This window comes from Suillus subalutaceus (genome assembly GCF_016647625.1).
Source record: "Suillus subalutaceus strain FC151 chromosome Unknown DFJ58scaffold_65, whole genome shotgun sequence".
Taxonomy (NCBI): domain Eukaryota; kingdom Fungi; phylum Basidiomycota; class Agaricomycetes; order Boletales; family Suillaceae; genus Suillus; species Suillus subalutaceus.
The window spans coordinates 117,600-246,107 of record NW_024540314.1 but is presented as its reverse complement, the minus strand read 5'-3'; the positions used below and the strand labels follow the sequence as shown (position 1 = coordinate 246,107).

The window sequence follows — 128,508 nt, the reverse complement described above, 5'->3', positions numbered from 1 at the left end:
ATCTTGACAAAATGTGTACTTCAGGTTGCTGATTACCCATCATTCTCTGATGAGCCATAATAATTGTCTCATCTCCTTCACGACGAATATGAATTCCTCCTGGTAGTGTTATTCTTCCGAATAATGTCTTGCTAGTAATCCTTTTTCCACCAGAGCATTGATTTCAGGACAAGCTAATAGATTGTGACTACCTCCGCACCCGAAACAGGGATACTTAGTTGCTCCTAATCTAATATTGGTAGGAGGGCTTGGCATGATTTGCAGTTGTTGTCCTTCCTGTGGTCTTGGTGGAACTTGAGGTGGTGGCCTATTGAAACTTCCTTGCTTCACAGGCTTAGGGAACACATTCACTATTGATGATGAATCTATTTGTGCCCTAAAGTATAGTAATGCATAACTTGGGTCACCCAAAGACAGACTATTTAGGCATATAATCAGGTCTTCTATCTGCTCCTTTTCCTTAGCTTTGGCTTTAAGCTTTCTGTTACTCTTACTTTTTACTTCTTTCTCCTCACTTCTTGAATTATCTGAATCAGAGTCGAATCCTTTGATTTTGACTTCTTTGACTTAGATTTCATTTTTCAGCTCTTGTGGCTGCTTACCTCATCATCTGTGCTGTCATCAAACCTAACTTTGTGCTTGCTAGATTTATTTACTTAGACTTGGTATGCTTCTTGTTCGATTTATGCCTAGACTTATAATCATCCTCAGACTCAGAATCACTATCACTTCCTGAATCGCTATCTGATTCTGAACTAGAGCTGGTCTCCTCTTCTGATGATGTATCTGAGTCGGAATAAGCTAAATTGGTTTCAAAGCGGTCCCGTTGTAGACATTTCTCTACTGTTGCAATGATCTCAGCTGGAGTATATGGTGTCGAATGATCTCGCAATGGGTCCTTTGCAATTAGCCTACTCTCAATTCTCCTCCTCAAATTCTTATGAATTCCTTCCAAAGGTATGTGGCATGGTCACTAACACTAAGCTTTTGTGTGTCATGAGCCATCCTCCAATGGTCGTAAACTCCCTCATATAACGCTCCCATTCCAAAAGAGTCTTGATGGGCTTCTGCTTTTGCTTAATGGCAAAGTGCATTAAATCCTGCTGTGTGTATCGCTTAGAATCACGATCTGCATCAAAGTATTTCAACAGATCAGTTTTAAGCGATACCCAGTCATGTGTGGTATATCCTTCTAATACTTCAATAAGATCAGTTACACGTGTTGAACAATATTGGGTAATGTTCTCGCAAATATCTTTAGGATTTGTTATTTGGTATGTGTGACAAAGCTTCTCATATCTCTTGATGAAATGATTGACTTGTGTGTATTCACCCCTAAATTTGGGTGGTGCATGCTTAGTTCCTGGATTTGGTAATATATATGGTCCTTGTGGCTGAGTTATTCCCATGATACCTGTGGGGAAAACAGGTGGCACAGATGTTGTCATTGTGGCTGATGTGGCTGTGCTCAATGATGATGCTGCTGGTACTTGAGTAGTAGATGTTGGTAATCCACTCGTTGATGAAGAACTAACGGGGTTTGTGCCTCCAATGCTACCCATAATGATGTTGATGATGATGATGATGATCAAACTAATTTAGATAAAACAATCAGGAGCGTTATCAAGAAACAACAAGATTTCCCCCCCTCGTGGTGGGCTCCAATTTTGTCTTACTAGGATGTGAAAGGCAAGAAAACTCTCCAAATTTTCACAATCCTCCATGGTCAACAGTTCAGACAATTACCAACGGTTGATAACATGGTTGTTCGTGGGGGACCAGGTGTGTTGAACTTTTTCAAGCGAACACTAGTGATGTAAAAGGGGCAAAGAAACAATAGAAACGAATAACAATAGAAACCAATAGTAGCACAAGATAGTGCTATAACCTTTAGAATAATGTGTTGCAGCTGTATGCAATGAACTAGAACTATACTATATCCCTCTTGGATATTCTTTACTTATACTTCAGCAATGGAGAACAAATTCACTAGCGGGATCGTCCCAATACTGTAGCCTTGAAACCAACTCTCTGCTGCTCAGGATCTCACAATGAGTAATGACACAGTCCAGAATAGAGTATACCTTCTTGATGTAGTATTAAGTGGCCAAGCTCTTAATATTCATTGACAGATTGTAGGTCTTATTTGTGTCTACCCTAATTGATGAATAATACATGAAATTCTCCCCACAGAACTTTTCCTGTGTCTAAAAGAGAACTAGAATGATTGAAGACGATAGAATCAAAGATGGCTCAAGAATGTGGCCAAATACTTCTGAAGAATGTGCTTTAAGAATGTGCTAATTGAAGATTATGTAATCAAATGTGGCTCAAGAATGTGGCCAATACTTCTGAAGAATGTGAAGAATAATGTCAAAACAATGGAGCTAAATAAGCCAATATTTCTCCTGATATTCACTTGAATGTTCACTCAAATACTGGGGACAAAGAATCTAAGGGGTGAAAGAATGTTCCCCTATGTTCCCCTAACTATGCTTCACAAGAGGGGAAAATAAACCCCTTATATACTACTAGACTAGTGGCTGTGCTACTGATTACTGATGTACTATAGAATATTCCAGAATGTGTCAGAATTATTGAGAAAGAACTATAGAATGTTATAGAATGTTTATAGAATGTCATGGAATGTTATGGAATGTCATAGAATGATTGGTAAGATACTCATAGAATGTTCTAGAATACTCAGCAAAGGCTGTGTTCAGGTCCTTCTAGCACTGCCTTATTGCTGTGCATTGATTACCAATCCATTCCAAGCTGTTCATTGTATATCTTGGTTTGGTTGGCATCACTGCCTTGAGTACATAGATGTAAATAAAGTGTGCATAGAATGTGTATGTACATATGTTTGTCATAGGGGTAAATAAAATAAAGAATTATAGAAAGGATAAAGAGTATGTTAAGTATTTAATTTGAACTGCTAAGTTGTATCTTGGTGATACATGCTCAGAAATGTCCAAATTAAATTGAAGTAAGGTATAGAAAATTCAGGGGAAGTGCATAGACTATAGTAGGAATTGCATATATCATAAATTTGCCATCAATTCCAACTTGACCCTAAATGGTCTCCATCTCCTGGTTGACTACAGTAAGACTCTTCATCTTTTCCTGCCAAGAACAGTTGAATATGTGGTGATGATTATATGTAAAAAAACCTCTGACAGATCAAGAATTTTTAGCATGAAGTTGTCCATCTGCCTCATTGGTACATCATATTCCTTGCCTCATGGTCTATAACAAAGCATTGCAGTACTTGCACAAGATCTTCTGGTGCTGGTTGAGAAGCCCATTCTGTATGTGGCGCATGTCAAGTATCTGATTCTGAAACAAACTACAGTCCAGCCTGTGATAACATGACATCACATATATAGATTCAGATACACCTGGGATCTGTCACTACTGGACATGTTCATCTGTCTGTTATTGATGCAGTTCGAGTTATCAACCCTAATCTGGATATGCAATGCACCAAAGTAAATTTTAGCATCCAGGTATCCAGTGACTTCCTTGGTGTCTTGTCCATGGCTCCAAAAGAAAAGTTAAACAACACTCCAGAGCTTACTGTATGGAACTGGAAAATGGGCAAACTCATACTGGTGATTCAAATTGTAGATGAGTTCTTGTTACCCATTATTCTGATACCATCTGCCCCAGACACGCTCCAGTCATGGAATTTGCACCTTTACTTTCCTCACTTCTCACCTTCTATTGTGGTAACAGTGATGAATGAGGATGAAGTTACAGAGCCTTGACTTTTTGTTCTGGACATACCAAAACCTTCCACCAGCAAGGTTACCCTCACAGCAGATTATGTTTGTGTTTTTGGATTCCTGCCTTTCGACCTTAGGGCCAGCCCTGTGGCAATTGTAATTTGCTTTGACACTTCACCCAAGTGGAAGCCTAACCCAAAGGCACACATTCCCTTCTCCATAGCACTTGGACAAAGACTTCTCCTCATTACCACCTGGGTTAAGGAGAAGAAGATGAAGAAGAAGAAGCAGGTCTGGTATGACCTGTTCACAACCAGGGAATATATTATTATCTTATGTTATGACCCTTCCCCCACGGACTTCTCCACATATTTATCAGCTGGGACACATGGGGTCCCACAGGTACACACTTTTGAAGTCTCCACCACACTCTCATATCTGGACTGGATACATGTTCAGAAGCAGATTTGTTTCCCTCGTCACGTCACTTAAAGCCACTGCAGGTCAACCCTTGCAGAACAATACAAATGTGGGATTTCAATCAACTTGGGATGAAGGGAGCCAAGGCATTGGGCCTTGAAAAGGAACATGAGGAACATGTGCATTGGGTAAATGACACTACAGTCATGAAGGATAAGGTGTTTGTTAAGACAATCCACACAAGCCTTCCTTACTCCATCACCACACAGACACTCCCTCCTCCTTGTTCCCCTGAAGAACATACATTTACTCATGCCATACACCATTTTTTGTCATTATGAGTAAAGCAAACTTTACCTGGTGTTCTTCATTGACCACAGTTTTTTCACTGCAGTTCAACCCTGATGTGAGCCACCTAAACCTCACCCTGTGTTCTTCATTGACCACATTTTTTCACTGCAGTCTAACCATTGTTCTCTTCATGTCCTGATTTTCTGGATGCCCAGAAAAGCCCCAAAAAGCCCCATGGATTTCAAGTAATACTTGTCCTTAATTAAATTGACTAGAGAAGAGAATGTGGTGTTTTTCCAGAAGAGCCATGAAGAAGGATATCTAATTCAATTAGCCTGTCACAAAGCTAAAGATGTACAGTACAGTGGCATATGCATGCACACAAATTTGATATTCAAGATTCAAGATGCAATGGTTGACAATAATGCAAAGACATTAAATACAAACTTTCAATGTTGCTCTGCTGTATATCTTCCATGAACCTAGTCTGGACCTTGACATATGTCAAAAGTGCGCAAAGATAGGGTGGTGTGATTTCAAAGGACATTGACATGGTCAAAAGTGCGCAAAGATAGGGTGGTATGAATGAAAACCAAAGGTGTGGGCATAGTGGCAGTCTTAGAGTGCCACTGCATGTGGGGTCCATTTTTCATTGAGAAATGCATAGTGGCACTCTAAGACTGCTACTGTGTGTGGGTCACTTGTCCATCTGCCTCATTGGTACATCATATCTGGGGCATATGTCACTAATTCCCAACCATGAACATTGTCAAAAGTCATTTCATTAACATCATGCCTGGTCAATTTTAGTAAGATGTGCATGGTGGAAGTCCTAGAGTGCTGCTGTGCATAAGGTCATTTTAAGTGTGGTTGTGACTTTGAAGATCATGATGTGGTGTGTGTGAATGAAAATGAAACAGCATGAACATATGCTGACAATGAGATCTTTGGGTCATATGAATGAAATGACTCTGAAAAGAGTGACATATGTCAAAGGTGCGCAAAGATAGGGTGGTGTGAATAAAAACCAAAAGTGTGTGCATAGTGGCAGTCTTAGATGCCACTGTGTGTGGGGTTTTTTTTTTGATAGAGAAATGTTGTGGGTGGTGTGAATTGAAAATCAAAGATGTGGGGCCATAGTGGCAGTCCTAGAGTGCCACTGCATGTGGAGTCAATTTTACCAAACTAAAGCACTGTAGCACTCTGTAGGAGCTGTAGGAGGATATTGTAGTTTTCTGATGTATGTCAAAGGTGTGTTGCATAGTGGCAGTCTCAGAGTGCCACACTGCGTGTGGGGTCAGCACTGTAGCACTCTGTAGGAGCTGTAGGAGGCTATTGTAGTTTACTGATGCATGTCAAAGGTGCGCAAAGAGAGGATGATGCGAATGAAAACCAAAGGTGTGGGCATAGCGGCAGTCTCAGAGTGCCACTGCGTGTGGGGTCCATTTTTCATTGAGAAATGTTAAGTGCGCAACCTCATATACAATATCCAGAATGGTGACATATTTTGTTTTGAAGGTGTGCATGGTGGCAGTCCTAGAGTGCCACTTTTGATTAGAGAAATGTTGTTTGTATATACAATATCAAGAATAGCGACATATTTGTGGCAGTCCTAGAGTGCCACCGCATGTGGGGTCAATTTTTGATAGAGAAATGCAGTGGATTGTGTGTATGATGAGAATGATGACACATGGCAGCCTTCCTGGATGGCCGCTGTGCGCAGGGTCATTTTTAGAGGGGGTTTTGGTGGCAGTCCTAGAGTGCCACTGTGGTGTGGGGGTCTAGTAGAGAATGGTGCATGGAGGGGTTATCATGTATGGCAGTCTCAGAGTGCCACTGTGTGCAAAGTGTGATTTTTCATAGGAGGAACTGCTGTGGTTGTGAGCAGATGTAGCAGTTGATCAGATTCTCACAATGGAGGTGTCCGTTGGTGGCAGTCTCAGACTGCCACTGTGCACAGGGTGATTTTTGGTAGAGGAACTGTTGTGGGGGTTTAGCATGTACACCATGGGGTGGCACTCTCAGAATGTGCATAGGGAGAGATTGTGGAGTGGGGGTTGAATGATGGTGGTGTGGTGGGGGCAGTCCTAGAGTGCCAGGCGGCGGGCGGTCGAATGATGGTGGTGCAGCGGCGGCAGTCCTAGAGTGCCAGGCGGATGATGTGGTGCGGCGGCGGCAGTCCTAGAGCGCCAGGCATAGTGAGAAATGGTGGTGAGTGGCCAGCTTAGAGGGGGGGAGGGGGGAATGATGGTGGTGCGGCGGCAGCAGTCCAAGGTGCGGCATGGTGGCCTTCCTGGATGGCCGCTGTGTGCAGGGTCATTTTGGAGGGGGTTTTGCAAGTATGATGAGAAGTGGGGTCGAATGATGGTGGTGTTGGCGGCGGCAGTCCTAGAGCGCCAGGCATAGTGAGAAATGGTGTGAGTGGCCAGCTTAGAGGGGGGGGGGGTCGAATGGTGATGAGTGGTGGAGTGCCGGGGGTCGAATGATGGTGGTGTAGCGGCGGCAGTCCTAGAGCGCCAGGCATAGTGGATGATTGATTGATGATGTAGCATGGGTGGCAGTCTCAGAGTGCCACTGCGCACAGAGGGGGGTCGAATGATGGTGGTGCGGCGGCGGCAGTCCTAGAGCGCCAGGCATAGGGGTCGAATGATGGTGGTGTTGGGGTGGCAGTCCTAGAGGGCCAGGCATAGTGGTTGCGGCGCGCGCGTTAAACCCCTTTTTGGACCGTGGGAGGCAAAAAGTGGACCCTAGGCAACCCTAGGAGGGCCCATAACCTACAAAGCATCATCAAATTACATGACCGAATGCTTCAATATCGAAAGAGTGTTGACTGGTTCCAAAGGCAAAACCTATGGCGTGCGAGATGAATACAGGACCAGTGGGAAGGCCGCCAGACTCATTCTTGGTAGTGTAATATCGACGGTAAGTGATCCTCACTCGAGTGTAATGGTTCAATGTCAATGATTATGATTCAGGCAGAAGAGTATCTGAGATCTGACCCAGTGCTATGGATCCCATCTGAGGTGTGGTTTGGATTCCTGGCGAGACGTGTGCGTGAGATTCAAAGGACTCAGATCGCCATAGTGAGGAAACATCCTCCAAACCTCGGCGTCCTCACAAGCATCCTCAATTATATGCTCCGTTCCACAACCTCCACCCCAATTGTTTTTGACTCGCATCTACGCGAATCTCTGGCCCTTTTGGAATATAGAAATGTCCTAGAGACTGCAGGAATGTTCTTCCTGCAGGAATTCGACCTCGCCAGCGATACCTGCCTGTATGATGTCCAGCAGCAGGATGACATCACGGTGCTTGCTCTCATGGGCGCAAACACGAAGGTGCAGAGAGCTAGAACAGCAGCGAGGCTAGAGATATCCAGAGCTGATGCAGAACGTGAATCCGAGGAGTTTCCCCTTGGTCGGAGGCCTTCATGGGTTCGACTGAAATCAGCCATAGCCAGCTCTCCAGCAAGCATTATGAAGCCTTGGGTGTGGCCTTCCAGACTATCACACGTGCAACTGTCTGTGGGACGACTATTTGTCATGTGCACCAGGCACCTGTGGCTCATGCTCAGAGATGACATCTTCCAGGGAGTTAGGCCATGCCCGGAATCACTGCAGGAAGCCATGAAATGTTGGACGATAACAAGCATCACTGACACCCTGACTGCTGTGACCTTCGAAGCCTGTAATGTCGGACTCCAGGACCATTCTGGTGTGACCCCTGGACGCATGGGCCCAAGGTCAAAATCATTCGCAAACCGATTGTCCACCTTCTTTCCCAATCCTAAATCGCTCAAGAAGGCATCCTCTCAGTGGTCTTCATTGTGGACTGGAGAAGGATACATTGCAGAGTTTCACAGATTATTAACAAGAATGGACGAGGATGAGAGAGCGTTCTTGCAGGATGGACTTGCAGATATATTTTCAAACATTCACTGTCTTCCTGCAAGCACTGCTGCGGCTGTATGGAGAGTCAAACAATCAGCCATTGTCTTCATCACTAACCCGGCATTCTACAAGATTGAATGCTTAGGGAGAGCTGGTGAAAGTCGGAGAGGACCTATCGCACGCCGCCCGGTCAATATAATCAAGGGAAAACGCATTTTTACAGCAGACCTAATGGATGTCACACCCTTTGATGCTCTAGGAGCTCTCAGAAAGCGGTCTGACAGGCAGAAACGCAGGGACCTTCACAAAATACTAACCAAGGCAAACAAGCACAAGAGGGTCCCTCCTCCCCCACGTCCCTCCGGACGGAGCAGACCATTTCCTCTGTCTAGGCTCCACGATTCTGAATAGATGTAGACACGTAGTACTTGATTTTTGAAAGTGAAGCATCATACAGCACACTCGAGCATTCATACACACTGTAATTAACTGTATAGCCAATATTTACTATGATGTTACCTGATCTTACGTTGGTCGCTCTCAGGACATTGGAACACAAAGAGAAAGAGAGGAGGAGGATGTCTTATTGGACCAGGTAGGGCACCGTCAAATGTCTGTTTCATCACCAGACACATGCATCCATTATTGATGTAGTCCAAGTTATTAATCATGGAAAATGAATGTTCAAGAACATTGAATCCACTGGTCAGTAAAAGCAACATTTGTGAGTTATTTCATAGCATCCTCTAGTTATAGCTTCTTCCACTCATCAAATAGCTTCCGGGGTATAATTTCATGACTTTACCACATACCCATTCATACTGTCACTCATTCAGTTTCTCGTACCCTCTTTCTCTTTCCTACTACCCTACCCTGTAAGGCTCAATGTCACTTCCTTCTGCCTTCATTTTCACTACCTTTGCCATTCTCACATTTCACCTGTTATTGGTGGGAACAGTGATGAACAAGACAAGTGGATTCAAGGTCTGAGATCACCACTTTCACCTTTCTCCCATCTCACCTTCTGTTAGTGGGAACCCTAATGATATGTCTGGCCAAGAAATAGAGTGAGAAATAAAAGGTGAGAAGAGGAGGTCGCTCTATTTCATAGACATGTCATCACTGTTCCTACTAACGGAAGGTGAGATGTGAGAAAGGTGAAGGTGACATACTGTGGAGCATGAAAAATAGTATCTCTGATGGTGGACAGTCATCACATTTCTCTAGAATTGATGATACTGGAATTCCTGCCGTGAAACAATGATGCTATCAATTGGCTATTGGTAGTCAATCACAGACCACAAATATTCACAGGAGGCCCACATGAATATGTGATCCATATAAGTAGATCTCAGACTTCAGACATCTAGTGATCTTATTGGACCAGTAGGGACATTGTCAAAGTCCATTCCATCACCAGACACGTGCATCCATCTATTATTGATGTCATCCCAGTCATCAATAATGAATCTGAATGTGCAATCCAGGTTACTTGACAGTCTGAATGCCCTGACGATACCAGGTGTGCTGAGCCTGTAGGCACACCTCCCTACATAACATCTATTATTCTGGCTTGCATATACTGGCAGTCACTATAGTTTTTAACTTGTTCAATAAATAGACAAATTATCTATGTGTCATAGCCAGTGGCTCATCTACTTACATAGGGTGCGAGGACAGAATTTTATGTGGTTTCAGACATCTTTCTTGAAGTTTGAGTCACCCATGTGTATAGAGAATCCAGTGACAAACATACAAGTATGATGTGTCATTCTACCTCGAACACTTCAAGAAGCGAAATTTGTTTGTTCATATCGGTGATAATATTAGACTCATGCAGGGTGACATCAACGGAAAACCATCCCAGAAGTGAAAATTATTATTAGTACTGTCAGCAATGGCTTGATCTTCGTAGAGGGTGACAACAACAACACAGGCCCTCAAAAAGCCGAAAATTTATTAGTCACATTAGGTGCTATTAACAGGGATTTGACTATCATACCAGGGCGACACGAAGGAATAAAATGCACAAAGTCAAAAATGCCGTCAGAAGCAACATTTGTTAGTACTGACAGTAGTTTGACTCTCACAAAGGGTCACACTAACCAAGATTTCCCCCGGATCTGAAACAGTTGGTGCCATCAACAATGGCTCGACCCTCACAAAGGGTTACACCAACCACAAAGCCCCCGGAATCAAAACAGTTGGTGCCATAAACAATGACTCGACCCTCACAAAGGGTTTCGCACCAACCATAAAGCCCCCACAAGGGAAAGGGGGTGGTGTCATAAACAACGACTAGACCCTCACAAAGGGTTGCACCAGCCATAAAGCCCCCAGAATCAAACAGTTGGTGTCATAAAAAATGACTTGGCCCTCACAAAGGGTGCACCAACCATAAAAGCCCCCAGAAGGGAAAAAGGTGGTGTCATAAACAATGACTAGACCCTCACAAAGGGTTGCACCAGCCATAAAGCCCCCAGAATCAAATGGTTGGTGCCATAAACAATGACTAGACCCTCACAAAGGGTTGCACCAACCATAGAATCAAAACAGTTGGTGTCATAACAATGACTCGACCCTCACAAAGGGTTGCACCAGCCATAAAAGCCCCCAGAAGCGAAAAAAGGTGGTGCCATCAACAATGGTTTGACCCTCACAAAGGGTAACACCAACCACAAAAAGGCCCCAGAACTACAAAGACAAAATATGTACAGTTTACAAAGGGACAGCAATTAAATACATGAGTGAGGGAGGGAGAAGCAAGAAAGAGAATTTTTTGGTTCAAGTTGACCGCATTTTTGCTTATATAATCATTGTCACATCAGGCCACAATAATAAAGCCACATCTTATCATAAGAAATATTCGATGAAACAGCACATTTTTGTGCATATGATCAGCGTCAATCAAACGAAAGCTATATATTGTAATTGGAAGATGCTTGTTGAAATTTTGCAAGTTGGCTTATTAGAAGCAAATAACCAACATTGATATGCTGCCTCCCTCTCTAAGATTGATTTTCCAGCCATCATATGACATGTATGACTGTATCTTGAACTTGTTCCTGAGGTTATTGAACCATCTAAATCGAGTGGGCATGCCCATTTCATGTGTAAAAATCATGTTTCAAATTTGAACACCCCTGTCATGCTGCCTTACCCTCTAAGATCGATTTTTTCAGCCTTCACATGACTTGCCTGGCTCAAGATAGGACTTGTTCTAGAAGTTATTGAGCCTCCTGAATCTGATAGCAGCATTTGTTTGGTGCGAAAAAATCATGTTCCAAAGTCATGAGTTATCAAGTCCTGTTGTGCTGAGGCCCTCACCCAAAGTCAATTTTGTCAGCCTTTGCATGACTTGCATAGCTTGATCTCAGGCTTATTTCTGAAGCCATAGACCAGTAGGAGCAACAATTTGATATGGCAAAGTCATGTTGTTGCAAAGTTGCCCACCTATGGTCAAGTTGACCGCTTTTGCTTATGTAAGCAATGTCACCCCTGTTATGCTGCCTCACCCAATGATTGATTTTTTGAGCTTTCATATGACTTGCTTGGCTTCAAATAGAACTTGTTTCTGGGGTTATTTGGCCGTCTGAATCTGATGGGAACACTGGTTTGGTCCGAAAAAATCATATTTCAGAGTGATGCTACCCCCTCCCCCTACCTACTACCTACTGTGCCCAGAGGCAGGATTCCATGTCGATACTGATGTATAAAAGGATGTTCCTAGTGTTTTTGTATCATATTAAGTGATTGGAGATGGTCTCAGAGTCATCCGGGCCCATGTGAATTGTGATGTGTCAGTTTGCCTGATGCCCCCCCCCACAAAGATCGATTTTTCTAGGCTTCCCATGACTTGTCAGTCCTTCAGGAGCATCCTTCCTGGGGGTTATTGAACCCTCTGAACATGATGGTCAAGCCAGATTTGCCAGAAAAAATCATGTTCTTGAGATATGCAAGGTCCCCCCTCCCCCCTCCTATCTCATATATCTTCATATTATGTGAATACTGATATATCAAAGGATGTTCCTAGTGTTTTATGATCACAGGAATCGATTGGAGATGGTCCCAGATTATTTCTAGCCTGTTTGAATTGAAATATGTCAGTTTGCCTCATACCCCCCACAAAGATCGATTTTTACAGACTTCCCATGACTTGCCAGTGCTACAAAAGCATTTTTCCTGGGGGTTCTTGATCCACCTGAACACGATGGTCGAGCCAGATTTCCCAGAAAAAATCGCGTTCTTGAGATATACAAGGTCCTCCTCCCCCCTCCTACCTCCTATATTTTGCTGTGCTTGAATTTAACTTAAGACCGATACTGTAAAGGCCTGTCCTAGGGTTTTTTTAGGTGTAGGAATCGATTGGTGATGATCCTGGACCACCTGGAGATCAATATTGGTGACATATGGTGGTGGGGCCAAAAAGTCAGTATTTTGGCCATATCTCCACAACCCAACCGCCGATTTCTTTAATTGTTGGCTCATATCATTCCTAGAAGTACCCTCCATGATATGTACCAGCCCATGAAAAGAAATTTTTTCACAAGTTTGAAACCTATTTCTGAAATGACCATATAAGTACAAGGGCAATAAAATGTTAGCATGACAATCCATGTGATAGACGAGTACTTGATCATGAGCTTCGAAAGTCAGATTGGAATGTTAGTTAGGTGCAAAAAAACTTACTTGCATGAGCGCAGGCCCTCTGTAGAGCATCCCACTGAGCAATGGCCCACTCTTGCAGAGTATAGCACTCAACCTTCACACGAGACTCTTCCTCATTGCACCGGTCAATCTCGAGCACCAGTTTGATCGCAGCGCGAGTGGCCTCATCAGCTAACCAATCAGGGGGTTCCAGCACAACATCATCGAGTCCAATGTCCTGCCAAATGTCAGCATCAATATCAAGATCGAAAATACCAGCAGGAGAGATAGGGTTGGGTGCTATGGCATTGGGAGGACTACGGCGTTGTCTGATAAGAGCACTAAGGTTCGCGCATAGGCTATTGTATGAAGAAACAAGTTTTCATATTGTAGGATTGCGTCGCTGGATGGCAGTATCAGTGCAATCAGTTGGGAGTCCATGTGTGCAACTTAGAACATAAGTACCATTCACCGCTTGCCTATATGAGCGCTTGAGCTTCTCAATCTCGAACTTGTGCTGTCAAGATCATTTGTGAATACATATCTTGAGAGCTTGAGCATCTGAATGAACTTGTAGATAGACATTGCGACATAGTTGGTCTAGATTGGTGTGCTGACTGATGCCAAGTCGTGTCTTCCTGTGTCGCAATGATCCATCGAGCTCTCAAAGAGATTTTTCAAGGGAGAGAATTTTTGAGATTTCCTTGTCATTACTTGTCTTTGATCTTCCTATTGAGATCACTGCATGAATAATATGATTGTAAATAATGAACAGTAGCACTTACAAGGCAGGGGTCTTGTCTGATGTTCACATTGTGATTTCCATTCCTGACAGACATGGGTCTCATCCACTGATAGCTCACGTAGAGCTTGCATTGCAATACTCTTCTTCTTCACGCAGTTATTCCACCTCCGGCTCAACCAATTGCCAAACAAAACAAGGTTCTTGTCATCTAGGTGCCGGACTTGAGTGTTGAGGACAAAAAGTCGCTGATGAAACTAAAAAAAAAAGCAGTCAGTAAGTAGGAATCATGTAAATTGTAGTGAGAGGTGAATCGGTAATAGAACCATGGCAATTTTAATATGGCCATGAGCAGCTATAACCCATACACAACTTCTCAAAGCAGAAATCACTCACCCCTGAAACACGTAGCGGAGCAATGAGATGTTTGAGTGCGCTCCATAGACGCTCGCAACCTTCCCCATCTGAAAGGCCAAAGCCTTCACATCCCGGATGGACAATAAAAATGGCAGATCTTCAAGTACGCAGCCCCATGGCCTGCTGCCGTCTTTCGACGAGGTCAACGAACTGTTACATTCAGAGTTCAGTGCTGACAGAACTCTAGATATCCCCGCTGAGCTTTCTGACATGTCATTTCACCCATACCCCAATCGGTCATCTTTTGAGCTGGGCCATTGGTATTGGAATGGGGGCGTACAGAAGTCTCAGCAAAGCTTCAAGGAATTGGTCGATATTATTGGACGTCCGGATTATGACCCTGATGATGTGTGAAATACTCCATTGGACAAGATAAACTCACAATTAGGAGCGAATGTCGAAGGCAGAGACGAATGGGAGGATGAGGATGCTGGCTGGCGTAAAACACAAGTGTCAATTGAAGTCCCATTTTCTCGTACCACATCTCAGCCGGATGCTCGATCCTATATCACAGCAGACCTTTACCATTGATCTCTGGTTTCTGTTATTCGGGAGAAACTCGCAAACACTCAGGACGATGAAAATTTTCCATTACAAGCCTTACCAGCTGCAATGGTGCGCCCCTCATCTTGGACGCGAAGTAAACATTCAGGGCGAGTTATACACCTCACCGGCCTTCATGGATGCGCACCGTGCACTTCAGGAGTCTCCTGGAGAGATAGGATGTGACTTACCTCGTGTGGTCATCGCACTCATGTTTTGGTCAGATGCTACACACTTGACAACTTTCGGTAATACGAAGCTCTGGCCAGTATATATGTACATTGGAAATGAATTGAAGTACCATTGGTGTAAACCATCCTGCCATTTGGGTAATCATGTGGCCTATTTTCAAAAGGTATGCCGGTCATTCTGAACTAGTTCCCGTTCATATTGACATCGACGTCTTGTAGCTTCTGGACTCCTTCAAAGATTTCATGGGAACTTACACCCAAGGCAAGGGTGTTGGTCGCGAATGCACAACTCATTGCCACCGTGAATTGTATCAGGCTCAGTGGAGGGTCTTACTTGATCCCAAGTTTTTAGAGGCATACGAACACAGGTTTGTGATTTTGTGTTGTGATGGCGTCAAACGCAGGTTCTACCCGTGAATATTCACTTATTCTGCCGACTACCCTGAGAAGTAAGTTGTCGTTATTGTCTTTAATATATTGCAATTCACAAAAGCCAGGGTTCTTGTTGCAACTATTTGGCAGCTGGGAGGTTGTCCTTGTCTGCGATGTCTCGTATAGATAGGGGTCCTGGATGCGTGCGAGCCTCGCTGCCTAGTTCAACGCCATCGAAACGCACTGTCTTGCCTTTAGGGAAATACGATCCGTTCCCCTTCTTCTGATCGCGTTTAGCGGTTGCTAGCGCTAGCGCCTGCGTGGCACGCAACACTTCAAGATTGTCTTCATCCACCTCTGATTCTGCGTCCGTGATAGTGTGCACAAATGCGGACGAATTGAGTTCCATTATGGCGTCAACTTCTTGGTCAGCGCGAACAAAGATACCCACCGTTATGCTCGAACTCGGGAGCACCTCATCCGCCTGCTGAGTAGCAATATGGCGGTCAAGTTGCTCTTTCAGCGTTCCCTCTTGCAGCCTTCCTGGAATCCATCTACCACTCAGCAACACTAACTTGTTCTGTTCGCTTATCTTACACTTCCCCACGTCTATGTATGCCGTCTTTTCATGACAGCAGCTAAGGAAGTGCTCGCCACTTCCGCAAAACATACACCCTTGAGCCGCATAGCCACCGCTACGGGTGGCCTGGTATTTTTGCTTGATGACCGCTCCAGCCGCAGGTTTTTGGTAGGCCAGGTCCTGCACATTTCCAGTTCGAGGCGAGGGTGACGTAGTTTGCGTGCCCGCTGGTAGTGTGGCCACTGACACGACACCTGGGAGCAAGAAGTGCGCTGCCAAGCGCACGTCCTTGATAGGGTAAGGATTGTCTGGGTGGTGGTCTGGAAATTTGATCATCATGCGGGTGCAGATCTGTTGTTGCACATCTGTGGGGAATCCTTCTAAGAAGAGCCGATTCATCTCTGCTTTACCAACGCGATCTTTCGCTACGAGCAGCTGCGCTACCTTAGTGAACTCGTGGTAATACTCTTTTTCCGCTTCCATGCATTCCATAAGGACTCAGTTAGTATGGCCAAGAAGTCGACGCCATAATGGAACTCGATTCGTCCGCATTTGTGCACACTATCACGGACGCAGAATCAGAGGTGGATGAAGACAATCTCGAAGTGTTGCATGCCACGCAGGCACTAGCGCTAGCAACCGCTAAACGCGATCAGAAGAAGGGGAACGGATCGTATTTCCCTAAAGGCAAGACAGTGCACTTCGATGGCGTTGAACTAGGCAGCGAGGCTCGCACGCATCCAGGACCCGCGTCTAGACAAGCCGCTGATACAGTAGAGATAATCTCTCCAGCCGTACAAGCTTCATCAGGCAAAGGCAAGGCGCCGGAGGGAACAAAGGCCGCGACCACTCCTTCAACGTCGGCCGCTAAACCAAAGGAGTCGGCCAAAGTAACCGATCAGGCGTCATCATCTGCTAATGTACCCACTGCATCGGCCTCATCAGGCACGTATAGGTATTCCTTCGCGCTAGAAGACAAAGAAGCAGACAAGTGCGTCATAGAGCGCCTCCTTGACAGCAGCCTCAATATTCCCATGCGCGAACTATTGGCTGTGTCGCCAGACGTTTGCAAGCAGTTCTGCGACCTAACGACCACAAAGCGTGTCACAGTGGGCACGGTGTCGGTCAACGAACTGTCTAGTCAGGAAACGACGGAAGAATTCATCCAGGCATTCGACCAAGAGCGGCTGCGCAGCGACGACGGCAAAGTAGTTGCAGACCATTTCGCGCCATTGCGCTGCATTCACACAGCCACGATCGGGGGACGGGTCCTCACCTGTGTCCTCGATCAAGGCGCCGAGGTAGTAGTGATGCCGAAGGAGGTCTGGAGATCACTAGGTGTAGGTTTGCGCGCAGACCATCGCCTCAACATGGAATCAGTCAATACGTCCAAAGATTCGACCTTAGGAGTAGTAGAGAACGTGCCGCTCGATTTTGGCGCCGGACCAATGTACTTCCAAGTACAGGTCACTGAGCGCACGAACTTCGAAATTTTATTAGGGCGCCCGTTCTTCAAGCTCACCGCCTGCTGCACGTTTGATCTTCCAAATGGCGAACAAGATATCCTGCTGACGGACCCTAATATGCGCAAAGAGCTGCGCCTTCCTACCCAGCAATGGGTGAAGTGCTGCAGCCGCTGCGTGAGCAGGCTCCCCTGTCCACAACATGCGCCAAACAGTGCAAAGCGGAAGAGCAGGGTTTTTAGATATTGATGATCTGCAGAATTTGCGGGGAGACACCTATCCGTCTTATATTACCCCGCCTTGGTACACGTTTCCGTCCCGCAAGGACGCTCAATCCTTTCCCTATTCCGAAGCGTGCGCAGAAGTGTTCCGTTTACCGCTCTTAAAGAGCAACATCGCATCAGTTTCTGTGTTCTCGCATAGTTTAATTTCTTCATCCGATCCTACCACCACTTTTTCGTTATCGCCGCAATATTTGGCGCATTATGCGCATCTGACCTCGACCCGTTCCGTTCTAGATAAGGCGGCTATAGCCACTTTCACATCTGTGTATTCTTACGATCGCGTGCGCCATGCGCTGGTCTATAAGCCAGTCGCAAAGAAAGTGTGCACAGTGCCTACCACTATGCCACCAGAGTATAGGGTAGTGCGCCAGTTACCCGCAGATCCATTGGCTGGCATGCCAGAACTGCCAACGCACCCCCCAGAATTTCTCCCAGGCGCCCACTTCATGCGCGACCGCACAGCGGCCGCTAATAACCGACCAAGTATATAAAAAGCTAAGCATCACTACTGTATCAGCGCGCGCATAATCCACCACATAGACATTTTCCTTCTAACACGCGCAGCCGCACCACGCCCCTTTGTAATACGACTTATATGCGCCTTACCCCTAATAGAAACGCGCAAGGATTAGAGGACAGGAAGTAGACGACAGGAGCAGAGCGAAGAAGACAAGACAGGCGCGACGCCTGTGCAAGACGACCGTATTGCCCCCTCCCTATTCTAAATTTTGCTTCTCCATATGCACATGTTACTTACCATCTATTATATCATGTTTAGGCCCAATGGACTGGACGGAAATGGACATGGATGGACAAGGCACATGGATCTTAGGCACACTCCAGGCGGCCAGTGCCAAACAAGGGTTACTAATCTTTGGTCATCGTTGTTATTTGTGAGACCAGCATTCTCACCAGGTATTTGTATACTGACCAACACAAGCTTTGGTCATTGTTGTTATTTGTCATTGTTTTTTTCTATTTGTCATTTGTTGTTATTTGTGAGACCAGTGTTCTCACCAGGTATTTGTATATTGACCAACACGAGCTTTGGTCAACGTAGTCACATTTGAGACCAGCTTCTCAACAGTTAACCGTATATTCAGGAAACCAGTTCAAGTGTCTAGACGGTATATCCTAGACAATCCCATAGTTTCAATCAGAGATAATAAAGCTCCAGCTAAGTTAATCTAACTGATTGGTTTAGCGAGCCTCCCAAGAATTCACACATTATCTACCACGACAGAAGAAAAGTCGTAGACCATGTTAATCGAGGACTGGCAAGAAGTCTTATCTAGTGTAATTGTGGTGTCATTACATTCTTACACGTTTTCATATAAGACCCTCGGTGTTACAACCAAGTACGCCCCTATTCATTTTCTCTTCTTACCTTGTATTACGTCATGATCGCTATCAAGCCGTCGCTAGACTTCTTTTATCACTAGTTGTATTACACCACGATCGCATCATGCCATCGCTAGGTGACCTATTCTTGTTATCTCTGACTCGCTCTTATCTCTGACTCACTCTTATCTCTGACTCATTCTGACTTTGTCGTACCGGCCCTAAAGCAGTTCCTTTCACTATATAAACCCACTTTGTACTATGTAGTTCTTTACTTTAATCTTACTAGGTTTTACCTGGAACTTCCTTCGCTTAAGATCTCCAATCTTAAGTCGTCTGAAACTCGATTCAAGTCAAGGACACTCTCCTTGTCTTGTCTTAGTGAATTATCGAACTTCGGCATACGCTGAAGCCTTGAACCGACTTTGGCCGATTACTCTTATCGAGTAGCCATACGTCAGAACCATCCTAGTTCGTAACACTCGGTTATTAAGACAATGTTCTGACAGTGATGTCACATCTGCCCAAACGAGATTCCGAAGTAAGAAGATGAACACGCTCCCTCGTTAGGCATTGGGTGCTATGAGCTCGATGACGGGAAGAGGGAAGAGGGAAGAATGACAGAGATAACTTTGCAACCCCCACCAAGGGAGACGACCCTGAGACACATCACCAACTCTCCCCGTCCTCCAAGGGTCCTTTTCTAAGAAATCATCTAGCTCCAAGGCGAAAAAGCTACTTAATGAGTCCCAAAAAATGCCAACTCAAATCATGAAGCCGCCTTCTCAATATACACGATAGAATCAACAAACTGTACAAACGGACATATCAAACCGTTCTGCAGAGACCGTCAATAAAACCGTGAATGACTATCCCCCAGCGCATTAATTTATGATGGCGGTCTACTAATGTGCCACAATGTGTTAGGCTCTTGTAAATCCTTTCGAATCATCAATATGTCAAGGGCAACTCGACACCCTGTTTACTACTTTCATGCTTCAAGCCACATCTTCCAGGTGTGTTTTACTAATTTATTCTTCATTTTGGACTCCCAGCTTGAAATATTTTGTGCCAGCAGGTTGAGAACATACTGTACAAGCCCTGCAGTTCAATTTTATCTTCAGTTTCCAATGTCTTTCATGACATGTTTGCTGCTACACAGAACAGCGGTGTGACAATCATTATTGGCGTCAGGCATGTATACCTGCATAAGCCTTCAATAGGTGGACCAAAGTTATCCCTCATATCATTCACTACTCCCCTATCAGCAATCTTCACTTGTCTCAGCCATAACCCTTGTCCGACGCTATTCCGCACTTTCCCGCACTATGCGCGCACATTCCCGCAGCGCTATTTCATGCTCCCGCGACTTATCCGACGCTATTCCCGCGCTTATAGCGCTATCAGAACTACCAGCAATGTGTCTATAGGAGCATTAGCGCTTGTCCGCTCTATCTAGCGCTTGTTCCCGCGCCTAGCGCTAGTCCAGCGCGCTGTTCTCGCGCTCTAGGAATCACCCGAAATGTCGGAATCCATCCATGGTCCATCCTACCTCATTGGTTTATGTAATTTGCCTTGCCTCAAGTTGTAAAAAGTGCTACAGTCTTATTACATGTAGTCCGAGTTGGTATAGTTTACTAGTATAAGAAGCCTATGGTGACTACTTCGACATCACTTCCCTTCGACTGTATTTCCTTCCCTTAGGTTTTACTTAGAAGTAGTCACCCCTTTAGTTGCGCTCTATGGCCCCTATTTGACTTTCCTTACCCTTGCAATCAATACCTCTGATCTCACTCGCTATCCATTACCCTCCTTTGACTCAGTGTCCGCTTTCTTGACTTCCGCTCTTTCCCGCGCATTAGCGCTCTATCTTGCGACGCGCTATTCCCGCGCTTTAGCGCTCTTTCGGGTCTTTTGATCTTAAGTTGTTCTTAGTAGCTTTTCCCTCGGGTCAAACGTTCTTGCATCTTTGTTGCAAGTATAGCAGCATAGGCAGAGCTTAGACATATACTGGCTTAGTACTTTAACAAGTGCCTAGTCAGGTTGTGTTTTTCACAGCGGTCAAATGGAGCTGGATGGCATGAGCGATGACAAGCCCATTCACCTCGAAGGAATATCCCAGGGACATCTTTGAGTTGTTTTCTTGAGCTTACGTTTGGAAGGTATGTCGATCCCTCGTTCTTCGATTTGGCCACTTGACAATTGTACTAGGATGCGTGCTGGCTCATATACACTTGACGAGCTTACAAAATTCCTCCATTTCTGCGACATGTACTAATGCTGCCATGCGGGAGAATTTGTTGTTTTCATGTGTTTGCGGCACATTTCCGCTTCCACCCAGCTCAACTAATGAACCTGGCTATCAAACATCACGTCCGTTTCACTTTTCCCATTCACTTTTCAGCAACTCACAGAAACTCCCATCACTGAGATCACCCATGTACACCAGGAGCTGATGGGCAAAGAGGTCTTTCTAAATAATGTGGTGTCTATATTCAAGCGGCCCTTGTAATCATCACAAGGATATTGATGCAACTCGAATGATTGTGATGACCCGTCCAGTTGCAGCGAGGATTGGCATGCTACATGGTGGAATGGTATGGGCCATTTTTCTTCTTGATGGTAGGAACCCTCAACCATAACCATACAGCGATGCCGTCAAACGCTTCAAGGATATGTTGTTTAGCCGTGTCAGCGAGGGCTGCAAAGATCTAGTAGCTACTATTGCGTACTGGTTTACAAGGACTTTGGCATAGTCTCGTCGCATTTAGAATCTCATGTTCAAAATTCTCGATGAGGGTGCAGCATTCCGTCACGCGGAACGCTTTATTATTACCGTAGAGAAACTGGTGTTTGAGCCCTAACATGTAGTAGCTACTATTGTGTACTGGTTTACAAGGACTTTGGCACAGTCTCGTCGCATTTGAAGGATTCAGCGCCAATACATGTACTGTAGAATATATATCTGTTCAGACTGAACGCGAGCTCCTGCTAGCTAAGATGGCGAGAAACGGACTTACTCGTCTTAGACATCAACGACGCTCAGATTTGATTAAGAAAATCACACCATATGCCACTGTGTGCAAGGTCATTTTTAGTGTGGTTGCGGTGAACAATATGTTGACAATGAGATCATTTGGGCGGTGTGAATGAGATGACTTTGAGATCATGAATGAAAATCCAAGGTGTGCAATGGTGGCAGTCCTAGAGTGCCACTGCATGCGGGGTCGATTTTTGATAGAGAAATGTTGTATGGACAGGAGGACAGGAGGACAGGAGGACAGGAGGACAGGAGGACAGGAGGACAGGAGGACAGGAGGACAGGAGGACAGGAGGACAGGAGGACAGGAGGACAGGAGGACAGGAGGACAGGAGGACAGGAGGACAGGAGGACAGGACAGGAGGTCTGGAAGTCCAGTGTGGTGTTCAAACTTGGACTAGCCTCGCAGAACCCCTTTTTGCTATAGAGGTCAAGCATCCTAGAAGTCCACATTACATCCATACATCACTCCCTTGCAAAGCCTCGACTCACTCGACTCTTCCTTGTCGCACCAGACTATATCTAACTCGGCCATTGTCGCACCAGACTATATCTAACTCGGCCAATACGGACCTGTTGCCTAAGCCCCTCGCAGGAAGCCAGGGTTGTTGATACTGTCCCTTACTTGTCATTTCGGTCATCGCACTGTGAAAAACACAACCTGACTAGGCACTTGTAAAGGTCCTAAGCCAGTATATGTCTAAGCTCTGCCTATGCTGCTATACTTGCAAACAATAAATTGCAAACAATAAAGCAAGAACGTTCAACCCGAGGGAAAAGCTACTAAGGACAACTTAAGATAGAAAGACCCAAAAGTGCGCTATAGCGCAGGAAAGCGCGTCGCAAGATACAGCGCTAGTGCGTGGGAAAGTATGTCACAACTATATAGTGCTATGGCATGAGAAAAGCAGAAGTGTGGGTCAGTAGATGGTCGCTATTGGATCACTAATGTGTCAGTAGTGGAGCACCTAGTGCGTGGGAAAAGCAGGAGTCAAGAAAAGTGGACACTGAGTCAAAGGAGGGTGCTGGATAGTGAGTGAGATCAAGGGTATTGATTGCAAGGGTAAGGAAAGTCAAGGTAAACCAATAGGGGCTATAGAGCGCAACTAAGGTGACTACTTCTAAGTAAAACCTGAGGAGAAGGAAATACAGTCGAAGGGAAGTAATGTTGAAGTAGTCACCATAGGCTTCTTATACTATTAAACTATACCATCTCGGACTCGGAAGGGATAGGATATACATGTAATAAGACTGTAGCACTTTTTACAAACTCGAGGCAAGGCAAATTACATACCAATGAATTAGGATGGACAATGGATGGATTCCAACGTTTCGGGTGGATCCTAGAGCGCGAGAACAGCGTGCTGGATAAGCGCTAAGTACAGGAACAAGCGCTAGATAGAGTGGACATGCACTAATGCTCCTATAGACACATTGCTGGTAGTTCTGATAGCGCTATAAGCGCGGGAATAGCGTCGGGTAAGTTGTGGGAGCATGAATAGCACTGTGGGAATGCGCGCGCATAGTGTGAGAAAGTGCGGAATAGTGTCGGACAAGGGTTATGGCTGAGACAAGTGAAGACTGCGGATAGGGGAGTAGTGAATAATATGAGGGATAACCTTGGTCCACCTAATCAAGGCTTATGCAGGTATACATGCCTAGTGCCAATATTATTGTCACAGCACACCTCGGCCGACCATTCCGTCCCATCGGTACCGAATCCTCCCATGTCCTGCCCATGTCCGCCTATCTCCATTGGTGCGTTCACTTTCTGTACCATCCAGTGCTTCATTTTTCCCTTTATAAACATGTGTGTCATCAACAACATGCACCCATGTTTACTGGAATACCTCAATCAAATCATCAAGATGCTCATGACCTGGCAGATTGGGGCTTTAGACAATCTTGGCCTATTCAATAGAGCACTTCTTTAGATGCAATAATATGGAGGTTTTTCATCGTTAAATGAATCAATCCTTTTACTTATTACAGTCCATAAACTGTGTTGAAACCCTTGTTTTCTCATTAGTAAGCACATTCCCACACCTTTCAGAATTTTCTCACATATTTTCAACAACTTGACATCTGAGCAGTGAGTCATTATACTTACCATGATTTACATTTCAGTAAAATGATTAGTCAACACTTCTGACTCTTAGATTGTTTGTGAGAATAAGGAGCATCCAATGCTCTGATTCACTGCATACTTTAGTAGGTGGAAAAGTTGTTGTTTCATTGGATTTTATTTCACTTATTCCACTTATCCTTGCTTAGAAATCTCATGTGGTTTTGTTTTTGAGTGCTGACTTAATATCAGAGGTGCAGCACAAGTTTGTGTGATGTACATGTCAATGATAGATAATCAATGAAGATCAGATTTTCACCATAAAGCAGGTGCGTATGATGATGATGATGATGATGATGATGATGTAGCATGTGGGCGCATGTATAGTGAAGTGTGAAGGTGTGCATTGGTGGCAGTCTCAGAGTGCCACTGTATGCAGAGAGGTTATATGGGGCATATGTCGCTAATATCATGCATGGTTTTTTTTATTTTGCAAGATGTGCATTGTGGCGGTCCTAGAGTGCCACTGTGTGCAAGGTCATTTTTAGTTGTGGTTGTGGGTTGCATATGGGGGTATCATGCTGATAAACAAGATCATTGGGTGGTGTGAGTGAAATGACTCTGAAATGACTGATAAACAAGATCATTGGATGGTGTGAGTGAAATGAGTATCAAATGACTTTGAAAAATGTTCAGATTGGAATTGAAGCCAGCGCATGCCTTTGTGAACAATATGTCAACAATGAGATCATTGAGTGGTGCGAATGAAATGACTTTGACAAAAGAGTGACATATGTTGAAGGTGTGCAAAGTGCCAGGCACAGGCCCATTTGCCGATAACAATATCAAGAATAGTGACATATTTTGAAGGTGTGCATGGTGGCAGTCCTAGAGTGCCACTGTGTGCGGGGTCAATTTTTGATGGAGAAATGTTGTATGTATGCAACCTCATATACAATACCAATAATAGTGACATATTTTGAAGGTATGCACAGTGGCAGTCCTGGAGTGCCACTGCGTGTGGGGTCTATTTTTGATAGAGAAATGTTGCACATATATACAATATCAAGAATAGTGACATATTTTGAAGGTGTGCATAGTGGCAGTCCCAGAGTGCCACCATGTGTGGGGTCAAATTTTTGATGGAGAAATGTTGCACATATATACAATATCAAGAATAGTGACATATTTTGAAGGTGTGCGCAGTGGCAGTCCTAGAGTGCCACTGTGCACAAGGACATTTTTTTGTGTAGTTGTGGGTTGTGTATGGGGGTTTAGCATGTATCATGCTGATACACAAGATCATTGTGCGGTCTTTGAAAATGTTCATATTGGAATTGAAGCAGCATTCATCATGCATGGTCATTTTAGTAAGACGTACATTGTGGCAGTCCTAGAGCACCACTGTGTGTGGGGTCATTTTTTGATAGAGAAATGTAGTGGGTATATGATGATGGATGGCCGCTGTGGCAGTCCCAGAGTGCCACTGTGCACAGGGTGATTGTATTTATGGTGCAGCATGGGCAGCACTCTCAGAATGTGGTGCGGCGGCGGCAGTCCTAGAGCGCCAGGCATAGTGAGAAATGGTGGTGAGTGGCCAGCTTAGAGGGGGGGGGGTCGAATGGTGATGAGTGGTGGAGTGCCGGGGGTCGAATGATGGTGGTGTTGCGGCGGCAGTCCCAGAGCGCCAGGTCGAATGATGGTGGTGTTGCGGCGGCAGTCCTAGAGCGCCAGGAGAGGGGGGGGTCGAATGATGGTGGTGTTGCGGCGGCAGTCCTAGAGCGCCAGGAGAGGGGGGGTCGAATGATGGTGGTGTTGCGGCGGCAGTCCCAGAGCGCCAGGTCGAATGATGGTGGTGTTGGCGGCGGCAGTCCCAGAGCGCCAGGGGATGATTTCTGCTGCTGATTACCCTAAAAGGACCGTGGGAAAACCTAGGAATGCCGTTTTTCTTGGTGGAACGGAACCTAGGAGGGTTCATAACTCGCATTGTTTCTGGTTCAGATGATAAAACTGTCCGGCTGTGGGATGTAGGAACAGGGCAGCCAGTTGGTGAGCCCTTGCAGGGGCACACTGATGGGGTGGGGTCAGTCTCATTCTCGCCAAACGGAACTCGCATCGCAACTGGCTCTAGGGATGAGACTGTCCGGCTGTGGGATGTAGCGACAGGGCAGCCAGTCGGTGAGCCCTTGCTGGGGCACACTCACTGGGTCAACTCAGTCTCGTTCTCTCCGGATGGGACTCGCGTTGCGACTGGTTCTGCAGATAATACTGTGCGGCTGTGGGATGCAGGAACGGGGCAGCCAGTTGGTGAGCCCTTGATGGGGCACACTGATTGGGTCAGATCAGTTTCGTTCTCGCCGGATGGGACTCGCATCATTTCTGGTTCGGATGATAAGACCGTCCGGCTGTGGGATGCGGCGACGGGGCAGCCAATTGGTCAGCCCTTACGGGGCACACAGAATCGGTCGAGTCAGTATCTTTCTCGCAGAATGGGACCCACATCGTTTCTGGTTCATATGATGGCACAGTCCGAGTCTGGTATGCAGCGATTGGGAAGTCGTTGCAGGATTACACCGAAGAAGATTGTTCAATGTCCTCCCCGCATAGCAATTGCATCACATACCCAATAGCGACCATCCCCACACCCAACACTGCGAACGATGCCTTCGTTTCCTTCTCATCAAACCCGACACATGCACTGTGGGACACTGCTGAGCTACTCGCAGGCACCCCCCATGATGACCGCAGGTCGACGTTCGCTCTTCTGGGAGAAGATGGATGGATGATGGGACCCAACCATCGGCTCTTATTCTGGGTACCACCCGCTTCTCGAAAACTATTTTATAATCCTTGGACTGCATTTGTGATACCTAGAGGGGGCCCAGAGCTAGATTTGAGCCGCATGGCACATGGGACACGCTGGAAGCACTGCTACGAGGGGTGAGCCTTCAATCCCTTCTGTTCCTCGCAGTTAATCAATTCGATCCTTGTAGCTCATGATTACGACGATCTTGTTCCAGTAAATTTATTTGCGGAGATGCCAGATACTTCATTGAGTAGGATATTGAGTGTACGGTTAATTCATCGCCTATTGTATACATGCGTAGCATTGCACTCGAGTTTGGGGTAGTTTGAGCGAACGATGTGTTAACCATCCGAGCTGAAGCGAACGAATGGAGAGAAGAGTGTGTTCAATGCACCTCACTTTACAGTGGATTGAAGAAACGGAAGAAGACTGCAGTAGTAGCGGGGGCGCGATTGGATAATGCACGTTTGGCTTCGGTTGCGCACGGCACACACGGGTTTAAATGTTAAGAGAACTGGGTCACTGGGAAAGTGCGTGATTCATTGCGTACAGTACAAGATGTGTATGGTAACAATAAGAGTACCACGAGAATGATGCATACAACAATATTGAGACGTGCGCGTGAGGCGTGGAAGAACATGAACCCAGTGCGACAATGGGCTCGTCCTCCTTGGAACATCTCCGATTATTGGTTAATGCCATGGTGGGGATGATGACTTATAGATGGCGGGAAGATGACTGGGATGCAGTTGCAGGAAATTGCTCGGCCTCTGCATTTTGTCTGCGTCCAATTCGAACTTCTGTCGGGCAATTAGGAGACTATTTGCGGTCAGTGGCTCATTTGAGTGTTGACATATTGGTCGAGGGCGCGGGTCGATTCTCGCAAGACTGGAAGAAGCGCGGAGTAAACGTCGGTGTGAAGTTGAAGACGGCGTGGGAAGCAAGCGCCAGCGTTTGACATCAGTGACCGCGTACCAACCACCGTGACGTACAGTGCCAATTATCGTTAGCACTTGATCGTGTCAAAGCATTACAAATGACGAGGACTCACCTGCACTAAGACCTTCCCCTGCAATACACCAGTAGCCAGAACACAGCCGACTCGAAACCCCTGGGCTAGCTCCCGCCCTTCGGTGCAGACTACAACTTGATCAGTACTCAGGCCATGTCGTCACTCACATTTTTTCCGTCTCAACGCATACCAGCACCATCCATCACCTTGTTCTCTACCACTGCTTCCATAACCTTCAAAGCCACCATACCACGCGGCATGTCATCGATCTTTTCTCGCGTAGCATCAGTTGGTTTATCAGTCGAATGAACAGTCAAAAGTTCTGACGGCGGTGTTTTTGCTTGGGCTATAGGAATGAAAATACCGATCGTTTGCACTGGAAGGAATCTGTTAATACAAATGTATCAACTACATCATACGAGGGAGGTTGGTTGAGGCCACCAGAGCGCCCGTAACGTATCCTCAAATGCAAGATACACACGGCAGGGCACTCACTGATCTAGAACAGCGGACTCCGAGATGTTCTTTCATTAGTGCAGAATATATTATAGGACAGTTGTATACGTCTATTTCCTGCTCAGATAGCGCGTGACCGTCATAAACTCTCGCCGCCCTTTATTGAACGATATGGTGCTGGAGTTCATGTGTTAGCCAATAAAAATACAGCAACAGATATCATGACTTACTGATGAGAGGATGTAGCTGGGCCATATATGTGACCATCCACATAAGATAACATGATGCAAGCGTGAGGATGATGGCCGTACGAATTGTCCTGCATTCGAGGGTATGACTCGCATTAGTTCGGATTTTGAAAAGGTGAAGAAGGCATACGTTTGATGTGGGCCCTTTGGAACGAAGAGGTAGCCACAAGCCATTAGTCCTAGGACTATGGCGAGTATGAAAATCACCGGGATGACGGACGCCATTCGGAAAAGTTACTAGCAGAAGTAGCAGCCTGAGGCTTGAGCGCAGCGACTTACATTATATCTCACGTGACACGCATCCACTCAAGGGCTCTCCCTATTTTCTACGGCCCGGGTACTTAGAGTCAACCACCGTGTCCAGCTGCCAGTGCGAAGTAAGAGGCTTAGCAGCTCACAGTATTTACTTGCCAGCGAACTACAGTCAAAGACACTAAGAACTCAGAGGGTCGAGTTAATCATACCTGGGCCATATGTCTTGCAGTGGGAGGGGCGACGAACCTGAGTACTGAATCCTGATATATGCCACTTGGAAGTTTTCACAAAGCGCTAACTTGCATAAGTCTCCCATGCTAGATAGTCCTTTGTCTGTCTGCCGAAATATTCCGAAGGATTCAACGATCAGCTCAACTCCCAAAAATCTACTTCATTCATATTATGTAATAGTAGTCTCTTTGCATAATACCGCTCGCATACAACATATACCACCATGTAATCATAAACCAAGACAACGAACGAAACACACACAGGACACATACATAAAGCACAATGTGACAAGAACGAAACAATCAGTTACAGTAGACGGTTCCCCAAGGTCCGTCATATCACCTCCAAAAGACAAACAATAAGAGAGGGGGTGGTGCTACATACAGTAATTATGATGAATGACGAATGACAAAAAAGGTGTTTCTACATAGGCGCCATCACCACACGACGGGCCGTGCATACATACTGCTTGGGTAAGTGGAAGCAGCGACAGGGACCCATGAGGTCGGTGGTGGCGGTGGAGCGCTGGCTGGGACGTACGAGTATGGATAACCCGGCGCGCGCGGGAGGTGATAGAAGGGCCCAGGCGGCGCGGGAGGCTGTATGACGAAGGGCGCGTCTGAAAATGAGGATGATGTAGGGAACGATGGACGTGCAGCGCTACTGGGGATCACTGCTTTAACAGAAGGCGATGGGAGTTCCACCCACCCGTTTCTCCCTGGCGTGATGAGTTTCTCGAGGCTGAAGGGTGAGTCTGGGTCAGAGTCGTTACGGTCTCTGCCTTGCGTGGAGCTGAGACCCTTTTTATCTCCCGCGTCACCGTGTGATGTAGAAGGTCCTGGCGAATTGTCGGATGAAGATTTGGAGTGATTGCGAGGCCTGCCTTTCTTGCTGGTAACTGGAGTGGATCTCATCTGGTCTACGATGACTCTAGTCTTGGAGGCCTTGCGCGACTGAACATCGGACAAGAACTGCGGGAGACGCGTCGATGACAGCCGCGAGGAAGGCCGAGAGGAATCAAGACGGGCGCGAGATGGTGATCCGGGTGGGGTGATTGAGGTGTAGAACCCTTGGTCGTCCTTTTTCATGCCTGGAGGAAGGTACTGGTAGTTACCGTTAATAGCTGGAAATACAAAGTTGATTGGGGTGGAAGACGAGCTCGAGCGTGAGCTGGAGTCTGGAGAGGGTGATACCAAAAACTTGGACTGCGGGCCTGATTTGGGGGTGAAAGCTCTTGCAGACCCATTGAGAGCCTTGGGTGGAGAAAGACCACGAGCATCTAACACTGGGGAGGGCTGATGTACCTCAACATCGGAAAATGCACTCCTTTGTGTGGGCGTGGAAGGGAGCATATCAGAATCGGTAGATGGTTCTGAATCGTATTCCAGCGAAGAGAGCGGAGACTGGGAACGGCCACCTGAGGAGAAGGAATGTAAATGATTTGCAAGAAAAGCGTAAATCTCAAACGCACCGTCAACGTCGGAGGCGGATATAGCCCGGCATAGTTGGATATCCCCGACTAGATCCTGAACAAGAGTAGCCCACTGAGACCTCGCAAACTCGACCTCCTCTTCGTCGACGTCAACTGACAACTTTGTCCAACTAGTATACAACTCGTCCAAGGTGATATCAGGCATGATAGAGTGAGTGAATCCGGAATCCAGTTCATACGATCTCAAGACGTCTTCTGCAACTTGAACACCAATGAATTTGTGATTCAGTGGCTCGGAGGTTGGCCATTCATTCACAGAGTTATGGGGTAGGGTTGTCGGATCTTGAGAAGGTCCGAATGGTTTAGCTTTGCAAAGAACTGTATAACGGCGTCTTGGACGGGATGTCCTGAGTAAGGAACCATGGTAATGGGGCGGCTTTGGATGGGAGACAGGTTTTGTGGGGACACGACAGTATTGTGTGTCGAAGGACCAGCTAACAGATCCATACCTGATCTCCCACAAGGTAGAAGGTAAAACCTCCCAAACTCCTGTGTCTCGCTCCTGGTTGATGAACGTCTGCATAAAATTGAAGCTACAAAGGAAGCTTCAATCAACCTTGATGAAAGTTAGCAAAAGAGATTGAAAATGAAGGAATCGCACGAACAAAAGAACGAACGAGGCTCATCCGGCAAAGCGCGCAGCAGAAAAGATGAGCGCAGCCTGAAGAAGTACTTAGCCTTGTGAGCCCTGGCTTGTTAATCGAGACTATACTAGTAAGAGGAATGATTATCGGCTTTTTTATCCAACTTGTTAAAATCATTAATGGATATATTGCTTCCGAAACCCCGCATCTACTTTGGGGTCAGGCTACTACTACGTGTCAGACATCTAGAACTCGCAATTAGATTTTAAAAGTCATTTTTCAATAGTTAAACTAACTCACCTCCTGCAGACCAAGCTATCGCTCGTATTGGCGAACCATCACAACTATCCAACTTGAGTGGCAGCAGGCTCACAGTCGGGTTCTTCAATGCCAGCACTTCTTCTATTCCCCGTAAATTCTCTGCAATCATTCCTCCCGCTCCCAATATCACTTTGTGCACTTCGCACTCAGGCGAGCATATGTTGTCAGGGCTCAGCGTATCGCATCCAATTACTCTCACTCCCGTTTCCATAAGCTTCTTCGCCGCATCTAAATCCATGAACGGGTGTTCTTCGTAATTCTCTTTACCCCAGTATTGCGACCATCCAGTGCATATGAGCACAATCACTCCCTCATGCATTTCTCCCTCCCATTTTTGCATGTCTTCCCAGGTGATCATCTCACGTGCCTTCTTTCCCCTCACATCGACGACCAGTGCACGGCCCACGAGTTTAGTCAAGTCGTACTTGTCCACTGTCAATCCGTCCGCGATGAAATGGTTGGGTGCATCAATGTGGGTTCCCGTATGAGACCCTAGTGAAATAAGCGTCACATTCGCATTCTGTTCTGGGATACTGGCAACTTTTGTCATCTGCAGTGTTGGGTGCCCCGGCCATATCGACATCGGGGCTTCTGTGGACGTCGTCAACGTGTGGGTGAGGTCGATCATCATCGTGGTTGCACACGAACTGTGGGAGCCAGATGTCTCTCTTATGTATGGAATTCTATTATTTTGATATGACTTATTTACGACTTGAAGTTGACTTGAACACATGTTTCTTTACATACAACGGCAACTATGTACGTATGACTGGACAGGCCCGCCTGGCCCGGTGCAACCTTCTCTCATCTCGAGCCCAAATTAGGATATATACCAAGAGGTTCCCTTGACATTCAGCGGCTCACAGGAGCGGTACGGCTTCTGAGGGCTAAGGGTGGACTGCTGACCGGTCGACCACCCGAGTTCCGTACCAGTTTCATATCTTCATTGCAAAACAATTAGATTAGAACATTAGTGGAGGCGCACGCGTGCACGGTTGGTCACGAGATCCATATATTTGTATTCACGACAAGAATGTATATCGTCTACCTAATTTCCTCCGTCCACCCGTACGCCCGTACAGGAGCCCCATCTGCACCATGTAAACTCAGAGGCACAAGGCTCACCCATACCTCCTCCCCTCCTTTAGAATTCCCACCCACAAGCTCCCCCAAATTCGTCAAATTCTCGCAAATCAGACATCCACGACCCAAAAGCACCTCATGCATCACAAACGCATCCTCCTTCGCCTTCCCTCCGTCCTGCACCAGAACAGTCTCATCCGGGCTCAGCGTATCAACACCCACAAGTCGCACGCCAATCTCCACAAGCTCCTCCGCGACATCCCTTCCAAAATACGGATGGTCAAAGTACTTCCGCTCGCTCCACCATCCATCCCACCCCGTCCTGAACAGCACTATATCGATCTTCCCTTCCGACCGCGGCCCAAGGGAAGCAATCGTCCCATGAGTCCGATCGAGGATCTCTCGCACGTCCCCCCACTGAATGCATCCCCTCACCCGCGCTAGGTGCCTCACATCGACGACTAAAGCACGCCCGACGAATCGCTCGAGAGAGAGCTCATGCAACTTCTGGCCATGCGCGAAAAAGTGAAACGGGGCGTCAACGTGTGTCCCTGTGTGCGTTCCGAGCGACACAGCGTGTACAGTGTATCCGTCGGTGGGGATGTTGCACACGCTGTGCATCGCAAAGGGTGGATCTCCGGGGTAGATAGTCGATTGGGGAGTGAGGGGATGCGAGAGATCGATAAGGGATTTGGGAGGCATTTGTGAGGTCCAAGACTATGTTGTTGTTGGCATGCACGAGAATAGATTAGACTTTGGTTTGGTAAGTTTCTCACATGACCTGGCACAGGGGTTATTCCGGATAAATTAGTGTTCTTTGCATGTAGATGAATACAAGTAGGAGAGAATTGTCAATTGTTGTACTCATAAAATCCTCGTCCGCTCTTCTTTCCAAGATACTGAGCGTCCACCATACGCTCAAGCAACACTGAGGGACGATACTTGGAATCCGAGGTACCCTTGTAGAGCGTCTGCTGGATAGAGAGACAAGTATCAAGACCGATACTATCTCCCGATGAGCAACACAAACAATGAAAAGATGATAGTTGCACTTACAAATCAGCTATCGAAAACCGTGTGTGACTATCAGAAAGATACAACACATCTCGCTACAGCAACTCACCAAGTTGTAATGGCCCCATAGGATGTGCCATGCCCAACCTGAACGTCTTGTCGATGTCATCACGAGTCGCAACGCCCTGGACACACGACACAAGCGTCAGTAAACCCAACAGTCATCCGTTGGTGTCGGATCATCACCTTCTCTAAGCACATGATCGCCTGCGGTGAAATTAAACACACGACGTACAAACAACAGATAGATGTATTTACCTCATTGATAAATGGCATAAGCAATGCGTTCGACACGAACCCGGGTACGTCCTGCGACGTAGCGACCTCTTAACGGAGCGTGAACAACGGAACAACACATCCCAGGGAAATAAATACCTTTTCCGCACGCTTCAGCGAATGCTAGTGAGCGGTCTAACGTGTCTTGTGACGTTTGCACCGCAGATATGAGCTCCACGAGTTTCTGACATTCATATATGGCATCAATACGTCATTCAAAGCACAGTAAACAGCTGCATCACCATGACAGGTACAGGGTTGAAAAAATGCAGACCTTAGAACACCTGGCGTCAATCAATCACTATCTATACACCATCCCAAACACTCACCGACCACCCTCCCAGACGCAGCCTTCCCCTCCTCCCCTGCCGCAGATGCCCCCTCGGGAATAACGACCCGCGCAATCTTCGTAATACTAATCGAAGACGTGTTCGTAGCCAAAATCGCATCCGGACGGATCTTCGCCGCAAAATCACGGAATATAGCGCGTTTGAGGTCTAGGTTCTCAGTTACGGCTTCTACGACCATGTCTACATCGCGCATGGCTTCGAGGGTGTCTACGGTTTGGATGCGTGCGCGCGCCTCTTCTGCGTCGGACGGTTGGAGTCGGCCTTTAGACACGTCTTTGGCGAGGAGCTTGTCTATGAGGGAGAGGCCTTTAGAGATTTGGTGTGCAGATTTGTCGTGGAGGAGGACTGGAACTTTGGCGTGGAGGGCGGATACGAAGGCAATGCCGGTGCCCATTTGGCCTGCACCGAGGACGCCTAGTCGTTTTATTCCGTGTGCAATGGACATTGTGGTTGGGTTGATCAAGCAAGAGCCGAAATCACGTGTAAGATGCTGCTGTATTTTCCGCCGTCGTGACGCGCCCGCCTGTGATGGTGCTGTGACGCGCCTGGACGCGTTACATGTTCTGAACTTCTTACTCAAAGTTCAAACCTCCACTCGACACTCCACATCCAAAGCAGCGGTCATCAGTCCCATCCCGCCCACGAGAAGCTTCCAAAACGGTTAGTACAGATGATGATATCTTCATCATTCTGCCAAGTATACCCCGATTGTAAATCGCAGCGGTAGAGAAGAGTACGATTATAAGCATGTAGGGTTAGCGGTCTACATTTTGACGGGCAACCAAGTACGTTATGTCACAACTTAATGGTTATCGGTACCTCGGATTTGATCCTTGATTTTGACAAGGATCCAGTGCGAGGTACTCATTGACGAATTGAACTCAACTTTTACAGGCGCCCCCGCAGCTATGGAGCTAGTAGTATGAAACTCTTAATAACATGATGCAAAGGTTGCTTGGCTGACTCTCCATGCATTCGCGTGGATCTGGCCGTACGGCTTCGGCGGCGAGTGTAACCGGCTAGTAATATATGCACATGCACCTGTCTTTCAAGCGGAAGCAAGGTTTAATAAGTTGTGAATTGACACTGTTATTAACGCCTCGTTTGAAGCAGTGGCATATCAAAGGTATTACCGGTTTGCCACTGAATTTGAGCCGGGTAGATGGAAGGGACATCATGGTACCATCATGGTGTGACATCTCGACGAAAGGTTTCTATATGGTTCAATCGGTAAAGGATAGTACGAATATACATATCCAAATCATGCGTATTGAGCCTTGATAACATCCGCCAACTTCTCCGCTGTCGCGATAATTGCACCGGTCTGGATCTTTATCAGCTTTCACATAAGAACATTCAGAGTTTCCATCACCTACCGGGTGTCCTGAAAGCAACTTGGGGAAAATACTTGCATCACACACCCGGAGACCCTGAGTGCCATGAACACGCAAGTTCGAGTCCACGACCCCACCAGGACCCATCGCACACGTCCCTACCGGGTGATATAGCGTCTCTACGCGATCCCGGACAACATCAACAAGCTCTGCATCACTGAGACGAGAGATGTGATGATCAAGTTCAGGGTGCGTGCTATGCACGTCGGTGACGGAGGTGGACATGGGTTCTGTGTGTGCGATTCTGAAGGCAGCACGGACGCCACGAACAAGCACGTCAACATCATGCTTGGTTTCAAGATAGCTATCCCGCAATGAGTACACAGTAAGATCGGATTGTAAATAGGTATCCAACCTAGGGTCTATGAGCGGGTTATCCCAAGGATTGGCAGACTTGAGAAGGAGTGATCCTTTGCTTGTGGGACTGACAGTACAACAATGCTTCGGTTCATTTTGAAAGAGGGCGTTGATTGCTCACCGTAATAAGACAATAAGTATTTGATATGCCTCTAAATTTTTCCCCAGAAAGTTATGTGCACGCGCTGCGGCAGTACACATGATAAGCTCGATATCAGGCGCATCTGTGCCCGAGTTGGCGTCCTCGATATCATGCTTGTACTCCGCAGGCGGGAAAAGCACAGGATCGTCTGATCGGAAAAATGCTACAGCCTCGCCGATCTATGTCATTATTCAGCAAGTATATGAGTGCAAGGAACGCATGACCAACATTTGAAGCGATTGGGCCAGTGCCCCACAGTTGATATCGCAGGAGGTCTCGCATGAACAAGCACCTCGTGCGCGTGTTGTAAGGCGTAAGATGGTTGAACGCCTTTCCCGTCTTTTCCTTAAACCGAAGAGGGACTGCTGGGTGGTCTAGGAGGTTAGCACCGACTCCGGGAGCGTCAAGCACGACGGGTATGTTGTGACGTGAAAGCTGGACAGCTGGACCGATGCCAGAAAGCATCAAGATGTGGGGAGAGTATATGGAGCCGCCGCTAAGCAGAGGTAAGTAATATTGCTTAAGACATATCACATTTGCGTACGAGACGATGACTTCCTTGGTCGCCCGTGCATGGAACTTGGGTCCAACTATGCCCACATCAGATTGACTGGCAAACTCAACGCCTATTGCACGTGGGATGCTACTGGAGGTGTCAAAGAGTACCTTGGTAACACGGGCATAGGTGACGACTGTCAGATTTGGACGAGAAAGGACGTCATCAGTGAGGTATGCAGATTCAGCAGTTACACGAGTGCTCTTGCTATCGATGTATGTCACTATGTATCTGGCTTCAGCAATTATTAGTATTCATAGTTACCAGTGAACTCACTGATCTGTGCAAAGTAACAACTGGTGTTAGTGAGCCATAAAACGTTGAGTCAGCGGAACCTGTCAAGGAAGACGCACCTTATTTGTCCCCTGCGTCCCTTTGGTCGTGCAGAAATCGGGCGAGAAAGGGATGCCAACGTTCATGCTCGCTCGGACAAAGCCTGCACAGCCAGGCCAGATGTGTGCGTTGTATCCAATCTCAACTGGCCCATTGGCACCGCGAAGGAGGGGATCAACGTGTGGAAAGCGCGGGTCTGGGTTGTATTTTTCGAATTTGCGAAAATACCTGAAACAACAAAGATTAACGGAAGGGAGTGACCATGGGGGATGAACTACGTACTTGCTGAAGTTAGTCCACGACCAGGACTTATCACCAGCAATTTCCGCCCACTCATCAAAATCAGACGGTGCACCGTATTGCGCCCTGGGATAGTAGGGGTCAGACGATGGTAAACCCATGGGGGTGCATTGCGACCCACATCATAGCATTCATAGCAGAGCCTAAAGAATATCAGACGACTCTTTGATGATGGAACGTCTACTTACATCCTCCGAGGAGTTTGGCTGATAAAGGAGAATTAGCGTGATAACTTTAAGTTGTGAGTTGATCTACCGCGAGGCCAATATTTTTTCTTGTTGCCTGCGTGCTGCTGGGGCTTCTGTATAAATATTATAGTCCCGTTGGGTGTGGAATAGTTTCAAGAACCCAGAGGGAATCCTGCTTTCCACGACATCTTTGGAGCTATGGAAAGGTTCAATATCTTCGAAGCCACCAAAACCATCTCAGACACCGACCTTCCACCAGCCTCAATAAGGAGAACCCGCGTGTTCGGGTCTTCAGAGAGGCGCGATGCCAGAACACACCCTGCCGTGCCTAGACGAGATCAGGTCCGTGAGGTATTCTAGCTGTGGAACAAATATATCATACCTCCTCCAACAATGATGAAGTCCCATTCATCAAACTCAAGTCCGTTATTATTTAGTTCCCTCGCTACTTTCGCGTAGTCCGTTATGAGCTTCGGTTGTTTCACATTGAGCTGCTTCAAGACGATCGTTAAGGCCACAGCACTAGCTGTCACACCAAGAAAAAGTCTTGATTTGGTACCAGTATGAGCCTGAAGGAGATTCAAAAGGTTGGGCAGCCTCGCGAACGCATCGTTATGAATCATGGCTATGTGGGGGGTAAAAAAGATTAGTACGGGGAGGGTGTGGACTAGAGATATCTAAAGACCCACTACTATATAGAGACAGTTGTTTTGCTGTCACGAAAGTACTTGTGGAACTGACATCCGGTGTGCGAAACTAATGCCGTTACGAGAACGAGGTGGGTGCCGGTGATCGATCGTGTACATCCAGGATGCAACATTAAATGCGAAATTGAGGGTGAGAGCCGGATCTTTAGGGTGTGTCCTTCAGGGTGCTCGCCTTCGCTCGTCCGGCTGACAGCCTTGCGGCACCACCGCTCTTCGGCAAGTAAAGCCTCGGAGATATCGTGAGGTGTCGTCTGCAGCCGGTTACATGGCAAAAGAGAGATACGATGATCCTGGATAGGCCCGGGACCAGTCGGGGGATGACTTCATCAACATCGTGGTCGTCAAAGGAACAACTGTCTTCTTTTGATTGGTATATCTACTAGTAGGGGAGACTCCTCCAAGTGCTCGCACCAAATATTTATCTGACATTCTGTACCAACTATCTTGGATTTTAGCCTCACTGAGCTAAGTGCTTGCGGGCAGGCTGTTTGGACGTGCATTGCACCGTGGTCGTGGCACTGTACCAGCCGACCAATAGAACAAAGTAAGTAGTACTGTTCTAGAGGCTTCTTGCAAGTCAAACCAAAGTCCATGAAGTATGTAATTGGCTGAACTTTGGACCTAACATTGTCACCATGTGTGTGACAGCGTGTTACCGATATGACGTAAGTACTACCAGGCTGATTTGCAACGTCAACAGCAACGTACGCGCGCCAGGCAGGCATAGATAAACGTCTGGTTCAAGCTCCCATTGCCAATAGGGCGTGGAATGTCGTATCAACTTGTCAAATACCACGCAGAAATCTAGTGGAGGGGGAGCTACACCCACAAAGAGCCTAGGTATTAGTAAGGCCAAGCTAGCGCTCAGCGGGCCCGGCGGGACTACGGTAATTAAGTCACTTGGTTTGGTCCTCTTTGATATCATCATGATGCCATTATGATGCCATCCCACAGGTAGATTATAAACATCCAAGTTCTACAACTTCCCAGCTCCAAGCTAAAGACTCAACCCGCTGATCATCGACTATGCCAGAATCCGACAAGACGCGCATTTTCGTAACAGGTGCTACTGGTAAGTTCTCGTTGATCGTAATTCAACTCAACACTGACTGTCAATTGGAGGTTACATTGGTGGATCTGTTTTGTCTGCATTGTTATCCCACCCTAGGGCCACATCGTTTCAGATAACTGTTCTCACTCGCTCCTCCGAGAAGGTCGAGCTGTTTAATAGCGTCGGAGTCGTAGTTGTCGTTGGCTCGAATCAAGATCTTGAAAAGCTGACAGAACATGCTAGGGATTCTGATGTGGTCATTGCCTGTGTCCGTTACGAGCCTAAACTGCCGAGTTTGAAGATATAGCTAATTACCCCTATATAGGCTGACGCCGATGACCTTCAGGCAGCCAAAGCAATTCTCTTAGGATTGAAAAAGAGATACGACGAGACTGGCAGGGTCCCTATTCTCATCCACACTGTGCATATTTTCCTTGTTCCCTTCACCTTCAAGATATACTAAACTTCGTCAGTCTGGAACCGGGGTTTTTATCGACGTTGCTGCTGGAAATTATGCTACCGATAAAATCTATTCCGACCTTGACATCCCGATGATCGAGTCGCTACCCAAAACACAACCTCATCGTGAAGTTGACATCGAAATTGTCGCTGCTGGTGAAAAAGGTAACGACCCTACAGCATCTGTTGCTTATGTTTCATAAACGAACGCTTGATACAGGTTACGTGCGGACATATATCATCTTGCCTTCGACGATTTATGGCATCGCGAATACATCAATGGTCAAACTCGGCATTCAGAACCCGTACTCTATACAAATCCCTAAGCTCATCAAAGCCAGCATTGACAGAAAACAGGGTGGAGTCGTCGGGAAAGGGTTGAATCTATGGCCTAACATTCACATCGATGACACAGCGACTTTGTACACCGCCGTTTTCGATGCTGCCGTGAAGGGACCAGGTGAAGCAGGCCACGGTCGCGAGGGCTTTTATTTCGGTGCAAATGGAGAGCATCGTGTGGGCAGGATCTCTGAAGTTATCGCGGAGTTGTTATATGAGATGAAGGTGGGCAAAAGTCCCGAACCTACGGTTTTCACGGAGGAAGAATTGCAGAAGTATTTTGGGGTAGGTTTTTGGTCTTGCTTGTTGTCCATGGGCTACTAACGAACCAACAATTGATAGGGCCCATATCTTGGATCGAACTCTCGTGTGCGGGCGGAACGAGCTAAATTGATCGGTTGGAAACCAGTGCACACCGTCGACAGCCTTTGGGCGAGTCTCAAGCTAGAGACCGAGGCGATGCCGGAGATACAAAACATCTAAGTTGGGAGTCACATAAATTCAGGATCTGTACTACTAGGGGTTCGCTGTGCGAACTTATGACCTTGCTCCGCTTTTTTTTTCAATTCACACGGCATTCAGGTTATTCTGTTTACTGGTTTTCTTATGTGTAAATACGTTGAAAAACTGTGTTGTATTTGTATCATTCTGTAGTTTAGTTTATGTCTAGGCAAAATTGTATGCGACTGTATGATGTTCGTGTCACTTATTATCCCAACACCTACATATGTGACCTTGCTCCGCAACGCAATTCTTATCAACACCAGTTACTGTCACGTCGTGTCCCGAAACACTTACACTTTGTATGAGATGCATTCAGAAATTATTCAAACTCGGAACCCAATAAGAGGTAATTTCAACCACATTCGAATGAATCCCAAACATGATACATTTACTTTGTGACAGCACAGGTCTGCCATCATCATATGGGCATGCGGTACTGCTTTGTCATTCTAAGCGCTCAAAGCTTTTATCCACCCGCCTAAAATCATTACCAGAGACAACACGCGAAATCGCTCAACAAATCTGTCACACTCTCAATATTCTTCCATGATATATGTATGATGATTTAGATATATAGTACAACTGCAACTACACAGGCGAGGTTGCAGAAACCATGCAATATAACGGCGAATTGTCGGCTGGTTATATATTTATCACACTTAAGCGGTAGCGTTGTTATAGATGAGCAGGTTCACTGTCTTCGGGGGCAGATCAGTAAGCATGTTCGACGATGCGAGCTTGCGAAGAGCTGTCTTGAGCTCCAAGGGGGAGAGCATAGCTGGACCGTCAGGGATGGGCGCGTTGACGAACATCTGCGGTGATGGCATAAAGTCGGTCATCCAGCGCGGGAGGGCAGCATGGCATAGAGAGTAGAATGATGAATAAGGGCGCTCGAGGTTGAGCGCAGAAGGAAGGTACGTCGAGCTCAACGTAGGGTTGAAGGTGGTAGAGGGGTAAATTGACAAAAGGTATGCAAGCAGGCCAGCGGTATGGGGAGAAGCCATTGAAGTACCAGAGAGGGTAGCGATAGCATCTCTGCTACCAATGTACGTGGACAGGATGTTAAGACCTATGAAAACAGTGCTTATAAGAAGCCGACCTCTAAACAAACGGAAACACGTACCAGGAGCGAAGATATCCACACACTCGCCGTGGTTGGAGAAGTATGCACGCTCATCGCCAAGTGTGGAGGCACCGACTGTGACCGCATTCTCAGCTGCTGCGGGTGAGTACTTGCAGGCGTCCTTGTTGTCATTACCTGATACTGTGGTCAGACAACAATCTTAACAGCTAACTGGCGCAACATACCAGCAGCAACGGCAAAATGAAGGCCAGCGTCAACAGCGCGGTTGACAGCAAGGTCAAGAGCGGGAGACTTTCCGCCACCAAGACTCATGTTTGCAACCGATCCTTTGTGCTTGGTCTTACCAGTGGCGGCAAACTCAGCGCGAGCAGCTGCCAACTTCTTTACAGCTGACTGAGCTGCCCATGCAACTCCCGCAACAACATCGGACATAGTACCACTACCATTGGAACCCAGCACCTTGACGGCAATGACGTTGGCCTTCTTGGCGACACCATACTTGCGAGAAGCGATAGTACCAGCACAGTGCGTACCATGGCCATTGCCGTCCTCATCAACGTCATTAGTCGGAATGGTTTTGCCCCAGGACGCGCGACCCTCGAATTCGGAGTGGGCGACATTGATACCGGTGTCAACAACATACACGTCGACACCATCACCACCTTCCGAGTCATAGAGATACTTTGTGAAAGTGCTGAAAGCCGAGTTTGTTACGGTGGCTGACACGGGCAAGACCCTTGCATGTGGAGTCAACTCCACTGAAAGCCACGGCATTCGGTAAAAGAACTTACCCAAGGCGAGCCCTTCTGAGTACTGATATTCATGGTATGCACGATTTGGTCCTGCTCTACAAAATTAACCTCAGGCATCCGCCGTACCTGCTCAATGACGTTCTCAGTGAACTCTCCAGCGTATCCTTTAATGTGTCCGTCGTATAAGTGACGGACGCCCTCCGCAAACTCGTCACCGAGGAGTGAGTCAGAGGCGTGAGCCATCTCGAGGAAGTTGAAGTGGTTCTGCATGACCGCCTGAGGAAGGTCATCGCGAAGAATGACGATATATGAGTTGTTGACGGTTCCATATGGATGCTCAGGAGCCATTAACGGCGCAACCTTGAGTTGCGGCCGACTAGGAATATTGTAAGAATTGGTAGAAAGTGGGGTTGCAAGGACCGCTGGGGCCAACGCCGCCGCTAGTAATGACCAAGTTGCGAGATGATAAGACATGGCGGGCGGAATGAAGACAGTTGTAGGGATGACGACCAACTACTTAAACAGCTTGCGTGGCCCTATTTGGCAATGTTTGCATTGTGGCATAGCAGCGTGTCAGTTCTGGCTCTTTTTGGAGAGCTGTTCCGCAGCGTAGGGACTCTAGACTTAGTAACTGATAACCTCTCAGTCTTATCTACTTCAAATTCCAAAGCTTCTGTGAAAGGTCAACTGAGTTCTTTGCGTGCACGGACATGTATATCTATTTCGTCAATGACGCATCATTGAAGTGGGTCCCCTTCTATCAATTCGGTTCGGTTTCAAGTTCTGCCAGTCTCGACCCTGAGACCCTGACCAACTGTCTCACACAGCTTTTCAGAGTTTTCTCGGACGTCCCGCTCCGGGTTATCCTCTTTGACGCATGTGCAGAGTTGATGAAGTTCCACGCGCACCAGACTTCTGTGTGAGTGCGCAATGGCTCGGAATCTATGGCTTCAATCTTCAGCCTACCTCGGGCTCAGGGAGCATCTTCAGAACCAACACTAGTCTGGTACGTGTCAAGTTGAGACCAAGTTATATATTTTCGGCATGTTCCTGTTTAAAATCAAGCCTTGACACAAAATTACACGCCTCGGGTTTAGGTTCAAAGGGAAAGCGGATTCATGAAGAACGCTTCCATCACAGGGGAACGTATCAGGGCTCATAAGTCGGAGACGGAGTCACATCGATAATCCCTAGAATGGTTTACATATTGCACCGTCATTCACTCTTGCGCGAAAAGTATAATCAGCGCAATTTAACTCTTTGTCGACAGCCACTTCATCCTTACCAGGCATGGTTCATAGAGGTGTTAAAGGGATGTAAGTTCATATTCCGCAGCCTCTTGCATCCAGGCCGATTGCGCAAGTTTAGGTTTTATTAACCCCATCGGTGCGAGTCCCCTTTTCTATCAAATCACATGGACGTGCTAAGGTTAAGTACTAAGGTTAAGTACTAGAAATGCGAATAATGCAAAAATCCCTAAATATTGGTCGGACTCGTTAAACGGAAGTACTCTCTGTTCTGGGCTGTGACACATTTTTAACAAGGTAAGCGTCCCAAAAATATCCTTTTATTGAACCCGCCCAAATCGAGTACTTGTCTCAGAGTCGGTCGTGGTCGACGTGCCATACCGTCGAAGGTAATCAACCCTAGCTCCTTTAGAACTTAACTAAGGGTCGGGGCGTTTTCGGTGTGACTCAAACGACAAACACCCGGCGTTAGGTATTCGCGAAGCTACATGAGTTTCGCTTTGCAATTTTGTTCCCACTTCTCTAGACATGAAGCGTCAGTTCATCAAATCAACCCGCATCAAACAGTCTAGGCATCCACATATTTTCCACCCTCTCACCTCCGGGCGCCGTCGTCTAAGCTATTGCCACGATTTCCCTCGGATCCTCTTCTGCATACCCCGTCGTTAAAGGCAAAACGAGTTTGACGGAAACTTTGACCCCAATCACTCCATCCAGCGACATGCTACTCCACGTTGGCTTCAGGAACGAATCCAGTCCGTTCCCGTCTTGATCATGGCGGGACCACCAACATGGAGTATCCGTACATCCCAGCTGGTTGTGCAAGTATCGGCTGCGCCACGTCCCGTCTTCGACGCATCCATTTGAAGATGTCACATTCACTACTCCAATTCTGGTCAAGTACTTACAACGCATTCATAAGTGAGTTGCACGAGTGTCGTGTTCTATCTCACCTGTCATCAAGGCACCATCACTGATGGTAATTGGACGGGCGTGACTTGTCGGGCGTGGATGTGGGGATACTCAATGCTCAATATTCGCATAAGGAGGGCCTATGGATCACGGTCAGTTATGTGCGACTCTGAGATAAACACATGCAAATCCGCAAATCCGTAACATGGTTGGTGACAGTGTACATACATCTACAATATTTCTAGGGTCCTAACGTTCATCATGTTGTGAATAGAAGCCACGTCTCTGACTTGTGCAATGATAGCGCAATCTGACGCAATTCTCCTGTATTCTCCGCTGTGCTGTTGCGCGAGCAAAAATGCGCCGAACGGCTGTCCAAGGCGAACAACCAATCGCAATGCTCGTGAGTGAGATTCTAAATCGACCGGCTCTTGTTCTACAGAAGATTTGAGCATGGACCGATCTTCATCCTCGCTCTGCATATTGTCTCCAAAGTCGTGCAGTTCTGCAAAGTCAGGTAGCCCGAGCAGACACCGATTCCAGGGACGGACAAGCAAGAATGTCTGCAGAGTTGGCCTTACAAACTGAATCAGCGTCTCTTTAGTGGTGATCTCCAGGTCGTGAAGCCCATCTGCCTTGACTCCATACGTGAAATGAGCAGGCTCCTGGGCTGGACCATGCCCCTGTCTAACCTGTGCAGTGACCCGGAATGCGATGCAAGGCAGGTGCAGTCTGCAGTTCGCGAAACGAGGAGCGCTCATCTTGTCAAGCTGGGTATATAGTTTCAAACCCAAATCCGCTGCCTCAGTATTTCGCAGCGACGAAACGGCTGTCTGAATCTCATCTTCATGCAATGATGGCAGGGTGGATGGTGGAGCTGCGTATGAGATAATATTGGCAGGAAGACAACTATTGAACTCGGATGATTCTCCGACCCAATCGAGGGCAAGTAATATCGCCTGATCGAGCTACGATCTCCTGCAGGAGCCGCCCGAGCGCGTTTTGCTTATTCTCACCATAAAGGATAGGTAGTTGAATGCGGAATATGCCAAACAGTGAATAGGCGATATCTTCCGGTACGGTGGTGACACGTTTAGACGCCCATTGGAGTTTCTCTCGAGCATCTCTCATCCCTGGTTGGAAGGCGACGAGGGCCCGTGCATCTATGCCCGTCACATTCTCTAACTCGTGCATGATCTCGACAGACTCCTTGTGGTTAGGGGAGTGGTCGTTGAGATATGGAGTCCAATCCTGTTGATAGAAGAGGATAACTTTAGGAGCCAGGAATTCCGGGACGGTCCATCCTCGAGTGTTCCAGGCGCTCTTTGCCAGTGCACCAGGCTTGGATGAATGCGGAACATCCGACAGGTAGACAATTGTGAGCGTTGCATGGTGATACCAGGCAAACATGGAGTTGAGTGACTTTTGGACCTCGACATTGTTGTGCTGGTCGATGCAGCATGAATCAACCCACGCCCAGCGTAACCCAACCTTTCGAGTAATTTCGCAGAATGATTGCAACTTCACGAGACTGCCAGCTGCCTTCAACTGGTAAACGACCTTGTCCTTGACGTCATGCAACAGTGGCTCCTTCCCTTCCCATCTATGCGATAACATGGCACAACGGAAGTACGTTTCCACTGCTTCTGTAATGTGTTCCATTCGGTGGTCTGCATGCTTCATAGTCAATGATAACAGAAGCTCGTTGTACTCTGTGCTTGTTTTGAAGGCGTGTAATTGCTCCTCTTGGTCACATAGGAGCCCGGTGGCAGTGTTGAGTAGACGGAGCGGCCGCGGGGTAACATCAAGTTCAACGTCAACGGCCTTTCGAATGTCACGTTCTACTTCGGAGGGACTGACATATTGCTCACGCAGCTCTGAGGAAAGACTTGAGCATCTGGACATGTGTATTATTTAGAGCTTACTTCGTGTCTGCATGTCGGGAGCACTGTCCAATTTGGCGAGCATCACATCGAAAGCTTTGATAGCATGATCATAACGTTGTGCGCCATGAAGCGCTATATACTTCAACTGGTAACCGATATGAGACGAGGGGTTGAGTTCAATGACCTATGTATTGCCAGATTGAACATTGGTTGCAAAACAGTAGATGTCATCGCACCTTTTGTGCGTCGAGAAGCGCATCCTCCCAACATTTTTTCCAACCTCGCCTTACTACGGTTTGCAAAGACTGTGTCATTTGCAAAATTCAGGTCAATCACCACAGAGTATAGGTCAATAGCTCTGTCGTAATTGCTTGCGGTAAATGCGGCATCTCCTTTTGGAAGATAGAACGCGCTGCAATCTTGCCTGAAAGCTGAGTGAAAAGCGGATGAGAATCATAGACTGCGTAACAACGTAAACTCCAGACTTGCCATTGGACCAATCAACGCAGCGGGCCTTTGTGGTTTCATCAATTATATCCATCATTTCTCGGTACGACCTTAGGGCTTCTTGAAGGTTACCTCCCTGACGAAGTGCGTCACAAAGTTTCTGGTGTGCATTTTGCCACAGGAACTTCAGATCCCAACCGAACAGCTGCAAAAAGTACGCGGTTGAGCACTGAAAGCACATTCAGTTACATCATAACATACCACCACCAGGTCCTCGTAAATTAGATGTATATCCAAGTTGGATGAGAAAGTGCTGGAATTGACAGCGGCAGTGAAGTGGTCAGCAGCTTCGTCATAACGGGCGCCATTCAAGGCATTGATTCCAAGCCGAACATGTAGATAGGCCTGATGTTTGAATTGGTATAAATGCACGAAACCTGGGCTTGATTAAGACACTCACTTCTACGACACGACACGCAAGAGTATCGACATTCGGACAAGCGGCAGCTAGCTTCCGGACACGGAGAATTGCCTCCTCATGCTGATCCGCATTGAAAATAACGATGGCCTGAAAACTGTAATGAAGCACGGAATACATGAGGAAAAATTCAACATGCCTTGATCAAGAGAAGAAAATGAGTGATTTTTGGATCTTCGTTCGTGAACATGAATGCGAGATCAAGTTCTTTCCTCGCGTCTCCGAGTTTCCCTTTGCCGCATTGGGCGATGCCCATAGAGATATAACCAATCAAGGAGGGCTGGATAGTGACTGACTATGTCACGATGGAAGTTAGCTTGCTTTCACAAGGCGCTGATGATCGGTATATCTTGCCTTGATTGCATCCTGCAGCGCGTGGTCCCAGCAATGCTTGCGTGCCAGTACGAATGAACGGTTGGCATAGGAGGTGTAGTTGTTGATATCAGTGTCGATATCTTGTGTTAGAAGCTGTTCAGCGGTAGATAGGTCGCCCATGATACATGCACCGCGGGCGGTCGCGTTGATGGCGAGGATTTGATCAGATACTTGAGCCTTGACACCAAACAAATACACGAGATGAGATGACGGAGGGATATGAAATCACCGGGAACCTACCAACTCCGAGTAGGGTACTTCCCACTCTGAGATCATCTTATCATTACCTCCACTGAGGATGTGCTTGCCATCCATGGAGAAGGTGACACATAGCGCACAGTCCGAGTGCTGGAAGATGGCAATGATTCGTCGATCTGAGAGCCGCCAAAGACGGACATCGTTGTCTTCAGATGCGGACGCGACGAGCGTGCCACTAGGATTGACGGCAATGGCATGGACGGTATGGGTATGTCCCGTCCAGGGATCACCGACCTGCATCCAGGTCGATGGATCCCACTCACGTATGGTGGGATCCTTTTGATCGCCAGCCGAGAGAAGACGTGTGCCACCGGGCGTCCACGCGAGACAGAAGTTTCGTCCAGTGTGACCCTTGAACTTTACGACGCGTTCCCTCGTGCCACAATTGAAAATGTTGATATCACCGTTTGTTGCGACGGCAAGAATTTCACCATCTGGTGAGTACCGAACGGAGCGGACGATACCCATACAGTGATATTGGTTTCCTTGTAACCAACGCCATGTTTTCGTGTTCCACAGCTTAGCCGTTCGATCTGATGAAGCAGTGGCCAGCACTGTTCCATTGGGAGAAAAGTCCAGCGTGAGGATCCGTTCAGGGTGGGCTGCGCCAATGGCTTGGTGGAGAGGTTTCCCAGTTTCTCCGTGCCAGGCGATGAGCTCTCCGTCCCAACCACCACTTGCTATGAATTGCCCATCCCGTGATACCGCGAATGCGCGCACCATTTCGTGATGCCCAACCATTTTCTTTAACATGACACCTGTCTCCAAGTCCCACAGACGAAGTGTCTTGTCCCGCGAGCCAGTAATCATGCGTTGTCTATCTGGGAAAACTGCTACAGCATGTATTATATCTGTATGATCTCTAAATGTTCGAAGGGGTGTGGTTACTGTGGTGCTTGGATTGAGGAGCTGCGACATGTTGCTGGAGGTCATGATAGTGATTAAATTGAACACGGCAGAAGTGGGCTTGTCTGGAGGGATTGATGGGGTGTTACTACTGCAGTGGTGTGTGTGGTAGGTGTTTTGACGTCACAGACGGCGGGGGGCAAAGTAGTTACCGCCATCACGGCTGCAGTAAGTTTATTTTGACACACGTATAAACCTCCCTGCGCCTAGAGACAGCTTCCAAATTGTATCCTCTTTGTACTACCAATTGGTACTTTGAATCTAACTGATTTTCCAGCCTGCAAACTTCCACGCGCCAGAGACTTGTGTATAACTTCACTCTTCAGTCTACAGCATCCTCGGAGCCAGTGTTACTTAGTTAGCCTAGTACTACACGTCGAGTCGAGACTCGAGAGACTAACTTGAATTCTCCAATGTGAAGTCATAACGGAGATCGGTCCGTCGGGGTTGAAAGTGAGTTCCGAATTTGGAATTCACCGTCAATTTAAGTTTCCGTCGGACGACACGGAAATCCAGCTGGCTCGCAGTCTTGCACGAAAAGTATATGCTCAGCGATGACGCAGCAGGGTGGAGGCAACATCACGGAACCCGTCTCGTGGTTTCACTCTTTGTCCACAGCTGCTTCCGTCTCGTCACTTGTCAGACATGGTTCATGGAGAAGAACGAACACCACTCGTAAATCAAAGCGACATTGAGGAGGGTCGTACAACTCAGGCCCAGTATGGTTCTTCTTCTTCTATGAGAACTTCTACTTCTGGTGAGCACTTGTGAACATTTATTAGACCCACCCATAGAAGAAAATACAGGTGCCAAGTTGCCAAAGGATACCAGCAAGCGCAACTCGATGTTTAAGAAACGAGTCCGATATTATGTTCCGTCTACTGCATGGATACCTGACTATTCGGTTTCCCTGTGAGTAGACATGGCAGTATCAACCACATGAGCTTATATTCGTCAGCTTGGGCGGCGATCTTCTGGCCGGAGTCACTCTTGCGGCTATGCTCATTCCCCAGTCTGTCAGTTATGGAACTTCACTTGCGAAACTGAGTCCTACAACTGGTTTGGTACGCCCTTTCATGTCTTTCCGATGAAATGTTCATTTCTCTCTAGTTTGCTGCCGCCATACCGCCGATCATGTACAGTCTTCTGGGAACGTCAAGACAACTTAATGTTGCTCCAGAGGCTGCGCTTTCACTCCTCGTTGGACAAGCAGTTTCCGATTATCGTCGTGGGGACCATCATACTCGTCCGGAAGACGCCGATGCCATTGGTATTGCAGTTTCCACTGCCATTCACTTTCCAGGTAAGTAATGGTTTGTTGGGGCTAGAACATTACCTCAAAAGAGACTCATATGACACATTATAACTTTGTAGGTTGGGTTGTTTGCGTCGATGCTTGGATTCTTTCGGCTAGGCTTCCTGGATGTTGTCCTCAGTCGTGCGCTCCTCCGAGGATTCGTGACTGCAATTGCGGTCGTCATTACGGTGTGCGTACAATCGTGAAAAAGACGACCCACGAAGCGCTCAAGTTGTATCACAGAGAACAACTAATACCTATGTTTGGCCTCGTTGCCCTGGAGAACCAGATGAATCCCGAGTCAACCTTGGACAAGATAGTTTTTCTTCTAGAATATTCATGGAGTGATTACCACAAACCGACGATGCTGGTCAGCTTCGGGGCGCTGCTCGTGCTCATATTCATGAGAATTTTCAAAGGTTACTTCAGACGAACTTGGTGGATCGAACGACTCCCTGAAGTCCTGCTCGTTGTCGTGCTCTCTACAAGTATGCCCCTCGTCTTCTTGTTTTTGTTCCTCTGACTGGTTTGCATAGTAATTTCAGGCTATCTACGTTGGGACGAAAAAGGTGTCGGTATCCTCGGCAAGATACCTATCAGCACTGGTGGTCATTTCTTTAGCTTTCCGCTGAAACAATCGATAAGCTACATCAGAGGAACGACATCGACCGCAGTGTATGCGCATAATTTCCTTCGCGAATACATTTATTAACATCAATCAGTTTGATAACTATCATGGGTTTCTTGGATAGTACCGTTGCAGCGAAGCAGAACGCCGATCGCTTTGGTTACTCCATCAGTCCGAACCGTGAACTCGTTGCACTTGGGGCTGCCAACCTTTTTGGATCTTTCGTTCCTGGCACGTTGCCAGCATTTGGCTCAATCGTGAGGTCGAAGATTAATGGCGATGTTGGTGCGCGCACGCAACTGGCCTCCCTTGTTACTGCCGGCATAACATTGCTGGCGACATTCTTCCTTCTCCCGTATCTATACTACCTGCCTCGATGTGTCTTGGCCTCGATGTACGTACCTTTCATTTCCGCTTGGTCTGTGGCGTTGATTTGCCTTCAGCATCTGCCTCTTTGTGATATCACTATTCAGCGAGGTTCCCCACGACCTAATATATTATTGGAGGTGCGATAGGTTGTCTTGTATAGTCTTAGGGTGCTGACGACTGACATCAAGGATCGGAGCTTGGACTGACCTTGCGATGATGTTCCTCACTTTCTCGCTATCTGTCATCTGGAATGTTGAGATCGGAATCATCGTCAGTCTCATCATCTCTTTGCTGCTTGTTATCAAGCGTTCCTCGCACACTCGAATGATTATACTGGTATGTCATTACCTACAACATTTTTAAGCGCTCAGACGGTGTTGCAGGGACGCATTCCTGGCACTCATCAATGGGGGCCCATTGCTGACAATCCGGGCGCTGAAGATGTTCCTGGTATATTAATCATTCGTATCAGAGAGAGTTTGGACTTCGGTGCGGTTCTATATCATCTTATCGGATGCCGACGAAGCTCAATACACGTACCAGCTAACACGGCACAGTTGAAAGAACGTCTTCGTAGACTGGAATTGTATGGCCCAGAAAGAACTCACCCTTCAGAAGAGCCAAGGAGGCAGCCCGCAAGCACACTAGTATTCCACATGGCAGACGTCGAAACGTGTGATGCCTCTGCAGTGCAAATCTTCCATGAGCTGTTGGAGACGTATCAGGTAAGAGCTTACGCAACTTTGAAAACTTTATCTCATTCGATCAGAATCGAGGCGTCGAGCTCTTCGTGACTCACCTTCGTTCCGGTCCTCGAAAAATGTTCGAGCGCGCAGGTATTGAGGAGCTCCTAGGCTCCGAGGCATTCTTTGCCACCTTAGGAGATGCCATGACCAGCATTGGGCAACAATGAAGGATCCGATTTGCGTGTGGTTGTTGTTTGGCGAAGATTTACGACCTTTGACGACCTTTTGACGAAGGTAATGCATCGGGCACATAGACTACTGGTACTCGGAGTATATGGCGGAGCTTGCGAGTGGATAGTACATACATATGCATTCTACTTATGTAATACATTTACATCTGAGGTTGAAATTGAAACTCAAGAAGTGTTGACACCTATTATTAGCACCTATTATTATAACGTTCTTGGGCTCATTGCTGCTCACGTTCAGGGATGGCCGTTAATGTTGCCAGTTGTCTTATCCGTGCTCCTCATGGCTCCTCATGGCTCCTCCGCTAGGTATCTTGCATCCACATCATCATATCATATCATATTTTGATTGAGCCTCAGAACGACAATTCGAACGTTCTGTGGCCATGCATGGTTACGATAATAACTACGTACATTGAGCTCGCTTCCTTGATCGAGACTATTTTAGCGCGAGTCTTGGACGCTATAAAACCAATGATGAAGTTCTTCTACCGGCTTAAGCGCCGTTTTCCCACTTTTTGTTGTTTTGTTGCTCTTACAGCTAATGCGTTCTTTCCTTATACCTGTCCTTTCATTTACACTCGGCCTCGCCGCCAGTGCGATTGCCGACCCCACTCTCTCTCCTTGGCGGATTCACGAACAGCGTTCCAATATACCCGCAGGATGGAACCGTGCACGAAAGCTTGATTCTTCTGTGTCGATTCCCTTACGATTTGCGCTTGCCCAGTCGAATATCGAGAATATCGAAGAACTTCTCTACGATGTGTCGCATCCTGACTCATCTAATTACGGCAACCACTGGTCTGCAAGTCAGATTGCAGCCAAATTTGCCCCGAGTACCGAGTCTATCGAGACTGTGCGCTCATGGTTGATCGAAAGCGGTGTGGAACCCCACCGCATAAAACTCTCTCCCACCAAGGGGTGGCTTGAAGTGGCTTCTACTGTCGAAGAGGCTGAAAATCTTTTGCTTGCCAAATACCATATGTACGATCACAACACCGGCACAAAACATATTGGTGAGTCTTGTGATTATAGTGCTCATTGACCTGTTTTTAATTTTGACCACAGCCTGCGAGAGTTACCATTTGCCAGAGCATGTGATCCCGCATGTTGACTTTGTGACTCCTACCATACATTTTGATGCCAGGATCCAAAAGCGTGATCAATATAGCAGAGTCCCGATTGGCCAACCCTGGTCAGGGTATCACTCCCAAGACGACCGGTCAAATCGACAGCATTTTGGACCAAATTGAGGATTGTGATCAGCAAATCACGCCAATTTGCTTGAGGGCTCTCTACGGACTTTGGTATCAGCCAGTCGCCGGGAGCAGCAACAGCTATGGAATTGGTACGTTACTTCCGCCGTGCAACTATGCTAGGGACTGACCGACCACGAAGTGGAATATACCCCACAGATCTATGTGCAGTCTGATCTTGACATGTTCGCAAAGAATTTTTCAACTGGTCTTGAAGGAGTTTCCCCTACGCTGGTCTCGATCGATGGAGGTACCATTGCAACTCATTTTCCGCAGAGAGCGACTGATCAAGATGGTTTTGTTAGGTACCCTCCCGACTTCTGACTCTGGCTCTTCTTTTGACTACAATGGGGAATCCAACCTCGATCTGGAGTACGGTATGACCTTGGTAACAAAGGGACAAAACGTTACTCTTTACCAAGTTGGAGATTGGGTTCAAGGTATGGAGACGACCGGTAAATTCAACATACAAGGCTAATTGCGCCGACGTTTAGGTGGTTCTTTCAATACCTTCCTTGATGCCCTGGATGGAACATACTGTACATACGACGGCGGTGATGATCCCTCCCAGGATCCTGTTTATCCTGACACCGCTAGTGGCGGATACGACGGTAAGTTTTTCAAACATGCTCATATTCGAACTATATTCAGCTGCATGATGCAGGCAATGAGGAATGCGGAGGTGTCAAGCCTGCAAACGTCATTTCCACATCCTACGGATACAATGAAGCCGACCTCTCTGCCGCTTATGCTATTCGCCAATGCAACGAGTACGCAAAACTCGGCCTCATGGGCGTCACTTTCCTCTTCAGTTCGGGAGACTCGGGTGTTGCAGGCAGCGATGGCTGTTTAAATGCCGATGGTAAATTCGCAGATTATCCAAGTCTCGTCAAACCCTAGACTTATTTTATCTCAGGTACTCAAACCGCGGACGGTAAAATCTTCAATCCCTCCTTTCCTGCTACATGCCCGTATGTCACCGCGGTCGGTGCCACACAAGTTAGCCCCGGTCAGAATGTATGGGAACCCGAAAACGCGTGTGAACAGGTCATTTACTCTGGTGGTGGATTCAGCAACTACTTCAGTATGCCCAGCTACCAGAAGGGAGCAGTCGAAGGGTATCTAGAAATTAATCCGATCCCGTACTCGAAGGATATCTACAACTCTACCGGGGTATGTCTCTTCACAGTTCAGGTTTAGTCAAAGGCAAGGTTGACCATTCTTGCAGTCCCGTGCATATCCCGATCTTTCTGCCAATGGAGCGAACTACGTCGTTGCTATTGACGGTAGTTTCCAGCTCGTGTACGGAACGTCCGCGGCTTCACCTGTCGTCGGTGCTATCTTAACCATGGTGAACGACGCTCGTATCGCGCGCGGTAAACCACCTCTTGGGTTCATCAACCCCACCGTGCGTCATGCACCACTCTTCTAATTTCAAATTGTAGCTGACATTGTTTGAAGATCTACTCCACTGCTTTCGTACCCAGCTTTAAGGATGTCACCAACGGAACGAACCCAGGGTGTGGCACTCTGGGATTCAATACAACTAAAGGTTGGGATCCTGTTACTGGCCTCGGGACGCCCTACTTTCCCTCTCTGCTCGCCAAGTGGCTGACTCTTTAAGCTCTTTCTAAGCAGAGGGCTTTCAAATGTACTCGGACTTGGACCATACTGATACCTCCGTACTGACTATTTTTCGAAAATACTTACATTCGATAAAACATATTACACATTGGCACTTGAGAACGTTTGGGTGTGCCTATTTAACCCTTATATTGGACGCGACGCAGTGCTCTCTGTCTGAGATAAGCCTGTACAACCAGTTGCTCGATCCTGGTGGAGTGATGAATTCAGCAAGTGCATTAATGGAGGGGGGCAGTAAGTCACCTTTGTTTCACCATCATAGCTGTTCCTTGCCTCAGTATGCCCTTGAACAACTGCGCCGAGAGACCACGGTATAAGGCGAAGAATCCGCCAGCGGTATATATTCCTTGGAGTGATGATCGTATTGATGCGCCCTGTGATGAATTGTTGGTTGAATTAGATCTACGAGAAGCTTGTACGACAGTCTTTGCGAGCAGCAGCGGGTATAACATAATGACGGCTTCGTGAGTCGCGTATTAGCACTTGTTGAACAACAGTACTGGAGAGGTGACTCGCCTATGGAATTTGCAAGCGCGCCCCCTACGAAGGAGTGGCCTGGAGGTGGGGAGTCACGTTCCTTCCCCTTGAGCATCACACGTCTGTACTGCTGGAACAGATAGAGTGTGACCGCAGGATTGAGCGAAAGCACAAAATTGGATGAGAACCCTATGGCCATTATCATAAGTTGTGATGGTCGAGCGAGCGCTTCTTGAAACACAAACCTTTCCAGAATCCCCGTAACCCCTCTTCTCGAAGTATTTGTTGGCAAATTGCCGTGAACCGTGACGTTCCTCCTTGTGCCGAGGAATCATCGCTCACTCGAGCGGTCTGCAAGCGCACCGTAATGAGATTGAGAGGTGTCGTGATGGATCTACTAGCAATCCCTGATAGGTAACCAATTGCAAGCTCCTGTGGAAGAGACAACATGGCTGCCTTCGACTTCCCATTTCCGCGAACAACGACTGCTCGCAGGAAGGAATACACGTAGTAATACAGAAAGCTGATTCGAACGACGATGAACAACTCTCTTAGACGCGGAATGCAAGAGCTACTGACCTTGAAAGTAGAGTAGCACCAGTATCTGCCCCAATGCCATCGTATAACGACGATAGTCCATAGGTGTGGATCTGTTTGCGTATGGATGTGCCCTTCTCTGTGGCCTGTATACGGGTGGTGATGAGATCGAGTGGGTAAGTCAGCGCATTGGCGCTCGCTGCTCCCAGTGAGCCTGATGCTGCCTGAACAAAGGGTGGTAGAACGCTGGTCATGGTAACTTCCAGGATCGAATTCGGGATGAGTTGGTCAAGACAGAACCTGTGAACCGCACTGCCGCGCAATTGGCATTAGTTCTCCAACCGAACAAGCGTTAAGAGTAGTAATCACATGTGAACGTTAACGACAGCGGTGACAGCCTTGGGAAGAATTGGATTTGTAGAGGTTCTCTACAGCAATTGCAACAAGGTGTCGTTGTGAAGCTCCTATATCTCAACCTAATATTGATCTAGGTGGTGAACAGATGAAGTTCATCAAACCCTCTCGTTCACGAAGGAAAGAGACCAGCCTTATTCGGCTGCAATGTAAATGCCGATCAATATCATATTACGTCATAATACATGTAAGCGAGTAAAGCACTTTAAATTACGTAAATCCCTACTACTAGTCATAGTCTCCCCCTAGCCAGACCTATCGAAGGAAGGAGTCGTTCCCCACAGTCACACGAATACTATGTAGGTGCGTCACATCGACAAAAGCATCTCGTAATACTAGAGACCGATTCCCAGACTTAAATCGGCCCCAGCAAAATATGATGTCGAAGCGGCACTTCTCACTCAACCTATACAGGCCGCCATGACTAAATGTTCGATCTGGACATAATTGTTCTTTGATCCAACGTATGAACTACTCTGAACGGGTACTACATATATATAGCATTCAAAGTGTGCACAGCTGACCCGCAGCACGTAATGACATAAACCCTTCACAGCCATGTGGAAGTTAGGAATGCTTCCTGCCTCAGGTTTGCCACTGCCTCTGCATCTGATTCACGATCGGCCCGCCACGCCCTCACTTCTACTGCTCTCGCTATTTCCTGCAAGGCAATCGCACAGCCTCGGTGTGCAGGGGGGAATGCACTGAGCAGAGCGCGATGAGTGAGAATCGTGTCCAGGTATTCGCCTCCTGTCGTCCGGAAGTGTGATGACGCGGGGTAGGGGTACGGGGATGGAGAGAGCACGTGGGATTCGGGGGCGAGTGAAGCGAGGATGGATTGGAGGAAGTGGCATGCGGGGAGTGGAGAGCGTGGGACTATGATAGAGGAGGTGGGCTGGTGGTTGGTGATTGTGGTGAGGGGGTCGCAGGAGCTGGACTTTGAACTTGATGATTCCGCGTCGGACTAGATGAGTCGTAAGTTTAATGATGGGAATTCCAATGATTTTAGTTGCACTCACATGGTACGCTGGATCCTCTATGTTTGCAGCGTCCTCGCTTGCCCTTTGCAAGGCATAGGGGACAGCAGAGACCGTTGGATCGTCTTCGGGAGCCTTTCTCCATTACGGAGTCAAACTTACGTATGACGGGAGGAGCTCGTGCTTACCTTGGTCTTGCCTTTCGACAAGGTCAGTGTTTGTAGAAGCTCACAAAGGTCAAAATCGGCGCCGTATACCTACATGGCGAGCGTTAGAACTTGCTTCTGAGAACTGATTCGGCGTCAATGTTATCTCACTGAAATTCCGTGGCTGTGCGATTCATCGTAGTCCGTCACGATCACGGGACCGACTGGAGAGTCCATGTCGATATCCATCATAATGTAGCAGTTATACAATAAACACTAGCGTAAATGCAGGGAATACACGAAGAATCGGTGCTGGGTGTAGAGAACAGATGAGGTGATATGGATCGCTCGTGTGGTTGCCGATAGCTATATGTAGCTGTTCTCCGAGGGCATGCGGAACCGGTTACCCTGCCTCGTGTATCAGGGAAGGTTAAGAAGGTCTTCTATTATTGGCTAGCTTTCTAAATGTGGTGACACAACGCGGTACAGGGCAAGAGATCTAAGCCAGAAGGCCACTGGCGAACATGCAGGCGAGAGAGTTGCTTGCAAGGGTAGCCGAGGCGCACTGTGCTGGTCACGGCAGGGCGCAAGACAAATTACGGACAATGCAATAAATCGATTAGTGAGTGCACAATCGTATGCATCTATAGCCAGCTGAAATTCTGCAGATGCCACAACGGGCAGACAGTGCCGAAGAGGAGGATAAGGACGCCAGGCACACTCTGAATCACTGCCATATCCGCACCACAACCAGATATTTCGGTGCGTATGCTGGGATTATAGGCACGTTGCGCTGGCAGAGATTATCATGGTCCAGACCTATAGCCACCGGGAAACGTTCATCAGTATCCACTCGTCAAGACACGCATGTAGTCAGAATGAACATAATTCAGAGAGAAGATCATCGATCTTGCTGCTAAAGCAAGAATTTCGATCATACACAAGCGTCCAAAGACCTCGCGTCAAGTGATAAATGGATACATTTAATTCATCATACACACTGGAAGATGTAAAAACACTGACTTAGGGAAGCACTTACAGACGAAAGCTCCAGTCAAGTTGCCTCAGAGACCCGGACAGGCCAAATGTATATCAAATTCATACTATGTGGCAGTGAGGAATTTTGGTCATGTTGAGAAGTCAGTTAAAAACCGTTGGTCCTCCGACCCGCACACGCAATATTAATTACATAATACTATGGAGTTTTTGCTAAGTAATTTATTACACAGAAAAGGAAATCTGCTTACGTGTCTGCAAGCTAATTGGTTGAGGGTCTTCACTAAACAAAAACTCCTATTATCAAGGTCTACCGAGGCTACGCCCTTATGAGGTGACTGAATTGTTGATCAACCCTTGAACGTTGGACCACAGAAGAGCAAATTTTGAGTTAGGTTTAGTGATTCGCACTGGAAAGTCTGGGGGCGATACAGGGAATTCTTGCGACTCGGAGGCTGGGCTTCATAGCAAACGATGTCCAGGTATCGTGCATGTTGAGCGGTGAATCAGCAGAAGATCCAGAACAGCTTTTGTTGCATTCCCTGCGACCTAATGGTCTACCTTATATGTATATCCAGTTTATGTCCATTGAGAGTATGTACTCTATGTGGGACAATACATGCTAGCCGTGGAGCCCCTGTGCCCCTTCATGCTTCTGAAGTCGCGAATGCCCTGGCGTGAGGCGTACCCCCATATGCAGTCCGCCGTTCCCTCCGGCCGTTTTAGACGTGCACTTCATTGAAGGTAGAATGACTTATAGGTATTTGCGGTGTATTTAGATGTTGCAGTGTGTTATGCTGTCGCGTTCTCGCTCGCTTGCGCCGGGGATGGTTTACCCTGACCTCATACCATCAGCAAGCTGATCCATAATGTCACAGCAAGCGATGAAAAGATTCGAGAAAATGCGTGAATTTTTCTAACTATGAGGGACCCAGTCCCATGTGACATATTGCAAACGAGAAGAAAATGTGACTAGAGTCTATGAAGCAATGCGATACAGTCCAGAAACCAATCAAAAAAGAAGCCCACCCCGCTGCAGCATGTAGTAAAGATATTTTTCAACCTCTCCGATTCCTACTGGACCGGCGCTTACAACGGAAGGCGCTGCTTCTCACTCATGGAAGCGGGCTGAGCGACGACGTTCTGTCATGAACAAGAAAGAGGAAATGACAGTTCGTCAGCACGATTCAGAAAGGCACGATACCAGGACCGACGTTGGAAAGGGTTCCGTAATTGGGGGTACTGGCTCTGAGGTGGGTTCGACTGACTCACCTCATCGTCAGCAAGGCGGATGCGAGTGCTCTGAGCCTTGGCACGGGCGCTCTTGACGAATTTGGAGAGGACGAACATGCCGAGGAGGAAGATAGCAGCCAGAATGGCAAAGACAGTGCTGGAGATCGCGTTTTGGGAGCCAATGTGGAAAAAGTCATCATCAAGACCTGAGCTGCAAGCAGCGGCCCATTGCTTCTGGCTGGTAATGGCATAGTTCTGGAACAGTGGTATTAAGACGAGCAAAATCAAAACTAGCGCAGGTGCCTACCTCGATCCTGTAGATGAATTCCGTTGCAGCAATGTCAGACCTGTGGCCGAAAGCATGGTAGGTCTCGAAGTCGCCGTTGGTACCGTTCTTGAACTTGATCCTGATGAAGTCACGGTCTTCAGGGGCAGGTCCGCGACGGAGCTTCGAAGGCAAGAGCAGAAGCGTAGTTCGCTGTAGTCCTTGCATTAATCGGCTGAATGCATTGAAGTGAGATCATACGCACGGATACCGCCAAGCTCAGGGTTCTCCTTGACCATCTCAAGCATGTGGAATAGGGAGATGAAAGGTTGGTAGGAGGTCTCAATGAGGAGGAACTGCAGAGGGTCGCCGTTGAATGCAATCCGCTGGAGGGAGCCCAAGACCGTGTGGAGGATCGTGCGGCCAGCCACTGAACAACAATATGATTAGAGGTGGATATCGCACGTGAATCGAAATCAGCTCACAGTTACCAATACCACCGACATCCTTGTCCGAGAAGATGGCGTTCTCGTGGAAGTCAGCAAAACCACGAGCCTGCTCAACCAAGGTGGGGGGAAGGCGGTGAGCGTAGGTCTTGTTGTGTGAGAGCTCGGTCGAGATGTAGTCGTAAATCTAGAAGAAGTTCAGCCCGACATCAGTAATCTTAGTTAGATGGCGACACACATTCCACTAAATCACAGAGGTAATCAGCAGTTATATCAAAGAATGAGAGGTGTAACCTACAGCGTTCTCGAGAGTAGTAGGGCGGCCGAAAACGTAGTCCTTGACAGCACCGTAGAAATGATCAGCAGCCTTTGCGGTCTCCTTGAACTTAGAAGACGAGTAGACACTGGAGATGTGTTGCTCGAAAGCCTGCAAGTCATGGTGAGATCACAGTTCCCCAGGTTTGAACTTTTGTATTGCTTACTGGACAGTCGGTCCATGGCTCAAGGGACTTGTCGTTACCAGGCTCGACAGTCTCGATGGGAACATACTGGTAACCGCCAAGGGGAGCAATAACGGTGGTCTCGTTGGCAAGAACGATCTTGTTGGCAGGGTTGGGAGGGAAAAGACCCTGGAGGAGGGCGATAGCAGAGTCAAAGATCACGGTACCCTCACCGCCAGCCTTGGCGTGGACGTGGACCTCATGGGTGTCCACGAGGTCGGTTTTCATGTCCGCGATATACGAAGGAGAAGACGAGGACATGTAGGTCGAGCGAAGGAAGGATCCGAGCTGGTGAGACTCGGCCTGTAGTGCAGGCTGCATCAGCCAGGGAAGTTACAAGCCGCATACCAGTGACTTACAGCACCAAGAGCAGTGCTTTCGGTGTAGGAGCTCTCATAGGTCTTGGGGTCCTGGTAGTACTCTGTGCGGTCACCATTGCGGGCAATGACGAGAACACCAAGAACGTCAGTCATGTTGGTATTAGTAGGTAGTCGGTGAGGGTTGAGGATTTGGAGAGGAGGAGTGCTGCTGTTCTGTTGTGACAGTTGGAATCCTTGTCCTTAAATCATAGTAGAACGCCAGCCCCTGCGCTTGTATGCCTTGCACTTGTTTAAGCGACGAGTCTAGATCACATTAGGTGAGCAAGGAGAAGGCCTGGAAAACGCAAGGAGGGGACAGCACGGAGTCAATGCATAGAAGCTCGCGGAGAGCATGGCCGTTCTGTAAATTGAAAAGTGCATGTGCACACTCGCTCCCTAACGGCAGAGCCTGAGTGGGCAAGCTCAAAACTCGAAGAAGTTAGGCCTCCTGTGCGGATAAAGAGGTCCCCGTCCTGCTTGAATGACACGATGAGTATCATGCCAAAATCGTGACTATCATGCTTTTTGGGGGCAATAAACAGGCGAGGATTGTGGATAGGCGGGTGATTGATTTTGATGGGGCGCAGGCTAAATGAGGCTCCGTTTACTGTTTTGGGTCAAGACTTGATGCATGACGGACAGCCTGATCCGGCCTCACCAGTACCACGAGTCGGGCTGAACCCCCTTAAGACCACGGAGAGCTTCAATCGTTCACGTTAAGATATATCTCCGCACACTTGTATCAGAAATCGCCAAGGGCTCACCTAGTTACAGAGCACAGCTGCAAAGCAGTACAAAGAAGAGTCCTTAGTAGGCAGCTGCAGAAGGGTTTGCATAGCAGAACTAAGGCAAAGATCGTGAATGAACAGGGGATCTAAGCTTTGACTGGCCGAACCTACAGGGTAGATGTCAATAACCGGAGAAGTCGTGAACATACGCTAGCGGGCATCATCCCAGAAATGAAAAGCATGTTGCCCACGATTAGATAACTGGAATCATTGCAAGGCATGCACCTAGACACACGTAACATTAATATCATCGTTTTTACGTGTGAAAGACAATAAAATATGTACCTGTTCCGACCAGTCAACATACGGCAGCCTCATGGTTCCCCATCCTGAGCACTCGCGGAGATCATGATAGTCCAAGACATGTTTTCTTGCTCACACCCATAGGAAAATGCAGAGTCAAACATGCAAATACATAAGAAGGCGATGGTAAGTGAGGAGTTGGCAACTTCGCGTGCATGAAAAGTCCGACGTTGCAATGGAAGTCACAATATGTAGAAGTTGCGTAATGCGCCTTATATTGCTTCATGCGGCCCTGGCTATTCGAGACACCACGATATAGGACAATAGCGAAGACGCACCAGTACCCAAGTCCCACCGTTAGTGTCATCGCAAAGCGAACAAGTACTTCCCCACACCACATGCACTGCACGCAACAACTGGCATCACTATAGTTTGGGTGACGACCTGACCACACTAATTACATCGGTATAATGTCAACATCACACGCCTTTCAGCTCGGGCGCCGGTGAAGGTCGAATTCGAAAAGTAAGGTCGAGCGTTTCACTTCCGAGTCGTTGGCCAGTATGGTCATCTCAAAAGAATGGTCGAAGTTTCGGTAAGACTCGGACGACTGTGACTGTGTAGCTTCGTTTCGTTCCTGTTCCTATTGTGAGTGTATAATTGAGCGATCGCGAACACAGGTTGTGAGCTGGAACCGTATGAGATACTAGACATGGTATTTCTGAGATGAAAAATGGAAGCAGATTGATTGGGTCACCAATTAGATTTCTCACGCTGACTGCATGTTGACTGCATGTTTGGAATGTTCATGGAAGCATGCTACTTACTAGTACCGGCGACCGCTAGCACTGACCTCCTTCCATAATAATGTTGGATGGGGCCCTTGAGTCACACACCATCTAACCTTTTGTAAGAGCAGAGTACACGTTGGGTGTGGCAAATCTAATCAGTGTAAGTATTACAGAAAGATCTGGCTACAGATGTGAAAAGTCGAGCCCGAGAGCCGTCGCCGTTGGCGTTGAATACGAGCAGCCCATGAACACTTCAATGAGTTGGTAGGCAAATGTGAGAGTGGAACTGGGTTGAGTGCCACTCAATTCGCATGACCCGAAGTACAGATGGTAGAGAAGCCAAGTGAGAATAAACATCAATCGCTTCCATTGGCTATGAGCATAGGCCACTGACGGTTTGTGTCAAGAACCTCAGACCAACGAGGCGGGCCATCCTTTTGCAGTGCCTCCTTCCAAGCCTTGTATGTCTCCTTCTGGTCGCTAGCCCTCGTAAGGGACAATCGAGGCGAAGGCAGTGCACCAAAAGCCTTTTCCCTGGAGGGTTTTCACGTGACGGTGTTTGGTGTAGAGGTAAACGCCCGTCTCGACGGTTCTGACATCCGTCGAAGCTAGGGAAATGATTTCCATCGAGTCTTCTACCGTCTTGGGGTGCGGATGTCCCAAAGCAATGCCTCGCGGTTCCAACACAACGTGTTTACCTTGGATTCACGATGATTATGAAGTAGCGACGGTGTTGAAGTTGAGCCAAGTCTTGCCTTATGGTATGGGACGTGCTTCCCTTATGCAAGCAGCATGGACAAAGACAGCCGACGTTGGAGTAGGTTGTGGTTGCCTGAGCTATGATCAATATTCAATATTCAATCATCAGTCTCGTGGGTGATCACCTCGTTGCGTTCACCTACTTGTCTGAGTTTGAGCCTCGGCGGCCACAGCACATGAATCGCTATAGAAAATGAAGGATTAATGTGGCGAGCGTTGGCCTTCTCGTAGAAGCGAAGAGGCTTGTGAGCAGACAAGTCCGTCACATGCGGCTCCTAACCCGTCAAGAGCTGCGCAGACTCTTGATCGGATATTAGAATTTAGGAACCATCTGGTCGAACAAACATGTTTGGATGTTGGAGAAACAAGAATCCCATTGGAGTGGGCTATCGGTATGACAGGAAGAGATAGCAGCTGCTATGGCAGTGAGCGGGTACTTACTATATGTCCGAGACTATCGTGACGATCCTCCCGGCTGACTCCACTAAAAAACATCTTCCTAATTCGTCGTGCTGACTCGGACATGAATGAAATTAAGTATCTTGTAGTAAATGACCTGAATAATCGAGCCTTCAGCGTCTGGTCGGGGCGTTGTTCATCGGGTGTTTCCCTTCAAGGCTGGCCTTGTAGATGAATCGTGTGTAAGCTACGCCCACTTTCAAAAGGAACAAGATTAGGAATCATCACTGGATCGACGTGTGTAACTGCAACTGACTGAAGGAGGGACTCCGTTTTGAATAACCACTCCTCGCCCGCAGCGATCCCTAACATAGGTGAATGAATAGCATGCTGCACGACTGATAGGGTAGAGCACGGGCACGGGTAAAACCGCGGTGTATCGCTGACAGGTGTGGCGGGTACGGGTACGGTGTGGATTCTGGAGACCCGTGCCTACACCGCGCTTACCCGTGGCGGTTTACGGTGTTGGACGGGTGTAGATCCCTCAGCTTGTCCGAGGGTGCGAGGGTCAAAATTTTATTGCTTATAAAGAACCTCCCGAGTCGGAGCTGTCACCATGTATGCTTCGACCGCAGGTTCATCGAGTAGCAATGTCGATTCAGAGTGACAATCGACGGCACTGGTTATGCTGATTTGCCAGTGGAATGATATTCCATGAGTTCGGACAGAAGCAATAATTTGTGGTGCCCATGTTCTGTACAAGTCAAAAGGCCAATGGATTGTGAAGAAATGCAGAATACTACTCACCCTCCTCTCATGCGCCGCTCAAAGAAGGATGATGAGTCTTCCATCCAATCATACTCATCAAAATTATCTTCGCTAGCATCGTCTCTGAAGTCTGTCAGTCAGGCAGTCAAGAAGAGTGTGGATGTGCTTACCCGTCCTTTGAAGAGAGTCAAAACCGCTTTGCTCTCAAAAAAGACGCGCTCATCGTCATCATCGCTCGAACCATCAGTAATTGATGTCGATGCCATTGACATGGCGATGGAATCTGACTACGAAGAGGACCTGGATGCGAAACTTCGTAAGATTTTAATGAGTTGGATGACGTCGACTGAGGAAGCATATATGAATTACACATGTACTGAAGGGCATCTTGCGAAGGAATATGTATGCGATGTGATCTGATAAAAATGCACATAATGAGCATATTGCATAGGAAAGTTCACTAGAGGACCTCAGGCCTCAGGTCACACATGTACAGTGACACAGAACCACACGCTGGATATCCCTGGACAGTATGAATGATTTGTCGATGATCGATGCTTCTGAAAGGTCAAGGAAGTTTGGATTCTGGAACTGAGTACTAAGTACTGAAGTGCTGATCATCGGATGGTGGCTAACCAAGTAGACGTTTTGCTTCCCGCGAAGAGTCGGACTATTAGACGCTGAGTTGGTAATCGACTTATTCGAATACAATGGTGTTACCATAATTGGTATCCAGGGCCTGCCAATGCTCCACAACACTTACGTCTTTTCGAATACGCTTGAGCCTGCATGCGACAGTACCAATATTTGATTAGGCACCTGTCTCATAAACTGAAGGAGCTATGTAACCTCGACCTTCATCCGTCCTCGTCTTCTCTCGGCGTGGCTCAGTAAGTAATCAGCTGATCGGAGTGCTACTGGCTCATGTGATGCATGATGAACTCCAAATGTTCACATACAAGTCCTGCTCCCATGATCATGTCGCTCGGATATCCCCTTTCGCTTGTCCTTATCGCATAATAAACACATAATAAACCAGAGCTCGGTGCTCAGCGTCTTTAATTTCGTTACTTTCCCCCCACTCACCCGCTGCCTCTGTTTCGCCATGTTAGACTCGTTTGTATCAAGCGTCATCATAACGCTGCATCCACTTTAACTTCATATGTTTCTTGATACGGTATTTCATTGCTGATGGACATAGTTGCCATTATATGCTCTTTACTGGCTGTTGTTGACCGGATCAACGTCTGACCAAACTCTTGCCTCCAAAAGACGTGCTCCAGTGTTCGGGTGTCGTCGGATCCATTACCTCCTTTGTCAAAAACCTCCTAATCATTGGATCATGTTATTTTTGATGATGGCTTGGTCGGTTGTGTCTTCTAGAATACGACTTTCGATTTTCCCTGATGCGGCTAGAGGATGGTCGCGTTGGCTTTAAGCCATGGCTGGTCCCTAGCCTGCATCCCAACTTGGAGGATGGTATTTGCTGTGTGATTATTTATTGGCTCTGAGCACCTTTTCAACTCCCCCCTCTTTCTCTTCCTTCGGCTACTCCAGACAAATTAGTAGCCAGACGAGCAATACTTTGTCACGCTGTTCGTCGCGTCCCCGTCAAAACCCCAAGTAGTCTCATCCCGTGCCATTGGAATGGTAGGAGTTCTTGGACTGTTCTTCCTCATCACGCTAATCATTGTCAAAGGCATTTTTTTTTACACCACGGAGCTCATCGTCACCCCCCGACGATGAGCTCGCGGTACCTGGAAGTCCATATCGTCGCGACCATCCCAATGCAATGTCAAGCTTTAAGTTAGTCTACTGCTCCCTCTTCATAACAAACGTCTGATGCCCCAACTAGCTGTCCCGTGCGGACTTCCCCTCCTTCTGATCCGTCAACATCGTCCAACGGGGCCAGAAGGTTTCCCTCCCCTGGGAGGGGGGACACCGGGACCTCCGGCGTCGCAGCCAACATGTTTGGCTCCGCCACCGCCAATACGTTGGGCTACCACTTCAACACGTCCACCTACTTCGCTCACTTGAATGGTTACATGGGATCGAACATTTCATCCAACAGAGACTTTCCCTACCGCAGCGAGGAAGCTACTACCACCCAGTCCATGATGGACGATATAACACGGCAGCAAGACTACCATCCAACTGCTGATCCCATACATTACGGTTCCTATTGCGAGCTTCAACCTAGCTCGGGCTATGGTGACCCTGTCCACAACCCTCTAAGCTGGTATGGTGCTGAGTACCACAACGCCGCACAGGGAGGCGTCGACGCGTGGTATCCCAGTACTCCGGTTACAGGAGGCAATCCCTCACCATCCGATATACCACCAACGTATGCCTCTCGTCACCGTTTATGAGGAGTTACTTTACTTACAAGTACCCTTGCATACAGGCAGTATCCAGATGGCTGTACTCCTGATCGACCCCAATATGTCTTCCCCAGCACAGATACATCCTCCAGCTCCTACCATGAGCCATTCTCCTACCACCGTGAACCTGAATCATCCGCCCATTATCCTGGGGTGTATCATGGCTCGTGGCCACGATGCGAGGACCATGCCATCTGTGATCCGCAAGTAGTTGGTTCTAGTTTGCCAGAACAACCAGACCCGTCTATGGCACCTTTACCTTTTGCTGCAATATTTTCACCTCCCTACGTAGGTCATGGAGACGATATAAGTAACCCTTCACATTGTCCACCATCCATCCAGCCACATCAAGATCTGCCTCGCCAGAATTCACGTTCTCGCCAGAATTCCCGGCGTCGTCGTAGATCTCATCCTTACGGAACCCACCACTTACCGTCCACTACATTCTCTTGTGGCTGGCTTATCGGAGAAAATACGACTTGCAGATTTGAAGGGCTGCTGGATGCATTCAAGACGCATTTCAGGCGCAGTCATCTGAAAGGGACTCAAGATGCGCCAAATGTATGTTGTTGGCAAGGTTGCACATATCGGAAACGTGACAATGCAGACATTCGCGTCATGCGGCGCGATAGTGTGCGGCGTCACGTCTGGGAGGTCCATCTGGGGATGAAGAGGAACGTCTGATCTTTTTATTTTCGTCACGATATTATGCATTTTCTTCAATGCTCTTGATTGTCCTCTTGGGGAGACCCATCTTGGGATGAAGAGGATCGTCCAATCTTTTTATGTTCATCACGATATTTTCTTCAATGATTTTGATTGTCCTCTTGGGGGAACCCATCTGGGGATGAAGACGATCGTCCAATCTTTTTATGTTCATCACGATATTACGCATTGTCTTCATGTTCTTGATTTTCCTCTTAGTGCAGCGTAACCACGACCTTCATTCGCTCTCTTCTTCTCTACGCATGGATACCTCCTTTCGCTTGTCCTTGCATATCACACAATAAGCACACAATAAACCAGAGCTTGGTGCTCAGCGTCTTTGATCTCATTCCTTTTCTCTCACTCACCCGCTGCCTCCGTTTCGCCATGTCAGACTCGTATAAATAGACTTCACATGTTCACATACAGGTCCTGCTCCCATGCGCACGGCGCTCGGACATTTCATTTCGCTTGTCCTTATCTCACAATAAGCACATGATAAACCAGAGTACTCAGTGCCTTTAATCTCACTACTTTTTCCACTCACCCGCTGCCTCTGGTTCACCACGGTAGACATTATCTTTCCTCCGCCGACTACCTCTTGTTGGCCAGATTGACTGTGCTAAATCCCTGCCTTCAAAATAAACGCATTATTCTGTTGTTCGGCTGACCGGCCCATTGCCTTCTTTGTCAACGACGAGTCCCCGTCCTTGGGTCGTGCCAGATATGTCGACGATGGCATGGCCGCCGGGCCATGTCTTCTAGAATATGACCTTCAATTTGTCCTTTTGGCTGGTGGTCGCATTGGTCATGGCCAGTCCTATGCTTGCACCTCAACTTTGAGATTTATTATTGCGGTGCCGGTGATCCCCAGCTTTGCCTTTCTGACCAGAAAACTCATGAACCAGATAATCACGTAAACCGAAGCGGCGTTACCAAGCACCTAGTGATGTACATCAGGGTACATCGCTGAACTCAGTTGTGACAGTGTGAATTAGCATTTTTCTCAACTTTCCTCTGATACAATACCACAATCAGTTCAAGTCTATTTAAAGGGTATAATGGAACCCATAAGTTGCAAGAAAACAAAATACAAAGTTGCTAAGGAGCTATTCAAAATCTTGCTAATAAATAAATAATGTCGTCATGTTAATTGATCTACTGGTCAAGCAAGGTCGCCGGCGGCAATTCCCGAGTTACATAAATTCAATATTGATTGCATCAAGTTTTACCCCCTTAATATCCATCCACGCGCACCCGGCAACTTTACCATGGGCCGACCAGGCAGTCCAAGGATATTAATGTCGAGGGAACTTGGTTTCAAAACGCGGACATGATTTCAGGGTCAATATAGGATGGTGAAGTATCCCTACAGCACCGTGACCGCAAACGATACTGATAGCGCAATTTGAATATTGGCCTGTCCCCTTGTTCCGTGTTTCTAGCTTCCTCGAAGGCACGAAAGGAAGCTTTCATTTCCTTTGGAGGACTGTCTTCCCTAGCTCAAACTGTGGCCAGTGCTCTCATAAGTCATTTCCTGGACCGTGGGTTTCTCCGCGACTTCTTGAGCATGTTCCATGCTGAACCATCTATTTTCGGTTGCTAGAGAAAAAATACGATAGGTTCGAATTCAATAGGTAGGTTCAGACAAGTTCTCTGCATACCGGCAATGTTTTTTGGCGTATTTCGTACGTCGTTGCCACTTTTCATCCAGTCCGATAATTTGGCTTCTTCAGTTCGGCGTGTTGGTCGATTCTTCGCCGATCAATCACATCGGATTTAAAAGTGTGATTTAGTATCAAAAGTAAATGGGCAATGAAGACACCAGTCTGGGCTGAAGATCCTTGATATTAAATGATTCGTCAATGATTGACGCCTCTTGAGTGATTGACTGGGAGTGCTCGTTGAGTTATATACGGTTTCGACGTTCAACATGAACTGTGATATCAGGGACCGATCATCGTCGATCATTCTACCCCCAACAGGTTGTAACCTACTATCAATTGCTCGCCCGCGAACTAGTGCTATCAGGCGCTGGGTTGGTAAAAATAGACTTATGTGGGGGTCACCCCACAACGTATGACCACCCAAAAATATACAATACTTCTTACATATTTCAATCAGATCCTCAAGCTCGAGCAATGAGTACATGCCGTAGTGCCAATGGTTGAGCTACTGTAGTTGCCCACTGCCACATAACCTCGAGTCTCATCCATTTTAACGAGACTCAGAAATCAAAAATATCTGGTTGATCAATTGATCAGGACGATGGACTCCCATGCTCAAAGGGCTCGGACATCCCATTTCCGAGCTTACCACAACACCAAATACATAATAACCAGATATCAGCGTCTTTTATGCGTTTGCTTTCTCCCACTGACAATATTCACCCATAATCACCCACAAAAATCTACTCCCTCTAATCTGGCAGTGTAACCCGATCTGCATCAAGCGTAGTGCCATAACTTCACCTTCAGCCGTTTCCCCACACAGCTTTCAATCGATCCAAGGACCTAGATCCTAGTTTCTAGCTTCCGCTTTTTATTACTAACTTTTGGTAGCGCGAGTGACTATGCTCTACTCCCGCATCCAAAAAAACGTGTTCCATGGCCGTTCCCCCTTTGTCCAACATACACCTACTATCCGTGGTCAATCGCCACAGCCTTTGCCATTGGCATGGCCTGGTCGGTGATATTTTCTAGAAGATCCTCTTGAAATTACTTGGTTGGCCGGTCGTGGCCGTCGGCCAGTCCTTTCCCCACTTTTAAGCCCCGTCGCAGGCTTGTTCACCGTCTCTTCTTCTTGTCCACTACTGTCTTCCAACATGTCTGGTACGGGTAGGTCCCGACCATCTATCTTTGCATCTCCTCATTGCTCTTCCACAGGACAAGCACGTCATGTTCAGCAGTCATACGAACGATACGATACCATGACGCCCCCCTCTTCTTCTTACCCATTGTCGACTACCCCAAGGCCTGGTATCGTATCTTCTTATTTCCCACCCACAGGACAACCACGCCAGGTCATTCTGCAGCCCACTCAGCAATACCATACGACGATGTCACCCCCTTCTTACCTACTGATGACTCCTTCAATGCCTGGCATCGGTTGGTCCTACCTATTTATTTTTGCATCTCCTCATTACTCTTCCACAGGACAAGCACGCCAGATTATTCAGAACCCAGCCGAGCAATACTATACCACAACGCCTATTTCGCCTCCTCCCGCCGTCAACATGGTAGTACTTCTCGGATTCTCCTTCCTCATTACACTGATCGTGCTTAAAGGTGTCTCACTCAATGCCACAGAGCTCGCCGCGGAGTTCCATGCAGAGCTCAATGCGGAGGTCGACGCAGAGCTCGATGCCGAGCTCGATGCAGGGCTCGATGCAGAGCTCGACCATATCCCTTGATGATGAGCTTGCAGTATCTGGACGTCCAGATTATCACTATCATCCGAATACAATGTCGGGCTTTAAATCACGGTTAGTCGATTACTACTTCCTCTTCATAGCAGACATCTTACACCGCCATTAGTTGCCCAGGTCAGACTGATTTTCCTGGCTTGTCGACATCGGCCAACCTGAGCTTCGCCCCCCCGGGCAGGACGCACATCGGCGACTCATTGAATGTCGATACCGCGACCCACTCTTTGGGCTTCGCCGCTGATCTGTCGAGCCATGTTGCCGACATGTCCATCGACGCCGCCACTAATTCGAGTGGTGCATCGAATGGCAGTGAGGCAGCCTCGGCACCCTCTTTCCCCACATACAAAAACCATACACAGTTGGACGATGCCATGATTGACAATACGGCACGACCGCAATTTCCAACGGCCAAATCCATACATGTCAACAATTTTATTCCATCTATACCTAATAACGCATCTGGTCCACAAAACTATACGCATCCTCCGCCGACCAACATGAACCAATACGGTTATGGCCCTTTCCACAACCCCCCAAGCCAGTTCCACAACACGGTAACAGGGCACGATCTCCCGCCATCCAGCTCACTGCCAATGTATGTCCATCACCATCATCTACAAGTAGCCACTTTGCTTACAATACCCCCATATACAGGCGTTGTTTACCGCGACATGTCTTGCCTAACCCAGATCTTGCGCCCCCCAGCTCCCACCCTGAATCATTCGCCCGTGATTTTGAGACGCAACGTAATTTTGGGACGCAGCATGGCTCGCAGACAGCTGGTCCTCCATATCAGTCAGCCCCGTCTATGGCACCTTCTCGACCCATCCATCCGCGACAAGATCCGCTTCGCCATAATCCACTCTCTCGCTCGAGTTCCGGACGTCGTGGTAGAACTCATACGCAGGAAATTCACCCCTCGCCGTCCACTACATTTTTTTGCGACTGGCTTGACGAAGACAATATGCCCTGCGAATTTAAAGGCTCACTCAATGATTTCCAGAAGCATTTCATGAGCAGTCATCTGTCTGGGGCGCAAAATGCGTTGGGTAGATGCAATTGGCGAGGTTGCCAATATCAAAACCGCAAAAATCCAAGCGTCCACGGCATGCGGCGCGACACCACTTGGCGTCATGTCCGCGAGTGTCATCTAAATATAAAGAGACGTATTTGATCTTTGTGTTCGTATTGTTTATTTTTTTCCATCCCCCTTTATTTCCCCTTTGGCACTGCGAGCAGAGCTTAGAGGTTCGTATGTTGTTATACTTGTTAGCATCGCTATCGTTCCATTCTTTCTGTTGTCATGTAATGAATTGAGTACAGCTGCAAGCTCATGTTTTGGTATACTTCGTTCTATCAGACGCAGCATAGTTATACCTGTGTTTTATGTTTAGTCTGCTGTCATGAACCTTCCTTGTTTCTAGAGGTTGACAAGCAGATCCTCGGAAAGTTATAATGACAATCCTCACCTGAAAACTATCGTGAGTCAAAGAATGTCCGTCTGATGTTAGAATAAATGCGCGTTCTCTTTGGTATCAGAACGAAGGAATCGGTGTCTTGGACCCTTCATGAACGTCACAACCTCAGGGGGTGCGAAATAATCACCATTACGACTGACCTGACGTTGTTCAAGCGTCCTCCGATCACACATCCTTGGATTCGAAGACGATGATCAAGTTTCTCGGAGATATTGCGAACATATGCTGTGAATTCTTCTAACGTCCTTGAGAATTTCTGTCAAAAGTACTCCGCCGATGGCCTTGGAGTGTAAGTACCAGCCAAGGAGTTTGCCGTTCAGGGTTCTAAAAACCACCGGAATGGCTGGCTGTCATCGCAAGTAAAATGAGCTGTATCGTTTAACAGGCAGGCCAGGCCAAACAGCATTTGTGGCAAGATCATCGGGGGCTCCGGGTTCGCGTGAAGAATCCTGTGAACGGGTTCGAATAATGAATACAGACCGAGATTCATATCCAGCAGATGTAGGGCTGGCATGCAGCATGTAACGCGTGGTGGAATTGAGAGAATCGGGTCCCAAATTGGTCCACGGAATGATGATCCTGGTGAGGATGCTGCCACGAATACGCAGATAAGGATAGGTGCAAGATCTCGCGCAGGGAAACATACCGATGGATGGTCATCAGCCTGGAACACGGCAGTGCAGCGCGGAGCGGAGCGGAAAAGCCAGACAGCCGAACAACATAATGGCCTGGCGTATACGTGCCCGGCGGAGGCAGCTGCAAAACGAGTAAGACAGGAAGAGTGATCGGAATTAACTTGACATGCAACTCACTTTTGGCTCGTCTCTGAATGATTTGATTTCTTTATTGCTCTAGCGTACAAATTTGGGTGACAGCATCCTGCAGGAAACCCGTCTTATATACACCATGCTAGATTGATTAACGCTGGAGACTGTTGGAGGACATTCAAGGGGAGAAACCTTCGCGGTGTGATCGGTATACAGCACCTTCTCACCGTCTCCAACAAGACTTAGTATGTGTGACCTCACTTGCTGTGTGGTCGATGGCGTTCAGCCGTCGGTGGCAGGTCATCGTACGTTCCTAGGATTGTTTCCATGCTACTTTGGGGATAAGTATAGCAGATAGAGGTAGCTGCGTATCTAGGGTCCAGAGTTCGGGGCGGCCAAAATCAATGATCAGGCTGGAGTCAACACAGCAACCGTGATGATAACCATGCTGCATGCTGTATTACCCCACCAGGCTGACACCAACAGTATCTCGTCATGGTTTGTTCCACTTAAACTGGAACAAAGAGCGACATCCTCGAACTTCACGGATATAGACATGGCCACTAGCTCATCAGTTATCATGGGCAAATCCGACGTCTGACTATATTGACCGAACTACAGGTGACAACTAGAACAAACAAGTTAAGCGCACACGAGTGTCCTAGAACAGAAAAAAATATACTGTACCACCTTCAAATTAATTACGCACAGTTGTACTATTCAATCTAGGGTTCATCATCAATGCCCAACAAATCTCAGAAAAGCGCCTTGGACTCACTCACCTAGATCAGTATTCAACTGCATCCTCATCGTCTGCGCGTATGCCTGATTCCTCCTTGGTTCCAACGTCTACCTCCATTTCTTCCGTCTTTGATTCGCGTTCCTCCGTCTTTTCTTCTGTCTTAGAGTCACGCTCCTCCACCTTCGATTCAGAAGGCTTGGGCTCATCAGAAGTCATTTCCTCGTCCTTGTTGACGTGGATTTTTTCGTCTGCCTCGATTTCATCTTTCTTTTCCTTCTTCCTTCTGGCGTCCTCCTCGGCAACACGTAGTCGGAGATCCTTAATTTCGTCGATACCGGCAGTACGCTCCCCGCGGAAGGTGGACCATTCGGATTCGGCTGCTTCCTTGACCTAGGTAGCAGATATTAGTACCGGATTCATCGATGCAACGATGGCGAAAGCAGGTACCATGCCATCTACCGCAATGTATTTACAGATACTAAGCTCACCTTGAATTTACGTTTTTCTAAAAATGCTTCCTGTGCTGCTGTGAGTATCGCAGGCAAATAAAAGAGAGGTGGAGGGTGCGATCGTGTTGGCAGAGCTAGAAGAGTTACTGATGACGGCTGGTCTTCCATGGAATCAATGGATTGGACGTCGTCAGATGTACATAGGAAGTGAGAATAGAGTGGTAAATGTGTTCTTCGTAGCTTATACTGCAAGACAAGGTCATTGGCTCTCGGAAGATAGAGGATATTAATGTGAAACGCACGATTGAATCTTTGAGTTGAAGCTCTTCTTCCTTTCGATTTGCGGCGTTCCTGTCTTTCTTGGCTTCTTCAGAGCGTCGAACTGAGTCAGTCTCCTTGCGAAGCTTGGCTTGCAACCGCTGGTCTATCATCTGGCGCTTTTTAGCCTGAAGAGGAATATATACGTCATTCCAATAAGTAAACGCGTGTACAAGTTATGCTTACTGCTTCACTGGCATTCCTTTCCTTGTCCTCAATCTTCGCCTTGTTCAGCGTGCCAAGAACAATACCAAACATGCTCTTGCCTCGCTTGCGCTCGCCGACACCAAGGTCAATGCGAGGCCGCTTTCTTGCAGGCTGAGAGTCTGGTTCATGTCCTGTGTCCATCGTGTCCCGGGTGTCAGTATCAAGTTTCGCTTCAGTTGCTGGTTTCCTATATGTCATCATTGTAGGTTAAAATAGTGAGATATAGCACACGGCTCACAATTTTGTCGACATTGTCTGATGGTAGCGGGTGAACAATACTTTCATTCAGTGACGGGAACTTCGTTGATTATGTCACATTTAATTCAAGAAAGGAAATTTGACACGTGCACGACTTCATCCATCGCCGCCAACGTCGAACGAGTCCGACGACCAAAGATGCCGCCCAAAGTAAAACCTGCACCAGCCAAAGCAGGCCAGGCCCAGACACATTCCAAGACTCCTTCAAGACAGCGACGTCCACAAAAGCAGCAGCCTGCTCCACTAACGGACAGACTGAAACGTCTGTTTACTTCCCTCTGCGCTCAAGTTGATGGTGGGCACTTTACAAATGCGATTCGTACATGCAATAAGAGTCAGTGATGCAGTTTCAAAATTCTCATGGTCCGATATTGATGAAGTCCGCAGTCTTGCGTCTAGATCCAAGTGATCGCGATGCACTACGGACGAAGCTTTTCCTACTTCTCCAAACTGAGCAGTATGACACTGCCCTTGCACTTATCGCTGAAATAAACGAACAAAGTTTGTTTGAGCAGACATATGCATTATATCGTCTTCAGCGAGAAGAAGATGCTGCTCAGGTGCTAGAGGAAATCAAGAACAGTGGGAAAGAGCCAGAGCAGAGAGGCGCGATGCACTTGGAGGCTCAGCTAGTAAGCATCTGGTCATGTCGTTTCAATATCAGGACGGAAATAACTTATCTGGCAGAGCTATCGCCAAGGATCGTACCAGTCATCCCTGGACATCTATAATGAACTTCTTGAAACAGCTGATCCTGTATGTTGCGCGCTTTGCAAGTAGTTGGCAACTCATTCACGTATATGCGCCGCCCTTAGTCTTCGGATGAGCATGCAGACATTCTCACCAATCTATCAGCCTCTCAATCACACCAGAATTTCATCACAACTGCATTTATGCAAGCTATGTCTCGGCTCCCCAGCTCTATCGCCTCAACGTTAGAATCTGCGCCACCACCTCTTCTCTCCCAACCAGTTTCGATTCTCGCTTCTGTGGAAGAACCCACGAAAAAGCCTGAGGTTGTGGAAACCAAAAAGAAATTGCGGACAAAACGTGTGCCGAAGGGAGTCATACCAGGCGCATCGCCCCCACCGGATCCAGAAAGGTGGTTGAAGAAGTCAGAACGAACTAGTTATACACAAGGGAAAAAACGTAGAGGTGCGGGAGGTGGTGCGACCCAGGGTGCAACTGTTGGCGCTGAAAGTGGGCCTGTTTCTGCCGGCGCCTCGCACGGTGGAAAGACTGGTGGGAAAGGCAAGGGAGGGAAGAAAAAGTAGTGGAATGGCAGGGTATCTAATATGTGCAGAACTCATTCTGAAATTCCTAATGCTGCATTCCAGATCACGAGCGAGCTATGTCTCTCACTTCCATGATATATATGAGATTCTGCGGGTAGATGGAAGGATCGGAAACATGTCTTGTTACAAGGGGCATCGGAGCACTGATTCGAAGGGGGAAAACCACTCATCCTTCCGGCCGCCATATTGGCGGGGACAAGAGAACTGACTGACATTGAAATCCATGGAGCTTAGCCCCACACAAGAAAACAATATTGTAATCGTGAGGAGAGCTATCGACTTTGAGGAGATAGACTATTATATAGAACGATCACCGTTGGGGTCAGACAAAGAAGACCATATAGATGTCGACATGAAATTAAAACGAGAGTCGTCGAGTCTACACCGCGCGAAAACCTAGCTTATGCTATGTATCAATCCAATCGAATATGAAATCGCCGGGCGTTGGCCTTTGAATCTCACATTAGATGTATTTAAGGTAATGTACTCATCTCATTAGGGAATTTTGGGAGCCATTTGCTAAAAGTATTCGATGCCCCAGTAAGAATGCCTGAAGTCCCTGAGTCGGTAATTAAGATGAAGTCGTGACTGCAGGGGCAGAGCTAACAACTGCGCTGGCAGTAGCACTCGCAGTAGGAGGACAGAGAGCAGTGGGCATTGGGACACTGACGGCATCCCATGCATCAGGGTATGTACACCCAGCGACTTCTGTGGCAGCCAGACTAGTATCAGACGAATCAAACCATCCGTTCCCGATGATGACCGAACTCGGAAGACTTGGAGTAAACGTAGGTGGCGGCAGCGTCGGGATGGCGCTTGTCGATGTGTAAGTAGGAAGAAAGGATTGTGTAGCTCCTGTGGTGAGCCCATTAATGGACGTGGGCGGATACTGGCCATACGAAGACACTAAGACGGGATTGATTGTCCCCGCACCAGGCCCACCAGTCTGATAGGGCTGATAAACGCCGCCGAACTGTTGAGCGGTGACGCCTAGTGCAGCGCAAGTCCCAGTAGCCATGCGAGGGTCAGTGGGCATCCATCCTTGTTGCAATCCTAGCTGGTACGACCAGAGTGGAGACGCAATCGTATTGTTAGATGACGGCCCAATCTAGACAATAATGTCGAAACACACTCAATTCCAGTGTTAGATCAAAGGTCGAAAGGCGTAATGCTTACCTTCCAGGTCCAGAAAAACCAGTCCTGAAGGGCGTCCATGCTCGCCAATGCGAATTCCTGTAACCCAGCCTTCATAGTATCATTCCACTGCGACGAGTCTAAAAAGAGGGAGCATGAGGGCGCCACGTCTTGCGTGTTCTCCACCCCATTGAGGTACAGTCCGCAATCATTGAAGCCATTGCTGAATTCGCCAGCGAAGGTGACGCCAAACGCTGTTTGACTGCCAGTCACGTATTAGCTTGATAATGAGACACAATCTCAATGATCACCTAGTATTCATCGCAGTTGCCCATCTCGAACACGCTAGAGTTGGCCAAATGCCACCAGCATTCTGCCCAGTTCCTGTCGCTATCGGATCGGTGTTGGAATTACCGTCGAAGGCAAAATAAGGGTGACTGTCCATGATGATCCGATCCGATCCCTCCAAGAACCCTGCCCAAGACGAAAGACCTTGAAAGCCATCATGGATTGCAATATACGGCCCATTCCCTTCCCCATAGCCCGTGATATTGCGAATCATATCGTGGGCCTGCAGGTAACTGATGGGCATATCGTCAGTGATGACTACAGAAAGAAGACAGCGTGGTAAGAACTTACAAAGATGTCATCTGATCCATGCCGATGACAGCAACCCTAGCTTCATTCATGATGCCAAAGACCGGTACAACGTTCCTCCACTCAGGCTGGGAAATGAATTCAGCAATGATCCTGATATAACCAAGAGCGCGTTGAGCGTTTGCAACACCCATGACTCCGTTGAGAAAGTTGATTTGCCCATACTTGCCGGAGTGGTTGAAACCTAGGCAGAATGTTAGATCGCCCAACAGTGATTTTTGGAGACAAAGTATACCATTCTGAGAGCCAGGAATTGTGTGAAGATCAAGATTGACTCGAAGGCCATACTTCCGTGCCCATTGAAGGACTCGCAAGATATATCTGGAAAAAATCAGTGACACCCATTAGAGTGTGAATTCGGATGTTCACGCCATCACTCACGGCCAGCAAACCTGCTCGAGGAAAGGCTCGAAATCCCACTTTTCGATAGCCCAAAATGGTATGGGCAAACGAATCCAATTCAACCCAGCGCCAGCAATTTCTGCGATGTCCTGCTCGGTCTACGATAATTAAATTGATTAATGTCTCACACGAGACGGTGACGAGCTCACGATGAACGTTTTGTAATGTTCCTCAATCTGGTTCAATCCACCATTGGAAGTGTCTGCGGCCATTAGTGTGCTTAGTGACCATTCATCAATAGCTTCTGGATAACTCTGGAATAGAGCAGGTGAAATGAACGGCTCAAGAACAAAGAGGCCGCCGATATTTACGCTAGGAACTTAAATGTTAGATCATAGAAGGTCACATCATGCCAATTAGGTTTACCCGTTAACTTTATTTGCGCCCCAGACCCAACTTTCATTCAGCGGTGGCGTCCATGAGTTAGGACGTGCACCATCGTTGAACGGATCATTAGGATCATCTATCCCTGTGAGCATTGTATCAGCAGCTTGAACGGTAGAACAAAGAAAGTGGTATCATAGGAAATCCTTCAGGAGTCTTGCTATGCAAGAACAAAACTCACAGTATCCTCCGAATGGATTGATGTATGTGAAAGTCGATCCGTCCGAGGTAGTGACCGTAGAACCATTTGCCCCGTAAGTTGGACCGGCGTTAGAACCAATGGACGAAGGGTCCGAAGAACCGGTTCCTTCGGTCATGTCCGACTCATGATGCTGGTGTTTGGTCACAACAAAGTAGACTGGTACTACCACCGCAACTGCTACCAGAACGGCGGAGAGAAACAATAGAACGGGGCGTACGTATGCAGCACGCTTCTTTGAATCAGGCGAGGATGCAGTGATTTCCTCCCCACACTTGGGACCCGGCTGTTGAGATGGTAACAGTGGAGAAGAGTTGCATGAAGTGTAAATGAAGGAGTCGTGGGGAGTAGTAGTTGCTATCTCGGAACTTGAAATCCAAAGAGGGTGTTTGTTATCCAAAGGAGTGTCGGGAGTAGCCAAAGGGACCTCCGCAAAGCTGTCAGGTCTCGATGACATTTCAATCGTGTAGTGAAGACTGTAGGGAGGGGGCGAAAGCACACCGAAACGCGAAGGTTGTCAACATAAATGCATTTTGTTGTTCGGTCCCATGACCGGCAAACGGAAGTTGGTCATAGTACATAATGTAATGCTCGATCAAGTTCACTCCTCCTGGCAGGGAACTAGTAGTCTCGTACGTACTTACTAGTTAATCGACAACTTGAATGTCTGCTGTTGCGATTCGACCATCGGAGTACCTTTACCGTATTCATGTGTTAAACACCAAGTTGAAGTACCAGTGACCTGAGGGTGAGACTGTAAATTGTGCTTTCCGGGCCTCCTCGGTTGCAAGACATGGTATCTGACATGCATGACATCCCAACAACAGTACTAGTGACCACTGGACGTCATCCGCCGTGACTCGGGAGGGTGTCTGCAGTGGCAATGAAGGCAGCGACATTAATGCAGGCAGACAACACAGGACACTGGACCCCACATATGATACGTCCCGATCGGAAGGCAGCCTCAGACATTTGACGAGTCGCCCAAAAGTCGCTGACTAATCCGTTATGGAAGGTACGTTATACAGCCAATACTTAACGATATTAGACTGAGAAATCTCGGGCCCTGTTACAATTATTACTCTAAGCTCTAGATAACCAAATGCATTGATGCTGTGATCATGATGCATAGTGCTGCTGCTTTTACAGGAACAAATGTCCGTGCCGGTTTGGAAGCGTCACGCACAATTATCAGGTTTGGTGGGATTTGGGGCTGAACAAGCCAAATACTGCACCTCGAGGTAGTGGTAAGTTTTATCAAGTACACTCAGGTCGTAGGTGTAGGAGAGATATCTAATGTCTATCCAGTGTAGGCGTGATAGTGCTATGATTAACAAGAAAATACGTACATATGGTATAAAGTATGTGACGATATTTGCCCAAGATGTGATTACTTCCCACCGTTGACGACGTCCTGCAAGATAGGCCGGCCCTTGAGGATCCCCTCTTCGACTCTCGGAGTTCTCGGTTTCTTCGATAGCGGTTCGTTGATACTAGCCGCTGACCCATTCTCCTTACTTCGCTTCGCAGGACTGCGAATACCACACCGTTCGCTTTGGAACGCCGGGTGCTTGACATCCGCATTGGCAGGCAGCGTCAATATCCAGCCCCGCTCTTCCATGAGCGCTAAGAACACCGACAAAAGTTCAGTTGAGTTCAAGGTCTTTCGGGAGCCGATGATGATCAACTTCGACCGCGCACGTGTGAACGACACGTTGACTCGCCGCCAATCCTTAAGCAAGTCTCCAATCTACGCAAGGAGCGTTAGCTCGCGCTGCACTTGTATAGCCGAAACCGACAGAACATACCTGCCCCTGGTCGTTGGATCTAACCATCGAAATTATAATACAGTCCTTATCACGTCCCTGACTTCTGTCAGCTGTGAGAATCTCTATATCCTTCCTGTCTTGGAGAAGGTGTGACAGAAGCTTTATCTGCTGGCGATAAAGAGACATGATTCCGATCTGGTCCTCCTGGACTCCCGATCTTAAGAATGCCTCGGTAATCTGGTACACGAGCTTGGCCTCGACATCATTTTGGACGAGGTCCCCAATCCTTGAATCACGGGCAGGCAAGTGGTCTGTGTCAACGAATATGACTTTGGAGCTAGTGGGGAATATGGTAAGTCAACCTGCCGCACCACATGCTGTACACCGACCTCTCTAATAATAGATACCGCAACCAGCAAGATTCCTCGCACAGGCACATTCCCGGATCTAGTTTGCCAGTCATAAACTCGTTAGGAAGAACGAGAGTGCGCTTGGCCACTTCCTCTGATCCACATCGCAGACGATCTCCGTATATGAGCTTATTCGATAGCTGCATAATGTCTTCGTTCATGCGATATTGATATGTGAGATCGACCACCGCGTGTGGGTGCGCTTCAGAGAGGCGACGGAAGAGAGACGTTTCCAGGCCGCCTTTCCGCGCAGCAGGATTGCGGACCTGGACATGCATAAAGGGGAGACTATAATATGCGACAAAAGAAACTCACTAGCGGGGGAAGCTGGAAATGATCTCCAACCAAAACGAATTTCTCGGCAAACCGAAGGGGACCTAGACATGTGGGCAGGGTACTCTGAGAAGCTTCGTCGACGATGCAAAAATCGAATGTCCTGCGAGAAAAGAGGGCACTGGTGGGAGAGGGATAATGCGCACAAGCAACGACAGCGAGAGACAAACGTACTGATCAATTGACAAGCATGTAGTAGCAACAACTGGTGGTGAAATGACCTGGTTCTCCAATTCCTCGACTGTTGTAGGCAACCTACGTTCAGAAAGCGTAAATCTGCGAACGCCAGGATGCACCTAAACATCAAGTATGAGCCAATCTACCAAGGATTGTGGTTTCGGAGAGGCATACCCTATCCACGTTGCCAATTCTTAAAATACCGAAGTCTACATCCTGTAGCTTGAGCAATATCGTGTCAACAGCCGAGTGAGTGTATGACGTCAAAAGGACTGTCTTCCCCATGGCCACGATAGTCCGGATGAGCGCAACAATTACGGTTGTTTTGCCCGTGCCAGGCATACCAAGAATGAGCGCGTAATCGTGTGCGCTCAAGGCCCGCTTCATCGCAGCAAGTTGACTAGGGTTCATACCCGAGCTTGCGAGGACATACTCCGGAACATGTTGCAGGCCATCAGCGATGGTCTCTTCGTCATCGAATGAAGGACGTCGCAGGTCCACCACAAGCTCTAGACGCCTGGGATCTCCCTCCGAGTAGAATAGTTGGGCTAAATTATCTCTGATCCGCGCCATGCCGCCTGATAGCTCGTCCTTGTCAATTCGGAAGAGTACAGCTGTCCTTGCTCCTCGGAGCGTCTCCAGTCTGGCTTCTATCTTGTCTACACTCAACTCATGATCTACACCGACGACCACGGTCTCTGGTGTTAGCTCCACAATGAACCCTCGCGCAAGAGCAAGAAGATCAGGCTCAACGGAGATTGTGATAGCATCTCCACGGCCCATGTGCCCGTTCAAGAATGAAACGCCATGAGCAGCAAAAGCACGAACGAAGCAATAAGTATACTGGTGAATCTTGCCACTGTTGGGAACCTTTCCCGGCTGGAAAGATGTGTCTATGACCATCGAGTTGAAACATCTGCCTTTGTCCTCGCGTTCTTGAGCGGACATGCACCATAGCTCTTTTCTGAACCGAGTGGCATCTTGTTCTTCAAGCGAAATGAGCTCCTCCCATTGTTTAAAAAACGTAAGATGGGAAGGCTTCAAATGTGAGGTTTTGAGGTCGTACACGTCTGCAATCGGTGAAGACGTATCAACGACGTTCTCAACAGCCTGTAGCCATGACATCAGCAGAACCCATGGAGCAACATGAGAATCAAACCTTGCGAAATAGCATACAAGTGTCCAACGCATAGCACTTCTTGCACAGTCTTTCGTCGTCAATCGTAGGAGGCAGAAAAGGCTCTTCGAGCTCCTTTTCCTTTCCATATGTATTCCTGCGCATAATATATGATGCCATTTCGTTCCTTGCACCTATCAGTGCTCGAAGCTCGTTGCGGCTTTGCGGAACACGGACCACCTCCTCGCTCTGGGTGTAGTACAGGAGCCCACTCGGAACATCTACCCCGTACCGTTCTGCTATCAGAAGGGTGTAAAGCATGGTCTGAGCGCGATGTTCCATCCCTGCTACAGTTTTACCAGTCTTAATCTCAAATGGCATTATGTGTGTGCTCAGCAAAGATCCCTTCTTAACATGCTTGACGATCGTGCTCTCAGCAATGACCGCCTGGACGGTGGCATCGACCTTGCCTTTAAGTCCATAGGTTGGAGACCAAATGTCTTCTTCCACATCATGGAGTTGGGATATAGCAAGAAGGGAGCTTTGATTCGCTGCCGCGCGGGTGTTGGTGAGAACTGCATCAGCCTATAACATCAATTTTAGCAATCAAACATGCGCAGTTACTTGCAACGATCACCTTTGGCGTCTCAGCAATGTAGCGTTCAGAGAACACTCGAAGACCTTTTGAACGGGCCTTGACTTCACGTTTTGCTTCGTCGACGCCAACGTTGATCTTAACAAGCCCCGCAAGATTCTTCTTGATGATCTCCTCGGTGTGTCCTTCAATGAAACGGTCCTCCCATCGTTGTTCAGCCATGCATATTTGCATAACCTCGTGAACCATGTTACCCCATATGAGCGATGGGGTGACATCCAAGCTCGAACGGACAAGCGCGGAGAGAAGTGGTTTGCGCCTGCACTGTGGCGCGTTAGAAAGCGCAGTAGCCGTGATCAAGAGGTCTGGATGATTAATCAGAAAATTGACTTTGGACGTTATCTTAATTATTCCAAAGGAATCAAAATTGCCAAGGACGTTGATGATATTTCCTGGGCCAAGTTAGCATAGAAACGAAGGATATAAAAGCTGTTTACCTTTGCGAATATCTGTGTCTACCCAGTCGTCGCAGAGAATCACTGTTCGGGAATCTCTACTTGGCTGGACACGCACAGAGAGAACCTGTAATACTCTCTCATGACATAGTGTAATCCATGCAGCTTCGAATTTCCAAACCTTTTGAATCATTTCCGACCTGTCATCTCGAACGTCATCAACCACGCATCGAGTGCACGTCTCTTTGGCGTGTCGCTTCGCAGGCATTGCTACCGTCTGCGGAGCTTCAATAGGGGTACCGTGGTCAGTAGAATGCTGAACTCACCCTGGACTTCACTTGAGGCTTCTTCGGAGTCATAAAATCATCTTCCATGTCTGCCCAGTCCCAGTTTTCAGCGCCTTCAAGAAGCGCGTTCACATTTAGAGCATTCTCATTGACGGGAGGAGCAGTGGCAGACAAAGATGCAGATCTCCTAGCAACAGGAGAACGCTTGACAGAAAGCGGCAAGCGACCGGGCGTTTTCTTCTGCCGAGTCAGAGCAATAAGTACATTCGAGTAAAAACTCACCTCCATTGGCGTCTTCCCACCATTAGATTTCTTTGGTGTAAGAAAATCTACTTCCATATCATTCCAGTCCCAATTTTCTGCGCCATCGAGAAGCATGGAAATGTCGAGGTTATTACTGTTAGAGCTAGGACGGCTGCCCGCATGTTTCGAGGGTGTTTGTGGAGCGATGGAAGAGCAAGAAGCTGTTCGTTTGAGCTTCGGTGGACGTTCTGGTTGGCGTGTTGAGTCAAGATCTAAAAGCAGGTTCTTCATGAAAGCATCTTCGTCAGGAGTGTTAGGTATCGCTTGGGGCATGACAAACTAGAAAGATGTGAAGTTTCAGAACACGGTGTGTCCTTAAGTTTCGACAATCGATTGCAATGGCGCGGTAACGCGACGCGTTTGTTGCCATCTGTGTGGTTGTCACTTTTGAACTCCGCGAATATTTCCTGGCAGTCAACTTGGATCGTTTCACAACAGAACAACTCAGGCTTGAACGTTCTGGACAGTTGCAGGCGCTCGCTTTGAGAATCAAAAAGGACTCGAGACCAGTGGGCAAAGTGCCAGAGTCAATTTTCCCGCAGACTCATCACCAAGTGCTATTGCACTACGTGTACCTATATGGCCTCCCAATTCGCCCCGGGTAGGAACGTGACCCTGGCAAGTACTTGCTGCTAATGACATGGCTTTGAGCTTTACATACCTACTTGCAGAAATCCATCCAGATTCCAGACATCCTGTAACCCATCACGGCGTGCTCGATATGGGTCACCGTGAGTCATGTGATGCCCTTTGCAAATTACGTCTACCCGTTAACAAGCCATGGTTGATACGGTGACTCCATTAATGTGCGTAAACAAATATATAGCCACGGCAACAGATAAATACCGAGTTCCAGGCATACAAATATTATTGACACACGAGGATGCACCGGTTGGGCTACTCCTCATAGCCGTGTCCACTGTAAATGCGCCATCATAACACTCTTATCTCGGCAGGCGCACGCACAGTCATTTCATTGTCCAAGCTTAGTGCCCCTGATCACAATTAGCATTTAACATCGAGATCACACAGGGATGAGGGGCTTTTCAGGTAAGCCGCGCAGCCAATCGCGGATTTTACACCCTTGAAAGAAATGGTCCCAAAATGGATGTTCACCGTCCGACTTCCTCTTTCGATCACCATCATGGGACTCTTACCTCGGTCCTTAATCACCTCGTGTTTCCCATGTGTTTGGGTCAACGAGGCATACAGCATCTTCGTTTACATACTTGGATTTCTCTCAGCATCAGGCGTAGTCTAGTAGACGCACGCCTTTCAATCAGTCCCTCGCAAGTCCCGTAACAAAGGCTATCACCAGAATAGCAGAACATTCGCAGCGCATCAACCAACACCATAACTTTATCATGTTCAGCAGCCTTTCTAGTACCCTCGCAGCAGCAGCAAGCGCTAGCGGGGCCAAGGGTGACGCCAAGAAGTCCATATCTCCAACACTTCGTGCAGATATCTATAGCGCCGTTGATCAGGCAAAGCCCTGGCTCATTGGGGGTACTGTGGGCAGGCAAGCTGGTGATGGCGTCGCCTATCAGCCTATTATCGCCAGAATCCACGAACACTTCCCTGATTTGAAAATGGGATTAGATGCAGCACGAAACATAGAGCATGAGGTGGCTGTTATCGTCGCTGGCATCACGAACATGATCCTCGAGATGAGCAAGTGGGAAGGAATGGCAGGAGCTATGGCCATGCGCACGTGGGTTGACGCACTTGGTGATGCACACGGCAAGATAAGCAGCGCGTCTACCGGGGCAAAGGGCGGTCCTCGGAAGGACCAAGTTGGGCGAGGAATTACCAGGGGCATCAATCAGTTGACCGACGTTACCCTGATGACAAGAGAGTTTGCGGCGAGAATACAAATCATCTCGCTGTTAAAGAGCGGTGAGTTGGAACTTTAGTATTCATTCAAGACGGTCCGTTTACGCCCGCCACTTTGCTTCTTCGATAATTTCAGTAAACACGAAAATCCATGGTGCAGGGAGTGACGAAGCGAGACAGGGAGAAGCGCTGTGGAGCTCGAAGTTCATCTGATGCTCGTAGAATTGTATCCACACTTTAGACAATTGGGAAATTGGTCGGTCAGGATGCCTCGTAGCTTTGTTTTGCGCCGAACATGTGCCTTACGCCTTACAGATATGCACTAGTCTAGAATCATGGGCATCGGTCATTGTGGGATGGTTATAATAACTGTCAATCTTTCTTGGGTAAGTTTTTCCATGCATTGATTAAATGGGGTTGCAATGTGCAATATACCCGACAGAACGCAACATTAATCAGAACAGGATGAGGAGCGAAAATCTGCCGGTTGGCGCAATTATACGTATCTGTCATAATCACGAACTACTTCATATCAGATGACCAGCATGACAATATATAAACGCGGCATGAATTGCCCGCAGAAGCCAACAAAACGCGACATCACACCCGTTCTCCGTCAAGTGAATGCCAAGGGACCTACAGAAATGAAACAAACCCCAGTCTGGAAGCATCTGGGCCTATCGTGCCAATATTAGGATTATATGTATAATATTTTACATGATCTGATGGAAATGTGAGTAGCGGACCTTCAAATTGGGTAGGCTTACTCACATAATTGCGGATGTCCTTCGGGAAGCTTGACGATGACGACTGAGCCATCATTTCATTTGATGTCGCCTCGGGCGAGTCATGAGCGTTGACAATGTAGTCATCGAGGGAAAAGTGTTCCATGCTAACGTCCAACATGAATGGCTCGACCAGCCGGTTTTGTGTGCTGTATTCGTGCGACTGAAACATCCCCGGATCCGAGAAGCTCGGAGACATAGCGTAGTTTTGATATGGGAGTGTGCGGGTGGGGTTGATTGAGTCTGGATAAGCATGAGTGTTGTTTGTGAGAGATGCTGGATTAGATTGGTATGCAAAACGTGGTGTGATGGAAGGTGGGGGGGCGCACGGAGATGGCGAGTATCGGAAGTGGTATATAGCAGAGAATATGAGAACAGGGCGTGGACGACCCGAGTGCCTTGTGGGAGTTGCTGGGTCCGGAGCACGGTACACGTCCTGAATGATGGTATATACAGTGGGGTCTCGGGGCGAAAAATTATATTCCCATTGCATGTGAAGTTCAGGCATGACGTACCTGGTGATTTGCACAAGGTTTCCCAGTACTTGGGAACTAGAGCTGTGCTGTATAGCAACGGACCGTCACCGGAAGAGCCGGTGAAATACGGTCCAACGCATTCGAGCTTCGTGTCCTCGCTGTGTATGGGTGCGCCATCCAATAACATTATGTAGGACGACTTGCCAGTGACAGCAGAGGGCGAGACGAAGGTTACGGTGGGATCAATGTCCCTCATGCGACGTGGTGTGTTCGAGGAGGGTTGGGATGCAGCTGCACCCTGAGGGGGCTTGTATGAAGAAGAGGATGGTACACGTGAACGTGAGGAGGATGAGCTCGAGAATGAGCTAGCCTCTGGCAAAATGTCAATGTACACTGGAGTACGGTTGTCAGGAGGGTTGTTTTTTTTAGAGGATGGCATGGCAGTGTACTCTGCAGAGGATATGGAGCCGGCGGATGAGGAGGCGGATGAGGCATCACTTCTCGAAGAGTCGAGAGATAAATAGTCAAGCGGAGGCATGGATTCACCCTCAAAAACATAATTATGAGGGGAAAACCTCCGTGACGAGCCAAATTCTCGGGAGAGGGAATCGATCACTAACCAAAATAACCAAAATAGAAGAATAATTAATAATGCCGCAAAGAACGCACAAACAGCCATAGGATGGAAACTCACATTCCCGCCCCTCGGATGTGTCCCTAATCTGCTGTAGTCGACTGCCAATTTGTTTTGATGATCTATATTTTCCCGTCTTGTGGTAAATATACTCCGAGATGAAGCGATTACGCATAGGGAATCGCCCTAAAATTTGCGTTTCCCGTGAGTCAGTGGGTTTATATTCATGAAGACCTGGAATAATCATATAAGCTAAAAGGCTGTGATCAGCATATGTGATCCGCACCTTTCAGCATTGTAACTTCGAGATAAGGTGGCCATACAGGCTCGGTGTTGCCCTTCAGAGTTTTCCAGCTTTTTCTGACATTAAAGATTGTCCGAAAAATGTCTTCCGTACTTTGACCCGGCGACATTAGCCAAGGAGGACCAGAACCACATGATGAACTTGTCGTGCTGCCAGTAGATGGCGATGTGGAGCGATCAGAACGCGCCGTGTGAGCGTGGAGCGTGCCGTTGCGCGAGGCATGGGTGATGGGTGCAGGATAATGCAACATTGAGGGTGATCGTCAAATTACTAGATGATTCGGAAACACGTTAAACAGAGGCGGATTAATATAAGCGTGTGGGGGCGGGGACGGCAAACATGGCTGTGAGGTTCCCGGACTCCAGTGGTATAATTAACAAAGAAACAACTTTGGTAGTATAACCTGCCGCGGGTTCTAACCCCTTTTATCGTGCGCCATTGGTATGCGGTTGAGAATAGTACGGTATTTGACGCGTATGGCCCGATACTATTGGTTTGTGGTACCCGAAAAAAGGGCGGTGCCGCACAAGTTACTGCCTCCATACATTGAGAACGTGCACTTACTGGGCGACACTGCACTGTACATGTGTCATTTATGTGTAAAAAGACACGCTAAGACTCACTGCCATGTCTAAAAGAATACGCCATGATTATAAAGTTTTGACGGAGAAGCTGCATGGATGATATTACTAGGGAGGGTCCGGGCTCATTGGCCCAGAATTATGGCGCTTTCAAGTTGCCACTCACACTGATTAACAGGCATCAGATCTAGTGGAAACCTGAACGCGCCATAATTCTGGGCCAATGAGCCCGGGCCCTCGCTACATCAGTTGATCAGATTTGGATCAGATCTCCTCCACCTTCCGGCGATGCAAATGCCCCGAACTCGGAGAGTTCCGTTCATTTCCCCCACTTGGGTTTGACTTTGGATTCATGTAATCGAAGTCACCAGGCCTCACATCTTCTCGTAACCCCGACCTGCTTATTAGGAATAGGCAAGTACGCCTGTACCAATCGGATACATTGTATGACGTTGCGCCATAGGGTTTGTATGATATTGTCTATTGTCTTCTGACTGGGTACAAAAACATGAGGCGTCAAAAATATTTTATGTAAACGAGATTATTTATCTTCTAGAACAGGGTCAGGACCGTTGAACCTATACAATTTTACATTGCGAGTACCTTGCACCCACAATGACACCAAAAGAGATTAATTAGTCTACCATTTCTCAGGCTTCATGGTGCTCAGGGGGTCAGCTTCATACGCTTTGTCGATACTCAAACCGAGCTAAGTACGGCCCGTCATGGTTTTCCTTAATATTCCTACGTGCGAATCGCGGATATTGCGCCAGAGGTTGTTCTTTTCTTCTTTCCGGCTTGTTGTGAAGGCCCATTGCCGGAGCGCGGAGGAGAAATATTTCTTGCCATTGCTCAGAGCTCGGCTTTAAGCTCTGAATGAAATTCGGCTGGAGTTCATGATGCACGTATGATATGAGTGGCTACATAATTGTGGTATACTCAACAGATAGCCCAAGACATGAGCGTTTATTGCCAAAGCTTCGGGCATCGGACCCCGCAATATCGTCCGCCTGACTCCTCAACCGCGTCGAGGGCTAGAAAAGCCGCTCAAATTGTCAAAAATTTCATCGGGAACAGAAGTTTTCATTTTCTGGTTTTCGTAAGGCGGCTTTCATGAAAAAGTTACGATCGATATACTATCATAGAGCTTGTTTGGTAAATTGAAGGTCGTACGACAGCCAATAGATATTAAGTACGCTCGACGAACCTTGTTAGGGTGGGCGCTAGGTAACTTCGTCGGATCGAGGCATCGACCAAATTGTTTTGTGACGGCCTGCCACTCTGCACACATCGACCGTGACTTGCCAATCCATGATATAAAAGGAACAGCTGTCTTCCTTCTAGTATGTGTTCTGACTGCGGGAGTCTAGCAATAGCATGGTACGTCCATAACTAAGAACCTGATTCCCAATTCGCAATTAATTTCAAAAAATGTGTTATCTCTAGGCCGCCGCATTGACAAAGTACAAATTGAATTTCGATCCGGATTCAATCATCTAGAGCGCCAATCAGATAAGACGCCTTGTGCTTACAGCAGTACTTGGCACGATCAATATTGCATGAACCTTTGCCTCAAGCTACCCCAGCATGCTTTGTGAGGCCCTTCCAGGTGCGTATCACCTTCGTACAGAACCGTTGCCCTCATACGCCCGAGTCATTGTATTGGGCACTCATCCCTGAACACGTGACAAGCTGTCAAGAACCAGAGCGTGGCATCATGCATGGGAATTCGGCAAAGGTGAGATAATGACTTGCGAAACATCGTCAATACAGTACTGATAAGTTCCTCATATCGGACTGAAATTTAGATAGGAAAGCGTTTCGCTTGCAGTAGTGATCAAAGGCCTCGCCGCGCCGCACGGCGGAAACGGATCAGATCATCAGCGACGTCAGCCACGTCTAGTCATGTCTATAAAAATTTCCAACGTGGGTTCCATCTTTGAGCACCGTAATCGATCTCGATGGTGGTGTGCCCCTGCGTGGGACATCGCTTGAACAAGTTGAAGTCCTGGGCGTCTCTTTATCGTACTCTGCTACTGTCCGCCCACAATGTCGTCTTCGAGGCCCGACAGTCTTGCAGATCCATTTGTGACGGCGCCCAACACTCCTTTGAACCTCGGTCAATCCTTGGAACCTCCCAGAGCATCTTATCTGTCATCGACCCCAGGAACTGCCACCAGCCTGCGCGATTCGTACGCTGAATCACCAGAAAATGTCTCTCCATTGGTGCAAGAGAACGAGAAACGCGATGCCATAGCTTACGGCCAAGATTCGAGAGCAGACTCTGGGTTGAGAAAACGATCCATCCTTAGGCGGCCTCTATTTTGGCTTATCGCTTTCGCCGTCGTTACTGTTGTTGTCCTCGCTGTCGTTCTCCCAGTGTACTTTGTTGTTATCAAACCTCACAATGACAGTACCAACGGAGCTTCTGCAAGTGGGTCAGGTAGCGGCAATCCCACACCTCCGCCTGGAGTAACTACGACCGGAGGAAACGGCTCCCTTATCACAACGGCTGATGGCACGACATTCACTTACTTGAATCCCTTTGGAGGCATCTGTAAGCTCTATCATCCATTTGTGGCTTGCAGCTATGGTTGCAGTTGAGTCGTTGGCGATGAACTACGGTGTTTTCTCAGTGCCATCTACGGATGTTACACAAATGAGAATTATGTCTCTTGTGCAGGCAAAGGGTCCGTGTTCCGCTAACGTAAATGCCAGAGGGCTGCTTCTTGTCTATTACCTCTTAGCCAAACGTTTCGATCTTACTGGTTATTTGCAGGGGTAGACAACCCAAACGACCCTTTCAACACTGGCGCTTATCCTAATTCGTGGACCCCTCCGCTCAACTCTAGCTGGACTTGGGGAGTAGACAAGATTTATGGGTCAGTTTCATCTGGTCACGTACCTGAGACACATTCATATGTGGAACGCGGATCATGTACAGTGTCAACCTTGGCGGACTTTTTGTTCTAGAACCCTTCATCTCACCCGCCCTTTACGAGAAGTATCCGGGTTCAATTGACGAGTGGACCCTGAGCACGCTCATGGCGGCAGATACAGCCAGCGGCGGACTTCAACAGATAGAGACCCATTACAGTACCTTTATTGTAAGTACATTTGGCTTAGCTTCTTGGAGCTTTGAGCCCGAACAACGCTTGTAGACCGAGCAGGATATCGCCGAGATCGCGGGAGCTGGACTGAATTGGATCCGTTTGCCTATTCCTTTCTGGGCGATTGAGAAATGGAGTTTCGAGCCCTTCCTCGAGCAAGTCTGTTGGCCGTGAGTACTGTGCCTCTGAATCATTGTATGAACGTTTTTTCATATTCAAGTGGTTGCGGTGACGCTTAGCTACATCCTGCGTGTTCTCCAATGGGCACGAAAATATGGGATTAGAGTGAATCTCGATCTGCATACCATCCCTGGATCTCAGAACGGTACGTGGCAGGGTGTGCCATCATTACTCATGTTGTGGAAACTCAAGATTGGTATGCAGGATACAACCACTCCGGCAAAGAAGGCTCTGTCAACTTTCTGAATGGAGTCATGGGACTCGCTAACGCCCAGCGTGCGCTTGATTATATTAGGATCATTACCGAGTTCATATCCCAGCCTGAGTGGGTTGATGTCGTCCCTGTGTTCAGCATTGTCAACGAGGCCCTGGTCTCTACCATTGGACAAGACCAGATCACAACGTTGTACGTCTTGATATGCTTGCATGCGGTAGAATGTCCTAATAGCCGCCTTGACATTTAAGTTATCTCCTTGCGCATGACATGATCCGCAATATCACCGGTTATGGAGAAGGGCACGGGCCCTACATTGCCATTCATGATGGTTTCTTAGGGACTGCAGCCTGGGCAGATTTTCTGCAAGGTTCTGATCGAATCATACTTGACACCCACCCTTACTTTGCGTTCGACGGTCAGTCTGATTGGTCGCCCATTGCGACTGGTACTGGATTAAGCGCTGGAGGCATTTGGCCACAGCAGGCGTGTAATGCATGGGGTCCTGGCATTAATACCAGGTATGCATGTTTCCCACTTAGCGACAGCGTTCTCACTTTACCATAGTCAGACCGCGTTCGGTATAACCATCGCGGGCGAATTTAGCGATGGTTATAATGATTGTGGACTGTACCTCACAGGTGTTGGGAATACTGCCAGCTATGACACGTCGTGTTCTCTCTTCTTAGACTCTTCGCAATGGAACGACACAATGAAAGCAGGTCTTTCTGAATTCACGCTGGCTAGTATGGACGCTTTGCAGGACTGGTTTTTCTGGACCTGGAAGGTTGGTTTGAATTTATGCTAGTCAACGCGAGCTTCACTCAAATTTATCGGCGACTCTTGCAGATCGGAAACTCATCCACGACCAATAGTGTCCAGTCTCCCCTGTGGTCTTATCAGCTGGGTCTTCAGAATGGATGGATCCCTACCGATCCCCGCACTGCTGTAGGCACCTGCGCAGCGTTGGGAGCAACTGGTCCACAGTTCGACGGGGTCTATCAAGCCTATCAGACCGGAGGCCCTGGAGCCGGCACCATCGTCGCGTCCTCGGTCGCATCTTATGGCCAGTATCCACCAACATCTATCAACGGTCTTACAGTTGGAGCAATCCAGTCCCTCCTTCCCACCTACACGTCTACTAGTGCAGTTCCAACTCTTCCACCTCCCACCTTCTCTCCGAGTCCTTCTCCATCAGTCAGCACCGGGAACGGCTGGTTCGATTCGGGAGATACCGGTCTGGCGCCAACACAAGTACAAGGTTGCACCTACCCAAGTGCATGGGATGCTGTCAGTTCAGCTATGCCCACGGCACTTTGTCCTTCTACAGGTATCGTGACTCCCGTCACCACGTCACTTTCGTCTACAGGTGTCGTGACTCCTGTCATCACGTCTACAGGTGTCGTGACTCCCGTCATCACGTCTACAATCGTCGTGACCTCCGTCACCACGTCACTTTCGGCTAGCCGTTGACCATCAAAAATGGTACCAAAAGGGTACATGCATCAGGATGCCTGACATTACGACGCCGAGCTTCTGCGTAGTCAAGCGTTTTATGGAGGCGCCGTTGAGCATGTCAAGGTAATCTAAATGTAGTCGGCCGCCGGCTTTCTTGACGTTACTCGCATATCATTTGTTTTTGACATTGGACGAGGACTGACACTGTTATTTTTATCATATTCTAAGTAGTCCTCGATCGCTTATCGCATTGCGTTTGTTGTTACCACAGTTGACGTTTTGTATTGCTGCTATTAACGATGTGTTTTCAGTTTCGTGCCATGATTCAGATTGAGAAGGGCGACTCGAATCCCCTTGTCTTCTCGGTTTCGGTTTTCAAAGGTACCCTTTGCATTTCCCCCCGCAAATTCAACGTGACGAATCGGAAGCTAGCAAACGTTCGAGAAGACATTGGCGTTAACATGGCAGGCCGCATCAGTAGCATGCCGTTGCCTTGCCGTGATGTGTTATATATATCCGTTTGTATACGCGTTTCTGAGCTTCGTAAGTATGCAAGTGAAGGCGAGACATCACACTGATCTGCCAATCTGGTTTTGTGGCAAGGTAGCGGGTGTCACAGCGATTGGGGTATGCTTTGTAGCCGATCATGCAATGTCTGGCTATGGCCTGGCCCGGGGCACAGTTGCTTCTCTCTGGTAATTTCAAAGTCGTATTTCTGTATTGCGTCGTGCTGACTTCTGGTCTGGGAGCCTGATACGAACGCTGGAAGAATATTTTTCTTAAAAAATGAAAACGCTCCTGCCGCGTGACACGAAATTCAGGGTTATACGGCGGAGAGCCACACAATAATCAGGCGTTAGCAAAACGCCGGAGCTCTGACTCCTTTCCGTCTGGCTGATTAATTACCGGTATCATTCTTTTTACACCACTTTCGTCAATAAGACTTCACCATATCAATCCGCGGAGGAAAAAAGCACACGGTAGAGTTTTCAGCCTTTTTCCACTGCTTGGCAGTTGAATCATTAGACCTTCAATCTAGGTGAGAGCTTGAGTCAACAATTTTCCGATGCGGTCGCCAGTCTTGCCATTTCCTAGACAAATTACACTCCAATCACTCTGCTCTAAGCGCCCCCCTGCTTATCGTCAGTCTCCAGCAACTAACTAGGCGGATCTATCTTTTGCACTGCGCTGTTCTTCGGTGAACGTGGGTTCGTGGTCGTTCCGACAAGTATTGAGATTAACAACGTCAAACATCCTCGAAATATCTCCGTCCCACTAGTCCACCTGTTCCCTTGCCCATCATTGCCCCGAAATGATCCCACCTCCCGTCGGATGGGACAGCAGTGCCCCTCTTTTTGCTTAGACTGGGCGATGGCGATACTTGATACTCAAATAGGTCGCTGAAACACCCCGTGCTGGGACGCCCCATTGGACTTCAATTAGAAATTCGAACGTCTTATGCTGGGCCGCTAAATTGAGCTAGTTTCCCGATGCAGCTTAGAGCAGACTTCGCTCACGACAAATATGTTCACCCATGCAACTTCTGGATGGTGTGAGATTGTGACGAGAAAACTGCTTGTCAGTTCGGAATGACTAGGATAGTTGTGGAGACACTGATCAGCCCCAGTGCGCCGTGGCTGGCACCTCCCCACTGTTGCTACATTCACATCAGAAATGCTTTTGTCACACAGTGGTGGCTCCAACACTAGAGATATGTCGCAAAGAACGTCAAAATGGCTGCCGTGAGTACGTTCATGCGAAGCGTATGCTCCTTGTAACTGACTTAAGTGGAGGTCTCCAGAACACCCAACTTCAAGCTCATGTCAACTCGCAAGGGGAACCGCCGCATACACCTCTGCATGGTGCCTAGTTCACTGCAGATACCTAGTCACCACACGGGTCAAGCTGCATATCTCGACAACTATATGATGGGAAATCTGTAGCCCGAAATGTGCAATGGACCTTGCTGGTGCAGTATCTCCGTTCCGGAAAGTCAGTCCACTGCATATGAGGCGGCAATTTGATACCTCTTTTCTGCCAGCTGCAAGGTTGCATTTCTTGACGCAGACCAGTTATCTGCGAGCCACATCTCACCACTCGAGGGCCTCGGCGACTGTGAGCTCAACTAGACATTTGTTGGTATGCTTGGCACTCAGACGAGCAGGGTTGCGTGTTGGCACTGCATTCCTAGGCAGATGTCATGTATGCGGCGTTCTACTGCACGAGTTTTGGTATCCGCATTTCTGCGAGACGAAATACCGGAGCGGCCAGTATAAAAAGCGAACTGCACTTAAAGAAACTGATGCCCCCATTACGCGAGAGGAAGACACCCTCCAGTGCGCACTAGGACGAGACGCCTGATCTATCCCCCACCTCCTGAGTCCTAACCGACCCCGAAGCAATCTCACATTTAGCAAGATATGTTAACTTCACGCATCGCCTAAAGACCACATTCGGTGAGGTCCCGCTATCCAAGAAACGAAAGAACTGAATCGCAGCTACAGGAAAGCACGCTACTCTACTCACGAAATATAATACCCTGTATATCAAGAACCTCAAAAACTCAAGACCACAATTAATCCATAGCACAATGACATAATCTCGCACCTAATATCTCGTCTACGCGGAATCTCGACGTTCGATATAAAGAGACAAGGAGAAAGGAGGAATTAACACGCCAACACACTGACCAATTCCTCCCCGTCATCATACTCTCCTCCCGATTCCTGTAAACATTCCACGATAGCGGACGAGAAACGCGTTCCATCACCGCAAGCCATAGCAGAAACTCATCTCCGTTAAAATGCACGTCTAAAACGACCGGCGGGAACGGCGGACTGATGAGTGTACGCCTCACATCAGGACATTCGCGATTTCAGAGATAAGAACGGACATCGGGGGTCCCATAGATTAGAAAGTACTGTCCTACGTAAGGTTACATCCTCAATGGACATAAATTGAATTCAAAAAAAAATAAACTGATGGATTTGAGGCTTAAAGGGGGGAATTTCAAAAGATATACTGCGCATACTCATGCATAAAATGTTTGTCAATAACGTGGTTGACCAATCCTGACTAGGGCGCAAGGAATAGTCGATTGAAATTATCTTACTATGCTTTGTCAGGCTTCCTGATTCCCGGCTGGCTTGCTGAAATACTCACAAAAGTATGAATAATATCTGCAATATAGTACAACCAACCATTGGTATGTAATTACTAGGTTGACCCGATCAACAAACCAGACGCAGCGTGCCGGCAGCGAATGTTCCGCTAGCGCTATACTTCCTAATTAGTATAAGGCTGCATCTGACAATGAAGTTCTTCCGTTGATTTCAACCTCCGACTCAGACCCGGTGTCGACTTTGTACTACGAACTTGAAGTGCTTTTAAGAGTGGTCTGCATCAACTAGGACAGAGAGACGGAAGACACTAACATCTTTGGTGTTCTTTCTTGTTAGACTTTTCGCAATGAAACGACACCATAAAAGCATTTACCCTTGCTGGGAACCTGATTTTAAAGTTATGCGAGGGCCTCGGCCCTATCACTGCGACAGACAGCGTCCAGGTCCACATGTGGTCTCATCACTTGGCCTTTAACAAGGATGGACTCGGATACCTCCAGATACCCGCACTGTACACCTGTGCAGCATTCAAGTTGGGATTGACTGGCCCTCGTACCATCGTCGCGCCCTCTCATGGCTAGTATCCACCAAATACATCTGGACTATCATTCGCCTAGAAAAATCTAGCCCATTGTCCCGCAAGTGCAGTTTCAACTATCCCTCTCTCCGAGTCCTTCTCTGTCGGTAGGCACCGGGAATGGCCGGTTTGATCCAGGAGATATTATTTCTCATGTGGCACCAACAGAACCACAGAGTTACACATATCCAGACTGGCATGAGATGCCGTTACAGTTCAGTGGCACTTTGTCCTTTTATGTGAGGTGACGCTCCCGTCGGTATCCTCCTTTTGTCTCGGCATTGACTATCAACAAATAGCACCGAAGCGACAAGGTTTGAAATCAAAAGCGCCCTATGATAAAGGCGCCGCGGAACATACTTACGTGTTTGATCTTATTGCAGTCAGACGTCGGATTTCTCACGTAGCATTGTTTTGGACATTTGGAGCACCGACTGACTGTTGTTCTTGTTGTACTATAGTTCTAGATCGCTTCCCGCATTGCTTTTGTTGTCGCCACAGTTGATCCTTCGCACCGCTGAGGATTGGCTGAGGACTTTAACCATTTGACTATTGGTGCAGATCCATGATCTACATAAGCAAGTGCACCACCACCTCCTTGTCCCCTGGCCTCGATTCTCATAGGTACCCATTGTATTTTCTTCTTGAAAATGTGCACCTAAACCATGATCGGGTTATCCCGCTAATCAAGACAGTTTAGAAGGCTTGCGCGAGAAGGCAGCACAGCATCGCATGTGCTTTGCCGTGAAATGTTGTATATCCGTGTGTGGTTCTGAACTTCGCATGATGCGACATCTGGTGTGGCATCTGAGGGATTATTAAACAGTTTTTGGAACAGCGGTCTGTCAGGTAGGCTTTGATCGGTCTGGCTGGGGGACACTGCGCTTCTCATGTGGTAATTGGAACGGTCCTAAAAAATCCTTGTATCGTTCTGACGCTTAATATCCTGGGAGTCCACCAGTGATACACATGATACACCCCAAAGGCGACGCTCTTGTCGCGTAAAAATATTAGGGTTTGCATCGGGGTTGACAATTTAATTATCAGGCGTTTGTGGAACCCCGGAACCCTTTTTCTTCCAGACTAGCTTCAGGCAAAGTTCAATTTTATACTGCTTGGCTACTTGCGTCAATAAAAAAAATTCCACGCCTGCGCATCACACAAAATTCCGCGGATGACCGCTGCCTAGCCTCATGTCTTTTACCGCTGATTTGAACCCTCTTTTCAGGTGAGAACGACTCTTCTTTTGAGATTTTGCGATCTGAAGATTGCTGGCCAAATTTCCCGACTCAAAACACTCGACTCACTCTGCTAAATGCTCCTCCTGATTATAATATCCGATAAGGGGGTCTTCCACCACAAAGGACAATGAATATGATTTTTTTATTATAAAAAAACGGTATCCGACAACTGGCACCGTGGGCTGGCGTGAATCCACATTGCGATAAATTGCGCTGTCCCCCATGGACGTGGACCCGCAGCCGTTCCGATAAGCAATATTGCGGCTTTTATAACGTCAAACTTGTCACCAAGTCACTTTGCCCATGGTATCCAGCCTTGTCCTAGGCTCTAGCAGGTGCCCGTAATCATCGAATCAGAAGGCAGAACACTTGGCGACAGCGTCTTCTGCGCAATCGTCCAGGGGTCCCGGATCTTTTAGACAACAAACGTCTTTTACTTCTGCTTGGAATTGGATTCTTGTATTTCAGGAGCGTGGACGGAAAACGCCGGATCGAAGGGCAAAAACACTCAGTCTTTTTTGCGCGATCGTCGAGGCGATCGCGGATTCGTAGAGAACAAACTTCTTTCACTCACGCCTGGGATTTTCCACTAGGAGCGTGGTACTTGAGGGACGACTAAGAGGTTTGAGTTCAAGGTAGGAATTCTTACTCAGAGAACACGCTGCTAAAGCATGGGCTCCTCGTGCTCATGCATTTCAATGCGCAGGTCCTTCTAGCTATGGATTCAACATAATAGATCAACCAAGTGCCAACCAGAGCTATCTCGTCGTATACTGGATACTTGACTCTGGATCGCCCAGTGTATGTGTACTCGAGAATGTCAAGCTCGACGAACACCTTACCAGCAGCCGTGGGCCACGTGAGTCTTCATACCCTTGTAGTATGCTGCTAGGTTGGAGATAAAACCTAATGCCTTCCATCGAATTCAGCCAGTTTCCGTGTGCAACTTAGAACAGACCTCGCCGGCGCGACAAATATTCCTATGCTATACATAGCTGATACGATTTTACAACAAGAAACTGGCTCGTCAGTTTGGCATCAGCAGCCTGAGGATGCCTGTAGGTATAGGTGAGCAATGACTTGCGTCCTCACAGCCAACTGATGCGAACAGCCTCATCACGCAGTGACACAAGAAAACGCTCGTGAACGGGATGCTTGTGAAGACGGTATGCCACGACCCCTACCTCCTGTTCGTAACAATATTAAGACCCTCGAATGCAGGATTGAGGAGCGACAGTGCACTCCGAATCGCAACCTAATGATGCGATCTAGAACTTCTTTCGTACGCAGTAATAGCTCAACAAAGAGGTTCCACTGGTGATGTTTCGGAGGATCAGAGATGCAAAAGTATGACATTCATCCTAAGCGTATCTTCCTCATTACTCACATAAGCGGTGATCTCAAGAAAGCATAGCCGGATACAAATGCCCCTGTGTTAAGTGTGATGCGAATTTTCATACCATGGTTTGGTCATGGGGTCACACGCTTATGCAGTTCGTTCCTAGATTGACGTCAGGCTTCATGCCCTCATTGCCAACAACGGTTAGCTTTCGGGTAGAACAAGGTGATCATCAAGTTGAAAGCCCGTACCCTTGCTCGAGGGTACGGCACATTTATTCAAAGATTTATGTCTACGTACTTTAATAACATCACAGAGAATGTAATCATGAATGGATACAGTGCGGGTCTTCACCTATAATACACGTGCTCATGGCGCAATCATGAACAACCCCCAGAGCAACGAGGTATAGCCCACGGCAATTGCGTGCGCGATGATTGATGTCAGTGTAAGTTTGGGAAAACTTGGACACATTTCCACGGTGACCTTGGAAGAAGCAGACAAGGAGCAGGCAGGCCAAGACTTATCCTGTGCATGGTATCTCATATGCGAACGTCCCTGTACATAGTGCGCAGGCGGTGTCAAACGGCGTAGAACGGCCTGCCTGGGCCTGCATGCATAACCGGAGTTTGAAACTTGATGAACGAATTGTGATGCGCTGTTGAGCGGATTTTGTTGGGCGTTCGCCAATTACAACTCGCGGAGTCCAGCAAATTTGGCTCAATGCGAAGCCTAGTTTCAAATGGTGAGCTGGCGGTGGAGTAAAGGGAGCGGCGGGGAAGTCGAGATTGCTGACTGTATCTCGTTTTTCTTTACCACACTTTGGAAGATAGTGATATTATCGGCAAGGGAACCACACGAAGGACACACGAAGAAGGCAGGCTGAGATAGGCAAGTCAAGCGCCCGAGCGCCTTCAATGGTCAGCGTGGAGGTCGATGCTGATGTTGATGCGGCATAAGTGCAGTGGACAGGTTGCAAACACGAGAGTACCAGCCAACTCAGCCAGCCTAGGCCATATACTCAGCCAGCCTAGGCTATATACTTAGCGTGGCGAAGTAATAAGCTGACGTTGAACGGATCTACGACTGCCTCAAGGCCAGCTGGCAACTAAATTAGAATGGCGGACATTGCAAGTGCAGAGGCGGAGCATTTAGATTTTGGGAGCCTCGAGGCTAGTGGACGGTTGAACGGGCACGGTTTCATTAATAACCAGCAGCTACAACAAACATCGACTCAAGGCCAACCACAACCACACCGTCTGGAGGTGTCTAGTACTACGCTACCTGTGCTGCCACCAAGATCAGCACTTCGACCTGGTCGTAATTCTATGATTGTGGAAGAAGCTAGACGACGATCAAGAGAGCGAGAAGCTCTAGATCTACGACAATCACAGCTAAAACCAACGATTGGATTAACCCTTGGATCGTCACATCCTATCACAGCGCCTCCTGCCACGCGCCAACAGCCAAAGATGTTGCCAATGCTCCAATTAGCGCCAGAGCCAGAGATGGTTCCCGTCTTCCGGACTCATAGCTTTTCATCTCTATCACAACTTCTAGAGGCTCTCGGCTCTACGCCCGATCTCCACTCCGTTATTGGAGTCGTTGACGAATTCGAGGACGAATTCGATAGAGAAAGGGAAACAGAGCACCTCGTCGGGGATACCCTCCCTACTGCCCTATACACCAACTATACCGGACCCGTCGCTGCTTATACCGATTCCGTCGGTGCTGATACAGCTAACGCCGGCCATACTCCTACCATGGAATCGGCTCATACTATTATACCATCTACTCGTTTCCCTAAAGACAAGGAACTCCCCCTCCCTCCTTCCACTCTACCCCTCTCCCTACCCATGAAATCAAGACCACGAACCGATAACCGTCTTGAGCTGGCAGAGGATCGGAGTGCAATGTCAAGTCAACAGCGCTCAGAGGACGATCTGACCACAGCCCCCCCTACACCCGCACCGGCCATCACAAAACGCCAACATGCTCTGCTAGAGCTTCTGACTTCTGAACGTGCCTATGCAAGCGATTTGGCACTCATCAGGGATGTATATATGAGGTTGGCGTCTGGTGAGTATTCCTACTCTTTAATTCCTTTGAAAAATATTCTAATCCACCGCAGGTCACCCTCCACCTTTCGGTTTCTCATGTACGCGCCCAGTCTCGGGTTCAGAAATTTCAAACCCTGGGTCTAGCTCAAGTTCCGAATCCACCAAGTCGAGCTCAGGTACATGCTCGTCCTTGTCTTCACGCACAGTCAGCACTATCTCTACGTCTGACATGTCCGTTTCGGGCCTTTGCCAACCGACGATACAGCTCACCGTGCCTTCTATCCAATTGAATGTACCTACGTTCACGCAAATAGGTCCTTCTATGACTCTCTGTGGTTGCTCAACTCACTAATCGCTAATTTAGTAGGTCCTCTGACTGAATCCAAGGCTCCAACACAGCTTTTACGCCCGGTGGGCGAGCCCCCACTATCTGTCGCCGACACACGTATTATTTTCCGCAACATTTCTGAACTAGCTGTTCTTTCTGACATGCTCGTGTCAAAGCTCGAGACAGCGATCGAAGAAGGAGGCAAGGGCGTGGGCGAGGTTTTCCTGGAGGTGGTGAGTTTAGTCCCTCTCGATATTAGGTATAACTTCACACTGATGCCCAACGTCCTCCAGGTACCCCTCTTTGCGCCCCCATACACGACTTACATCACCGCACACCCTCGCGCACTCGCACATCTCGACGTCCTCAGCACACCACCGCAGCTCACGCCTCAATTCTCGCGGTGGCTCAAGGAGAGCAAAGGACTTGTTGAGGCACACACGCACGCTTGGGACCTACCGAGTTTGTTAATCAAGCCGGTTCAGAGGTTGTTGAAGTACGGGTTGTTGCTGGGCGCTGTGATCAGTGCTACTCCGGAGCCGCTCGTTGTTGTAACTTCAGAGAGCATAGGCGAGGCCTTTGGGAAACTGAGGGAAGGAACTGAAGGGCTTGATAAACTGAGAGAGGCGAAGCAGAAGGTGGAAGAAGTAGCTCGCGCTGTGAACGAGGGACGAAGGCGGGTAGAAGTCGTCAGAGAAGTCCTCGGGTCTGGACACGCCAAAGACGGCCCCGGAGCAAGTGGTATAGGATCTGTCGGCATCCCCAAGGTGGGCGTTGTAAACGCTTCCGTCTCCCGCATGCGTTCTCTGCGCACTCCGAAGTCCCTTGCTTCGACCGCCAAGTCACCCTCGAAACAAAAAGGCTCCATCCACGTTTCAGAAATAGAACCTGACCCTGAAAACGCCGAAGCGGCCCTCATTGTAACCCTCGAAAGCAGGCTCAAGTCGCATATCACTACCCTCTCCCACCTCGCCCGGGACGCATTTGGCTACGCTCGGACTCTCCATACGCTGTTCGGGGCGCTCGTCAAGTGGGGATGGTCATTTGCAGGCGTCATTGGCGTCACCGTCAACCCTGAACTGTCCCTGAACAATTCTAGTTCGAATCCCTCTCCCCCTTCTTCACCAGATGCCTTAGGGACCGGTCAAAGTGAAGCCTTCGACGCGTTCCTCTCGCTCTGTACCGGACTAGTCGAACTCGTACAAGATCTCGAGCACGAACTCCATTCACACATCCTCCCCTCTCTCCAATCCCTCAAAGGCACATCGGTTGCGCCACTCAAGCTTCTCAGTGCGCTGCACACTCTGCAGCCGCTGCATATGCACCTTCTGCACCTCCCAATCACGCGCAAGCAACGCCCGTCAGAGGCGCTGCTACAGGCAAGCCAGAGTTACGTTGCGTTGCGGGGGCAGCTTGCGTTGGAGTTGCCTGTGTATGTAAAGCTGCTGGAACGTGGGATTGATGGGGTGGTGTTAGACTTAGCCAGAGGAATGGAAGCATTTTGGGGAGTTGTAAGGCAGCGGTGGGGGGAGTTGTGGGATGCTCTGCGGGTAGAGGGAGAGGGCCTTGGACATGAAGGTGCGGGAGCAACAAGAGACAGTATGGAGCACGCGGACCGACCAGCCGGTGGAGGCGAGACAGTTCGTGTCTGGCGCGAACGATGGGGCGATGTGTTGGGCGTGCTCGGGTCGTTAGCGGTTGTCAATCCGCCTAAGAAGATGGAGCGACTGCGTCCTGTGATCCCACAGTACCAAATACCGCAGCATGTGCAACATCGTACTTCACCACCGCAAGGCGCAAAATCAGCAAACCTTGCTGCCGCGCTTGGCCCTCTCGATCCGCAGGTATCCCCTACGCGCCCAAGGCAGCAGCAGCATCAGCACCAGGGGTCGTACGATGCCCGATATACGGCCAAGGAGTCATATGAGGGTCGGTCTAGGAGGGATGAAACGAAGTATGCGCGGGAGACGGAGTATGATGCGCGTCATTCATCTGGTTCTGGATCATATGACACACTCTACCGATTGAATGACCCTCGCAGCTCACAGAATTCCTACGACCCTCGTAATTCGCAAAGTTCTTACGACCCTCGCAATCCTCAGAACTCCTATGACCACTGCAGCTCACAATCGGTGTCTTCCTCGTCTAACGCAGCGTCGCGCACGTCGCACTCGCACTCCAGATCTTATGATATGACTGGTCGACGGCGCAGTGGGAGTACGAACAATATCCCCACCGGTCCTATCCTTCGCAAACCCTCCGATGAGTCACTGCGTTCCGGTAAATCTGGAAAGTCAGGCAAGTCGTACAAGAATAACCCTGGTCCTGGTACAAGTACTGGGAGGGGGTTCGAGGATGTACCACCTATGCCTTCTGCCCTACAGCCGCCATCACAGTCTCGCAGTGGCGCCTCTCCACCGCACCTCAAGCCCACGCGAATGAAGAGTCTGCCTGGGCCGATACTCAGCAACATACCCTTTGTACTTGATCCCCCACCAAGCCCGTCGTCGTTCGCCACGTTTGACGATGAGCAGGAAGACAACGACAGAGACCGGGGGCGTGGCTCGCAGAGACGGCCGAGTCTAAAGAGTAAGATCACAGATACATTGCGGCCGTCATACCACAGGACGCGATCCAGTTCTGTCAAGAGCCTCGGAGCTCCGAGCTCACTGGCACCAAGTTATTATAGCACAGATAGTGCGCTGCCTACATACCAAATGCCAACTACGCCAACCCGAACACATTCACCACATACCCCCACTCGACGTACCACTGACTTGCAAGGGCTCCGCGCGCTCTACCAATGCGCTGCCATACACATGTGTATTCCACCTGCTGGAGTATCGTATCGGGGTTTACCGTTCTTCGAGTTGCGATCTGGAGATACGTTTGATGTGCTTAGGGAGTACGGGCACCCCAGCACGCATCCGGATTTACCGTTATATGTGGATGACGGGGAGGATTGTTTGTTACTAGTTCGGGAGCTTGCTGATGCGGAGGGAGGCAGAGATGCAAAAGTTAGGGGAGAAGTGGGCTGGGCGTTGGCGAGTTTTTTGGTACCCCTGGATTAAGTTTCTCTGCATGTTGGGATCTGGAGGACGGTTGCTTTCTCCCCCTTTGGCATTTGATATCGAATTGAATCTACGTTTTCGAGGTGATTTTGTTTCTGGTTGTGCTTTCTGTTTACATATCATTTTCCACTTCATTCTGCATCATCTGATGTAGTAATACATACGCATGCGCATCAACGAGTCTTTCCAATTTTCCCTTGTTTCCCCCACCGCATCTGCGCGATATCTTTAGCATACGCATACACTTTTGTATTGTATTTTCTGTCGACGTTACACACATACATGCTTAATCTCCAAGTACCCGGCCGCGGCTCGGCATTTACATCCTGAGGTCGCAGCATCTGTGTTGCTCAAGGAGTTCTAGCACGATCCTTGCAGGACACTCACGCACATACCGCCAGCAGTGTCCGCCGTGACAGTACGCATTGAAGGCTCAGTTTCAAATTTGCAGTGGCGGACGCCGTTGGCGTCCATGATAATGAACCATATCGCATTTTTTAGTGTCTCCAACTTCCATTTCTGACTTCTCTCAAACATATGGCTCATTTCCATCATCCAGCTCTGCCCGCGAGATGCCGTCCTGGGTTACTCAATCTCAAAGAGAAAGGTACCTTCTGGAAACATAGCGTGCAACATTTGAATATCATGTTCAGCCAGGATCAACTGTTCGTCTTCCGCTCCATCAGGTCTCCTAGAGGACGATTTCCATTCATTGGGTATCGGATTTTTTTGATAGAGGTGGGTGAAACGACAGACAAGTTCGCGAAATTACGACCCATCCTCGAAACACGTGGACAGGCCACAATGCTTTCAGTGGTAGGCACTGGCAGGCACTATCCATGTCGTGCCAGCTGCCAATACTCTGAATTTCTCGATCCCAAGTTTCCATACCCGTCTTATTATACCTGTATCGAGACATCGTCAACATTGACATCGCCTGATGGTTGTTGGAGAGTTCATCCACAGCGTGAGGTTTCCAGCCACTGTCACACTAGACACGCGAACAGGCCGGCACGGTGACACTCCTTCCAAAGGGATTTACCCTAAACTATTCCTCATATTTGCGCCTACAGATAGCCATCCGATAAGCAGAACATCAAGGTGGAACCGTTGTAAAAGTACATTCAATGTCTTTGTTTTGAAAACTCCTCGTGTTTATCATACCAGGTGCCTTATTGCATCTTCGCACCCGAGGGACTGCAACCACACCGCCGTGTGGTACTTGACCCTTCGATATGGCCACTGCTCGATCTCTATCGACCCATCATCTAAGCGGATGACACTGCAGACAGTCTCGTCGATGCGCACAAGCCGCACGTTGGAAAAGCCGTGGTCGATCACATTGATGACAGAACGTATTGGAAAGTTTGTCATACCAACAAATGTGAGAAGAGGAGGGACTCCGGGGCGTAATTGCTATAACGAAACACATCAATGCTGCTGGTTCTTCTTGTCAATTACAGGCCCATCTCCAACTCACGTTTATGAAAAGAAGAAGGTCCTCTGCAGGCGGTACCATAATCTCCATGGTGAGCGCACGAACACTCCGCGGAATAAGCCACCCTGCTAGCGAAGGAGAAAGATCTCTAGGATAGGTGATACAAAGACTGCGGAGGTTTATTAGAGAAGGTAGTACACCCCAAGCGGATGCGTCAAAACCAATGCGACGATGGTCTGCGCTAGGCACGATGAGGTGGAAGGAATGAAGATGTTTGCGATCTCTCAAGAATTCCGAGATAGCAGGCACGAGGTCCTTGTCCGTGACATGTCGATGCAGACTGACAATCTTGAGAGCAAAGTGCGTCAGAAACGGAAGCGAGGACCTATACATGCGGAACGTTGCTGATGGAGTGCATTCCAGTACACCTGACAATGTCAGTGACTTCCAGCTGGTGGCCGGTGGACAAGATCTCTGAGAAGACCTGGCTGTCTGCGGAAAAAACAACCTTCGAACTCGATGACCGTCAAGTGACGGATGGAGATGACATCCGTTGGGAATGTCCAGTTTGCGTTCTTGATGACCAGCGAGCGCAGGCTGTCGTGACTCTGTGATATAAAGTCGTGGGTAGATGTACTATTCCCTCCCTCGGCTGTGATGGAGAAATGTGTGATGTGCTTGAATGGTGGGATGTTGATGTCCCCTAAACGATTAACGAAACTGTACGGAGCGTTAACATGCAGCCATTTTTGGGGAAAGGAAGCACAAAAACGACGCACTTAATGGATAGGCTATAAAGACGATGGTTTGAGGCACACATTGTTTCAAGCATACGATTGATTAAGTCCTTGTTGCCTGAACAATGCGCACTGCGAAGGTTGCAGAGTTTAGGCAAAGAGTTAATTAACATTCCTAAGAGGGATTTGAGACACAGTAGCATTGAAGAATGAGCACAAACCAGTCTGAAACGCCAATGTGTGTGACGTGTCTGAAACAACAGCATATATGCTTAAGCTTCTGACCTGCGAGGCAAAGACAGGATCTACGAGAATGCGAGTAAGAATATCCGCACTTCGCTGGTAGTGCCAGGCGTCGAGCTCCTCCCCATCGCGACCGCCATGGACACCCCTGTATCTGTCATCGGCTCTGGAGGGTTCCGGCGACGCCGTAAAATGTAGATCAATCTCGCGGAAAATAAGCTGACTTGCGATGCGAGAGAGTGTATGCGGGACCGATAAAAGAGACTTCAGATCACGTTTGGGAAGATAGAGAGCAACTTCTCTCCAGACTTCTGCAGAAAAACGAGGCGGACCATCAGGTTCCCTAATAAGCTTGATAGTATTTACTAAAGGGCCATCATAAAAGGGTTGCTCAACTTACCATTTCTTGTCGTATGTGTTCAGATTGTATTATGGCTTTAACGTCCTGATTTGCGGGATCTGAAGATAGAACAGACAGCAAATCTGAAAGATGGTGATGTCGGCACATTGCACAGAACCTATGGACATGTATGAATTTGACCTTGTTGTGCAGAAGTTCGGTACCCAGCTGCTAAACGGGTTTTGGCACGTAACAGGAGGGCCCTTGCAACATCTGGTGGTGGAACGCCCGAGACTTGGAGAAACGACTGAATAGCGTTCTCCATGACAATCCGGGACCTTTGTGATGCACATTAAATCTAGATTTTATATAAGTAGAAGTAATGGCAGGACAGATACCCTTCGGACGGCAAATGCTGCAAGGCGTGGAGCAGAACATCAGCCTTTTGAGCGTCGGATAGACACCCTGTCACATCGCGGATGCTGGCATCAAGAATGCGAGGATTAAAAACATTCATGAGGAGATTCCTTGCAACTATTGCTCCGCTAGTACGAGGTGAAAATGGAGGGCTTGAGTGCGGCCCAAAGGACCGTGGTAACTATGTTATACGCTCACTCAGGTGGTTCAAGAACCATCGCACGATGGTCTTAGAGTCTCGACCAAGACGTTTTGGGAAGTCACACAGAGACTTTCCCAGCTATGTTCCAGAAGCGGATTGATCCAGACTTTGAAATTGCATCGCCGAATTCGAAGGGACATGCCTTGGCGGTTAGCTTTAGGAATGGGTTGCATGACATTGGTTGATTGGTTCAACTTGGTACGTAATTATGAGGCTGAAGCTACGGTCGGCACATATCTGCTTAGATCTGTTTAGTACCTGTTGGCACTTGTTTGGCGCCCTATGTAGCAACTCACCGAATACCGAGCACGGAGCACTCACTACGCGACATTCAAAGTTAAAAAGTCTCTAAAGAAGCTCTCGCCATCACAAATTGCATATCAATCCCGATTGACATGTCCTCCGACGAGGAAATGCTCTCTCATTAAAACATCCATTGGCACCAAATATTTGGCGTGCTGGGGCGATGTACATGTGATGTCATTTAAGCTGTGCGCACTGCAATTACCTCAGATGATGCTGGACACATGAGTGCTGACACCGAACGTTGGATCGGGCACGGACTGCAAGGGAAACCCAGGCCAAACCACTATGGCGGGAGGAGGCGGCTCTATCTATTGAGGACCGACGACGACACCCGCAGGACTACCGACTACGAGCCAGGACCCCTGGCACTCCCGACCTGATCTGTCCTGCCGGAGCGCCCCGCTCCAACGTTATGCACGAGTTGAGGAGATTTCACAGATGAGTCGAATATTGTCCTTCTCAACTTCACACTTGAACATGCGCCGAATTCAAAACACGTGTGCTACCATACTCGATCGTCCTCTGGTGTAGAAGGGTGAGAGTCAGACCAATGTGGAGTTCTCCCGAGAGAGCGACTGGCGACGTGCCCGGGAGGTCGAGAGTAGCAGGACATCGCGCATTTACTCGGATTCGAAGCGGAGCGCTAAATTCTTTGGAGTCGGCAAACATTAGACCAAGGACTAGCTAGCTGGGAGACTCTAGCAAGTTAGCACTTTGCGAAACCTTCCATATGGCCTATAATGGCCAGGACTTAAAATTGTCGACCCTCCTATTAATATTGTAAGACATCCTGCAATTAATAAGGATCAGTGATGATCCCCTCCTCGACTCAGGCCTCGTGCGAATATTAATGCTTGGCAGGCCCCTATTTTCTCGAATAATTAACCTTACTGTCTCCTTTGCTCCTCTACGATGGCCACCAAAGCTTTCGATGCCAGCGCGTCCAGCGTCTCCGGCCTACCTCCTTCGTATGATGCGATTCATACATCTGTATCAACAGATTCCGTCCAGTGTAAACGATCGGTATTTTCATTCCTACAAACTAAGCAAAAACGCCGCCGTGCCTCAGTTCTTTCTCGCATCCATGAAATTGTCTCCTCTCCTGATTTCACCCTTTCCTCTGTCGCATCAATTGTTAAATCCTGCGCTGCTGCTCTCCCAGCAGCAGAGTTCTCCAACCTCCTTCAAAAACCCAATATCGAGGACCACACGGCCCTGTATTGGGCGATTGTCAACAACCGGCGAGAAGCCCTTTTGGAGTTCACTAAATTCATTCCCAAATTCTCGCCTGCTTGCTCTTCCGACTTGCGACTTGCGTGCATGACAGTCAACGACCACGATTCGTTTATGCTACTGAATTTGGGGGACAATGTTAATCGTAAGTGCAGGCACATAATGTCCTGAGAGCATTATTTAACTTACCGCGTGCTATCAGCCAAGGATAGGTCTTTGAGACGCATGTTGGGTTGTCAGCAAGATGAAATTCAAGTCCAATGTGAAAGGGATAGTGCGGGCGAAAACTACTTCTCCGTTCGTTTCGTCTTCAGGATGTTCCAAAAGCGTCTGCGTATATCACAGAGATTGGAAGTAGAATTCGTTGCCCGGGGTATGTGGACCGTGATTTTGACCTGTTCCTCGCGCTGATAACACCCTATTCGCTGAAGGACGTATATGGGTGTTGCGCTTTTATATGGGACAGAATGGGATGTGGCGAGTTGAGTATGGTCTGTCTGGACATAGCTTGCCAGTGCATCCAAGTGCCGAACTTACGATTTGGGCTCACAACAGCCCGCCTGACTCGAGCTGTGCGACCCAGAAACCTTTGATTTTAAGCATGAGACGTCCATGGGAGACACTTGTACCTGAGGGCCCAGGGTAGGTTTATCTTCCCACTCATCCAAAGCCAAAAGGCATACTAAAGTCTATTCATTGTCTTCCTTGCTCTGACTAATACACAGATCATTCTCCCGTTACACGGCTACTGAACGAGACAGGAAAATAGCTGCAGTTTTATGCCAGTTGGATGATTGGCCGATGGACGAGTAAGTGTTCTTCCTTCTGCCTCGTAGTGCCGTTTGTTTTCATTATCATGATTTGCCAGTCTCCTTGAACTAATTCGGACTGTTTTGCTTCAGCAATAATGGTTATGTAGACTGCGATGGCACCCTAAGAATGAGCCTTAAGATGACGATGAAATAGCGCTGCCCAGTCAGGCCAGTCAGCCTATCTCTTTGTTCCAAACAACCACTCGATGTTATTCTCAATGCAGTACAGTTGACCATGGTATCTTGTCGTAACGAGCGATGTCGATGAGCTAGTGGCACGGTACAGAAACATGTCTGACACGCAGGAAAGAAATGGCAGCCGCACGAGCGGATATTCAAGTTAATTTCGCTGCATCATATGTTGCGACCATCAGCTGTTCTAGATCTGCCTCTAGTGTGTAGATCCGCAATTCATCTGTCATATTAGTACGAACTGATGCTGGATTTACTCTATCATCAAGAATGACGAGTTGCCAAGGGTTCTACATCTCCACCTCACCAATTTCCATGTCCATAATATAACTGACTGAAGCTGTAGCGTAATCAAACTAGCAAGCAACGACACACAAAGACCTCTTCTTCTCCAGGTCAATATCGACCTTTGAGTATCATATTGGCATTGTCGTGATGACCATGCATGACAGAACGTCCTCGTTCTGAGACTCACCAGATCATAATATGATATGATAATGTGGATCCTGTAGCAAGATCACCGTGTGTCGACGAACTGGGATGATGTCAAGGTAAATGGAGGCTAATGCTCAAGTTCGAGGCTGCTCTCGTGTTGAGGGGTTTGCTGGGACACTGGAACGTGGTCTTGGAGGTTCGTTGATCGTTTTCATACTAATTGTCAAGTCTACTTCTTCCTTTCAGTCACTCTTGTATCTCTGTTTCTTGTCGCTTCGCATGCACTCATTACCATACAAATCTTTGTTGCACCAGGAGCTCGAGTCTCACCAAGTTAAAACTTCTACATGGCTTTTATATTTCTCGCAAATTGATGTTATATTGGGCGAAACATACCAGGGGAAGGACTCGATTAAATGCATTCTGAATGGACATACGGGAAGATGCTCAATCCCCGTCACGCTGAGCTGGGAAATCGTCGATCGTCATCGCGATCAGTGAGGCCTTGATAGATGATGAATAGTCTCACCGAATGTCATACAAATCTCGTAGAGATTACATAGCTGAGCATGAATGAACACGGGATAAAGAAAAAGGCATTTGACGGAACATTGGACCTGGGTGAGTTACACATAAACAGAAATATCGTTGGCCAGCAGTGGATAAACGTCAGCGGGATAATCTGTGACGCTGAAACACGATGGTGCTTGGACCAAGAGTTGATGGAATTACAACTCTTGCAGATTGCGGGCTGGAAGCGCATGCATAAAGGTGGGGATAGCCGTTCCTGCGGGGGAAATAGACTGTCAGGCTCGTGCGAGGACTGGGTCAAAATGCAGGAATTCATCTTGCCTGAGAGTTGTATAAGCAGTCTCCGAGGTTATACTGAGCTTAGAATCGTCGACGCTCTCGGGGATCGTTGGTAGGGCATAATGTTCCATAATTCGGATCGAAGACTCATGGACGCCAGGGGTATGAACACGAACGTCTAAGATGAGAGCTTAGTATTGGATCTCGTGAGATGATAATCTAGTGGTGCATATGTGAGTTTAGAGTTTTCGTTATGGGATCAGGAAAATGACGGGACAGGACAGACCTTGAGACTAGATGCGCCCATGAATAGCCCACCATAGTCCACAGCCAGGTCGGGGTATTTGCAGTTAGCCCGTCGATAGGGAAGCTTCCACTGGAGCAGAAGCGAAACATTGCAGCTTCGGTCAAAAGCTAAAACTCGCTTATTAATTCCGAAGTTGGGAGGGGATGTAATGAATATCCCTGGTGTCCTGATACATGGACGAGCTGAGAGGATGCGACGCAGGAGGGGCAAATGTGGGTGATGGGTAGACGGAAGTGGTTCCAGGTGAGTGATATGGTCTCAGAGGGAGAAGGAGACACACCAGTGTGTTAACGTAGAACATGGAGGATGGACGAAAAATATTTGGGATGAGGGTCGAGGAGAAACAATTGTATGCATATATAAAGCTAGTAAGTATATAAGTACCATCGTTGAATGTTGAACGACAATGTTGATCATGGTAATGCGAACGCGGAGACTCGGACTTGAATATTAATGCAACTTCCATCTCTTTCCCTCAGTCCAACTCCATCATATAGACTCGACACAGTCGCGTTCAATGAAACTCTTCTATTCCAAAAGAACAATTAAAGACACTGAAGTCCCCATCCACTTAGACTCGTAACCAGTCGCCTTACACAACGGTAACAAGGTGTGTGTGTGGGTAATACAGTGTAAGGCGACTGGTAGCACTTAGTACTGAACGAATAGAGTACAATTCAATCTCCGACTTTGCCCTAATCGGGTATACGTGTGAACTACGGCGCGTCTCACATACAGTGTATGTCACTAAGGGACAGCAACTCTCCCCAGGCCGCAATTTTGATCCATATGTGCTTAGATTGAAATTTTGATAGGAAACTTAGACAAAGGGAGCGTAAATCTAAATTTCCGAAATTTTACCTGATTACGTAATTGTTCACTTTTGCCATTGAATGCCTCCTCCTACCAAAAGACAGAAGCAAGCGAAGCAGCAGTATGCTTCATCATCGAGGTGCTTTGACAATGGGCTGATAGAAGATGTTTTTGAAGTCTTTCTGGACCCAGATTATGTGCCTGTCTCAGATGCCGAAAGTGAAGCAGACTCTGAGTCCAACTTTAATGGAGCATTGTCATTCAGTCTCATAGACGGCAATATAGGAGAGGTATCAGATAACGAAAGCGAGTCGGATGATGAAGCAGCTATGGAGATTGTGGTCGAGGCTGAAGAGACAGTGGATTATGCAGAGGGGTGTGCATGGAGGGCAGCAGTATCTGCTCAAAAATTCTGGGCGAACATTATGAGTTCAGTGAGTAATATCAATCAGTGCACTGATATACATTGAAAATTTGATCAGGATGTGTTTTCAGGGGACACGAAGCCAGTGAAACTGCCCAAACGCTCGATGCCAACATACAGTGGCACAGCACAAACATCTACCTATCTTTGAAAGAGAAAAATGAGAGAGGGTGCAAAAAACAATATGACAATCACCTCTTTCTGGGCCCCGAAGCCTCCAGCAAGAGATACTGCAAACAACCCTCAAAATGAGTCCAGATCACCCTCTGAACCATCACCAGCCAGTACATCAGACATCGACGTCACCTCCGAGTCTATCAATGAGGTTCCTACCTTCGAAATTCAACAAGAAGCTGCACATCCTTTCTTGGACATGACAGCAGACGACGATGACAATCATGACTTCACAGAGCCAACTCCTGTCATTGATACTGTCAAGATACTGATCATTGAAACGAAGAAATTTAAATCATTCACCTCATTAGTGCATCTGCATGCTCTCAAACAGTTCATCGAGTTGTGGGACAAATACAAGCTGGAATCCATGCATTAAAGCATCCATGATGAAATCGAGTCACGCTGTTGCAGTCTCCATTGGCAAGGGTCCATACATGGCATGAAAGATACGCACACTGTACAAATATGTTGCCCGTTTTCATACACTACCTCCAGTGAGTGCTGGCAAGCACCACGGACACCCATCACTGCTCAATAACGAGCGCATCGCACAAGCTGTGCGTCGCTACTTGACTGTCCTTGCTGATGGCGAGGTGAGTCAGCCAATTAATGGATACTGTCAATGGTTAGTTTTTCTGATATGGACGATAGATAACACCACTGCTCTTAATGAGACAAGTAAACACGGTGATAATCCCATCACTCAGTCTCAACCTCAATGGCCAAAAGATATCTGAGGGTTCGGCACAGCGTTGGCTCGTGAAACTCGGATATGAGCTGAAAGAGGTCAAGAAGGGTGTCTACGTTGATGGTCATGAGTGTGAGGATGTTGTTGCTTACCGAAAACAATTTTTAGAACAGTTTGCTGCGAATGAAAGGTATAAAGCCTGTTATTCAAATGTCAGCATCTTCACTGATATGAGCAAAGGTATCATCATACCTACCGGGATGAGGACCTCGAACCAGTGGAACCAACTCTCGGGCCTGGAGAGAAACTACATGTACCTGTTATGCACGACGAGTCAATTTTCCATGCTAACGAACTTTGGCGACGAGTATATGTTACCAAGGGGAAGATGCCACTTCGAAAGAAGGGCCAAGGGTGTGCAATCCATGTCTTTTATCATTGAGCAGACAGGAAGACTGACACTATCTGAGGAACAGCTGCATCGAAACGCCACACTGCCGGATGGTCAGCGGCTGAGTTGCACAGATTCTCGCGAGATTATTTACCCTGGAAAAAATCACGACGGGTTCTGGACAAATGATAATCTGATGAAACAAGTGCGTCGTGAATGATCCTGGACAAAATTGGAGAATATACTTACAATACATCAAGATTCGAAATACAATCTTGATTTTCGAGAGCGCATTTATCCGAACGCAGTCGCCGAGTTTGTTTTTGATCAATCATCCGCGCACGGAGCATTCGCAAAGGACGCACTGAATGCAAAGGAAATGAATGTCAAGCCAGGTGGCAAACAGAGGGCCATACACGACACTTACATTCCAATGGACAATCCACATCCAGAACTTCGTGGAAAGCTCCAAAAAATGAATTTTCCATGCGAGCTCCCTCACAATCACCCGGATTACGAATTTCATGGACAGCCAAAGGGAATGCAGCGTGTACTCGAGGAGCGCGGACTAATTTCAGTCCTGAAAGCAGCAAACAAAGGGAAAGCTGTTGGAGAGTGTCAGACATGCAAATTGTCATGAGAAGCACAGGAAACACTTCGTTGTGAGGCACTGGCAGCAGCGCAGGGTGGAGACGAGCCTGACGAGTTGCATGCGCACATAGTGCGTGAATCTCTGGGTGTCAACTGTTGCATGTGGAAAATGCTCGCAAATCAGCAAGATTTTAAAGCCGAAAAACCATACATACAGCTCATCATTGAAGCAGCTGGACACAAGTGTTGGTTTCTTCCAAAGTTTCACTGTGAGCTGAATCCCATTGAAATGTACTGGGGATGGGCAAAAACTCGTGTGTGGCCACATTGTCAGCGCTGACTCATTGTGATGTGACAAAATTCTCGCAGGTTTCCGCAGTGCGGCTGATGGAACATTCCTCACCGCGAAGCGCATTGTACCAGAGCTTCTTGATGCATGCCCCATCAAGACAATACATGCCTTTTATCGAAAATCTTGGAGATATATGGATGCTTACAGGTGTGTAACTCAACCAGCTTCATAGTTCCTTCTCACAGTATCCCAGGAAAGGTCTTAATGCGCGTCAAGCTGAATTTGCCGTGAAGAAATACAAGTCGCATCATCGGTGTGGTCCTACATTGATGATGAACTTGGGTGTTCTCGTCGACTGATTGTGGAGTCAGCCGTCAGATGCTGCATACCCAATTAGGAAACTCCGACACGCTCCGCTAGAAATTCACTTTTGGCTAGCGAAAATTTTGAAACTTAAGTTTTTTGAAAAAGTATTCTGATAGACTTACTATACTACTCTAACATAGCACATTTGTTAGGTTTTTAAGACAAACAAGGTATTTCTGAAGGTGTAGATAGAATTACAAGTTTTGATGTCGGTAGTTGCCGCTTTTGAGTGACATACACTGTAGAACGCGACACATCGCGCTGATCATTAAGATTGTCTCGCCATGGCTCAATTTAAACGAAATGAAAACATCGACTTGAATACTACCTCCTTCCACATCTATACACCACAAGAACCTCCAAAAAAGCGTGCTCAACTTGTTGCTTGGCAGTTCACAGCATCTGAAATGGCAGCAGAGCAAACTTGCCTCGTTTCAGAAAGAAAGTCGCAAGACGCAGCTGCCGCTCAGACTGCGTTAAGAAGAGCCCATGAAGAGCATGCAGCACATCTGGGCAATGCATTGCATGGCATCAAAGATGCAGGTTTTGGCTCACTTGCAGAATTCTTAGTGGAGATGATGCACACGACCGATCAGCAACACTCGGCTCATATCTCACGCACTTTGGGCACACACGGTCAGCAGCTCCTTGAAGGAATACATATTCGGCAACCTGGCATCACCAATTCATGGGTTACAAGCACCGCCTCACAGCTGCTTATCAATGAGGGCAAGAAGCTTGCTGCATTCCTGCATCCGCCTTCAGGTCAAGAAGTGTCTGAGCTTTTGAGCAATTGGTCGCTCGAGAGAATTCTTGTCAAGGCCAAGAAGCTTGCTCCTACTCTTTGTACCTTCCTTTGTCATGTTAGCATGGATCCTCGCCTCATATCAGAACGGCGAGACCTGGACCTTGTCTGTATTCCTTGCATTCGACTCTTTACATAGCTAATGTGTGTTAACAGGTTGTTGTCACCTGTAATTTGCATGCTTGCATTGACTCATCAGGATGTTTCATAACATGAACAGATAGGGCTATGTTGGGTCGCCCATTTGATAATCGAACAAACACGCAATCCTTTGCAATCTGCAGTTTTGCACAAACGTCATCGAGAACGTGAGCTGGTAAGGTTGCCGACACAACAAGTACTGGGACATTTGCTGGAAGCCGACCTCGCAGGATTCCAATATCAGCATAGTCTTGGCGGAATGTACCCCCCCCATAGACTAACACAGTGCGCTTCATAAAGTGCCTTCACTCCGAGTCCCAGTTGTTCCAAGACCTCTGAGCAGACTGCAACACATTTCAGCTTCACACTCTCGGCCTTAGGAATGAAAGTCAAGTACATTTCATTAAAATGTGTGTTACATACCTGATCTATCATTAAAGCTGTTAAAGGTGACACAACCACAGCAATACTCTCCGTCTCATCAACCTAACAGCGGGAGGGAGAAGCAAATAGTCTTGCCACTCCCAGTACCAACATCAAGCACAACATCATTTCCCTCGAGGATTGCAACTGCCACTTCAAGCTGCCATGCAAATGGCTTGCAATTGAGTATTTCCTCAGCGCGTTTCGTCAGTGCTGCCAGATCAACCTCACCAGGACAAAATTTCCAAAGTTTCGGGAGTGCAGGCATGGCATCAAGTGGGACTTATCATTTCTACTATACATGTCTTTTGAACCACATGTAAAGCCTTTCTGTTGCGCGACTTGATACTGGAACTTGTTCATTTGCAGCAGATTCTGTGTACAATACACCAGAGCCACCTCCAATACTGCAGTTGCCTAATAAGGTCATAAGCGGAGTTTGAACGGGTACTGTGTTCGTTCTCAATGAAGTGCTCCCAGACGCCTTGTCTGACAATCCACCACTGCCCCTTTCCCACGGCGACAAGGTGGCTGGTATCGAGACTACCATCCACTGTCAATCCCAGTGATCGCATTTACCAGGTCAGCAGTAACCAACAAGATAATCAGAATCAGAACCGCACCACCGTTTCCGGCCCTAACTAGACTGGCAACCCGCCCACCCCAGCAACCTCACTACTGTAGGAACAACGTGGGACGAGCTGAAAGAAATCAGCGAAAACGATGATAGGAAGTTTCATCAGGCGTTCAGCCACATGCTAAGTCACTAACATCATCTGCGTTAGTGCCTCTTCCGAGCTCAGCCCATGTAGTTCCTACGATGGAGAGGCAAACTACATAAACTCATCTATATGTAGTGTAGCATTAGGATTGTTGCAACAATGATGACAAACAACTCACCAGTCACTACGATGTCCAAGTCATAATCGGGAATGATAGGTTCAGGGAAATCAGCCTTCTCAGCAGCTGGACCATCGTCACCGAGCCTACTATCTGAACTTGAGCTCGAGATGGGAACGCAACGCCAAACAGTCGGCCTCAGAGCAGCCAACTCCTGGTAGGCCAAGAAGTAGACATAATTGGCAGTATTAATGGTCTGAGGGACACCATATGCTTTGTGGGCGGCGGCAGCCACTGGAAGAGATCATCATCAATAATGGTGACGGCGACACAAGACCAACCTGAGATCCTACAGTCTCAGCTGGGAGTCATTTTCGATGTCGTCAATCCTGTAAACATAAGGATTAGTCGGAAAAGTGTCCAACAACGTGTAGAGACGTACAAGAGACTGCCATTATGGAGAAGACTAACTACACGGTTGATGACTGCAAGCTTGTCCTTTGGAACGTCAAGCCAGAGGTTCGACAAGCTCTCCACTGGATTTCTTTGCCTAGGTTAGCAGTGATGTAGTTGTATGATTCAAGTAACGACTAGCATGGCGAAGTTGAGCTACACATCCTCGGAGTCATAGACACCACTCACAGATTCCTGAGCTTCAGTCCATGAGCTGGACAATGTTCCGTGGAGGGTTGAGAGAAAGGCTATCGTATTTGTCGACATTAGCCATAATTACCAGCTATTGAGATGGGTTTAGTTGGGGTGATATGAACCTCAACTCGTTTTATATCAAAAGACGGACAGAGGCAACAAATCCAGCGAAGGACCTCAACCCGAAATATAGTAATAGTAGACAATTTTGGTCCTGCCGAATAGGACTTGGCGACTCTATCAAATTTGTTTTGTTTCGATCTGCACCTGGATCTCGATTGCATACTCAGGTACTGACGCGGACGCACCTCTGGCACCACACCTTCGTCCTGGCATCCTGCGCGCTGAACATAATTGCAATGCAAGGTGCATTTTTAAAAATCTATGTATGTATGCACATTAAGACTCACTGAGGGACCGTGCGAATCAAACACCATGAACATTTGAACAGGCAGCTGAGGACTCAGAAACGAACTACTTGCATGTCGTGTCATCAACCACGTTGCAGTGTGCACCAAGGCGAAAACGGAAACACAACTTACTGTACTAGTAGCCCAATAGCCCGTCACGCGTCATTCTTTGTACATATGAACCCCTACCATGTCGTTGAGCCATGGAGTCAGATGAAAACTACTCATACTTACATCAAAGTCGACAGCAGTTGTAACCTGGCAATAATAGCCAGAGAAACAATCTCTTGTGGCGCAGGATTTGGGACAATCACTGTCATCATGGATAACCATAGACGCTGCCAACTTGAAAGTAGCAACAACCACCAGGATGAAGCAGAGACGCGTTATTTGTGAGATGTGATATGGGACTTCAAAAACAAATTTGATGAGGACTGGTAGGAAGACAGCTTGCTTTTAATGTCCTGAATAATGTTCTGTTGCTTAACCTGTTCACCTGAAATACTCCTTCAGACAGATGACATTTGCACTGCCAGCGCATTGCCAGCAGACTTCAGGTTCAACTTGCTATTTTCCCCGAAATTCTCTGGGGAGACGAATGCTTGGAAATGTGTAATTCCAACCCGTTGTTGCATATGGCGTACAATAGGTGACACGGCGATCCCTGGAGCTGGGGTCAGGGGTCACATGGATATGAGAGAAATTCAGCCTCTCATCTGTTGGGGAACACGCTGGACCAGGGAGATCAGTAGCTGGCTTAGGAGATCTAAATTCCAAAGGAGAGTGATATTGTTGCTTTCGGAACGCACACTATGCAGTGCTGGACCCCAACCACGCCAGTGATCAGGAAAACTCTTGTTACTTACTCATCCTTGTTCTCGGACGCATAGTCAATGCCTTCGAATTCCCAATTGACAATTGTTGGTTACTACGTACTGATGATGGGGTATATCCCTGGCACTCATCTCGACTACATGGATTCTTTCGGCAAGCATTCCTCCTCTCCTCAACTGTATTCTTGGTCCCAAACTCTTGGCCTGGCTGGCTCTCCGACCTGATTTTTTTGTTTACTGTCTCGTCTCTATTCTCGCTGTTTGTTTATCTTGTCTTGTTATCCGATGCGTCTTACACCACATGTAGGTTTTTATGCCTTTTGGTATGAATACACCATACATGAATATAATGATTCTCACCAGGCGATATATGTGTTACCTGATAAACCTTGCAGGTACGACCTCAAATACACGTGCGGATCCCAGGACCCCACCACCTGTGTGCCGCTTTTGCACAGTGACATTTCGTTTCTCGCATGTGATTGTACTTTATTTAGTTCGTCTTCATTTCCCCTTTCCTTCGTCCTTTCGCATAGGAAATAAAATAGGTGATTTAGGTCATGGCGGCACTCGGCGTTACAAAGCATGAGATCTGGTATCCACAGTCCTGCAAGCGAAGTGAGAAGCATGATCACCAGCTGGTAGCAGTGGCTCATACTAGTATCAGCTGTGAGCGACCCAGTATCAAAGACATCAACTTAGGGTCGAAGCAGAAATGGTGGAATCCGCACTTCTAAACCGTGAACGTCCCGCACTAGTGCTATCGTTGACAATAATTCTGAGTTCAGGCCCTTGGAGTCTCTTCCATCCGATAACATGATTCTCCAAGGCGTTAGTGCAACTGAACGCCAAACAAATTACTATGTTGGGAAGGCATGGGTTAGCAATCGAGATCCAGGTGCAGATTGGACAAAACCTTTGTAGAGTCGCTGAGGAATCACATCCACGGATGTCAAATATTTGTTGCAGCTACTATCGAAGCTAGGTTGAAATTTTATTGCTGCTGTCTATATAAGTAGGATAGCGCATACATTGGTTTGCAAGGCTTTCAATGACATCTCTTAAAGTTGTTTCTCTGAGATTCTGATGCGAATATTAATGGCATCTGAATCGCAAAGAAACAATTTAGATGCAGCGTCCTCGAACCTCACCGACCCCACCAACCTCGGCAACTCCCCCCACTGACAACCCTTGAGGCTGTAGACGATAGCTTGATAATCGATGACTCGAATTTAACATTATTTGTAACCCCACGTCTTCGATCGACGTCGGCTTTACTAATAATGGTAAATTCAGGATTTCAAATGTACTCACCTCTCTCACTTGTGGCTGTATGTGTTGGTCTGCCTCGCCATTGTAGGGTGAGGTAAATTTAAAAGACGTGATGGAAGCTGGCAGTTTGAGCTATTTGTGAGCCTGCGAACATTCAGCTCAAACAAGGGCTTACTAAGCGAGCGAACGTGTAACCAAGACGCCGTTTTGCCACATGCATCTTTCATCTCGCTTTCATCTCGCGTTCGCTCCCCGCCTTTCTTAGTTGAGAATTATTCGCGTTTTGACAGTTTACTATACGTACTCTCGACCTAGAATGACTAACCACGCGTCTAATTCTAGTTTACCTAGCGGGGTAGGGGGAAAAGACATGTCTGCCCTAAACCCCGGCTTGCGCCAAAATAGAGCGGACACTGATAGATTAGTTGACAATGTTGTCAGGAACAGGAATCGCGACGACGTGTTGTCGTCTGAGCTGATCGAACGTGAAAACAATGCGTGTTCTGATCGCAACAGCGACAGAGCTGATTGGAGGCTAGCAATGTCCGGGTTTGTCTCGGATGACAAGGAGATGCTCGAACTTCCTGAAAGCGAACCCCGCGTTCGTTATGGGTCCAGAACCTTCAGCGACAATGCGCCTTTGATTAATGCATTCAGCGTTTTCAATGCACTCACCCCGCACTCACAGTGACACCTTCCAGCAAGCCTTAGTCCGTAAGGCCACAGCAGACAAAGCATCCTCCGAACCTCCTGTTGCAAGCTCCAGCATCACACCTGCAACACCGTCGCTCGCATACACCGATGATGACGTCAAAATGGTGTCTTCTATTGATGAGGTTTACGAAATTCCCCGCGTGATTATTAACCTTGCCTTAGCAAGGATGCACGTGCATCTCACCCTTTTAACGGCAGAGGCAATGGAGTGCATTCACACGGACCCTTCCAGTGTAAAAATGAAGAAAGGTGTGGTCCTCGATGACCCCAAGAAGTCCATTATGGACTCCTCGTCCTTTCCCCCCGAAATGTCACTCCCTCCAGCTCAATTCAACGAGGCGTCAAAGAATTTCCTCAACTTACTGGCGTTTGTGGTGAGCCCCCTCATCATTGAGCGATTCAAGCAACACCGGGATTTCTGCTTGTCGCAAAAGTGATTCAACGAGAACTTTCAGGCCATCCTCGCGTTCGACATCGAAACAGCATAGGATATTCTTCAACACAAAGACTTTCTTTACCAAGGACGCATACAAGCATCGCTGGGAAGAAATCCAACTGAAAGTTTCTCAACAGAAGTCAGATGAGGCGTCCACCAACGCAAACCGTGAGGCATCGCGTATTGCTGCACTCATCTCGCGTCTCAAGGGGTCTAGTAGTAGCAACTGCTACAACCCATACCCACCCAAGCAAAAAACTGACAGCTCTAGTGCCAGCTCGGACGGCAAGTCCTTTTGGAAAGGCAAAGGGGCCTCTTCTGATGGACCCCTTTGCCTTCTCTGCGGTCGGAACGGCCACAAGGCCAGTGATTGCACGTTCACCCATTCTGTCAAGAACGCCCCCGTCGTTTGCGTCTGGCAAGACAAGATCGTCCTCAAATTGTCTTCTGCCATCGTCTGCATCTCCCACAACATCAGGAGGTGCACCCCAGGCAAGCATGGAGCAGACATCCTCCACGTCTGTTCTGTCTGCGGAAGCAAGGCACATGCCACCTCTTCCAAATCGTGCTGATAGCATTTTCAATAGGGTTGTCACTCCTTACAATGCTGACACCTTCGAACGCCTCCTGCATACGTTTAACCTCACCTCCCGTTACCCTGACCTAGCTTACAATATTAGAAACGGCTTCCCTATTGGCAACATGCCCATCTTGACGCGCTCATATACTCCTTGCAATCACAAATCAGCACTCGACAATCCTTTGGTCATCCGCAAGTACCTCGCAGAAGAGGTCTCCCTTGGGCGCATGTCCGGCCCCTTGTCAGCATCACAAGTCGAAACAGAACTTGGTGGTTTCTTTGTTTCTTGCCCTCTTGGTCTCGTCGAAAAAAGCTGGTTCACCCGGCAAATTTCACATTATTTGCGATCTTTCCTACCACAATAAAGACAATGGATATTCTGTCAACGACCACCTTGACGCTGACGACTTCCCCACAGAATGGGGCACCGCCTCTCAAATAGCGGAAATCGTAAGTGCATCCCCTGCTTTGTATCATTGCAGACCTGGCGCATATATGTGCCAGGTCATGCTCTTTGTTTGTGTGTAACACTGTTTAGTGTTCACACTCTTCCTTGTGTAGGCGTCATAGCACGTCCTACCTCTTCTTTGCGAGGCAGTGCATGTATGCACCCGCCTGCGCTCCTTCTTTGCGCTCATGTGCTACATGACACACCCTTTCTCTGGTCACCCTATGTCTGACCAACCTTCCTTTCTCAGGTCGCTACTGCACCTTTGGGCACGCAAGCTGCCACCCTCGATATCGAGGCAGCCTATCACACTGTGCCAGTATGGCCTCCTCACAAGAGGTTCCTCATAGTAGGATTTGATGGTTCATTCTGGGTTGATCACAATTTTCCTTTCGGTCTTACAACTGCCGGTGGCGTTCAAGGTCATGTAGCTGACACTACGGTTGACATCCTCCACGCTATGGACATATCGCCCATCAAAAAATGGGTCGATGATCACGCAATGTTTCATTTCCCAGTTGCAGGTGGCGTGCTGGGACCGGATGGGACATACTCGTCTTATGAATACCTGTTCGACCTGCTGAGTATCTTTACTGCAACTGCATCCCTTAGGCATTCCGTGGCACCCAGACAAGTGCACAGACTTCGACACAGTCTTCACCTACCTAGGGTTCCTATGGGACTTAGTGGCACTGGTCGGTTTCCCTCCCAGAGGCGAAACACCACAAGTATCTGGCCAAACTCGACACCATCCTCTCATCCTTGGCCATATCACCCTTTTTGTCCTACAAAGACACTCTTAGTGTTTACGGTACCCTGTCACACGTTGCTTTCGTCATCCCACATGGCCACGCCTTCTTGTCAAACCTCTCCCGCTTTATGTCCTTGTTCTGCCATGAGGCTCATTTCGCACGAAGGAAACCTCCTCCTTCCGTCATAAGCGATCTGAAATGGTGGCGCAAAGTGCTTAGCATCGCGCCTCCAGCACGTATTCTCACACCAAGAGGACCTCCACAGGACATCGATCTCTGGGTCAATGTGTCAACTGACTGGGGCATCGGCCTCACGTTAGGCAATCACTGGAATGCATGGCGCACATCCAACGGTTGGAAAGTAGAAGGAAGGGACATAGGCTGGCTCGAAGCCATCACTATCGAGCTAGCAGTCATTACCTTGCAAGTCGCAGGCTGGAAAAACTGATCCGTACTTATTCAATCAGACAACCAAGGCGTGATTGGCGCCTTCAGACACAGACGGAGTAGGAACTTTCAGGTCAACCTATGCATCAGACGAGTGCAGTCTATCGCGATGGAAACTAACATGTTGCACCATTTATCGTACACCAAGTCTCTAGCTAATAAAGCAGACCCCGTTTCTCGTGGCGAGATGGGTCCAGCTAGTTCTCGCCTTCCAATCTTCCAGCTCCTGCTGGAGCTCACACCCTTCATCTTTCCTCATGTCTGACACCCTATCATCGATGTCAGCATGTGCTGACGTGACAGCCTTGGTCCAGCTTTGAAACGCCTTGACGAGGCCACCCAAAGTTGGAGTGCCGCCCACTGCTGGTCATAGGATTCCTAAGCCTTGTAAACCGAAACCTTCTAACACCATTTCACCATCCGTATTCCGTCCCCATGTTCTTGCACATGACAGAGTCCAGTCTCTGGTCAGCACCCCATTCTAACTCTTTTCATTCAGCCCTTCTCAACAATCTTCCACTGAATACCTGCATCCTGTCTGCTTGACGTTGTATTAATATCCATAGAACAAAAAATGCGCGAGAACTATGGTGTGGGCTTACTCCGCTTTCACCAATTTTGCGACTCAATTTCTGTCCCTGAAGAACATCATCTCCCCACATCAGAATTCCTTCTTGCAGGCTTTATTTCTTCTTGGGCCGGCCGTGTAGCCGAGACAACGGCAGACAACTGGCTCGCCAGACTTCACTTTTGGCACCAAATCAATGGTGCTCAGTGGAACGGCCACACTCTGCTGAAGAGAGCTAAGCATGGGCTTTCCAAAATCATACCCGAAACCTCGAAGCGCCCACAGTCGGCCGCCTGTAACCTTAGAGCACATGCACACACTATTTCGCCGTCTTGACCTTTCAAATTCCTTCGATGCAGCTGTCTACTGCACCGCTAGTGTCGCTTTTTGGTCTTGTTGCAGGTACCATCCCGTTTTTCATTGTATCTCAGTAACTGATACCTTTCAGACTTGGTGAACTCATCATTCCGTCTCTGAATGCATTCGATCCTACACGCCATGTTTCTCATTCTGTTCCAATCACCCATAGAACTACCCCAGGTGGTGCTAAATATGCTTCATTTCATATTCCTTGGACGAAAACAACTCACGGTCAAGGAGATTTTGTTATGGTTTCCAAGATCGACAATCCAACGAACCCGTACGACGCCTTGGTACACCACATGTTTGCCAACTCTTCCGTACCTCCGTCCGCACCTCTCTTCGCATTCAAAATGGATTCCGGATGGGCTTCTATGACATGTGCATGGTTTTTAACGCATTGCAACAACATTTGGAAGTCTGAGGGCCTAGAAGCACTATCGGGTCACTGCTTTCGAATCAGGGGCGCCACGGAACTCTTACTCAGGGGCACTCCTCCAGATATTGTAGCTGTCCAAGGCCGTTGGAAGTCCAGATCGTTCTTAGACTATTGGTGTCGTATTGAATCCATTCTTCCCACTTTTATTGCTAGTTCTTTACAAGACTCACATGTTTCTCTTATTAGAGCCTCCATGGACTCTTATGAGCGCAGGTACAGATAGATTAATACATGTCCTCAAATGCACATGCCTTCATTACTCACAAGTCTTTGTAAGTTGGGGGTTGGTGTTTTCTGCACGACTCGGGTGTAAGCACTTGTTTGTTTGGTGCTTGTTTTGGGTTGTGTCGTGCTTCAGAAAACTTCCCAAATACCTCTGCCTCACACTCGAGGGTTTCCGGCTGTGTCTCATTCCCCCCAGTCGATTCTTTTTGTGTGTGTTATCTCGTGCGCATTCATTTCGTCTTTGCTTGCTATCGACGATAATCTCACTCTGCTCTCTTCGACCCAGCG

General features: G+C 47.9%; 31 protein-coding genes across 31 annotated transcripts; 12 read left to right on the top strand and 19 right to left on the bottom strand.

Moving 5' to 3' along the window:
• Positions 1-12,675: 12,675 nt before the first annotated feature.
• On the bottom strand, positions 12,676-14,376 carry DFJ58DRAFT_886434 (uncharacterized protein; the record flags this gene model as incomplete). The annotated part of the gene is made up of 7 exons (XM_041394654.1): positions 12,676-12,893; positions 13,019-13,335; positions 13,691-13,717; positions 13,762-13,777; positions 13,840-13,975; positions 14,115-14,197; positions 14,313-14,376. 7 exons carry the CDS (start codon positions 14,374-14,376, stop codon positions 12,814-12,816), a joined length of 723 nt encoding a protein of 240 aa, XP_041243093.1. The 3' UTR covers positions 12,676-12,813.
• A 1,004-nt stretch (positions 14,377-15,380) lies between these two features.
• DFJ58DRAFT_728936 (uncharacterized protein) lies at positions 15,381-16,313 on the bottom strand (the record flags this gene model as incomplete). Its single annotated transcript, XM_041385666.1, has 1 exon — positions 15,381-16,313. One exon carries the CDS (start codon positions 16,311-16,313, stop codon positions 15,381-15,383), a length of 933 nt encoding a protein of 310 aa, XP_041243092.1.
• Positions 16,314-27,979: 11,666 nt separating this feature from the next.
• Positions 27,980-28,761, bottom strand: DFJ58DRAFT_792593 (ATPase, V0 complex, subunit E1/e2; the record flags this gene model as incomplete). The annotated part of the gene is made up of 3 exons (XM_041390365.1): positions 27,980-28,465; positions 28,519-28,607; positions 28,667-28,761. The coding sequence occupies 3 exons, from the start codon at positions 28,759-28,761 to the stop codon at positions 28,428-28,430; spliced, it is 222 nt and encodes a 73-aa protein (XP_041243091.1). The 3' UTR covers positions 27,980-28,427.
• Positions 28,762-29,167: 406 nt separating this feature from the next.
• DFJ58DRAFT_792591 (uncharacterized protein) lies at positions 29,168-31,262 on the bottom strand. Its single transcript, XM_041390364.1, has 3 exons — positions 31,120-31,262; positions 30,494-31,070; positions 29,168-30,439 (listed from the first exon to the last, which is right to left on the bottom strand). The coding sequence occupies exons 2-3, from the start codon at positions 31,035-31,037 to the stop codon at positions 29,460-29,462; spliced, it is 1,524 nt and encodes a 507-aa protein (XP_041243090.1). The 5' UTR covers positions 31,038-31,070; positions 31,120-31,262; the 3' UTR covers positions 29,168-29,459.
• On the bottom strand, positions 31,187-32,082 carry DFJ58DRAFT_424701 (putative cyclase). The gene is made up of 2 exons (XM_041380340.1): positions 31,399-32,082; positions 31,187-31,343 (listed from the first exon to the last, which is right to left on the bottom strand). Exons 1-2 carry the CDS (start codon positions 32,048-32,050, stop codon positions 31,336-31,338), a joined length of 660 nt encoding a protein of 219 aa, XP_041243089.1. The 5' UTR covers positions 32,051-32,082; the 3' UTR covers positions 31,187-31,335.
• Positions 32,083-32,414: 332 nt separating this feature from the next.
• Positions 32,415-33,288, bottom strand: DFJ58DRAFT_792589 (putative cyclase). The gene has a single exon (XM_041390363.1). It carries the CDS (start codon positions 33,202-33,204, stop codon positions 32,464-32,466), a length of 741 nt encoding a protein of 246 aa, XP_041243088.1. The 5' UTR covers positions 33,205-33,288; the 3' UTR covers positions 32,415-32,463.
• DFJ58DRAFT_792587 (3-hydroxyacyl-CoA dehydrogenase) lies at positions 33,289-34,696 on the bottom strand. The gene is made up of 7 exons (XM_041390362.1): positions 34,182-34,696; positions 34,095-34,126; positions 33,952-34,036; positions 33,835-33,902; positions 33,763-33,783; positions 33,622-33,701; positions 33,289-33,507 (listed from the first exon to the last, which is right to left on the bottom strand). Exons 1-7 carry the CDS (start codon positions 34,645-34,647, stop codon positions 33,354-33,356), a joined length of 906 nt encoding a protein of 301 aa, XP_041243087.1. The 5' UTR covers positions 34,648-34,696; the 3' UTR covers positions 33,289-33,353.
• A 767-nt stretch (positions 34,697-35,463) lies between these two features.
• DFJ58DRAFT_886414 (uncharacterized protein) lies at positions 35,464-38,466 on the bottom strand (the record flags this gene model as incomplete). Its single annotated transcript, XM_041394653.1, has 15 exons — positions 37,855-38,466; positions 37,722-37,800; positions 37,656-37,668; positions 37,540-37,585; positions 37,473-37,490; positions 37,406-37,427; positions 37,267-37,350; positions 37,005-37,212; positions 36,928-36,931; positions 36,640-36,874; positions 36,324-36,591; positions 36,075-36,274; positions 35,952-36,020; positions 35,579-35,900; positions 35,464-35,526 (listed from the first exon to the last, which is right to left on the bottom strand). The coding sequence occupies exons 1-15, from the start codon at positions 38,093-38,095 to the stop codon at positions 35,464-35,466; spliced, it is 1,872 nt and encodes a 623-aa protein (XP_041243086.1). The 5' UTR covers positions 38,096-38,466.
• Positions 38,467-38,844: 378 nt separating this feature from the next.
• Positions 38,845-40,805, top strand: DFJ58DRAFT_792571 (uncharacterized protein). The gene is made up of 7 exons (XM_041390361.1): positions 38,845-39,082; positions 39,134-39,251; positions 39,302-39,498; positions 39,556-39,651; positions 39,704-39,854; positions 39,910-40,313; positions 40,371-40,805. The coding sequence occupies exons 2-7, from the start codon at positions 39,206-39,208 to the stop codon at positions 40,509-40,511; spliced, it is 1,035 nt and encodes a 344-aa protein (XP_041243085.1). The 5' UTR covers positions 38,845-39,082; positions 39,134-39,205; the 3' UTR covers positions 40,512-40,805.
• Positions 40,806-41,069: 264 nt separating this feature from the next.
• DFJ58DRAFT_792567 (peptidase S8/S53 domain-containing protein) lies at positions 41,070-42,968 on the bottom strand. Its single transcript, XM_041390360.1, has 4 exons — positions 42,376-42,968; positions 41,841-42,310; positions 41,656-41,790; positions 41,070-41,601 (listed from the first exon to the last, which is right to left on the bottom strand). The coding sequence occupies exons 1-4, from the start codon at positions 42,840-42,842 to the stop codon at positions 41,192-41,194; spliced, it is 1,482 nt and encodes a 493-aa protein (XP_041243084.1). The 5' UTR covers positions 42,843-42,968; the 3' UTR covers positions 41,070-41,191.
• Positions 42,969-49,355: 6,387 nt separating this feature from the next.
• Positions 49,356-52,323, top strand: DFJ58DRAFT_792560 (sulfate transporter family-domain-containing protein). The gene is made up of 14 exons (XM_041390359.1): positions 49,356-49,467; positions 49,496-49,634; positions 49,684-49,789; positions 49,836-49,941; positions 49,988-50,155; positions 50,252-50,364; positions 50,418-50,662; positions 50,711-50,849; positions 50,897-51,196; positions 51,246-51,308; positions 51,360-51,507; positions 51,555-51,660; positions 51,715-51,896; positions 51,941-52,323. Exons 1-14 carry the CDS (start codon positions 49,432-49,434, stop codon positions 52,082-52,084), a joined length of 1,995 nt encoding a protein of 664 aa, XP_041243083.1. The 5' UTR covers positions 49,356-49,431; the 3' UTR covers positions 52,085-52,323.
• On the top strand, positions 52,061-52,594 carry DFJ58DRAFT_424429 (uncharacterized protein). Its single transcript, XM_041380338.1, has 2 exons — positions 52,061-52,414; positions 52,466-52,594. The coding sequence occupies exons 1-2, from the start codon at positions 52,155-52,157 to the stop codon at positions 52,506-52,508; spliced, it is 303 nt and encodes a 100-aa protein (XP_041243082.1). The 5' UTR covers positions 52,061-52,154; the 3' UTR covers positions 52,509-52,594.
• On the top strand, positions 52,325-54,984 carry DFJ58DRAFT_886372 (peptidase S8/S53 domain-containing protein; the record flags this gene model as incomplete). The annotated part of the gene is made up of 10 exons (XM_041394652.1): positions 52,325-53,121; positions 53,174-53,280; positions 53,306-53,453; positions 53,504-53,611; positions 53,667-53,801; positions 53,856-53,972; positions 54,026-54,223; positions 54,278-54,534; positions 54,590-54,769; positions 54,823-54,984. The coding sequence occupies exons 1-10, from the start codon at positions 52,650-52,652 to the stop codon at positions 54,982-54,984; spliced, it is 1,884 nt and encodes a 627-aa protein (XP_041243081.1). The 5' UTR covers positions 52,325-52,649.
• On the bottom strand, positions 54,959-56,560 carry DFJ58DRAFT_424440 (mitochondrial carrier domain-containing protein). Its single transcript, XM_041380339.1, has 6 exons — positions 56,389-56,560; positions 56,062-56,331; positions 55,728-56,005; positions 55,522-55,671; positions 55,249-55,465; positions 54,959-55,194 (listed from the first exon to the last, which is right to left on the bottom strand). Exons 2-6 carry the CDS (start codon positions 56,271-56,273, stop codon positions 55,125-55,127), a joined length of 927 nt encoding a protein of 308 aa, XP_041243080.1. The 5' UTR covers positions 56,274-56,331; positions 56,389-56,560; the 3' UTR covers positions 54,959-55,124.
• Positions 56,561-56,661: 101 nt separating this feature from the next.
• DFJ58DRAFT_792555 (uncharacterized protein) lies at positions 56,662-57,909 on the bottom strand. Its single transcript, XM_041390358.1, has 4 exons — positions 57,728-57,909; positions 57,599-57,667; positions 57,453-57,545; positions 56,662-57,397 (listed from the first exon to the last, which is right to left on the bottom strand). Exons 1-4 carry the CDS (start codon positions 57,806-57,808, stop codon positions 56,984-56,986), a joined length of 657 nt encoding a protein of 218 aa, XP_041243079.1. The 5' UTR covers positions 57,809-57,909; the 3' UTR covers positions 56,662-56,983.
• Positions 57,910-59,445: 1,536 nt separating this feature from the next.
• DFJ58DRAFT_792547 (histidine phosphatase superfamily) lies at positions 59,446-61,708 on the bottom strand. Its single transcript, XM_041390357.1, has 10 exons — positions 61,356-61,708; positions 60,979-61,299; positions 60,795-60,923; positions 60,536-60,683; positions 60,316-60,480; positions 60,230-60,263; positions 60,093-60,192; positions 59,821-60,040; positions 59,767-59,798; positions 59,446-59,695 (listed from the first exon to the last, which is right to left on the bottom strand). The coding sequence occupies exons 1-10, from the start codon at positions 61,467-61,469 to the stop codon at positions 59,642-59,644; spliced, it is 1,317 nt and encodes a 438-aa protein (XP_041243078.1). The 5' UTR covers positions 61,470-61,708; the 3' UTR covers positions 59,446-59,641.
• Positions 61,709-66,495: 4,787 nt separating this feature from the next.
• On the top strand, positions 66,496-67,804 carry DFJ58DRAFT_424268 (uncharacterized protein). Its single transcript, XM_041380337.1, has 4 exons — positions 66,496-66,753; positions 66,803-66,909; positions 66,959-67,447; positions 67,512-67,804. The coding sequence occupies exons 1-4, from the start codon at positions 66,751-66,753 to the stop codon at positions 67,693-67,695; spliced, it is 783 nt and encodes a 260-aa protein (XP_041243077.1). The 5' UTR covers positions 66,496-66,750; the 3' UTR covers positions 67,696-67,804.
• A 3,513-nt stretch (positions 67,805-71,317) lies between these two features.
• Positions 71,318-72,799, top strand: DFJ58DRAFT_424231 (uncharacterized protein). The gene is made up of 3 exons (XM_041380336.1): positions 71,318-71,673; positions 71,726-72,211; positions 72,271-72,799. Exons 1-3 carry the CDS (start codon positions 71,489-71,491, stop codon positions 72,788-72,790), a joined length of 1,191 nt encoding a protein of 396 aa, XP_041243076.1. The 5' UTR covers positions 71,318-71,488; the 3' UTR covers positions 72,791-72,799.
• Positions 72,800-74,526: 1,727 nt separating this feature from the next.
• DFJ58DRAFT_424175 (uncharacterized protein) lies at positions 74,527-75,852 on the bottom strand. The gene is made up of 6 exons (XM_041380335.1): positions 75,816-75,852; positions 75,557-75,764; positions 75,355-75,498; positions 75,092-75,298; positions 74,644-74,993; positions 74,527-74,586 (listed from the first exon to the last, which is right to left on the bottom strand). Exons 1-5 carry the CDS (start codon positions 75,827-75,829, stop codon positions 74,649-74,651), a joined length of 918 nt encoding a protein of 305 aa, XP_041243075.1. The 5' UTR covers positions 75,830-75,852; the 3' UTR covers positions 74,527-74,586; positions 74,644-74,648.
• A 121-nt stretch (positions 75,853-75,973) lies between these two features.
• Positions 75,974-77,109, top strand: DFJ58DRAFT_661651 (uncharacterized protein; the record flags this gene model as incomplete). Its single annotated transcript, XM_041382233.1, has 4 exons — positions 75,974-76,169; positions 76,223-76,467; positions 76,523-76,591; positions 76,651-77,109. The coding sequence occupies 4 exons, from the start codon at positions 75,974-75,976 to the stop codon at positions 77,107-77,109; spliced, it is 969 nt and encodes a 322-aa protein (XP_041243074.1).
• A 414-nt stretch (positions 77,110-77,523) lies between these two features.
• Positions 77,524-80,488, bottom strand: DFJ58DRAFT_424162 (glycoside hydrolase family 5 protein). Its single transcript, XM_041380334.1, has 9 exons — positions 79,889-80,488; positions 79,690-79,792; positions 79,473-79,635; positions 79,303-79,421; positions 79,157-79,242; positions 78,904-79,105; positions 78,576-78,845; positions 78,307-78,526; positions 77,524-78,238 (listed from the first exon to the last, which is right to left on the bottom strand). Exons 1-9 carry the CDS (start codon positions 80,361-80,363, stop codon positions 77,702-77,704), a joined length of 2,175 nt encoding a protein of 724 aa, XP_041243073.1. The 5' UTR covers positions 80,364-80,488; the 3' UTR covers positions 77,524-77,701.
• Positions 80,489-81,296: 808 nt separating this feature from the next.
• Positions 81,297-85,583, bottom strand: DFJ58DRAFT_661587 (Dna2-domain-containing protein; the record flags this gene model as incomplete). Its single annotated transcript, XM_041382229.1, has 10 exons — positions 81,297-81,656; positions 81,715-82,012; positions 82,065-82,351; positions 82,589-82,714; positions 82,770-83,705; positions 83,755-84,297; positions 84,350-84,759; positions 84,805-84,889; positions 84,944-85,047; positions 85,352-85,583. The coding sequence occupies 10 exons, from the start codon at positions 85,581-85,583 to the stop codon at positions 81,297-81,299; spliced, it is 3,381 nt and encodes a 1,126-aa protein (XP_041243072.1).
• A 1,133-nt stretch (positions 85,584-86,716) lies between these two features.
• Positions 86,717-87,398, top strand: DFJ58DRAFT_661622 (uncharacterized protein; the record flags this gene model as incomplete). The annotated part of the gene is made up of 2 exons (XM_041382231.1): positions 86,717-87,248; positions 87,322-87,398. 2 exons carry the CDS (start codon positions 86,717-86,719, stop codon positions 87,396-87,398), a joined length of 609 nt encoding a protein of 202 aa, XP_041243071.1.
• Positions 87,399-87,572: 174 nt separating this feature from the next.
• DFJ58DRAFT_792504 (uncharacterized protein) lies at positions 87,573-89,819 on the bottom strand. Its single transcript, XM_041390356.1, has 5 exons — positions 89,367-89,819; positions 89,141-89,314; positions 88,486-89,061; positions 87,957-88,432; positions 87,573-87,907 (listed from the first exon to the last, which is right to left on the bottom strand). Exons 1-5 carry the CDS (start codon positions 89,632-89,634, stop codon positions 87,899-87,901), a joined length of 1,503 nt encoding a protein of 500 aa, XP_041243070.1. The 5' UTR covers positions 89,635-89,819; the 3' UTR covers positions 87,573-87,898.
• A 2,195-nt stretch (positions 89,820-92,014) lies between these two features.
• DFJ58DRAFT_661629 (glycoside hydrolase family 5 protein) lies at positions 92,015-94,942 on the top strand (the record flags this gene model as incomplete). The annotated part of the gene is made up of 9 exons (XM_041382232.1): positions 92,015-92,522; positions 92,745-92,847; positions 92,910-93,072; positions 93,127-93,245; positions 93,315-93,400; positions 93,460-93,661; positions 93,721-93,990; positions 94,037-94,256; positions 94,319-94,942. The coding sequence occupies 9 exons, from the start codon at positions 92,015-92,017 to the stop codon at positions 94,940-94,942; spliced, it is 2,295 nt and encodes a 764-aa protein (XP_041243069.1).
• An 8,177-nt stretch (positions 94,943-103,119) lies between these two features.
• Positions 103,120-106,665, top strand: DFJ58DRAFT_661585 (uncharacterized protein; the record flags this gene model as incomplete). The annotated part of the gene is made up of 8 exons (XM_041382228.1): positions 103,120-103,285; positions 103,338-103,471; positions 103,687-103,827; positions 103,888-104,145; positions 104,221-104,395; positions 104,456-104,675; positions 104,745-105,330; positions 105,697-106,665. The coding sequence occupies 8 exons, from the start codon at positions 103,120-103,122 to the stop codon at positions 106,663-106,665; spliced, it is 2,649 nt and encodes an 882-aa protein (XP_041243068.1).
• A 1,021-nt stretch (positions 106,666-107,686) lies between these two features.
• On the bottom strand, positions 107,687-110,279 carry DFJ58DRAFT_792485 (uncharacterized protein). Its single transcript, XM_041390355.1, has 8 exons — positions 109,822-110,279; positions 109,625-109,761; positions 109,484-109,566; positions 109,062-109,434; positions 108,883-109,015; positions 108,612-108,823; positions 108,146-108,591; positions 107,687-108,081 (listed from the first exon to the last, which is right to left on the bottom strand). Exons 1-8 carry the CDS (start codon positions 109,938-109,940, stop codon positions 107,824-107,826), a joined length of 1,761 nt encoding a protein of 586 aa, XP_041243067.1. The 5' UTR covers positions 109,941-110,279; the 3' UTR covers positions 107,687-107,823.
• A 981-nt stretch (positions 110,280-111,260) lies between these two features.
• Positions 111,261-112,394, top strand: DFJ58DRAFT_728909 (uncharacterized protein; the record flags this gene model as incomplete). The annotated part of the gene is made up of 4 exons (XM_041385665.1): positions 111,261-111,726; positions 111,784-111,954; positions 112,013-112,223; positions 112,307-112,394. 4 exons carry the CDS (start codon positions 111,261-111,263, stop codon positions 112,392-112,394), a joined length of 936 nt encoding a protein of 311 aa, XP_041243066.1.
• Positions 112,395-118,163: 5,769 nt separating this feature from the next.
• On the top strand, positions 118,164-118,823 carry DFJ58DRAFT_728906 (uncharacterized protein; the record flags this gene model as incomplete). Its single annotated transcript, XM_041385664.1, has 1 exon — positions 118,164-118,823. The coding sequence occupies one exon, from the start codon at positions 118,164-118,166 to the stop codon at positions 118,821-118,823; it is 660 nt and encodes a 219-aa protein (XP_041243065.1).
• Positions 118,824-118,881: 58 nt separating this feature from the next.
• DFJ58DRAFT_619890 (uncharacterized protein) lies at positions 118,882-119,088 on the bottom strand (the record flags this gene model as incomplete). Its single annotated transcript, XM_041381024.1, has 1 exon — positions 118,882-119,088. A coding segment is annotated over one exon (207 nt), but the record flags the coding sequence as incomplete, so codon positions are not given.
• A 993-nt stretch (positions 119,089-120,081) lies between these two features.
• On the bottom strand, positions 120,082-120,543 carry DFJ58DRAFT_728905 (uncharacterized protein; the record flags this gene model as incomplete). Its single annotated transcript, XM_041385663.1, has 3 exons — positions 120,082-120,095; positions 120,149-120,382; positions 120,531-120,543. 3 exons carry the CDS (start codon positions 120,541-120,543, stop codon positions 120,082-120,084), a joined length of 261 nt encoding a protein of 86 aa, XP_041243063.1.
• Positions 120,544-128,508: the final 7,965 nt, after the last annotated feature.

What these genes read in the sequence shown, in the direction of transcription:
- DFJ58DRAFT_792547 (XM_041390357.1), bottom strand. Translation starts at nt 61,469, where the DNA reads ATGACTGACGTTCTTGGTGTTCTCGTCATTGCCCGCAATGGTGACCGC. An exon ending in TGTCGGTGGTATTGGTAACT is followed by an intron (nt 60,481 to 60,535) that starts GTGAGCTGATTT and finishes ATTGTTGTTCAG; the next exon opens with TGGCTGGCCGCACGATCCTC. An exon ending in ATTACGGAACCCTTTCCAAC is followed by an intron (nt 59,696 to 59,766) that starts GTCGGTCCTGGT and finishes TGTTCATGACAG; the next exon opens with AACGTCGTCGCTCAGCCCGC.
- DFJ58DRAFT_792591 (XM_041390364.1), bottom strand. Translation starts at nt 31,037, where the DNA reads ATGCAGACGTTCATCAACCAGGAGCGAGACACAGGAGTTTGGGAGGTT. An exon ending in ATCCGCCTCCGACGTTGACG is followed by an intron (nt 30,440 to 30,493) that starts GTGCGTTTGAGA and finishes CCTTCTCCTCAG; the next exon opens with GTGGCCGTTCCCAGTCTCCG.
- DFJ58DRAFT_424231 (XM_041380336.1), top strand. Translation starts at nt 71,489, where the DNA reads ATGCCACAGAGCTCGCCGCGGAGTTCCATGCAGAGCTCAATGCGGAGG. An exon ending in ATGTCGGGCTTTAAATCACG is followed by an intron (nt 71,674 to 71,725) that starts GTTAGTCGATTA and finishes CACCGCCATTAG; the next exon opens with TTGCCCAGGTCAGACTGATT. An exon ending in CCATCCAGCTCACTGCCAAT is followed by an intron (nt 72,212 to 72,270) that starts GTATGTCCATCA and finishes CCCCATATACAG; the next exon opens with GCGTTGTTTACCGCGACATG.
- DFJ58DRAFT_792589 (XM_041390363.1), bottom strand. Translation starts at nt 33,204, where the DNA reads ATGCCTCCCAAATCCCTTATCGATCTCTCGCATCCCCTCACTCCCCAA.
- DFJ58DRAFT_792485 (XM_041390355.1), bottom strand. Translation starts at nt 109,940, where the DNA reads ATGAATGTTTTTAATCCTCGCATTCTTGATGCCAGCATCCGCGATGTG. An exon ending in CCGAACTTCTGCACAACAAG is followed by an intron (nt 109,567 to 109,624) that starts GTCAAATTCATA and finishes ACCATCTTTCAG; the next exon opens with ATTTGCTGTCTGTTCTATCT. An exon ending in CTTTATAGCCTATCCATTAA is followed by an intron (nt 108,824 to 108,882) that starts GTGCGTCGTTTT and finishes CGCTCCGTACAG; the next exon opens with TTTCGTTAATCGTTTAGGGG.
- DFJ58DRAFT_792571 (XM_041390361.1), top strand. Translation starts at nt 39,206, where the DNA reads ATGCCAGAATCCGACAAGACGCGCATTTTCGTAACAGGTGCTACTG. An exon ending in TTTCGTAACAGGTGCTACTG is followed by an intron (nt 39,252 to 39,301) that starts GTAAGTTCTCGT and finishes TGTCAATTGGAG; the next exon opens with GTTACATTGGTGGATCTGTT. An exon ending in TCCCTATTCTCATCCACACT is followed by an intron (nt 39,652 to 39,703) that starts GTGCATATTTTC and finishes AAACTTCGTCAG; the next exon opens with TCTGGAACCGGGGTTTTTAT.
- DFJ58DRAFT_792567 (XM_041390360.1), bottom strand. Translation starts at nt 42,842, where the DNA reads ATGTCTTATCATCTCGCAACTTGGTCATTACTAGCGGCGGCGTTGGCC. An exon ending in ACCGAATGCCGTGGCTTTCA is followed by an intron (nt 42,311 to 42,375) that starts GTGGAGTTGACT and finishes CTCGGCTTTCAG; the next exon opens with CACTTTCACAAAGTATCTCT. An exon ending in TCATTTTGCCGTTGCTGCTG is followed by an intron (nt 41,791 to 41,840) that starts GTATGTTGCGCC and finishes CCACAGTATCAG; the next exon opens with GTAATGACAACAAGGACGCC.
- DFJ58DRAFT_424429 (XM_041380338.1), top strand. Translation starts at nt 52,155, where the DNA reads ATGCATCGGGCACATAGACTACTGGTACTCGGAGTATATGGCGGAGCT. An exon ending in CCTCATGGCTCCTCCGCTAG is followed by an intron (nt 52,415 to 52,465) that starts GTATCTTGCATC and finishes ATTGAGCCTCAG; the next exon opens with AACGACAATTCGAACGTTCT.
- DFJ58DRAFT_792587 (XM_041390362.1), bottom strand. Translation starts at nt 34,647, where the DNA reads ATGTCCATTGCACACGGAATAAAACGACTAGGCGTCCTCGGTGCAGGC. An exon ending in TTATGCCATTTATCAATGAG is followed by an intron (nt 33,784 to 33,834) that starts GTAAATACATCT and finishes ATTTCACCGCAG; the next exon opens with GCGATCATGTGCTTAGAGAA. An exon ending in CGATCATGTGCTTAGAGAAG is followed by an intron (nt 33,702 to 33,762) that starts GTGATGATCCGA and finishes TCGTGTGTCCAG; the next exon opens with GGCGTTGCGACTCGTGATGA.
- DFJ58DRAFT_792555 (XM_041390358.1), bottom strand. Translation starts at nt 57,808, where the DNA reads ATGATGGATATCGACATGGACTCTCCAGTCGGTCCCGTGATCGTGACG. An exon ending in TGTCGAAAGGCAAGACCAAG is followed by an intron (nt 57,546 to 57,598) that starts GTAAGCACGAGC and finishes TAATGGAGAAAG; the next exon opens with GCTCCCGAAGACGATCCAAC. An exon ending in TAGAGGATCCAGCGTACCAT is followed by an intron (nt 57,398 to 57,452) that starts GTGAGTGCAACT and finishes CGACTCATCTAG; the next exon opens with TCCGACGCGGAATCATCAAG.
- DFJ58DRAFT_424162 (XM_041380334.1), bottom strand. Translation starts at nt 80,363, where the DNA reads ATGTCATCGAGACCTGACAGCTTTGCGGAGGTCCCTTTGGCTACTCCC. An exon ending in CAATCCATTCGGAGGATACT is followed by an intron (nt 79,793 to 79,888) that starts GTGAGTTTTGTT and finishes CAATGCTCACAG; the next exon opens with GGATAGATGATCCTAATGAT. An exon ending in AATTCCTGGCTCTCAGAATG is followed by an intron (nt 79,106 to 79,156) that starts GTATACTTTGTC and finishes CATTCTGCCTAG; the next exon opens with GTTTCAACCACTCCGGCAAG.
- DFJ58DRAFT_424175 (XM_041380335.1), bottom strand. An exon ending in TTCAACTCAAAGATTCAATC is followed by an intron (nt 75,299 to 75,354) that starts GTGCGTTTCACA and finishes CTTGTCTTGCAG; the next exon opens with TATAAGCTACGAAGAACACA. An exon ending in TAGAAAAACGTAAATTCAAG is followed by an intron (nt 74,994 to 75,091) that starts GTGAGCTTAGTA and finishes TCTGCTACCTAG; the next exon opens with GTCAAGGAAGCAGCCGAATC.
- DFJ58DRAFT_424268 (XM_041380337.1), top strand. An exon ending in AATGCAATGTCAAGCTTTAA is followed by an intron (nt 66,910 to 66,958) that starts GTTAGTCTACTG and finishes TGCCCCAACTAG; the next exon opens with CTGTCCCGTGCGGACTTCCC. An exon ending in CCATCCGATATACCACCAAC is followed by an intron (nt 67,448 to 67,511) that starts GTATGCCTCTCG and finishes GCATACAGGCAG; the next exon opens with TATCCAGATGGCTGTACTCC.
- DFJ58DRAFT_792504 (XM_041390356.1), bottom strand. Translation starts at nt 89,634, where the DNA reads ATGTTGCATTATCCTGCACCCATCACCCATGCCTCGCGCAACGGCACG. An exon ending in CGAAGTTACAATGCTGAAAG is followed by an intron (nt 89,315 to 89,366) that starts GTGCGGATCACA and finishes TGATTATTCCAG; the next exon opens with GTCTTCATGAATATAAACCC. An exon ending in CACATCCGAGGGGCGGGAAT is followed by an intron (nt 89,062 to 89,140) that starts GTGAGTTTCCAT and finishes TATTTTGGTTAG; the next exon opens with TGATCGATTCCCTCTCCCGA.
- DFJ58DRAFT_424701 (XM_041380340.1), bottom strand. Translation starts at nt 32,050, where the DNA reads ATGATGATCGACCTCACCCACACGTTGACGACGTCCACAGAAGCCCCG.
- DFJ58DRAFT_424440 (XM_041380339.1), bottom strand. Translation starts at nt 56,273, where the DNA reads ATGACCAGCGTTCTACCACCCTTTGTTCAGGCAGCATCAGGCTCACTG. An exon ending in GGTGCTACTCTACTTTCAAG is followed by an intron (nt 56,006 to 56,061) that starts GTCAGTAGCTCT and finishes CGTTCGAATCAG; the next exon opens with CTTTCTGTATTACTACGTGT. An exon ending in CGCGCTTGCAAATTCCATAG is followed by an intron (nt 55,466 to 55,521) that starts GCGAGTCACCTC and finishes CGACTCACGAAG; the next exon opens with CCGTCATTATGTTATACCCG.
- DFJ58DRAFT_792560 (XM_041390359.1), top strand. Translation starts at nt 49,432, where the DNA reads ATGACGCAGCAGGGTGGAGGCAACATCACGGAACCC. An exon ending in CGTTGTCGTGCTCTCTACAA is followed by an intron (nt 50,663 to 50,710) that starts GTATGCCCCTCG and finishes TGGTTTGCATAG; the next exon opens with TAATTTCAGGCTATCTACGT. An exon ending in GACCTAATATATTATTGGAG is followed by an intron (nt 51,309 to 51,359) that starts GTGCGATAGGTT and finishes ACTGACATCAAG; the next exon opens with GATCGGAGCTTGGACTGACC.